General features: G+C 38.7%; 10 protein-coding genes across 16 annotated transcripts in view; 4 read left to right on the top strand and 6 right to left on the bottom strand.

Annotated features, from left to right (window-relative positions):
* Window positions 1-573: 573 nt before the first annotated feature.
* prkacab (protein kinase, cAMP-dependent, catalytic, alpha, genome duplicate b) lies at window positions 574-15833 on the top strand. The gene is made up of 10 exons (XM_026931886.3): window positions 574-1608; window positions 3962-4023; window positions 5110-5238; window positions 6274-6372; window positions 6485-6567; window positions 7198-7324; window positions 10375-10470; window positions 11125-11247; window positions 11436-11600; window positions 12113-15833. The coding sequence occupies exons 1-10, from the start codon at window positions 1563-1565 to the stop codon at window positions 12236-12238; spliced, it is 1056 nt and encodes a 351-aa protein (XP_026787687.1). The 5' UTR covers window positions 574-1562; the 3' UTR covers window positions 12239-15833.
* A 9021-nt stretch (window positions 15834-24854) lies between these two features.
* Window positions 24855-34143, top strand: samd1b (sterile alpha motif domain containing 1b). Its single transcript, XM_026931857.3, has 7 exons — window positions 24855-26208; window positions 28948-29230; window positions 29320-29414; window positions 30174-30234; window positions 30365-30461; window positions 31096-31210; window positions 32612-34143. The coding sequence occupies exons 1-7, from the start codon at window positions 25147-25149 to the stop codon at window positions 32759-32761; spliced, it is 1863 nt and encodes a 620-aa protein (XP_026787658.1). The 5' UTR covers window positions 24855-25146; the 3' UTR covers window positions 32762-34143.
* Window positions 34144-40060: 5917 nt separating this feature from the next.
* ndufb7 (NADH:ubiquinone oxidoreductase subunit B7) lies at window positions 40061-44781 on the top strand. Its single transcript, XM_026931919.3, has 3 exons — window positions 40061-40316; window positions 43048-43216; window positions 44576-44781. Exons 1-3 carry the CDS (start codon window positions 40202-40204, stop codon window positions 44655-44657), a joined length of 366 nt encoding a protein of 121 aa, XP_026787720.1. The 5' UTR covers window positions 40061-40201; the 3' UTR covers window positions 44658-44781.
* Window positions 44782-45888: 1107 nt separating this feature from the next.
* tecrb (trans-2,3-enoyl-CoA reductase b) lies at window positions 45889-60779 on the bottom strand. Of its 2 annotated transcripts, XM_026931889.3 has the most exons (12): window positions 60689-60779; window positions 56766-56816; window positions 54893-54944; window positions 54187-54231; window positions 53011-53114; window positions 51538-51653; window positions 50493-50598; window positions 48954-49026; window positions 48644-48687; window positions 48079-48136; window positions 47880-47968; window positions 45889-46585 (listed from the first exon to the last, which is right to left on the bottom strand). In XM_026931889.3, exons 1-12 carry the CDS (start codon window positions 60701-60703, stop codon window positions 46412-46414), a joined length of 927 nt encoding a protein of 308 aa, XP_026787690.1. In that variant the 5' UTR covers window positions 60704-60779; the 3' UTR covers window positions 45889-46411. The 2 variants fall into 2 exon arrangements, with proteins under 2 accessions (XP_026787690.1, XP_026787689.1); XM_026931888.2 differs by lacking the exon at window positions 60689-60779 and having other exon boundaries at window positions 56766-57120.
* Window positions 54953-56758, bottom strand: LOC128317540 (probable serine/threonine-protein kinase DDB_G0288147). Its single transcript, XM_053229890.1, has 2 exons — window positions 55596-56758; window positions 54953-55489 (listed from the first exon to the last, which is right to left on the bottom strand). The coding sequence occupies exon 1, from the start codon at window positions 56553-56555 to the stop codon at window positions 55605-55607; it is 951 nt and encodes a 316-aa protein (XP_053085865.1). The 5' UTR covers window positions 56556-56758; the 3' UTR covers window positions 54953-55489; window positions 55596-55604.
* Window positions 60780-64399: 3620 nt separating the features above from the next.
* dnajb1b (DnaJ heat shock protein family (Hsp40) member B1b) lies at window positions 64400-69989 on the top strand. Of its 2 annotated transcripts, XM_053229999.1 has the most exons (4): window positions 64631-64771; window positions 67804-67986; window positions 68248-68795; window positions 69297-69989. In XM_053229999.1, the coding sequence occupies exons 2-4, from the start codon at window positions 67917-67919 to the stop codon at window positions 69528-69530; spliced, it is 852 nt and encodes a 283-aa protein (XP_053085974.1). In that variant the 5' UTR covers window positions 64631-64771; window positions 67804-67916; the 3' UTR covers window positions 69531-69989. The 2 variants fall into 2 exon arrangements, with proteins under 2 accessions (XP_026787691.1, XP_053085974.1); XM_026931890.3 differs by lacking the exon at window positions 67804-67986 and having other exon boundaries at window positions 64400-64771.
* Window positions 69990-77454: 7465 nt separating this feature from the next.
* Window positions 77455-79458, bottom strand: LOC113537428 (CMRF35-like molecule 1). Its single transcript, XM_034300188.2, has 3 exons — window positions 79167-79458; window positions 78767-79087; window positions 77455-77738 (listed from the first exon to the last, which is right to left on the bottom strand). The coding sequence occupies exons 1-3, from the start codon at window positions 79210-79212 to the stop codon at window positions 77458-77460; spliced, it is 648 nt and encodes a 215-aa protein (XP_034156079.2). The 5' UTR covers window positions 79213-79458; the 3' UTR covers window positions 77455-77457.
* Window positions 79459-81311: 1853 nt separating this feature from the next.
* On the bottom strand, window positions 81312-90303 carry LOC113537396 (B-cell receptor CD22). Of its 2 annotated transcripts, XM_026931854.3 has the most exons (12): window positions 90169-90303; window positions 89353-89419; window positions 88702-89049; window positions 86647-86895; window positions 85719-85976; window positions 84859-85116; window positions 84502-84753; window positions 84141-84401; window positions 83967-84054; window positions 83839-83884; window positions 82503-82783; window positions 81312-82364 (listed from the first exon to the last, which is right to left on the bottom strand). In XM_026931854.3, exons 2-12 carry the CDS (start codon window positions 89408-89410, stop codon window positions 82316-82318), a joined length of 2148 nt encoding a protein of 715 aa, XP_026787655.3. In that variant the 5' UTR covers window positions 89411-89419; window positions 90169-90303; the 3' UTR covers window positions 81312-82315. The 2 variants fall into 2 exon arrangements, with proteins under 2 accessions (XP_026787655.3, XP_053085824.1); XM_053229849.1 differs by lacking the exon at window positions 84859-85116.
* A 3977-nt stretch (window positions 90304-94280) lies between these two features.
* LOC113537689 (B-cell receptor CD22-like) lies at window positions 94281-101970 on the bottom strand. Of its 3 annotated transcripts, XM_053229851.1 has the most exons (13): window positions 101850-101970; window positions 100966-101032; window positions 100320-100667; window positions 98729-98962; window positions 97235-97492; window positions 96877-97131; window positions 96510-96767; window positions 96152-96412; window positions 95978-96065; window positions 95861-95906; window positions 95413-95499; window positions 95239-95319; window positions 94281-94957 (listed from the first exon to the last, which is right to left on the bottom strand). In XM_053229851.1, the coding sequence occupies exons 2-12, from the start codon at window positions 101021-101023 to the stop codon at window positions 95266-95268; spliced, it is 1947 nt and encodes a 648-aa protein (XP_053085826.1). In that variant the 5' UTR covers window positions 101024-101032; window positions 101850-101970; the 3' UTR covers window positions 94281-94957; window positions 95239-95265. The 3 variants fall into 3 exon arrangements, with proteins under 3 accessions (XP_053085826.1, XP_034155951.2, XP_053085828.1); XM_034300060.2 differs by having other exon boundaries at window positions 94281-95319; XM_053229853.1 differs by lacking the exon at window positions 95978-96065 and having other exon boundaries at window positions 94281-95319; window positions 96238-96412.
* Window positions 101971-112307: 10337 nt separating this feature from the next.
* LOC128317538 (B-cell receptor CD22-like) overlaps window positions 112308-121896 on the bottom strand; it is a 9849-nt gene continuing 260 nt past the window's right edge. The window contains exons 2-10 of one of the 2 annotated variants that reach the window (XM_053229859.1): window positions 121216-121282; window positions 120561-120908; window positions 118242-118490; window positions 117342-117599; window positions 115585-115845; window positions 115411-115498; window positions 115282-115327; window positions 113915-114195; window positions 112308-113776 (exon numbers count right to left, since the gene is read on the bottom strand). In XM_053229859.1, the coding sequence (XP_053085834.1) occupies window positions 113917-114195; window positions 115282-115327; window positions 115411-115498; window positions 115585-115845; window positions 117342-117599; window positions 118242-118490; window positions 120561-120908; window positions 121216-121273 (1587 nt within the window). In that variant the 5' untranslated portion in view covers window positions 121274-121282 and the 3' untranslated portion in view covers window positions 112308-113776; window positions 113915-113916. The remainder of the gene's footprint in view (window positions 113777-113914; window positions 114196-115281; window positions 115328-115410; window positions 115499-115584; window positions 115846-117341; window positions 117600-118241; window positions 118491-120560; window positions 120909-121215; window positions 121283-121896) is intronic. The other variant, XM_053229860.1, reaches the window with a different exon arrangement.

Genomic DNA, 121896 nt, shown 5'->3' with positions numbered 1-121896 from the left:
ACGTGAAGTTCAGTCAGCATCTCCAGTGTACAGAACTATTTCTGTTGTAAGATATATTGCAAAGATAATGGCCAAGTGCTGATAATTAAAAAATGGTGTATTACAGATACTGCAAAGCTAGCGCTGGTGAACGGATTTCTCACGCAGAAGCCAAGCCTCCTGCGTTGATTTAAATCAGGTGGTGCTCTCCAGGGTAGCGTGCAATTTCGGCCACAAGTACTGGGATTTCTTTTTGATTTTAATTTTAATTTGAACTCTTTGATAGATGCTGTGCTTTTAGATACCACAATCTGCATATCTGCAATGTTTATGTTCTACTTGTTAATTGTGAGGCATAACAGACTAAAGCTTCTATTTTCATTAATCCTGTCACATAAACACACATAAAACACTCTGGCCTTCCAGGACCTGTGTTTTACTGTTTATATCCACACTATATGACCAAAAGTATGTGCACCCCTGACCATTAAACCCATGTGTGCTTGTCGAGCATCTCATTCCAGATTTATTCCCCTTTGCTGTTATAATAAGCTCCACTCTTCTCCGAAGTCTTTCTACTAGATGTTGGAGCGTGGCTGTGGGGATTTGTGTTCATTCAGCTACAAGAGCATTAGTGAGGTCAGGCGCTGATGTTGGGATGTCGAGGAGGTCTGGGGTGCAGTCGGTGTTCCAGTTCATCCCAAAGGTGTTCAGTGGGGTTGAGGTCAGGGCTCTGTGCAGGACACTCGAGTTCTTCCACTCCAACCTTCACACACCATGTCTTCATGGAGCTCGCTTTGTGCACAGGGGCATTGTCATGCTGGAACAGGTTTGAGCCTCTTAGTTCCAGTGAAGGGAAATTGTAATGCTACAGCATACAAAGACATTCTATACAATTGTGTGCTTCCAAGTTTATGGGAACAGTTTGGGGAAGAACCACAGATGGGTGTGATGGTCAGGGGTGCACATACATTTGGCCATATAGTCCAACTAGAAATGTTTGATAATTGAATTGTTGGAAATTGTCATGTATAACCTCTTCTAGCGAAGGCGGGATCTGTCACTCAGAGAGCTGACCAATGGTATCGCTCCAATCACCGCTGCGCCCATGTTTGAGTCCAATCACCGCGCTCTTTCCACCTGCCTGTCAGCGCCAAACGCAGCCAATGGCGTGCGCCGGGAGGCGGGACATGGAAGCGAAACGGTCGCCTGGTTGCATCCTTCCGTGATGCTGCTGTTTCTGCTCTAGCGTATTTTTCATGACCGATTTTAATTGCGGAGTTTTCGGAGAGCTCCGACAGGGACGGGACCGACGTGTTATCCGCGGAAGAGCCGTAACCAGGGCGGAAATCGGGCCGAAGCACGGCGCTGAGGGGCCGCGGGGCCCGGGCTCGCTCCGGCCTGATGCGGATGGATGGTGCGCGGCGGCCCTGTAACCTGAGCTAACGCGCTTAAAACCGGGGCTGAATCATCCGCGTGCTTTCCTTTCAAACAAACCGGTTTCTCCAAAATCCTTTCGTTTCTCCACATCCGGACTGTTGGAGAGAAAATCCAGCCGGTGTCCAGCGCTTGGACTCCCAGTCATGGGCAACACGCCGGCCGCCAGGAGGGGAAACGAGATGGAGAGCGGTGCGCCTTCATCCATCCCTCTGTCTCTCTCTCTCTCTCTCTCTCTCTCGTCATCCTTCTGTCTCTCTCGTCATCCCTCTATCTCTCTCTCTGTTTCCATTCATCCCTCTGTATCTCTCTCTCTCCCTTCATCCCTCTGTATCTCTCTCTGTATCTCTCTCTCCCTTCATCCCTCTGTATCTCTCTCTCTCCCTTCATCCCTCTGTATCTCTCTCTCCCTTCATCCCTCTGTATCTCTCTCTGTATCTCTCTCTCCCTTCATCCCCCTGTATCTCTCTCTTTTTTCATCTCTCTCTCTTTCTTTCTCTGTCTCCCCTCATCCCTCTGTATCTCTCTTTCTATCCATCTCTCTCTCTGTCTCTATCACTATATCTGTCCCCCTTCATCACTCTCTCTCTTTACATCCATCTCTCTCTCTCTTTCTCTCTCTCCCTTTATCCCTTTGTATCTCTCTCTTCATTCCTCTATATCTTTCTCAAACTCTGTCTCCCTTTATCCCTCTCTCTCTCTCTCTCTCTCTCTCTCTTCATCCCTCTGTATCTTTCTTTTCGTCCCTGTATATCTCTTTCTTCATCTCTCTGTATCTCTCTTTTCATTCCTCTGTATCTTTCTTCCTTCATCTCTCTCTTCATCTCACTTCTTTCTTTTTCCTTTCTCCTCCGTCCTGCTTCTCTCCATCCTCCTCCTCAGCATCATACTATCACTAAAATCCTTCACGTCTTCAAGTATGAAATTAAACGAGATTCACAATTTTTATTGCATATAACGGCTTTAAGTCTTAGATATTTGAATATGATTTGGTATTAGAAATTTCAAGTAAAAATAGATAATTCAAGTTTTAAAATGAATGAAAAGGAAATTCTAGGTTTTAAAAGAAATCAGGGAATTCACGTTAAAAAGGAAATTAAAGTTTTAAAAAGCAAACCAGGTAGGACAAATTTCAGGTCAGGAAATTCAGGACAGGAGAATTTTAGCACCTTGTACTCGTTTGCAGATGAACATTTACGGCAGTGGAAAATTTCAGATTCAGATGAAAATGAAAATGAAGGAAGTTGAAATTCAGGTTAAAATAAACAGCAATACGTAAAGAACCCTGCCATCAACATGATACGACAAATTAATCTGGGAACCATTTTGGACCAAACGATACAGAGTGATCTTTAAACGTAAAAAAAAAAAAAAAAGTCAGATTCGCTAAGCAGTGATAATCTGATCATTAATCATTAATTAATAATCTCTGTTCAGTCAGTCTCAGTGAAGGAGGCGTGGCCTCTGTGTCTCAGTCCCAGTGAAGGAGGCGTGGCCTCTGTGCCCATCATCAATTTGTGCAGTTATCAGATTATTGCAGCATAAAAAAATATCTAGGCCCAATATTCAGGATACTTATATATTTCACTGCTTACATGTAGAAAGAAAACTGTAAAGAAAAAAATGCGTAACAATAAACACTCCCAAATAAATATTTAGCAGCTCAAAAGAGACTCATTAAAGCCAGTAACCTCGAGTCGAATCTGCATCCAAACAAATAACCAGAAATATTAGAAATCATTGCTATCACCTCACTACTGGAAAGTAAACTAGCTTTCGCTTAATGTCGAGATACTTTTAAATGAGTTTTACGTTTCCTGAAACTAGATGTTATAAGTACATGTACGTGTGTTGAACAAATTATTGCCAAAATCTCAATTTGTTGCAGTTTGTTCATCAATTTGTTCCTACATCTCAATCACAGTACACAATATTTCATTCACATCACCCATTCCTAGCACAAAGCTTCCACAAGCAAAAATACTGCAATGTTTGTTTTGTACATTATATGACCAAAAGTATGTGTCCCCCTGACCATCACACCCTTATGTTCTTGTTGAACATCCCATTCCAGATTTATTCCCCTTTGCTGTTATAATAAGCTCCACTCTTCTGCGAAGTCTTTCCACTAGATGTTGGAGCGTGGCTGTGGGGATTTGTGTTCATTCAGCTACAAGAGCATTAGTGAGGTCAGGCGCTGATGTTGGGATGTTGAGGAGGTCTGGGGTTCAGTCGGTGTTCCAGTTCATCCCAAAGGTGTTCAGTGGGGTTGAGGTCAGGGCTCTGTGCAGGACACTCGAGTTCTTCCACTCCAACCTTCACACACCATGTCTTCATGGAGCTCGCTTTGTGCACAGGGGCATTGTCATGCTGGAACAGGTTTGAGCCTCTTAGTTCCAGTGAAGGAAGTTGTAATGTTACAGCACACAAAGGCATTGTGTGCAGATTGGGGAAGAACCACATATGGATGTGATGGTCAGGGGTGCACATACTTTTGGCCATATAGTATATGTTTGTGATGCTGTTTTATGTGATTCCTCCATAGTTAAAGAGTTCTTGGCCCTCGCCAGGGAAGACTTCCTCAGGAAATGGGAGAATCCTGCTCAGGTAAGAGGGAGAGTGTGGGGGAGAGTGTGACCCCAACCTTTACACCAACAATGACAAAGCAACTCACAACCATAAAATTCTGACGGGTTTACACATATTTTACGCATGGTACAAACGGCAAATCGTAAGTTCTTTACTCATACAGTTAACAAGCTAGCAAAAAGCTAGCCAGGTAGTGTTAGTGATTACAAGATAACGAACATTTATGATATATTTATCTTCTTAAAACAGCGAGCTCTGTAGTCAGTGTTATAGATTTAACCAGCTGCCGTGTCTATATGTTGATTGATTGATTGACTGATTGGTTGATCGAAGCAAATATGACTATAATCTCATTTAAGAGTAGAGAAGCGATGTTTTATTTACTGTTGATGGAGCGAGCAGCCATGTTGATATGACGTCATCCTATACGTAGGATTCAGGCATTCTCAACTTGCACTTTAATGCACTTTACGTATATTACAGCAGTGCGTCCATCAGGCACTGTCTTTTTTTTACACACAGCCGCACACAAACACACTCCTACTTATCATCTGTCTGCAGTGTGCGTCTTTCATGGTCGCTAGGTTTAACAGACTTTGTTTGCTCTGCCTCTACTTCTAAATGTTTTAAATATATATATATATATATATATATATATATATATATATATATATATAAATTTTTAAATGGACATTTTGGTCCACAGAATGTTGCCGTTTCAGTGCATTTATATTTCCTGTGGAGACGCTGCTGCTGATGTTGGTTTCTCACAGTGTTGGGTAGCAAAGCACCAGCTGATATTTTACTCCTGTGATTATGGCTATTTGAAAAGAGAAGAAATAAAGAATAGAAGAAGAACGCTTTACAGTAGCAGGAGTTACAAGGTCAAGTCACTAGCATGTTATAATGCAATTAATCATTATAAAAAAATGATTAGGATAGCAGAAGTGGCCTAAATACCTATATTTTACTTAAAAATGTCATTCTAAATGTCTACATTATTTGGTATGATATGTATTGGTGTAGGTGTTTTTCCCTGTACAGGTACATTATGCCTTTAATGGCTGTGTGTGTGTGTGTGTGTGTGTGTGTGTGTTCATTCAGAATACAGCATCTCTGGATCAGTTTGATTTGCTGAAGACTCTGGGAACAGGCTCGTTTGGCCGTGTGATGCTCGTCAGGCACCGGGAGAACGGCCAGCACTACGCCATGAAGATCCTCAACAAGCAGAAGGTACAAAACTTAAACGTGCCTTTGACATACATGGTTCAGCCTGTCAGACAGTCACCTAGAGCCTGTTTCAAAGATAAGAAAGTGATTTAATTGTTATATTAGCTGTTCTAAAAAAAGACAATAGGAGAAAGGCAAAGTAGCGCCTGCACGTTTATCCTCATCAGGGATAATGCAGATTAGAAACATAAACCCCGCCTCCCACTAATTGCTTTAAAAGGTGTTCCATGGCCTGCATTTGCATATCAGAACCTGATTGGCTTATATATTTTATGATGCAGTAACACTCACCAGTCACATGTGTATTTCTCTCTCTCTCTCTCAGTTTCAGTTTTCATGTGCTTTATTGGCATGACAAATAATTGTATATTCATATTGCCAAAGCAAGTCTAAAGGAAGGGTAGAGTAAAAATGGAGAAATAAAATAAAAAGACAAAACAAAATAAAATAAAATACTAATAGATTAAAATAACCAAAAAAATTGTGCAAATGATGGACATAAGTTAAGGACAATATAAAGGCACTATATACAGAATAATTGAAAAAGAAGGGTAAAATGTGTAAAATTACAGAATAAAGGTGAATTTACTAATAAAGGTAGGAAAAAATATAAACAATAATAATAATATTAAAGAAGAGCAATCATAACAGTTAGAAGAGACACAAGGGCGAGGCAGATCACTCGCTGTCCCTCATGTTGTGGCAGGACGAGACGTACTGTGCTGCTAATATACAGCAGTCTTTATCTTCTCCTAGTAGGAGAGGGAGTTTTTCACTGTCTGATAGTTCGTCAGATGTTTCGGGTGTGTGTTTAATTTTAGGGTAGAATTTTTCTCGGATGTCTGTGTATTTTGTGCAGCTCTGTCTCAGTTGTGTTTTGGTTGCAGTGTAGGCGCAACCTTTCTTCCTGTGGGAGCCATGTTTTCCTGTGTCTGCCTGTTTCTAACGCTAGGTCGTGTCCACTGAGTCTGTACCTTGTCAAGGTGGTTTTCATTTTTTATCTCTCTCTCTCTCTCTCTCTCTCTCTCTCTCTCTCAGGTGGTGAAGTTGAAGCAGATTGAACACACTCTGAATGAGAAACGCATCTTGCAGGCTGTCAGTTTTCCTTTCCTAGTACAGCTTGAGTACTCCTTTAAGGTGTGTGTGTGTGTGTGTTCTCTGCTGTTATACAAAGACTCTAATGTGAATGGGTGGTGTATCGAACATGGTGTTATAAATACTGTGTGTGTGTGTGTGTGTGTGTGTGTAGGATAACACTAACCTGTACATGGTAATGGAGTATGTTCAGGGAGGAGAGATGTTTTCACACTTGCGCAGGATCGGCAGGTTCAGGTGAGACACACACGTTACACACGTTTGACGTTTTCACACATCAGTAAATTAAACGTTTTTATGATGATCGGTTTTGTGAGTTTTTAAGTGTAAAGGCTGACACTTAAGTGTAAAGTGTCTTTTTATCCACCTTTCCTCTGTAAACTCAAAACAAACTTCACTGAACTGAGCTCCAGTCATTATATTGGGGCATGATGTTGTTGTGTCTCCCCCTACTGGTAATGCAATAGATTCAAATTTTAATTCAAATTTAATTCTTGTGCACCATCATTCCGGAGATTACGTTTTATAATCAGTGTATTAGTAATTCATTAGCAGTTATGTGTATATGTAATATAATGTCACAGGATTTTTATAACACAATCTGCAATGTACATGAAGTTTTCTGTAGATCTTAATTTCCTGTGGAAACTTTGACAGGAGACTTTTTTCAGGAAGTGATGTCATTCAAGTAAATCAGGTTAAAAGATCATTTTGATAGACAAGCAGCTGACAGCAATCAGTCAGTCAATGGAAAATAGCCATTTTAAAAGTTTACATCCCCCATGATGAATGAAACAAGTTACCTCTCTTGGTATTTCTTTCTTTTTCTCTCTCTCCCTCTCTCTCTCTGTCTTTCTGTTTATACAGTGAACCTCATGCTCGGTTTTATGCATCTCAGATAGTTCTGACGTTTGAGTATCTTCACGCTCTGGATCTCATCTACAGAGATCTGAAACCAGAAAACCTCCTCATCGACCAGCAGGGCTACATACAGGTCTCTCTCTCTCTCTCTCTTTCTCTCTCTCTCTCTCTCTCGCTGTCGCTCTCTCACTCACACACACATTTTCATTTTCCTCTAAGCCCCTATTAATCTTATTTAATGGCCCTAAAAGGCTCGATCAGTGAGTTGTGACAGTTATTGGCGATTTTCTTTTTTCAGCCAATCAGATCACAGGAATTACAGTAAATGAAAACCCCTCACTCATCCTCTGAGCTTCCTCTTCCTGCATCAGTGCGTTTCATGCTGTCACACTGTACAATCGCTGCCATTTTGAGAACCAAACAGTGCACTGACTTTATCAGTGTCATTGAGTCTGTGCTTCATTTTCATTTTCAAGATTCATTATTATTTAATACTGATAATCGAGTTCTCTAACACACTTCACTACATACAGTACATCTACAGCAATCAGCAGTGAAGCGGATCTTCCCTGTCACACTGCCGCATAGCTATGTTAGCTAGCTAGCTACGTTATGGGACAACAACTGGGAAAATTCATTAGTTAGCTGATATTAGGGCCTTTCGCACCCGGGAACCTTTTCATAGTACCTGAACTAATTGTGGAACTACCCACTTTTTGGCGTTTTCGCACCTCCGGAACTGGGTGTGATTTTAGTACCGACTGCCTTTTTCGAGAACCAAATTAGCTCCTACTCCGGAGCAGGGTCTAACCAGCACAACTGGTACTATCTGTGACGTAAGGAGACGTTGATTGGCCAAACGGTGAAACCGTTTGTTTGATCGGTAAAACGTCATGTAAACATACTGTAGTGGCAACTTATTTCGCAAGTATGGAGAACAGCGATAGCTGGACGCAACCCTTTAAACGGTACTGGGAAATAGTTCACGCACAATCGCCCAGTACTTTAGTACTGTAAATTTAGTTCTGGAACTAAAGCGGTGCGAAAGGCCCTTTTCCTCTTGATGAAACACACTGGTATCTTTTACCCACGCAGACGTGAACAGTCGCTCAGCTGCTGTGCTCTTTAAATGCTTTGAGGCTCTCCAGAACAGGGAGAAGCATTGTGTGTGATAAATATAAATATAAGGAAAACACAAATTCGGTAAGATTTCTGCCAGTTTAAGTGGAGTTAGGATTTCAAGGGAAAGTACACAAGGATCAAATCTAATTTTAGCAGCTCTTTCCAAGTATCGTTTATTCCAGTGAGTAATTTTAGCCATCTTTCACCTCTAGATTCAGTATCAAATATGGCAACTGCAACAAAAAAAATTAATTTTAAAACTCATGTGACTGAAATGCAAGGCTACAGAGTGCGTGATGAGAATCTCATCAGTTGAACTGAACTCTGCTGCCTTCTACTGTCCACACAGAGCACTGCAGCTTACTGCAACCACATTTCACTTTATTATTCTCTAAATCAGGGGTGACCAATCTTCTCCGCAAAGGGCCGGTCAGGCAGGAGCCACACCTGATTCTACCTGTTTAAGCAGTTGATCTTGGCTTTCAGTAGACTCAGGTGTGGCTTCTGCTTGGTTGGAATGAAAACCTGCACCTTCACTGGACCTTTTCGGATAAGACTGGACACCTCTGCTCTAAATAAATTAAAGCAATGAGCTTTAAGGATGATGAGAAAATCACTGTAACACACATCCTTGAGTAGCTAATTGCTTTTATCAAAGGGCAACAAAACAATATTATAAAATCCAGTGCTTAATAAATTATTTATTTTCTTGTTATTAATAATTTTTAATATATTATTTATTTATTTGTTATTTATTATTATTGTTGTTGTTATTATTTTCGGTTTTATTAGTTTAACAACCTGCCGCATTAATACACAATTCAGTTGTTGTGATGAGGTCACAGGATTTTACAGCCAATCAGATTTCAGAAACCAAACTATCCGTTTTGTAAAAAATTATAAACATTGACACTGAGTACGTTTTGGTTGATTGAACGTTATGTAACTGTGACTTTTTGCTAAACTGTTTCTTTAGCAGTATGTATCATTTAAAAGGTTTTTAAAAGGTTTTATGATGAATTAGTGTTAAAGTAACACGATATATAACATGAGTGTGTGTGTGTGTGTGTGTGTGTGTGTGTGTGTGTGCGTGTGTGCAGTATTTTACACTGACATGGAAGCTTTAATATTGAAATCCATCTCGTGTCTGTCAGTGACCCAGCAGTCGGATAGGGTACATGGCAGTGTTTCCAAATCACATATTCATCTTTATTTATACATCCTAGATTTATAAATCAGGATAAATTAACAACAAATGTTCAGATGCCATTTTAAGTAATTTTGGGGGCTTTATAAAAAGGCAAACAGAGAAAATGAACAAATAAAGCTAGCTAGCTAATGTTAGAGAAAGTGAACAACCCGAAGATAGCTAGCTGACAGTAGAGAAAATGAACAAATTTAGCTAGCGAATGTTAGAGAAAATCAGCAAAGCTAGCTTGCTAACATTAGACAAAATGAATAAATAAAGTTAGCTAGACAGTGTTAGAGAAATGTTAGACAAAAGGAACAAAGCTAGCTATCTTTTACTTTGCTGTAGAATTGTACTGCATTCAACTTACCTCATAAGTGATTCACAGCTCAGAATGATGCACCTCGACCTCAGTGCATTTGACACAGGAAGTGGGGAAAAAAAACATGGACGCCTGCATGTTTGTCTTTTGTTAGCAACAGGCTAGCCAGCTAACTGTGAAGAGTAATGCATATTTTCCTCAGAATAGTGAACTGTAGAGTCAGTGTTATAGATTTAACAAGTGAATATGTCTATGTTAATTAATAACAATTAATTACTATTAATAATTAATTAATATGTCAATTAATATTAATCTAAAGCTAATACTTGTATATACAGTACAACTCATTTAAAGGTAAGAAGTGTGATTTTGTTTACTTCTGATGCTGTGAGCGGCCATGTTGATTTGACGTCACATAAGGGGGTGTTTTCTTTGGCTTTTACTTAGTTGCGAGTTAGCATGGATTAAAGGTTTAAGGTGAAGCTTGATGCTCAGTGCAGTGTTTAACGTGTGTGTGTGTGTGTGTGTGTGTGTGTGTGTGTGTGTGTAGGTGACAGACTTTGGCTTTGCAAAGCGTGTTAAAGGTCGCACATGGACGCTGTGTGGCACGCCTGAGTATCTGGCTCCAGAGATCATCCTAAGTAAAGTAAGTCTCAGTGCTGTTTCTGTTTCTGTTTCTTCCTGTCAATTCTATGCAAATTAGGTATGATGCGATAAAGCAACAAATCCAAATGATTGGTTCAAATGATTCCTCAGACCAATCCCATGACACATGTTGTCCGAAGGTACTTCAGTTCCCCGCTCACTACTTTAGTTCCTACCTGCAGTTAGTTCCCATTTACTGTTTGATGCATAAAAACAGAAGAATGTGCTGGTGATTTCATCTTATCTTTTCATATATGACTTATCAATAAATATGTATAGAGACATTACAAAAAAATAAATAAAATAAAGCTTCTGCAGGAAGTAGCAGAGATCGTTAGTGTTTCTGGTGAGTGAAGGTAGCTAGTACAGAAAGCGAAGGTAGTACAAAGCTAACACGTATAACATACAACCAAATTTCACCCTGATTAGTGCGTTATTTAATTTAACTAGTTAGCTTTAGATGCTACAGTTTGTAGCTACGACTGTTTCTCATCAAAATCTTTTAAAATGCTGGACAGGCCACACCCACACGAGACAACAGTAGCAGTCGCTACACGCTGCAAAAGACAATGTACAACCAACATGAGTGACTTGTCTGCTAGTGTGAACGTAGTGTTATACTCTCTCACACTTTCTCCCTTGTTTTCTCCCACAGGGTTATAATAAAGCGGTGGACTGGTGGGCTCTGGGCGTGCTGGTGTACGAGATGGCAGCCGGGTATCCTCCGTTCTTCGCAGATCAGCCAATCCACATCTACGAGAAGATCGTCTCAGGAAAGGTGATGACAAAACCCACTAATGAGTGAATCTGTGCTTTTTAAACTCTTTAGTTAAATGGCTCTTGTGTCGCTAGATATAGAAAAATGGCCTCTGATTAAATGCATGTATGTAAATACAATTTCATAATCACTTTTAGGAGCACTGTACGTAACTGTGTGTGTGTGTGTGTGTGTGTGTGCGCGCGCAGGTGCGCTTTCCCTCACACTTCAGCTCGGATTTGAAGGAGCTCCTGCGCAACCTGCTGCAGGTCGACCTCACCAAGCGCTACGGCAACCTGAAGAACGGTGTCAACGACATCAAGGGCCACAAATGGTTCTCCACCACTGACTGGATCGCCATCTACCAGAGGAGGGTAAGACACACACACACACACACACACACACACACACCTACCCTCATTTACTTACCCCACACAGGCACACAGGCAGCTGTACAAACAGAATCTTTATTTTTACCATCATTAAAACTGCAGACTGAAAATAACAAAATTGTTTGGTGTTGAAAGAGGCCAGGCCTCCTTCACTGAGACTGAGACACAGAGGCCACGCCTCCTTCACTGAGACTGAGACACAGAGGCCACAACCTTCTTCACTGAGACTGAGACACAGAGGCCACGCCTCCTTCACTGAGACTGAGACACAGAGGCCACGCCTCCTTCACTGAGACTGAGACACAGAGGCCACGCCTCCTTCACTGAGACTGAGACACAGAGGCCACAACCTCCTTCACTGAGATTGACAAAGATAGAGGCCACGCCTTTTTCATGGAGACACAGAGGCCACTCCTCCTTCACTGAGACTGATAAAGAAATGCTGAACTCTGAATTGCTGTGTGTGTGTGTGTGTGTGTGTGTGTGTGTGTTAGGTGGAGGCTCCGTTTATCCCTAAGTGCAGGGGTCCGGGGGACACCAGCAACTTCGACGACTATGAGGAAGAGGAGATCCGAGTGTCCCTCACTGAGAAGTGTGCTAAAGAGTTCGCCGACTTCTAGCGCAGCCGAATGAGATGAGCGAGCGAGAATTAGCATGATGGATGTTTTTTTTTTCTGTGTGTAGAATCAGTGCGAGCAGCTAAAAGGAGTACAGTGACGAGCCGGAAGGACAGACACCGTTGCCTTCGCCATCCCGTTTCCTCGTCCACGTTTATCACGTTTATTGTTACTCTTTTATTTTGATCTACTTGCGGTTCGTCATGGCGACAGGGACGCATTCGATGAGTCCTCACCTCAGGAGCGCTCGACTCCGCCCATCATCTCCACCACAGACTGTTGCATAATAAGTGACGTTTTCATGCTTTGTGCTTCTTTTAGGCCTGAGTGTTGCTGTACTGTTTTAATGCATTGAAAGGATGACGCTGAGAAAAAGCCATGATTCTATAATGTTTATAGTGTCGAGTATAGAGCTTATTATGATATTATTATTATTATTATTATTATTATTATTAGTCCCTGGATCTGCCTGCGTCTCGGCGTGCTGCATTGATCAGTCTCTGAAGTGTCACGTATGAAAAATGTGCCATGAGATCAGAGCTCGATGACAGAGCTTGATGGTTGTTTAGTTGATTAATGGTTTTAACACGTCCACTGAAGTCCAGGAGCGTGTGCACTCTGCGCCCTTTAATATGTGGGAGGTGACGGAGAAAAGAACCTGACAGTACACTTTCATTTACACCTTTATCCTGAAGGGATTTTTGTTTTTGTTTGTGAACAGCTGTTTCAGTGCTGCTGGATTTTATCAGGATGTTAAATTCAGTTTCGAGTTTCGATTCTTCAGCTCTACAAGCTGATTCTACGAACACATCGCCGTGTGTAAATTCGATACGCCATATTGCTCAGAAAACGAATGAAAGCTTTTTATTTGTACGTTATATGAGTTGTGATGTCACAATCGCACCAACATAGTCCGTTTCGGCTATATTCGCATCACAAAGAGACATTTGTGCTGTTTTAGGCTGCTTTCACGCTTAGCGTTTTCATTTATTTGTGTATTTAATTTTAAAAAATGCATCACAATTCAAAAACAAAAAATTGGTGTTGTTTACAGTTGGAACTACGATGGTATCTGAATGAATGAAAATACAGGAAATAACAGGCCAGAGCGTCTTTTGTGCCGATATGAAAAAAGCAACTCACGCAATATGCACACTGTAATCATAACAACGTTCCTACCAGTCCTAGCTAGTGGTGGCTAACTAGCCTAGCCTGCTCTTTAGATTAGAGTTTTTATTATCAGTGATGCAGATGGAATACAGATGGTGTGAATCTGGAGATGAAGAGCTTATTTGCCTTCGCTGTAGTTATGGAGGCAGAAAATCAAGAGAATCTCCTCATATTCCTTAAACTCACCCCCAACTTACAACCTGATTGGTCTCACATTGGGCACTTGATGTCATTCAGTGTTTTTCTGAAATGTTTTTCTGAAACAGGTTCTGTTGGGGCCAAAAAAAAAAAAAAAAACGCCAAAGGCAACTCTTTTTTAAAGTGTCTGACTTCTGCCTGCCTTGCTGACGGATTACATATGAGAAAGAAAAAAAAGAGTGTGAAAGCAGCCTAATTTATTTACTTATTAAGCAATATTTTTAAATGAATAGTGTAACGCTGCGGGCTATCAACGTTCAAATAACCGTGAGTGGCAATCAGATCAGTGTCACCAATCACAGCTCAGGTGAGCTCATGAATACAGAATTAGCGCTGTCCTCAGCTTCGTATGTCTCGAAGGATGAACCTGTTAGTCCTCACCATCCCGGATTGGTAATTGGAGTCTCAGTGGAAATTTGCTAAGAAAATTCAATTGTACTATGTTTGTGCCTTCAAAAGAAACTTTTGTGCTATTTTACGTCTTAAATTTAAGCAGTAGCACGTTGTTTTAAAGCTGCGCTGTCCCTCTTCAATACTTTGGTGCAATTGGAATGTTGTGTTGAAGGTTTGCTGAATGATGTGACTCATTTTAAAAGTTCAGTGTAACAAATTGAGGAATCGCAGAGCACAAATGTGTTGACGGCACAATGCTAGTGCTAATGGACGAGGTTGTTTTGGTGCGAATGGAACTTTGATGTTGTGCCGAGTGACGTTACGAGTCACGTATTTGTAATGGCTAAATCTTTTGAAAACCACACACTGAAATGGTAAACGGTGTTTGCTTTCTAAAGGTGTTTTTACATAGAAACTTTTAAGGGTTAGTTTTAACCAGGTAACCTGCTAGTTTTAAGCAGGGTTTAGAAGCGACATAAAGACTTCAACGGCTCAAACGCAGCACAAACAGATTGCTCTTTTATTTGTTTTCTCTTTATATACTGAATTGCTCTAGTCTCACCATTTAGTGAGGGGGAAAAAAGCATGACTGACTTGGAGATCCACAAATCCAGTTATCCTCAGGTTATCCACACTAAGCCAACAGCATCCTGTCAGGTCTGTCTGCAGATCACAGAGCACAGCAGGTGTATGTTCGAGCGTATTTATGGAAATTTGGGCGTCGGTGATTTTACGAGAGCAACACTGAGTGGGCCATAGATGTGAAGGCGGGTGTGTCTTTGAGTCAGTACATAAAAGCCATCAAATATCCATTTTTCTTGGTCCGCTAGATAACAGGAACTAACCTGACAGGATTTCTGAAAGGATTTTTACACCATATATAAACATTTTTACACCATATATAAGCACCATCATAAACGTTCATAGAACACGTGAGAGAACCTTTGAATGCAATCATTTCAAACTAATTTTTAAATTCTGTGTGCCACTCAAACATTTGAATAAGTTGTTCATGTTTGGGTTCATATGGGTTTAATGACACGCCCACTGGTCTGCAGACAGATCTTCCTCCATGAGCAGGAATGTGTGGGAGGTGAAATGAGCTGTAGATTGGAAGAGAGAATGTGGTGACGGTGCACTGAGTATTTCCTACATGTTATTTACATTCAGGTGCCCAGGCAAAGCAATTTGACTTGCATTTGAATGATTGTGAGAGGACAAGTCCAATGTCATGCCAAAATGAACATGTTTCTACAGTTTCATTTTGAACCCTGACTCTCCTGAGCCTGAGCCTGTTGGTGTACATCTTTCTTCCCTTTTTTAAACTCCATAAATCATTTCCTTAGCTGGTAAAGTCTGTTCTTCCTCGGCAGACGGGTAAAGTGAAACTGGCTTCTTTTGGGTGTTCTGAATTTTATAATACTCAAGTCTGTTAACTCTCCAGATTCCACAGCGTCATTTACCGACTGAAGACACGGCGGAGTGCTCTGGTGATATTTTGCACCACAAGAATCATTCCAATAAAGTTTTACTTGTGTAAATACCACACTTGTGACGCCTTTTAATTTGCTTTCATTGAAGGAACTATAAGGTGAATTCAGATATACTGGGACAGTGTTTTTTTTTTTTATTTCCACCTTGTCTAAGCTTTCTTGCCATTAATAAAAAGCAACTAAAAAACAACAAAATCCCCCAACACATGACACATTTCTGAAATCCTCAAAGTGTTGATATTCTACATGTGAAAGAAAAATGTTTATATCATATTTTAAATAAGAATGACTTAGCATTTTATCAGAACTGACTGATAACCATTGTTAATGACAAGTCTGGTAATTTAGGACACATTTTCATTGGTTAGAGCTTTTACTTTCATGCTCAATCACATGTTAAAAATTTTTTTTGGTATCAAACTTATTCGTGACATCAATAAATCACCTGACCATCACACAGCCATATGTGGTTCTTCATCAAACTGTTCCCACAAACTTGGAAGCACACAATTGTATAGAAAGTCTTTGTATGATGCAGCATTACAGTTTCCCTTCACTGGAACTAAGAGGCTGAAACCTGTTCCAGCATGACGATGCCCCTGTGCACAAAGCGAGCTCCATGAAGACATGGTGTGTGAAGGTTGGAGTGGAAGAACTCGAGTGTCCTGCACAGAGCCCTGACCTCAACCCCACTGAACACCTTTGGGATGAACTGGAACACCGACTGAACCCCAGACCTCCTCACCAACATCAGCACCTGATCTCACTAATGCTCTTGTAGCTGAATGAACACAAATCCCCACAGCCACGCTCCAACATCTAGTGGAAACCTTCCCAGGAGAGTGGCGCTTATTATAACAGCAAAGGGGAATAAATCTATGAATATGAATAGAGCACATATGGGTGTGATGGTCAGGGGTACACATACTTTTGACCATATAGTGTATATTAAGTAAGCCTCCATCATTAATTTCTTACAGCAGTAAGAACAATAACAGGGTTTAAAAAAATTTCAATATTTTCAAATATTCAGTATTTCACAGGGGAAAGACGCCACTAAATGTTAAGTAAGATTTTATAATTAATTTCTTGCAGAAGCAGCAGAACAAAGGATGTAAACATAGACATCAATTTCTAAATGTACATACTACTGCATACTACTATGCATACTATGCTCTCTCTCTCGCTGCATCTCTGCCAGTCTAAATAAATGTATCATAGTGATGGGTTATAAGAGGGTGAGAGTAGATTACATTAATATTAGTGTGTTTCTTTCATTGGGAAAACCCATTTTTTAAGATTGTTTCAACTAAGCCATGTTCGGTAATTTGGAACATCTTGAAAATGATTCACATATAAACAGTAGACATCTTGTGTAGGTGCCGGGTTTGAGCCCCACGCAGGGCACCAGCCCCAGCCACAGGGGTACACAGGCTAGTGCACGCTCAGTGGCGGTACCAAGCCCAGATACATGGGGAGGGTTGGGTCACGAAGGGCATCTGGTGTAAAACCTGTGCCAAATCAATATGCGAACAAGCGAAGGTGACTCACTGTGGTGACCCTAACAGGAGCAGCAGAAAGAACAGCAACAATACATTTTGTGTGTATATGCCTCATAAATAAGTGTAATATATTAGTCATGATAAAACATATGTCATTTTTCCTACCTCAGGCTTTTTGGGGTGAACTCCCTGTTTTGATACTGACCACACCCCCTTGTATGATGTCAGAATAATTAGGTCTTGTCATTTCTATCAGGCAGTTCCATTGAAATGGTTCAGTGACTTAAGATTAACTTTCTTTTATCAAAGCCAGATAATAAATGCTAGTAAGTTTAACTGTCCCAATTTATCCAAATTCACCCTAATTAGGGAAACTCTTCAAAGGGGAATAACAATTTTAATGGAATAATCAAAGTAAATGAAATAAATAAAATAAAATGTGTTTATATAGTAGATCTAATATTGTTCAGTTTGTTTTGTTATATAATAATCTCTATACAATCTATACATATCTATCATGTGACATTTTTGGTATAAAATTAAGCTTGAGAAAACCAATATGGAAAGTGTTTTCCCCGTGCACCCAAAGAAATTAAATTATTTGAAATAAAATAAAATAAAATATACCGGAGTCATACTGGTCTACTCTATGTACACTTATGACCACACGCTTGCAATGCACGCACACACACACACACACACACACACACACAAGGATCGCCAGTTTATCAGGTCCACCCACTATATAAGTCATTTTCTTCAATTACTAACCACAGCTCATCGGTTGCTCTGATAAATAAACATAGTCATGACAAATACTTGATATGATAAAGATTTAAACTCATCACCTTTAGGTAACCTGTTTAAAAGTGCGGGAAGCAGGGGAAACAGTGAGAGCGTATGCGAAATTAAACTCGTGAGGGGAGGACCATTGTGCAGTAACCGTGTGAAAATACACAGAAAAATTAATTACCTCAGGTATTTTGATGTGTATTTATTGAATTAGACTTAATTTACATATAAAAACAAAATGAAGTTATTATTTTGTATCTGTATTATTGGTTCAGGAGAGGAAACATTAACTAATTAGTTAGCTAAACTTTCTAGCTAATATTCTAGCTCTCTAGTCAGATTTGCTGACATTTTAAAATAAGATGGCATGTAAGAGTGCATGGAGGCATAGTTAGCACGTTTGCCTCGCACCTCCAGGGCTGGGGGTCAAATCCTGCCTCCACTTTGCGTGCACAGAGCTCATATGTTCTCCCCATGCTTCAGGGGTTTCTTCCGGGTTCTCCAGTTTCCTCCGCCGGTCCAAAGACATGCGCTGTAGGCTGACTGGCATCTCTAAACTGTGTGAGTGTGTGTGTGCAATTGTGCCCTGCCAGAGTGCCCCCCCGCCTTGTGCCCCGAGTCCTCTGGGAAAGGCTCCAGGCTTCCCCATGACCCTGTGTAGGATAAGCAGTATGGAAAATGGATGGATAGAGTTTATATACTTTTCAATTAGGGGAGTTCTTTTTAAAAAATATTTTTATAATTAGTTTCTTAGCATAGCTATTTTATGTTTCATAAAGTTTACATCTAATTTTACTACAATGTTTGCTATTTAAGCTTCTGCTAATGTTGTATCTCGACAATGACAGTTTTATAATGGGCTACTTGCCCTCAGAGCTGTGACGTATTTCTGTTTTGAAATAGCACGAATCTCGCATCGCCAGTAGCACTGTTTAGGGTTTTTTTCAGTCATAGAGTTGGACTAATGTTAAACTGGATGTTCGTTTCTGTTAATAGGTATTTCCTTACCTTCATAGTTGTTTATGTATGATGAAGCAAACAGTCTGGTGCCTTTCTCCAGTTTACTAACAGGAGCTTTGCAATTGTTCATACACATACGTTATGATGAACATCACTGACATTCATTTTCGGGAGCTCCTGCAGACACCAGGTGCCATTTTGATCATAATGCAGAAGTGTTTGTGCAAGTAGCCCATTGCTTGTGTTGCTTTATTTTTAGATTCTGATCTTTTATGAGAGAAACATGGAAAAGAAACCAAAACTCACAAGATTTTTTGTTTTGTTTTATTTCGTTTCCTTCTCCCCAAATTTCTCATTAGGGATTTTCTTCACATATACAGCCAGCTTGTTATGGTAGCATGATCTCATTATCATTACAATAATGCTTCAGTCTGGACACATTTCACAATTATTGTGCTAAATGAGGGCATACAGTAGGTTACAGCTAGCTTAGTAGTTCTTGTTAAAAATTGGTGTGTGTACATGTAACCTTCCACAAGCTCGCAAAAATAGTAAGTTCCTTCACTTTAGAGATGTTTTTCATTAAACAAATGTATTTTTATGTAACAAAAATACAATGGTGCTGTTGTAGTAAAATAATCAAAGATAGGGTGATGTGATGAAGTGTTATTGAGTTAAAGCTGTGTTTTATTCCTCTTATACCTCACAAATTTGTTAACAAGTATAATTTTTTAGTCATGAAGTTGGCGTGTCTCTAATGTCTCACTACGTCTCCCTCACATTCCCACACGTCTCCAGGCACAGTATCCTGCGGAATAACTGGTGAACGCTCAATAGTGAAATCCCAAGACAAAATCCACAGGCTAACTAATGTAAGCTTTCCCAAAATTACAAATCAAAAAACAAAACTGTTATTTGTGTTTAATTATTATCATTTGTGTATGTAGATATTTTGTTAATAATCACAATTATGTTTAATAGTCACAGTTGGAATCTTAAGAATCCTCATTTTTCATTTTGGTCTTACCTAGCTAGCTAGCTATAGCACATTGCAGATTTTAGAACACACCCTGCTTTGACGTAGGACTTTTTTTCTGTCTTGATTTTTAACGTATTGCCACGGTTCATTCAGGAAATAAGTCATGTAGCCATAGATAAACTCCAACTGTTATAGCTACGTATGAGTATATTGACATTATGCATTTTTAAATAACGTCTACGCAGGATGGAAGAAAAGACATCTGTTTCTTAATTAAACCCTTAGTTATTTAATTTTATCTTCAGTAATGAACATTATTGTTATATCACTCTCTTTCTCTCTCTCTCTCTCTCTGTTTGCATTTGTGTGTGTGTGCGTGTGTGTATTGCACCATATATTTTTGATATGAGTAGCTCATAGTCATGTGCAATTTCAATGTTTACAATATGCAGCATTTACTATGAACACCTTTTAATTTCGTGAATACAGTTTAGTCCAGCCATGTAGCAGTGCAGTTGCCGCTATCAGATTAATTAGCTTAGCTAACCGACATAAGTTGTGTACGCACCTCTAATTCCACGTGTCAGCAGCAAATGAGGTACTCTAGATACTTTGTCATGACGGGTTGTTGTGGTCTTACGGCAAAACTGGTGCACTGTCACTGCACAGTAAATTGAAAACACTATAAAGCTGCATTTTTGTCCTGTTAGCCTGCCCCACCCCTCCCCTTATTTAATGCTGGGGAACATCCATGAAACGAGTTAGTTCCTGTTATTACTTATGTTATAGCAGCTATAAATATTCGTCCCCTCACCCTCCTTTTTCTCTCTCTCGACATTAAAAAGGCAAAAAAAAAGAGATGGAGCCTCAACAATACTTTCTGAATACACTACATATATATATATATATATATATATATATATATATATATACTCTATATCACTCTACACTGTATCACTCTACACTGTATCACTCTACACTATATCACTCTACACTGTATCACTCTACACTATATCACTCTACACTATATCACTCTACTCTATATCACTCTACACTGTATCACTCTACACTGTATCACTCTACTCTATATCAATCTACACTATATCACTCTACTCTATATCACTCTACACTGTATCACTCTACTCTATATCACTCTACACTGTATCACTCTACACTATATCACTCTACACTGTATCACTCTACTCTGTATCAATCTACTCTGTATCAATCTACACTATATCACTCTACACTGTATCACTCTACACTGTATCAATCTACACTATATCACTCTACACTGTATCACTCTACACTGTATCATTCTACACTATATCACTCTAAATCACTCTACACTGTATCACTCTACTCTATCTCACTCTACACTATATCACTCTACACTGTATCACTCTACACTGTATCATTCTACACTATATCACTCTAAATCACTCTACACTGTATCACTCTACTCTATCTCACTCTACACTATATCACTCTACACTGTATCACTCTACACTGTATCATTCTACACTATAGCACTCTATATCACTCTACACTGTATCACTCTACACTATATCACTCTACTCTGTATCAATCTACACTATATCACTCTACACTGTATCACTCTACACTATATCACACTACTCTATATCACTCTACTCTATAGCACTCTATATCACTCTACACTGTATCACTCTACACTATATCACACTACTCTATAGCACTCTGCTCTATATCACTATACACTATATCACTCTACATTATATCACTCTACTCTGTAACACTCTACTCTATACCACTCTACTCTATATCTACATATATATATATATATATATATATATATATATATATATATATATATATATATATGTGTGTGTGTGTGTGTGTGTGTTGTGTGTGTGTGTGTGTGTATAATATCTGTGTATTTTATACATAGAAAAGTACATGAGTACAAATTAATGGTGTTCCACACTGTGTAAGCCAGTCAAGCCCTCATTTTAACACATATCGAACACAATATGACACAAACTGTGTCAAAATTGTGATAACATAAAATAGTGATTAAAAAAGAGGTTTTTGAGAGTGTATGCATTATATTTTTCTATTTCTATTCTATTTTTTTAGGTATTTACTATATTCTATAACACCACACACACACACACACACACACACACACACAACTAAATATTTATATCAACCTCTCTATTCATATATCATGCCGTTTGCACTGTTTTGTCACTTTTATTTACTGCCATCCTGCCACATTTGTCTTACACTACACTATATCACACTACTTACTCTATATCACTCTACACTCTATCACTCTACTCTGTATCACTCTACACTGTATCACACTACTCTATATCACTCTACTCTATATCATTCTATATCACTCTTCACTATATCACACTACTTACTCTGTATCACTCTACACTGTATCACACTACTCTATATCGCTCTACTCTATATCACTCTATATCACTCTTCACTATATCACACTACTTACTCTATATCACTCTACACTGTATCACACTACTCTATATCGCTCTACTCTATATCACTCTATATCACTCTTCACTATATCACACTACTTACTCTATATCACTCTACACTGTATCACTCTACACTGTATCACACTACTCTATATCGCTCTACTCTATATCACTCTATATCACTCTTCACTATATCACACTACCTACTCTATATCACTCTACACTGTATCACACTACTCTATATCGCTCTACTCTATATCACTCTATATCACTCTTCACTATATCACACTACCTACTCTATATCACTCTACACTGTATCACACTACTCTATATCGCTCTACTCTATATCACTCTATATCACTCTTCACTATATCACACTACTTACTCTATATCACTCTACACTGTATCACACTACTCTATATCACTCTACTCTATATAACTCTACACTGTATCACTCTACACTATATCACTCTACACTGTATCACACTACTCTATATCACTCTACACTGTATCACTCTACACTATATCACTCTACTCTATATCACTCTACACTGTATCACTCTACACTATATCACTCTACTCTATATCAATCTACACTATATCAATCTACACTATATCACTCTACACTGTATCAATCTACACTATATCACTCTACACTGTATCACTCTACTCTATCTCACTCTACACTATATCACTCTACACTGTATCACTCTACACTGTATCATTCTACACTATATCACTCTAAATCACTCTACACTGTATCGCTCTACTCTATATCACTCTACACTGTATCACTCTACACTATATCACTCTACTCTGTATCAATCTACACTATATCACTCTACACTGTATCACTCTACACTATATCACACTACTCTATATCACTCTACTCTATAGCACTCTATATCACTCTACACTGTATCACTCTACACTATATCACACTACTCTATAGCACTCTGCTCTATATCACTATACACTATATCACTCTACATTATATCACTCTACTCTGTAACACTCTACTCTATACCACTCTACTCTATATCACTCTACTCTGTATCACTCTACACTGTATCACTCTACATTATATCACTCTACTCTGTATCACTCTACACTATATCACTCTACATTATATCACTCTACACTGTATCACTCTACATTATATCACTCTACTCTATATCAGTCTACACTATATCACTCTACATTATATCACTCTACTCTATATCAGTCTACACTATATCACTCTACACTATATCACTCTACTCTATATCACTCTACTCTATATCACTCTACACTATATCACTCTACACTATATCACTCTACTCTATATCAGTCTACTCTATATCACTCTACACTATATCACTCTACTCTGTATCACTCTACTCTTTATCACTCTACATTATATAACTGTACCCTGTATCACTCTACTCTATATAACTCTACACTGTATCACTCTACATTATATCACTCTTCTCTATAACACTCTACATTGTATCACTCCACACTATATCACTCTACATTATATCACTCTACTCTATATCACTCTACTCTGTATCACTCTACTCTTTATCACTCTACATTATATAACTCTACCCTGTATCACTCTACTCTATATAACTCTACACTGTATCACTCTACACTATATCAATCTACACTATATCACTTTACTCTATATCACTCTAGACTATATCACTCTACACTATAGCACTCTACTCTGTAGCACTCTACATTAAATCACTCTACTCTATATCACTCTATATCACTCTACACTATATCACTCTACTCTGTATCATTCTACATTATATCACTCTATATCACTCTACACTATATCACTCTACTCTGTATCACTCTAGACTATATCACTCTACACTATAGCACTCTACTCTGTAGCACTCTACATTAAATCACTCTACTCTATATCACTCTACTCTGTATCATTCTACATTATGTCACTCTATATCACTCTACACTATATCACTCTACTCTAATGCTACATTGCTCTTGTACTATACATTATATCACTCTATATCACTCTACATTATATCACTCTACTCTATCGCACAATACACTAGATCACTCTACTCTATATCACTCTACATCACTCTATAGCACTATACACTGTATCATTCTACACTGTATCACTATACACAATAGCACTCTACACTGTATCACTCTACTCTATAGCACTATACACTGTATCATTCTACACTGTATCACTATACTCTATAGCACTATACACTGTATCATTCTACACTGTATCACTATACTCTATAGCACTATACACTGTATCATTCTACACTGTATCACTATACACAATAGCACTCTACACTGTATCACTATACTCTATAGCACTGTACTCTACTGCTACATTGCTCTTTGTACTTACATTCTCTGCACAATGACAATAAACTTTAATCTACCTTTGTAATATTGTCCAGAGATCATTTCTAGTGTAACTTCATTAGTTTAATCTCTAGTCAGAATAACACGTATGTTAGCTATTAATGTTGATTAAATGTACAAACAAACAAACAATGAGCACAAGTCCGCGCATGCAGGAATGAAGTCACGGAAAAAGCAAAAAGAGCGCCTCTCTGACAGATAACTCCGCCATTCCACCTTAAATAATCGCCATAATGTAGAACGCGCAGGGTTTCCGGTCCACCTTAAGCGCCAACGCAGGCGTACAGCGGGGCTTCCGCTTCGTCCGCGGCCGGGCTCGAGCGGAGCTGAGGAGCGGAGCGCTTCTTTTTCTCTCTGCTTTTTTTTTCTCTCCTTTTCACCGTCGCTTCATCTGGAGACAAGCGGAGCAGCGCAACGAGGCCACGAATCCTACCGGAAAACCTCCCTCCGCTGCAGTCGCGTGCGCTGAGAAGAAAAAACAAGCAAACAAACAAACAAACAATACAAAACACAAACAAACAATCTAATATTTTCAACGATGTCCGAACCGCGGTACCGAGAGTGGATCCTGGAGACGATCGACTCGCTGCGCTCGAGGAAAGCGCGACCGGACCTCGAGAGGATCTGCCGGATGGTGCGCAGGAGACACGGCTCCGACCCAGACCGCACGCGGGCCGAGCTCGAGAAGCTCATCCAGGAGCAAACTGTGCTGAAAGTTAACTACAAGGGCTCTGTGTCGTACCGGAACGCCGCCAAAGTGCAACGGAAATGCCGACGGAAGGTCGAGCAGGCGGGCGAGCGCACCAAACACGCCGCTTTCGACAACAGTGGCAGTAGTAGTAACGCCAAGAACGACGACAACATCAGCGCGCGCAGTCCCGCGGACCGGGAGGAGCGCGAGCCGACGCCGTGCAGAGATCCCTCACCCAGCAGCTGCTCGCGCTCCGCTGAAGAGAAACGGGAAGAAGAAGAAGAAGAAGACGAGGAAGGAGAGGAAGAAGCGGTTTTGTCTCCTGCGACAGGCGAAATCACCAGTTTCACGAGTTGCGACGGGAGAAACGGCTCGAGTGACACCTCCAGTCCCGCCGCTGGACGGGTCGAGGGGGGAGGAGGAGGAGGAGGAGGAGAAGAGACGCGCTCTGTACTCGGCCACGCGAGCACCGACCTGCCCGAGCCCGAGCCCGAGCCGGAACCGGAGCGGCGAACTTGCACGAGCGCTCGAAACAATAAGCAACACGCGCCCCAACTCAGGGCTGCAAAGAGCGGCGTCAAAGCGGCGGATCTGGGCGACCGGCTCGTGGCGGCCGTGTGGAGTCTGAGCGAGCGGAACAGCCGGGGTCACGCGCCGCTCGGGCTCAAAGAGATCCTGGGCTACCTCGGCACGCAGGCCGCGCACGCGGACGGCGAGAAGCTGACCCGCCACCGCGTCAAAGTGGTGCTGGAGCGCGAGATCGAGAAAGGTCGCCTGCGCAGGACGCGCCTCGGTCACATCACCGTGCCCGCGAGGAGATGGGGGGGGAGCACGGGGGCGGCCAAGGCGTCCGCGCGACTCCCGGCGAACACGAGCAGCGCGCCGCAGGACAGGCGCATCTCAAAGCAGGTAACTCTATAAATATATTTACACCACAGGCGGCTCGAGCGTGTTCCGCTCATAAATAAATAAATAAATAAATAAATGATAACGGTACGTGAAGAAGAAAGAAAATTGGGGGAAAGCACGCGACAGACACATCCGCAACGACTCATTTCCGCTTTTCTTTCTTTCTTTCTTTTTTTTTTTTTCTTTAATTTTCAACACAAGTGGCCGAGTGCACGAGATTTGTTTTGAGAAGCACGCACTCACAGATTTAAAAAAAAAAAAAAAAACACACCTCGGCGCAATCTTTTGTGTGTGTATTTGCGTCATGTATGTGTTTTGCGAACGTGACGGCTGCGCTCGGTGTGTGTGTGTGCGTGTGTGTGCGTGCGTGCGTGCGTGTGTGTGTGCGTGTGCGCGAGCAAGCGCGGGGTGGAGAAGGTGGGGGGAGGACAAAAAAAAAAAACCCCGACACCTCTCTATCGTCTCTGTTCTGCTCGAGGCGCGCGCACAAACTGTCTGCGTGCCCCTGCTGTTTCACTTGAACACACACACACACACACACACACCAAAAATAAGAAAGAAAAAAAAACAAGGTGCGGCGGACTCGAGCTCGTGCGTGCTCCTGCTTTCTCCTTGTTCGATGCACGCACGCCGCACATTTCAGCGCGCGCCTCTCGAGCTTCAGGAAAACAGCGCGCTGCAGTTTAGCGTCGAAATTTTATCCGTTGTGCGTGATTTTTTTTCTCCCCCCCTCCCCATACACACACACACACATCACACGCACACACACGCGCACACACATACAAAACGGCGCAGTTCGCCAGGTTTTTGTTCACATGAAAGTTGTGCTGGATGTTTTTCACTAGGCGGTGTCTGTTAAGTTCCACGCGCTCGGAAAACAGGAGGGAGGGGTCGGCGGAGGGGGGCGCGAGGCTCGCGACTGTGTGTCTTTTCTTTTCTTTTTTTTAACGTGTAATAAGTGAGAGAAACGGACAGAGCGCGAGCTTGCACGGTCGAACTTGACCAGGGTCTCGCGATGGCGGAAATTTCACCGCGCCACGAGCTTTTCTTTTTTTCTTTCTCAGTTCCGTTTCGCGCGAGTCTCCGTCTAGCTTCAGGAGCACGCGAGTTTCATTGCGCTTTTTTTCCTTCCTCGCGGCGGCAGCAACGTTTTACTCTTTTCATTGCAAAAAAAAAAAAAAAAAAAAAAACAATGGCGACGTCCCAAACCTTCTTTGCACTAAACATTATTTCAAAACATCACGCCACCTCCGGTAAAGATGATGATATATATGTGTGTGTGTGTGGGGTTTTTTTTTTTTTTTTTTTCTTGCTTTAAGTATGCGATTTGGGACGCGGCCCACAGTCCTGCAATCTCTGAAACGGACATTCTCGCGCTATTGTTAGAGAAGGGATGGTATTTTTGAGGGGTGTGTTGGTGGAGGCTCGCGAGACTCCGCTTCTCTTCATGTTCCGATTAACGCTCTGGCGCAAAAGAGCGCATAACACACTGTCCCGTTTTCTTGCGCGCTTCTCTCACATTAGCATCTGTGCACCGACTGCAATGATTGGTGCGCACATCCGGTGCCGTGTTTTTCAGCTCAGCGAGGTTAACTACCACCTGAACCATGTCAAAAAGGCCACAAAGCAAATACTTTTCCTTAAATAAATGATGTATAAATGTGTTATTACTCTACACACCTCATAATGTTCTTTCTTTCCTGGAACACAAATTAACACGATTAACCTTTGGTGTTGAGTTCACACTAAACTAGTCCTGTAGTTTGGGAAAATGGTGTTTTTTTTTAAACACAAGTTGGGAAAAAATACCTGAAACTTTATTAACTCTGTTGTTTCATATGTTAAAGTCTAGACAAAAATGATGTCTTTATATCAACCTTATACCAACTTTATACCAACACCTCCCTGAGAAGGTGTCGATATGTTTCTTCTGTGAGAATAAAATATATAAATAAAAATCACATAAAAAAATGGAATTGAATTAAAGAGTTATAGCAGTAGTGCGTTAAATATCATAAGGGTCGAGAGCAGCTTTTCAGCGTTGGGTTATTTTTAACTTATTGGGTATGTTTTTCATTCTCGCAAATGATTCAGCTGCTCCATTATGTTGTATATTATTATTATTAGTTGTAGTAGTAATTTGTTAGAACATTATACAGACTGGTATCATGAATAACATCACGTCTGTGCGACTAACCGAAAATGTGTTATGTGTGAATACACACATGCCTCTGAGGTTATTTCGAAACATGATGCACGTTATAGCTACAGTACCTGAGCTGGCGATAATAAGGTCCAGTAAGATTCAGTAACAGACAAGGAGGAGTTTTTGTTGTTTACGAATATTAAAGAGGTGGACATGACTTACCTGAAAGCATCTAACAAGACAACATGGGAGATGAGAAGTTAATGCGAACTTTATTTTAAGGAAAGCAGCCAGCTGGATCTCGGCTTTACCTCAGCAGGTTCTGTCTGGGAAAAGCTGGACGATCAACTCACTGGGTCGTTACCCAAAAAACAACCCATAACGAAACCAATAACCCAACTAAACTAGCCAGTGTGCGTAAACCAGTGGGTGGGTTACAAGAACAAAGCAATATTTTTTGCTGTGATTTGTTTATCTTAATAAATTGATAGTCGTGTCAGTAAAGAGTGTGTACTGAGTGACTCATGGTGAAGAGAAGCAGTGTTGAGATCAGATTAGTCTGTTAGATAAATGAATGTGTATTGTGTATACAGGAAGAAGTAAAGGAGGAGGAGTCAATGGAGGTGGAAAGCAAGGAGGATGGCAAGATGGATGAAGAAGCCAAGCCTCCGACACAGCTCGAGCCCCAGAGCGCCAAACCTGAAGGAGAAGCAGACGTCAAAGTTCACGCGCCACTTTCAGCCGGCGTGGAGGTGAAGGCGTGCGGTGTTACTCACACACCAGTGATCATGGAGGAGGAGCTCCGGCCTTCACCGCTGTCATCGCCAGCGAAACTGAGTTCGGTTCCTCAGGAAGCCGAACAGTGTGGCACGGAAGGTGTGTGTGTGTTTGTGTGTGTTTGTGTGTGTGTGTGTAAGGGAATCGTTTGTGACCTGTCCATTTGTTTTGTTTTTTTTTCTCTGTAGGTGAAATGGTGATGCAGGGAGAGGCGATTCACACAGGAAGTTTAACGCAAGATCAAAGAGAAGCCATAACTGACCAAGTGCACACACTCACACAGGTAACCACACACACGCACGCACACACACGCACACACACACACACTTAAGCACACAGACACGCACACACACACGTATGCACGCACGCACACATACGCACACACACGCAAACACACATACACATGCACACATGCAAACATCTACCCCTGCACAACACTCACACAGGAAACCAAACACACACGCACACACACACATGCACACACATAGACACACATACACATGCACACGCACACACATATACCACTGCACAATACTCACACAGCTAACCAAGTACACACACACACACACACACACATGCAAACATCTACCCCTGCATAACGCTCACACAGGTAACTACACACACACATGCACACACATAGACACACATACACATGCACACGCACACACATATACCACTGCACAATACTCACACAGCTAACCAAGTACACACACACACACACACACACACACATGCAAACATCTACCCCTGCATAACACTCACACAGATAACTACACACACGCATACGCACACATATATGCACACACATATACCCCTGCTCAACACTCACACGGGTAACCACACACACACACACACACACACACACACACACACATACACATGCACACATGCAAACATCTACCCCTGCACAACACTCACACAGGTAACCTCACACACTCACACACAAGCATCTACCCCTTCACTGTCCTCAGACAAGTAACCACACACACTACATTACAATGTGGTGTGGTCCTGCACACATTCACTCTCTCCGCTTTTTCAGGATGAAGAGGTTGTCGTCTCAGACAGTGTCACGATTCCAGCCTCAATTCCCATTAAAAGTTGTAAGTATAAATTTGTAATTTTGTGTGTATGCGTGAACACATGTCTGTGTGTCAAACCCAAACATGAACAGTCTCATCATCCATGTTTGTTTATAATTGATTGTGTGTGTGTGTGTGTGTGTGTGTGCAGATTCAGTTTGTAAGGCTGAGGTGGGCGTGTCCTCCTGTCTGCTGACTCCATCTGCCTCTCCAGGAGCAGCTGAGGAGCGAGGGATGAACGGAGGAGTGTGAGTATACCGCATGACAGTAATGAATGATGAAAGACACACTCTTTGCGGTTTAATTTTTTGTAATTTTTATTTCACTGCTACACATAATACAATTAGGCTATGAAGAATGACATAGTCTGCATCTCACACACACACACACACACACACACATATTACGATTTCACGCCTTGATTTTGTATCTCATGGCTTCATTCATTTGTGCGCACAATTAACTGTACTGAAAAAATGCAGACAAGCAGGATGTGCTGGATCAAGTGCTATTTTTTATTAAGCTGATGAATAATGAGTGTGGAGGCCATTTTGTTAAACTAAACCAAATTTGCTTGATTAATATGATAATTACACCTGCGGCTATTTACACAGCAATATATCTCGTATTTTATTTTAAACTCTTAGTTTTTTAGCTGCATAACTTGACTCTGAATACACATAACTTTCCCAGGATATATACAGTGTATATACTCACTGTATATACTCACTATATACAGAGTATATACTCACTTAAGTCTCCAACTCTGAATATAGACCTTGATCAGGGTCAAGGATTTTACTTCCTAATAATTATTTCTTCCTAATAATAATCACTAACAGACCCACTGATTAATGCCTCCTGGTTTCTCTTGTGTGTTAGTTTTGTAAAGTCCGAGTCCAGCATCACAAATCCGGTCGACTGGACGGTGGCAGACGTCGCCAGTTATTTCACAGCGGCGGGATTTCCAGAGCAGGCTCTCGCCTTCAGGATGCAGGTATGCACTTTACACTTCATTACCCATAAGCACCTGGCACCAAATTCTACACGGCATTATCTATTAACACCACGTAATACATGTTCCAGATAAGCATCACAATGTGTTCCATCAAACGCTCAACGCTTACGTTCAAATAAACTATAAAGTGTCAAAAAAATGTTTTGAAAGTGAGGCAGATAATCCAATCCAATAGTGAATAGGTGCGATTCTGGTTATAGATTTTATATTACTGTATATTAAAGAGAAAATTCCCATCGGCATGTACATATATATAAAAAAAAACACACACAAGAAGGAGGTGAAGCCCATCCTGCTGTACTGTTAATTGAAAAATATGAACATAGCAAAATTTATTGTCTTTGATATAGCTTATTATGATGACAGCAGATCTGAGGTGGACTTATCTTGCTCTTATTTTGTTGCGTTTAATTTAATCTTTAATTAAAATTTCCGTATTGCGTAATAGCCTGTAATTATATAATTCCTTTCTGCATAATTATAATTATATATTCACAAAGACTGACTGTAAATATTTGCCAGGCCTAAGTGTTTATATATGATCGTTGTCATGGTTATATTCCAGTATGGTTGCATAGATTATATCCTGGAATGATAAATTATGCCAACCAATCAGAAATAAGTAAGCTCATCAAGGCCATGCTATTAATGTATAGCTTGCATATGATGATTTCTCCAACTGCAAATGGATTTGTCTCAGCTGTCTTTAATAAATTTCATGCCAGTGTGGTGTTACTGATATGGCGTCCAAAACAGGAAGTGGTGGTTACTGCTGAGTACTGATCAACGAGCATTTGTTTTTAATGAGGGTGAGGCGAGAGAAAGCCCAGGAGAGCGCACTGAGGTCGGCCACAGCGGCCGCATGGCTCCTGTAGTCCAGTTCTTCAAAAAGCTGATCCGTTGATTAAACAAGGTCTTTGAACTGGAGACTTTGAAAATGAACAAATGAAACATAATGAGCTCCATGGCAATGCCTGAAGTGTCATTTTAGCCTGAAAAAGAGCTCCAAGGTCGGTTAAGGTGCCCGAATTCCCTGGCCATTTTCTCAGGCAGCATAGATTGCAGAGGCACGGGCTGGTGCTTTGAAAGCTACTGAAAAGCTCTTTGTAATGGTTATAACATGGCATGTGTATGTCGTTGCGATCCAGAACAATCAGGCACTACGTAAGTGCAGACGATTCCTGTTTTGGGAATAGCAGCAGGCTCTCCACGAAAGAATACGATCATGTGACCAGAGCACTCTCTCTGTCTAACTCTATGGTGTACTGTTAAATAAAAACTAAAATGTAGATGAAAATTCTGTGTGAAAAAAAACAGATTATAATGCATGTGTAGGGAGTAGCTCAGGTTTAATTGGCTCTCACTGTTATTGTGTAACAGGAAATCGACGGGAAGTCACTCCTCCTGATGCAGCGCAACGATGTCCTGACCGGCCTGTCAATCAGACTTGGCCCTGCCCTCAAGATCTACGAGCGCCATGTGAAGGTTTTGCAGAGGACCCACTTCCAGGACGACGAAGCTTTCTGCTGAGGCACACACTCTCGGTTCTATAGCGTGCACACACTCAGATTTCTCTCTCTCACACACAATGGAGCTTTCTACAGAGACACAAGCAACTCACACACACACTCTAATGCACTGCGTACTGGACTTTGCCTTCCCTGTTAACAGTGGAACATTCCAGATATTTGTTTTACAGATACTAGCGCACACTCACACACGTTATTATCTCTTTCCATTCCTTTGAGAGGAACAACGAAGAACATCCAGTGAGGCATGAAAATGCTTCTGAGACATCACTGCACACTACAGAGTGACAAAAAAACAGGGTCATTTCATTAATAATGGACAGATCTTGTGTGTGCAGCTGAGATAGATGTGATTCCTCGGCTCATGAACTTTGACCTGGGATCAAATTCAACAGTCGATATCGCAGACGTGTGTGATGTCCATTAGGGGGCAGCAGATGGCTGGAGAAAAACACCCCAAAACACGGAAGTGTCTGCTTGGTTGATGATGGCATGTTTGAGGACTTCATCGTTGTCTGAAATCAGACTACGTGCACAGGATTTCACACCAACGCTGGACGTGCTTATTCGACTGCGCAACATTTTCTTTTTTTGAGCAAGAGCTCACAGAGATCTGTTAGAACGTATTGCTGAGTCACAGGTTTTGACCTAAATAGCTGCGGCACTGCATCCCAGTCTTCCCTGTGCTTTTGGCTATGTGCTGTGTGCAGAGATTCTAGAACGGATTCTACAACCCACCAAGCTTTCATAGCAAGTTCTAGAATCTGTGCCAGAAAATGAAACTTATTATTGGAATCTGTCAGATTCTAGAAGAGGTTCTAGAATCTTCCCAAAGACCATTAGAAAGTTCTGGATTCTGTATCAGAAAATGAAAAATGATTTATAGAATCTGTCAGATTCTAGAACAGGTTGTATAACCTTCCAAAGTTCCATAGAATGTTCTAGATTCTGGATTCTGTGTAAGAAGGACTTGGCTAGATTTGTTTTCTTGCTGAGCTCATATGAAGTGTACACTCTATGCCAAAAGTTTGTGCACCCCTGACCATCACACCCATATGTGTTTGTTGAACGTCTCATTCCAGATTTATTCCCTCTGTGTTTGCTGTTATAATGAGCTCCACTCTTCTGCGAAGTCTTTCCACTAGATGTTGGAGCGTGGCTGTGGGGATTTGTGTTCATTCAGCTACAAGAGCATTAGTGAGGTCAGGCACTGATGTTGGGATGTCGAGGAGGTCTGGAGTTCAGTCGGTGTTCCAGTTCATCCCAAAGGTGTTCAGTGGGGTTGAGGTCAGGGCTCTGTGCAGGACACTCGAGTTCTTCCACTCCAACCTTCACACACCATGTCTTCATGGAGCTCGCTTTGTGCACAGGGGCATTGTCATGCTGGAACAGGTTTCAGCCTCTTAGTTCCAGTGAAGGGAAATTGTAATACTACAGCATACAAAGGCATTCTATACAATTGTGTTCTTCCAAATTTGTGGGAACAGTTTGGTGAAGAACCACATATGGGTGTGATGGTCAGGGGTGCACATACTTTTGGCCAAACAGTGTAGCTGGTACAATGGAACTCCCTTTAAAATGCTAAGCAGTGCTATAATGCTTATTGTGCTATAAATTTCCGTTCAGATCTGGCGTCCACCAGCTGAATCATATGGACTAGAATTCATCACTGCAGACTGTTGTGCTTTGTACATAAACGTGTAAATGTGACGTGAATTCCACCTGTTCAAATAATGAATTAATGACGAGCTCCTCACCAGCAATTCCATCCCTCACAAAAGTTCTCACCACGGATGGTGTTCAGAAAGTGTTTTGTCGTTGGAGTGCTGATCTACGGTGTGTTTTCTGTGACGGAGGTCATTCGAACAAGCTGAGGAATCGACATGTTGTACCACCAACAACTGGATTTGTGGGTTAGCAAGCTAACTTTAAGATTTATACTCGGATTAATGTGGCACCTGCATCCTTTTCCATCCAAGTGAACTGGCGTTTTGGCCAGGCAGTTTTATTTCATGTTCAATCTAGACATGTGCCGACAAATTCCAGTCGACAAAAGTTCTCCGCTCGTTTTTATGAGCTACAAGTAATCGCAACATGTTTGTTATGGCTAAGAATAACTGCAATTTTACTGTGGTCATTTATTTTGAGTCTATACCAGGTTTGGGCCTGCATACGTGGTGATGTTGGTGCTCTGACACACACTTGATTCACCTTTAGTAGAGTTTGGAGTGGACAGTGCTGGACCAGAGGTGGACACACTGGTCAGTTTCATTGACACACTGATAATCTGTGGGTTTTGTGAGCATTTTTTTTTTTTTAAAAAAGCCTGTGGGTCATATTTTATTTGACATTCCATTTAAGACTCTTTGCTGATAAAATGGCTGTTGTTACATTTTATTGATGGGACATTTCATAAGCATCTTACTTTTTTTTACCCAAAACAGTAATAGGTGTGAATAAGTAAATACTCTTACTATAATAATAACAATGTTGTTAATACCGTAGTTAACGGTTTACCATGAAGCGACGTTCGTCGTTGTAATTTTGATGTAGATACCCGATCATGATGTTACAGTGTTATTAGTTGTAAATGAGTGTATTGTAAGGCGCTTATGAAGTGCTCTATAAATAAAATGTTGATGAATTAATGCAATAACATCTTCAATCATTCAAACAAATTCTCAGATTAAGGGTGGGCAATATGGCAAACATGATAATATCATGATAATACTTTCTAAAAAAAAGTTCAAGAAAGGAAAGAAAGGGCAAGGCACTAAAAATTCCATGGAAAAAAAATACAAGTTTGATTTTTCGTTTCAATGTTTACAAAAAGAAACTAGGTTTGACTTGGTATATCGCTTAGCATAAAATACCAACTTTAATTACACAATTATTAGAAATTAAACAGCTGGGCTAATGCTAGATAGCTTAGCAGAAAACAGATAATGGTTTAATAACATATCAGCTAGCATGCTATAGCTATTGTTAGATAATGACAATGTTAATGTTAAAGTTAGCAAAAATGATTAGTTAGCTGGCTAATTTTAGTACAGTGCTACATTTAGGTAGCCTGCTCGCTTAAATAAAGTTGCTAAATTATTGCATTGTGTAATTAAGACCAGTATTTCATGCTAAGCACTACGTTAAGCCAAAGTGAAAGGAATACGTGATGCATGATGAGGCTCGCGATTGGCTGATTGCTTGACAAAATCAGAATGTGCTTATTTATCGCAATAACAATATTATGTTGTCATATTGTCCACCTCAAACTCGGATACAATCTGACGTGAGGGTTCAAAGGGAAAATGTCAACCATCTTTGTTTTCTGATTTTTTTTTTTTAAGAGGCCCTGACCGCTGTGTGTAACTGTTTCAGCAGTAACTGTTATTTATTACTTCATATTTTTATAAAACTTCCTTTTGTGTGTTCTTGTTGTGTTGAATATATCATGATGCTTATAGTCTTTAACATGCCCTGTGTGTTTATGTGATATATAAGGTCCACTATTTCCTTATTTGATGCAAAATCATTTAAATCCATCAGTCTTTGTTACCAGAAATTCTACACAGTGTGTTTTTATTGGCTGAAAGCAGTAGGAACGATGATATGATGCATTGAGGGAAGTTCATATTAAGAGACCAAAGTGAACACTGTGTGTTAGGAGTGTACATGTAATACTGTCTGAATTAACTGTATATGCCATCTTAAATAAATTAAGTGGTGTGTGAGGTGGATATTCAAGTAGATTTCAGTGTCATACACATCAAAAATTGGACTTTAATAAGCATCATCTAAGGAAAAATGTTTAAATAATAATTCTTGACATTCTTGATGTTCAGTTCTTGATGTTTTGCACCCTGTAGGGTGCAAAGTGTGTTAATGTGGCAACTTACCGATCAATTTGGCCATTCTAAACTACAGATGCCTGGAAATACCACGCATTTTCGTCTGTCTTGACATCTTGTGATCTTGAGAAAACAACTTGGATAATGTAGATGTGTAATGTTTAGATGTGTAAGGCTGAAGAGTTAAAATACAGTCCACTACTTTAGCTAGCATTGTTTATAGATGGCTTATTCCACAGCCATGTGACTGCTGAGAGAAATTAATGAAATGCGGGTTGTTCAGCAGCTGTTTAATTGTTGTCACATCTTTGGATGTGCACTGTAAAATCAGTGACGCAAGTACAAGCCTAATTGTTCAGTTTGTTATCTCAATTTTCAATAATGACTTAAAAACATTAAGTGATGATCTTGAGGTAATGGGACAAATAATAATAATAATTATTATTATGTAATAATAATAATAATAATAATAATAATAAATGAATGGTCCCACTTAACTTTTGTTAGATAAATACTGAAATGTCCATCTTTTTTTGTATGTATTATCACATACACCAAAACTAAACCCTTTTGTGTGAACGCAGCTCTTGACTGTTAATCTGTTTTTTCTTTTTTTTGCACTATAAATGCTCTTTAGTGCTGTGTGTTTGTGGTAGAGTGTGTAAGATGTTCTCATTAACTTGTCCCAGGAACAAGACAGTGATGAATGTGCACATTAGTTTGATCACATGTCTGAAGTAGGTCCCACATTTCTATGCATCAAGGCTTCTTGTCACTGAGGCCTTACTTGTTCTCATGCTGCTCTGTACTGTGTTTGGGTTTATTGTGTCTGTAGGTTTATACCTCATCTGTGCGATGTTTCATGGCTTATTAATCGTCTGTTGTTACTTTTGTTAAGAAGGAAATGTTCATTTTAATTAAAAGCAAAATACACCTGTGTGTTGGATTTTTTTTGTAAAACTGCTACTGTGGTTTTACATGTTCCAAACTTCATCAAAAAGAGGCTCTGATTAGCTCCATTAGCTAGCTAGTAATAATCTCCTATGGTAGTTTTAGCTGGCAGTCGCCTTCTGTGGTAACTTTAACCAGCTGTACATAATCTCTTGAGGAAACTTTACCTAGTAGTGCCCCTTTGGGTAACTTTAGTCAGCTAGCAATAACATTCTGTGGTAACTTTATCTGTATCAATAACCTTCTGTGGTAAATGTAGCATTAATAGTAATCTTCTGTGGTAACTTTATCTATATGAATAACCTCCTGTGGTAAAGAAGGCTTTAATATTAACATTCTGTGGTAACATTAGCTTTAATAGTATCCTTCGGTGGTAATGTTATCTATAATAATAATAATAATAATAATAATATGTGACGAGGCGGAGGGAGGGGCCAGGCTGTGAGGCTGACGCACACCTGGCACTGAGTTGGCTAATTAGTGGGAGAGAGGGATAAAGGTGCGGCTGGAGATGCAGAGATAGAGATGCACACGTGTCATGTGTTTGTGTTTTACGTTATGTTTATGTTACATTTATGAGTAAATGTTACGTTTACATTCACTCGGTTCCCACCTCCTCCTTGCCCGTTTGTTGAAGTTTGTTACATAATAATAATAATAATAATAATAATAATAAACTTCTGTGGTAACTTTAGCTATAATAATAACCTCCTGTGGCAACTTTAGCTATAATGATAACCTCCTGTGGTAACTTTAACTATAACGACAACTTCCTGTGGTAACTTTAGCTATAGTGATACCTTCCTGTGGTAACTTTAGCTATAGTGATAATCTCCTGTGGTAACTTTAGCTATAACGATAACTTCCTGTGGTAACTTTAGCTATAGTGATAACTTCCTGTGGTAACTTTAGCTATAGTGATAACCTCCTGTGGTAACTTTAGCTATAACGATAACTTCCTGTGGTAACTTTAGCTATAGTGATAACTTCCTGTGTTAACTTTAGCTATAACGATAACTTTCTGTGGTAACTTTAGCTATAGTGATAACTTCCTGTGTTAACTTTAGCTATAACGATAGCTTCCTGTGGTAACTTTAGCTATAGTGATAACTTCCTGTGGTAACTTTAGCTATAACGATAACTTCCTGTGGTAACTTTAGCTATAACGACAACTTCCTGTGGTAACTTTAGCTATAGTGATAACTCCTCATCAACCATCTTTTCATCAACTGGAAATCACCCTCTGCAGCTGAGGACGGCCCCACATGGACAGCCTGAAGATTACTGAGATTACTGGTATCACTTAGAAACCATGAAGATGACTTTGGACCACAATTCATGTCAACAGTTATGCTATGATAGCTTCAGGACTACAATTGCCATGAACAGTTTTGCACTCAAATCTCCATCAGTGGACAGTGGATAGGTTCAACAAAACAGACTTCATGAGAAAACTGTAATCAATTTACTGGTTACACAACTGCACTATTTGTCCATGTAGTACACAGTTATAGAAGGGAATTATTTATAATCGCACTATCTGGTGTCACCTAGATGAGGATGGGTTCCCTTTTGAGTCTGGTTCCTCTCAAGGTTTCTTCCTCATATCGTCTCAGGGAGTTTTTCCTCACCATCGACACCTCTGGCTCGCTCATTAGTGATAAAATCATACATTTTAAATTTATATCCTGAATGTATTTATTTCTGTAAAGCTGCTTTGTGACAATGTCCATTGTTAAAAGCGCTATACAAACAAAACTGAATTGAATTGAATTGAACCTCTAGTGTACATTAAGTTTTTAAACACCAACTCCAACACTGATGTAGCCGATACACTCATATCAGCACCACACACGCCACTATTTCAGTGTCACAGCTTTACTGAGAAGCTCAATAATAACTGCTATGTCCACATATGGTATAAGCTTATCTGCTGAATACTATATCATAGTATATTATGTTTACATTCACAGCAATTTATTATATTGTTACTCTTTTGCACTACTGTTATATCTGACACTTTCATACTAGAACTGTGTACTTGTCAGTGCTGCACTGCCTCTTACTGTGCCTAATGTCCTGTTTTAATAGTTATTGTACTGTCTTGTGCTGTTTGCATGTGCACTTTATGTAGTATTGTGTAGTCTAATGTATGTCTGGGTTGTTTTATGTAGCACCATGATCCTGGAGGAATGTTGTTTTGTTTCACTGTGTACTAACTAGCTGTTTATGTTTGAAATGACAATAAAAGCCACTTGACTTGACAGTGGTGGTGCTGTGATGGTCCTTTTTGATTGATTGATTGATTGGATTAAGGGTGCCAATACTTTGTTCACGTCAACAGATGGACTATGAGCAGGATGATACACCTCAAAAGTGTTCTGTGTGGAAGGTGATCGTGATAAGACAAAGGCCTAGATGGAGTTTAGGGGTGAAACACTCAATGCGGAACTAAAGTTTAGACCGCGCGTGCAGTCCGGAATGTGTTACACGTCGTGCAAGTCGACCTGCTTTCTTCCGGCGCAAACCGGAAATAAGCAGAGGAGCGGTCCTGGAGGTGACCGAGAGGGAGACTGTTTTCTTTATAAAGGAAAGGATTGAAAGGAGTTTGGAGTTTGAGGTTTGGTTCTGGTTTAGCAGGTGAAATGGGGTCTCATCTGGTGCGGAGCTACATCACGGAGCGGGACACGACACCCGACCCGAAAGGCCCGTTTCAGCACGACCCGCAGTTCGGCTTCACCGAGGAGAGGAAAGAGAGAGGTGGGTTTCAAATAAACAGCAAAAAACAACAAAAACAAGTGCATCATTATAGAAATAGAAGTGTAACAGTGACAACAAATCAGCTCACTTTTACAGTGTGAATGTTTAGTGCTGAAATAAAGAAGGCTGTTGTTTAGGGCTGGGCGATATATCGATATAATATCAATATCGTGATACACGATTACACGATACACTTTTTTGAGATATTGTCATTTTTAATAATTGTAAATTAAACAGATGCCACAGATTTGACATAATCTTCTTTGTATCTGTAGGCATTAAAGAAAAGTATCATCAAACTCAGTTTAGCATTTTTTTGTTTGTTTTACTACAGTTTTGTGGACAGTTTGTTAGCTGAGTTATATTTCGTGATACGCATCGTGTATCATAGAAATGTTCTCAAGTATCGTGATATATGATATGATATTTTTGTCATATTGTCCAGCCTTGCTGTTGTTACACAACATATCGTTTAACCTAATCCCAAATGTCACCTGTTCTGTGGATAAGTGCACTTCATGTAGTATGGAATAATCTTACACAGCTTTCCTATTGCACTGTGCAGCCTATAAGGTGTCGTTTGGGACACAGCTTCTGTTAGTTATCTATACTCTATGACCAAAAGTATGTGCACCCCTGACCATCACACCCATATGTGGTTCTCCCTCAAACTGTTATCACAAATTTTGAAGCACACAATTGTATAGAGTGTCTCTGTATGCTGTAGTATTACAGTTTCCCTTCACTGGAACTAAGAGGCTCAAACCTGTTCCAGCATGACAATGCCCCTGTGCACAAAGCGAGCTCCATGAAGACATGGTGTGTGAAGGTTGGAGTGGAAGAACTTGAGTGTCCTGCACAGAGCCCTGACCTCAACCCCACTGAACACCTTTGGGATGAACTGGAACTGGAGACTCCTTACCCAACATCAGTGCCTGACCTCACTAATGCTCTTGTAGCTGAATGAACACAAATCCCCACAGCCACGCTCCAACATCTAGTGGAAAGACTTTGCAGAAGAGTGGAGTTTATTATAACAGCAAACACAGGGGAATAAATCTGGAATGAGATGTTCAACAAGCACATATGGGTGTAATGGTCAGGGGTGCACATACTTTTGGCTGTAGATGAGGTAGCTGTCAAAACACTGAATTTTGGATTAACAACTCAGCTGTAACTTTATGTTGGTCATTATTTTATTTACACTGCCAAAATAACTAATAAAATCAAATAAATTATTAATTCTTAGTAATTTGTTGCTTACAAAATAAGTGCTTTACTAAAAGTAAATGCACCCTTAAGGGTTAAACCAGCCCTACCTCCTATTCCCTACTAATATACATGCCATTTTATTAGGAACATTTGCTCGCTTATGCAGTTATCCAATCAGCCAATCATGTGGCAGCAGCACAATGCATAAAATCATGCAGGTACAGGTCAAGAGCGTAAGTTAACGTTCACATCAAACCAAAATCAGAATGAAGAAAAATTATGATCTCTGACTTTAACTGTGACGTGGATGTTGGTGCCAGGTGGGCTGATTCGAGTATTTCAGAAACTGCTGATCTCCTGGGATTCTCACACACAGCAGTTTCAGAATGGTGCGAAAAAATTAAAAACCCAAAAACATCCAGTTCTGCAGGCAGAAAAGCCTTGTTGATGTGAGAGATCAGAGGAGAATGACCAGACTGGTTCAAGCTGATAGGAAGGCTTCAGTAACTCAAATAACCACTGCTTACAGCCGTGGTGATCAGAAAAGCATCTCAGCACCTTGAGGTGGATGAGCTTCAACAGCAGAAGACCACATCAGGTTCCTCTCCTGTCATCTGCTCCTTTTCAATCTTCAAGTGTGTATGTGAAGTGTGTACTTCTTATAAGGACACATCACTTTAACACTAACCTTTTGCAGTGCATTGTGGGATTTCATTAGTACACTGAATATTCTCCTCTGACTACAAAATGGCAGAACATCCAAAACCCTAGACTGCATAAGTTTTCAATCTCATTGACTTCTGTGATTTTCAAAATTTTATTGCAGGCGTTTCTTAAACTTCATGGCTTTGTTCAAATGTTTACAAAAACCTTATGATCACAACTTATATTTATCTTATAATCCAATTATTTTAATATTAGGTACAGTGGACAAAATATGTGCAGTCATATTTATTTATTGAAACCGTGAGCTTTTTCTCACTAACCTACAGAAACATACTCATAATCATATTAACAACATTTTCCCCAGATTTATTAAAGCCACTGTCCATTTTTTAGACTGGCAACATTTTAAATCCATTTGATTCAAGTGACCAGGCAAGTAGATTTGTTGCTATAGTAACGTATATATATATATATATATATATATATATATATATATATATATATATATATATATATATATATATATATATATATAGTATAAAATATAAAAATATAAATAACAGTAGAGATGGATAATATACGCCATAGACTCTGGTTTAAAGGATTTAGAGAACAGGTTTAAAGGATTTAAAATGAGCCCATGACCTCTTTAATCAAAAATATATATGTAAATAATGAAAAATATAGGGTGCTCGATAATGTTAACTGATAACAGTGTGTGTGTGTGTGTGTGTTGGAGCAGAGAAGCAATGCTGGCCATCACACACACACACTCACACGGGACCTGAATTGATGCGACTGCTGAAGATTCTCTGCTCTGTATATAATCCCAGATGTGTGTTGTGTTTTTTAGAGCCTGTGGCCACACAGGAGCACATGAACTTGGCCATGTTGCCGCTGGAGCAGCGTGATTACTGCGCTCACTACCTGATCAAGCTGATGAAGTGTAAGAGAGACAACTTCCCCAACTTCCTGGCCTGCAAGCACGAGAGACACGACTGGGATTACTGCGAACACCAGGAGTAAGCTCTTCATTTTACACTCTTTCCTTCTGTGCAGCTTTCTGTGGTTGTTGCCTGGAAATCCTTTTATACAACAGTGCTGCTTAATTCTCAAATCTGATTGGTCGGAAGGTGTTGATTCATTGAAATGCGAATGAAATAAACCTCTAATCATCAGTATGGTGAAGTTTTCTGTGAGGAGATGTTTATTTAACATTTATGGAAGGAGTCTCCAGTGTCAGTGCTTTGTAAAAGTCAGAGGTAAAGCTGTAACTTTAATTTCTAATGTGTGAAAGTTTACACTTTACACTGGTTTTCTTGGTAACACGTTTTATTAACTTAATTTATAAAAAAAAACGAGACAGGTTGGTGAAAGAACGACTGTTTGTAGCTGGTGAGTTATACGTGAGAATAGGAACAAACTTGCTTCAAGGAAAATAATAATTTTGAGTGACGAGAGTATTTTGGTTATTTTACTATAACAGTGTGACATGGAGTGTTTTATTCCTTACACAAAGCCTCTCAGCAGGTGAGTGAAATGGCCAAAATGCTCATGACTGATTAGTTTTAATGTTTATCTAATGACAGTTTAGTAGAGTTCATAACTGAGAAATGTAATAATGAAGGTACGTGATATTGAGATTGAGATGATGTAATAGAAAATTTTATCATAATCCCTCTCAACATGGCGACATGCTTCAAATGACATCTGAGCAAAATGGTGTCAGTGTGACTTTTCTTCAGAGACCTCCCCCTGTATGTGATTGGCCCAAATATCACATGGTGGCTTGAGTCGCTGCTCGGAGCAGTAGATTTCCAGGACGTTTGTTTGGGGTCGTGGAAACAGCAGGCGGAATACGTTTGCAGGAAAATGTCTTCATTCCTCCTTTGACATCTTTCTCCCTCTATCTACTGCAGTCGTGCGTCTTCTGAAGATTTTTTATTCTTTTTGTTTGACAAAAGGAGCCCAAATATGAGCTGAATATTCAAACATTCCCTTTTCCAACCCAAATCACTGATTTAAAAGTCTAACCGTGTGATTCCTATACTATAAAATCGACAGTAGTATATAGAAATAAAGCTGTACAGTACATTACACATGGACGTCTGCTTTTCTTGCTGTATTAACATCAGGGCTTTAACCTGAAAATATTTTTAGACCCTGACTTATGTGTATTAGCATGAGGAGACTATATAGTAGATTAAATCTGCCAAATTCTATAAATGTATTGGTGAAAATAAGTTACAGTCCAGCTCTAGGCATCCCTGTAACCTGTAGGGTGTTTTTTTTTCTTTTTCTTTTTTTTTTTTTTTTAAACTCCTTTATCTTTATCTCTGCTTACGTATTTTCTTCGATTTTCTTTTCCTCTCCATCTGCAGTTACGTGATGCGGATGAAGGAGTACGAGCGAGAGAGACGGCTGAACCTGAGGAAGAAGAGGATCGAAGCGCAGGCAGCGTAGTCGTCCCTCTTCACCTCTCCATCTCACCCGTCCCACTGTCCTCGTGTTCATGGTGTCTCTCTCTCTCTCTCTGTAAATACCAAACTGCTCTCGACAATAAAGAGCACCTTTATCATGCTTGTGATGCCCGTGTCCAGTTCAGGATTTATTACACTGAAACATACAGAATGTTTTCCTGTTTTCCTCCAAATGTCAACCAGCTGAGACATTGTTTAACGTCTGAAGTTTGCGCCTTTAGCTTTACGCCGGAGTTATGAAGCGAACACAGTAAAGCTAAAAGTAAAGGAAGTTTATAGCCTCCAGTTCTGCACGTCTACATCACACACTCGCTTTAAAAAATGGCGCTTGTTCCATTAACCCTTTCCTGCATAGGGTCCGAGCTTATAACAGTCAAATTATGGCTCTCTCTTTTTTTTTATAAATTTTAGGGAAATATAAGATGGAAATCGCCTTCAGATTTCTTGAGCGTATTACTTATTAGCTTGCTATATTAAATAAATAAATTAAATAAATAAGAAAAAAAAGAAAGTAAAACGTTTTTACGCCAAACTCTACAAAATGCCATAGATTTCTAAAAAAATTTTCCTTTTTTTTTTTTTTATTATTAATAAATTAGTGTGTTTATTAATGGGGAAGATGGATTTTTTTTATCTCCTTGCATCAAGCCTAAACTCTGTAAGTTTGGAATGTTCAGAAATTATATATTTTCTATCATTTTGGTCTTGAGCACAACATATTTTAGACTTGTTTATAATGTTAAAAATATTGGACATTGGAAGATTTAATTTTTTTTTATGATTTCTGGCATACTCTTCTAGCCATTTTACTAATGGACAATCCATTTACTTTTTAATATAAATCATAATTAGACAGAATCAAAATTCATCAAGCAATTTTAAGTAAAAATGTAAAGAATATGGATATGTGTATAAATAATTTATGCATGAAAGGGAATAAATAGCAGAATAAATCTGTAACAAGATACACAAATGAAACTGGAACTATTTTATCATCTGCTTCATGTCTAATGTACAGCTCCACCTTCAAACTTTAGGCCACACCTCCTTTATGAGTCTCTTAAATCCTCGTCGCTCCAGTGTGAAATTAAAGACACCAAGCATGTCTTGCCTGATCAGCTACGTTTAAGTTCAAAGCAGTTATTCTGGATTTTTAAAAACATTTTTCGGTATTAACTAAGCCCCCTAGTTTAAACATTACACAAACACCAAAGCAGAATTATGTAACTTGTATTTCGAATGTAAACATTAGTAACGGTAAACAATCAACATGAATTCATCAAGAGTGTCGCTATTCAAAATTTGTGCCATGTCATAAAATGTTTCACATTTTATTAATCTTTATTAGACTATTATTCATGTCTGTAAATACTGCAGTACTAATTTGATCTGGTTTAGGAACCATAGATTACTACTAGATTACTGTCTAGATTATGGTCATCTGAGTGATCCAGAAGCTACAGAATGGTCAAGTCCAGAATTTCACCATCAGCCCTTTGCCTAGTCCCTCATACACACACACACACACACACTGGACACCTGGACATGTTTAAGCATTTGTGATCAGGCCGAACAGATCAAGCTAATAAAATCGTCAGTGCCGTGAAAAGGGTTTAGGGAGCATGGAGTTGTTGTGATGGTGTGTTGAGAACCAGGAAGGGCATACGGTCTTCTGAAGGTGATTGGTTCAGACAGGGTGATGTCAGGTAGTGGGTGTGGTTTGTCAGCATGCCGGTTCTACAGGATGAACGGCAGGATGGGGGAACGCAGAGGTGGGTAGTCGCGGAATTCCTTCAGATAGCTGCGGTGTTTCCCTTTAGCCCACACGGTCATCTGGATGAAGCCCACCAGTGTGAAGAAGGCCACCGGCAGACACTGAGTCATCAGGGTGAAGCCCAGCCACGAGCCCAACTGCACACACACACACACACACACACACACAAGGCAGCATGGGCATATCTTTAAAAAAAAAAACTATTAAAAATTAAATTAAGTTAATATGAGCTCTACAATGCAGAAATGTGTCAATTAAACAAGTGTTTGCTGTATGTGTCTGTGACAGTAGTGCGTCTGCAAATCACTGGTTTATATTAATGCTTTGGTGAAGTTTTCTGTTAGGAGACATTTACTGAATATTTATGGAAGGAGTCTCCAGTGTCAGGGCTTTGTAACAGTCAGAGGTAAAGCTGTAGCTTTAAGTTTCCCAACATCTTCAGGACAGGCGTTTTTGCTTTTTATGGTTTCTTGGTAACATGACAAGCTGTTTGTGTTTTTTTTTTTAACTTCAAGAGAGAAAAAGAGAGGCTGGTGAGGGGACTGGCTGTTTATAGCTTCTATAATGTAAGTTAGAATAGCAACTAACTCGTTTCGAGGACATTAAATGTATCTATAAATGGATCAAAAGCATGTGTCATTCTTTTAAAAAATGTAATGGTTAGCAAATTGCTGTGGTATAAGAGGAATAAAACACTTTGGGTCATGCTGTTATAGGAAAGTAGTCAACTTCAGGGTGGCACTAACTCCACTTCATCACACCACCCTGTTAATTATTTTCCTATAACAGCACCACACCAAGTCTTTTATTCCTTACTTATTAGGCTGCGTGTAAATGTAGCTAATGCCTTTTCGAGTTGATGTAGTAAAGCAGTTCAGTTGTACTAGGATTAAATTTCTTCAATTTTTTTTTATAATGATCACAGTTTTAGAAACCGAACACTGATCTGCGTTCCTGCTCTGAAATGCTTGGTGATTTATGGTGGTCGTTTCTTCCACATGGACATTAACGCCATGCGTGCTGTATTTAGTACGAGACAAAATTAGCATGTGAGAGGGAGAGAGAGAGAGAGAGAGAGAGAGAGAGAGAGAAAACTGAATTTTCAAAAGACCTTTAGTACAGTTACTAAACAACTGTCAATTATTCTCACTTCGTTAAAAAACAAATTAATATGACAAAAATAAAATCAAAAACAAAATACACACACATTATGTATATATATATATACATAGGTATACAAACTCTAACTTTTCATTACTAACTTCACACAAAGCCACTTTATAACACCAAATCAAATAATAAGAAAAGAGAGAAAGTGAGAGAGGGAGATAGACAAAAGGGAGATACACAGACAAACAGAACAAGAGAGACAGAAAGATAAAAAACAAAGACAGAAAAAGAGAGAGACGGAGAAAGAGAGGGAGCACTGACCTCGTATGTGTAGTTAGGGCAGGACACGAGCAGAAAGATCCAGGTGAAGGGGTTCTTAGTCGGGTATGGGATCTTCCTAGTTTTAGATCCTGAGAGATGAGAGGGTTTATTTATAAGGAAATACAAAAGAACACAGTCAAGAGAACACAAAAGTTATCTTATGCCTGGGATGTGTACGCATGAGGGGATGAAGCCTCACCTGGTGGTCGGAGATTTCTCAGTGCGATGTGGATGGAGAAGTTTCCGATCTGGCAGAACTGCAGAAACAGAGAAGTGTTCATACTTTTTTAAAACGTCTGTAATGTCAAGGTGGTAGTCAGCCTACATCTAACACATTTCCATTTAGAAACAGGCTTAGTTTGAAATCGGTGTTCTGTTCATGTCCTCTAATCATGCCTGAGAGGCGGGTATGTTCTTCTGAGATGATCTGTCAGATTAGCTCATGTTTAACTAACTGGCTTGCGTTAGAAGCAAAGATTATAAACATTAATGGATATGAGTATAATAATATCCTGTCAGAACGCTTGTCAGGTTAGCTCACGTTCACTTCTGGGTGATTATTAGCTTTTAAAATAATGACCATTTATGAATAAAGATTAAAAGTCCTCTCAGAAATCCTGTCAGGTTACATCACGTTATTTAGCCAGCCCCGTCAGGTTACCTTAGCCTAGTTGTGTAAAGTACGACTTCCTGTTAGGTTAGTTTATGTTAGCTATCTGGCTACAGCAAGCCTTAAAAATCTTTTCAGAAATCCTGTCACTTACCAGGAAAATAATGAGGGCCACTTTCACCTGCTGCTCTCCGTAGGCTGAAACACGAAAACAATATCAGAGCATCAGAATGAGAAAGAACACAAACTAAACCTTGGCCTGGAATTTCCAAACTTTTGACATTTTCGGTGGGCGTCACAACTACAACCCAATAACATTCTGTCTGAACCAGAAAAAAAATCGCAGTTGGAAACCCAACCATTAGGATTTTGGTTTTAAAAAACAGTTTGTGTTCAGTATGTAAAATGTGCTACAGGTTAACTGTGTGTGTGTGTGTGTGTGTGTGTGATTAGCATGTACTCACTAGGTGGTGTGTATAGCGGGTGGTTGATGTAGTAAGCCATCCATGCCGCGAAACCCCAGTAGTACGTACAGTTCTGGAAAACACACGCACTGGGTTTTCAATTGCAAATTTAATAATTTCATCGATTCCCACACAAACTGTTCTTTAAACTACCTAGCATAAAATACTGCTTTAAGCTAATGTCAGGTAGAGAAAAGTTTGCCTAATGTTAGCTGGCTTGATACTAATCATGTAGCATTCAGCAAGTGAAACTAAAAAGGTAACTTATAATGTTAATTAAGCTAACTAACTAGCTGGGTAACAGTACCACAGCACAGTACTTTAGTAATCTTATTAAACATTCTTTTTTTGGTTTTTACAATGACATGATGTATTTGGGTCCCTGGAGGACTAGCGGTTAGGCCTTGGTGCTCTCACCGCCGCGGCCAGGGTTCAATTTCCGGCCAGGGAACCAACCCCAACCACTAGGGCTGCACAAGACATTGCACTCTCACTGTCGGTCCCAAGCCCAGACAAAATTGGGGAAGGTTGCATCAGGAAGGGCATCCGGCATAAAAACTGTGCCAAATCAGTTATATGGACCAATGATCCACTGTGGCGACCCCTAACAGGAGCAGCCAAAAGATGACCAACAATGACATGATGTATTTGAAGTAACAAACTTCAAGTATCAACACTTAGCTGGCCAATTCAACTGAAGAGGAAAGGATCCAAGTCACAAGAAATGAGTTAACCTCTGAGGCAGTTAACATGAAGTTTGTCTAGATAAACGTAACCTCATGTGAGAGCCAATAAACAGCAAAAAGGACAGACTGCTTTTTTCTGAAGAATAGCAAAATATAAACAAACTTTTCATTCATTCTATGTAATGGTTACACCAGATTTGCATTCTCACGACTGTACAGATGTTGCAAGCTAGATAATATTAGCACAACGTTTCCTCTAAAATCACATAACCCCAGGAACCGCTCATATTCCTCTGATTTTTCTCCACACTGGCAAAGAAAATAGTGAAGTGAGAGTCCAGTGTATTGGCTGCTTAAAATGGTTCTGAGGATTTGAGCACATCCTGAATTCTTTATTCCTCGTACACCACAGTAGTTTCCTAATGATTACAATTTTTAATTTAATAATGAACAGCATGTGATAATTTTTTATCAATTTATAGTTACAAAAAGACACAGCTTGCCAAGTGTAAACTCCTCCGTCTTGAAGAATTCCCACATCAAAAACCTGCAACTGTTGCAAAGTGCTGACACTGGAGACTCCTTACATAAATGTTAAATAAATCTCTCCTTACAGAAGCCATATCAATCATTGTACAATTGTTTTATTAAATATCAACAGGTTTAAAGTGATTAGTTATAGAAATATTCATCAATCAAATATTATTTGTTATAGAAAATTAATCAACACCTCTTGACCAACCAGATTCAAGAGTTCAACAGCGCTGTGGTGTAAATAATCATAGTGATAAAGTTAGTCATATAGAAATAGATAATATTTACATTGTGCGTGTGTGTGTTTGTGTGTGTTCACCTTAAAGATATTGCGTAGAGGCATCGTCCCGTGAGAAAAGCGGTGGACGAACAGTGTCTCTAGCAGTCTCTTGACGTAGTGGAAGGAGTGACACATACACGCCAAGCTACCGCACAGGAGAACTGCATTACCCATCAGCCCTTGAGCTTTTACAATTTCATTACAGTAAAGGCTAGTTTAGTGCACATACACACACATATCCTCTGATTCTGTATGGGTAAAGTCTAAAAATAAGGTAAACTAAACTAAACTAAACTAAAAATAAGGTTTAAAAAGGGTCACATAAGAAAGTTTACAGAAGGAAGTTCCTGGTTTGAACACAGGGTGTCACTATCACTTAAAAAAAAAATGAGTTCAGTATCAATCATTTACAAAACATAATTCTTGTTCTTTTGATAATCTTCTAACAAAATTCCTAATGCACATGTGCAGACCTACATTACCAAATGAAACCAAATGTAAAGAAGTGGAAAACTGTAAGTTAATGCAGGAGTTTTTAGGCCGTGTGTGTGTGTGTGAATCCGTTGCTGTATTAAAATCTGTAGACTTTACACAGTAACACTCCTGCATCAAGCAGATGGATGAAACAGTTTAAAACCTGCCTATGAAGCTGCTTACTTAACCCTTGTGCTGTCAAAAATCAGCCACCGCTACGTTTAACGGCAGAGAAAACGAGTGGTGTCCACTGATTAAATGCAGTCTTTCTGCACTGTGCAGATTGAAAACCCAGATATTCTCAAAGTTTGTGATGAAGGTTGTTTCTACATGAAAAATGGATTTGAGGTTTAAAATTAAATTAAACTGCTTTATTTTAGGGTTTTAGGGAAAGCAGGTCATTTTTGACCCTTAGGACATAATGTTAAGACTACACAAGAGTTAAATACAACAGACAACAGTGAAAATCAAGGGGTCTGCTAATTATATCTGTATTTTTATTATTACAAAAAGTCTGTGGCCTTGGACTACTCCATATTTTTTATCTGTCCTCAGTAAGAGAGGTTTGTAACCCCCTGGTTTGAGAGAATATTTGTGAAGTATCACTCACTGCACGACCCAGTGCTTGCTTGTGGTGAAGTCATATTTGGGCTGGTAAATAAACGGCACACGGAAATAAAACATCAGGTAGATGATCAGCGGGCCGGCGTATTCTGTCAAAAACACCTGAGAAATAAAGAAAAACAGACACTGTTGAAACAACATTTTGTGGGGAGATGATATTTTACACTAATAATTTGTATTTGTGCTGTTGTTGATACAGATATATAGTAATACGTTTCAATATATTAATACGATATTCAAGTTAGTTTTTTTAGCCCTGAATTAACAAAGGTGGAGCGTATGTTAAATTTGATCAACCACTCACTGGGCTTCACCATAATATTTCACCTAAAATTAGCTAGCCAGATAGCATACTATAACATACAACTGGTATTTAATAATTATGCAATATTATATTTAGGATAACGTGAGCAACTAACAACTGCATCTCAGTGCTATGTTTAGGTAGCTAGCTAAATCAGTCAGCTAGAATAAAATAAATTTCAGCCAGCTAAACTATTTCATTTATTTTTAACTGAAGAAATAAAAAAGGTTAATACAGTTGAGTGCAAAAGTTGATTTTGCATCCATTATGGTTTGGAAAGAAAGAAAATAAACCACAGCTGCATTGTGCGATTTATCTAAAGAAAAAAAGAAAAGAAATACGGAAGTTTTTTTAAAAAAAAGTCAAATATGGGTAAATCATTTAACAAGATAATCCAAAACAAGATCAACACAAAATTATGCAAACTTTTGGACATGACTGTAAAGTATGCGAGATGTAACTTAAGCTCCGCCTTCACTGACCCATGGACATCTGTCACTTAACGAAATCAGGACGTGCAAATAGCGTGTTGTCGTGTGAGCGTGTGCCAGTAATAATCACCACACACACACACACACACACACACACACACACACACACACACACACACACACACACACACACACTAAGAGCCGATGTGTCTGTCAGTTGGTTATCGTAGCCGTGTTGAACTGCTATTAATAAACACCCTGAATATAGCACTACCTAATACTCACACTCTCTCAGATATGGAGCATCAAGTGTGTGAATACACGTGTGTGTGTGTGTATGTGTGTGTTTGTAGTGATCTTGAAGTTTGTGGTGTGGTTTCTTATCTGCACTTTGGTAGAACGTAAACACAAATGCTGCAAGCAAATGAACTTTCCAGAGCAGGATGTAGTGAGTAGAGTGAATAAAGTTCACTCCAAAAGATATGAGCGTGTTTGGTTTGAAACAGTCACGGGTAAGTAATATAATTGGTTGTTTGCTATGTCAATCAAATCTTCTCTTCCTGTAAAAGTAGGCGGTTCTTGGTGAAATTTAGATTGAGGAAAAGTAGCAGAGTCTCTGAAGAAAGTTATACACATCTGCCTCATGAGAGTATATGTATATGGAAGTGTTTAAGGTGAGATATGTGTTTGTGTGTGTGTGTGTGTGTGTGTGTGTGTGTGTTACCGTGACCCAGCTGATCTGGGCTCCCAGGTCTCTGAAGTAGAAGGTGGCTGTGGTTCCCACAGGCAAGTGCTGCAGCACGTCTTCATCCTTCAGAGATTTTCCCTCTGCATCAACAATCCCACAATGCATCAGTACACCATCTCACACACACACACACACACACATACGCACACGAACAATCTGCACCTCAAAGCCTAATGCGATTGTGTCTATTGATTTGTTCTATAATATTCAGTGGTAATAAATAGTTGACTATTTTCTGCTTTTGTCAGATCAAATAAAAATAAGGCATTCAGCAGCACTCACTGTTCATATAATCAGTAATGTAATCTTCAGGATTACTTGTTGTTTAATTGTATTACTTTTAAATTTCATTCGAATTTCGTGTAGAATAATATTGCAGTGCTTTAATAAAAGTACAAAGCCAAATAAAGAACATGAAACTCAATGACTTCTTTTGCTACCAAAATGACTCAATCATAAAGAGCCTCTTTACATGCAATACTGAAAGTCTGAATTTTCACACATCTCCCTTCAGGAACTGACTGCTGCAATTTAACAGACTAGGATCAATGATCCATAAAAAGCAACTGAAATAAGATTTATGTGTATTTTTCAACTCTGGTTGAGAATATTTGAATTTAAATCCTGTATAAATGTAGTTTGTTTTCACCCAACACTGGCATCTGGGTTCCATAAATCATGAACCAAAACTGTTAATGAGACAAATTTAATAACAAAATAAGCAACGGTTCCATGTCAGTTTCACCTGTACCATGTTTCTGGAATTAAAGATTTAATCAGTGTTTATAGTAAGAGGAAAAAATGTATAGTGATATTAGTGATAACAGGAACTAACTTTTCTCGTGGATGTTCTACAACATTAAATCCTAAATATAAACTGTTAAAATATCATGATGTGTTGTTCTTTAATAAATTCCATTTAAATTTACGGTATTTGGCAGATAAACATTGTAATCTTTGGCAAATCGCTGTGATATAAGTGGAAGAACACCTTCCAGTCACCTTCCGGTTATATGAAAATAAAGCGAAGTATCGTGCCATGTCACACCACCCTAGCATGGTTTATTTTTGCATAACTACATGGCCACTGGACAAAGAAAGTGAAAAGAAAATGTGGAAAGAACTATGTCTAACTGTAATGAAAGTACTCACTGGGGTCGAGACGGATGGACTGTCTGGCAGGATAAAACTGTGGGTCTGTAACAAACACATAGTCAACAAACACAATAATAAAGTCCACCAACCAACCAACTGATCTGACAATAAATCAGCATTCGTCTTTCTTTAGATTTCTTTAGCTTAACACACTGCTTAGCATAAAATACCAGTTTTATTACATGATATTATAGTTTATAAATATGATGCACTAGCTAAGCAAACCAGCTAACCATTAAATTTACACAAATCTCCCACATCGCCTCAAATATAAGCGATCAGCCAATGACTGTTAAACTTTTGTACTTTTAGATTCACATGTTAGTTATGAGGCTAATACATAATACACACTGGCTGGGCTATTATCACACCTTAGACAGAAATTGATTGCTTTCAGCTGCACCAAGATGGCTCTTTTCAATCTAGCTACAGTTTTACGTACTTTGAAGTATGGCTAGGGGACAAAAAGGTGAAGGAAAAAAAAGAAAGTGGACAAACTGCATAGAACTGATTCCCCAAACTATTCTTTTAAAAATTTACTTGTGTATATGTAATATTCAAATGTAAAAAAACAAAAAATCTATAGTGTATAAATATGTAACAGTTATCACAGAGTGGTTATTTAATCTGAAGTCAGCAGTGAAAGTCTTAGTTATCTTAGCACTTAGCTATTAGCACATTAAAAGTCTGTTAGTTTACTCACGGCTCTTATGGAACATAGATTTGATCTCTCCAATGGTTGCATTTGGCTCCACCTGTTCATGACAAACACACACAAATAAACACTCTACTCTCTACACACTCCATCTGTGTGTGTGTGTGTGTGTGTGTGTATATATATATATATACTGTATGTGTATGCATGTGACAAATTAGCAGTATATTTAGCCACTATCCCTGGTGTTCCCAGACAGTGGGTGTTTGGAACAGCTGACATTCTTAGACACAAAACACACTCCAGGCGCTGCACATGTATTAAAAGTGTAACATCCGTGTCATGGCACTCGAGCTGCAATCTACACCATCCCACATGGATACTGTTCGCTCAAGTACACTATAAACACATGCTAGCCACACCAAAGTGTTACTACCACAGCTGAAACACACACACATACACATGTACAGTATAGAGATTAACTCTGGGCATTATTAGTAGACAATAAGAGAATCAAAATTCTCCACACACTACACAATGTTTAGCATGTATGATTTGCTCCTTTTTGGACTTAGAGGTGTTTGTGATGCACGACCTTTCACCTGGAGGGATCCCTGACAAAGAGCACCTGATCCCAGAATCCCACTGTGTCACAAAAATAGACTATTAAGTTGAGTCTGATGAACTTATTTTTGTTGCTGCACTCATACACTACCATTCAGAAGTTTGGAATCACTGTTGAGAAGCTTACAATTACTGTTCAGAGGTTTGGAGTCAAACTTCTAAAAAGGTTCAAAAGGTTGGAGTTACTGTTCAGAAGTGTAGAGTTACTGTTCAAAAGTGTACAGTCACTGTTCAGAGGTTTGGAGTTACTGTTCAGAGGTTTGGAGTTACTGTTCAGAGGTTTGGAGTTACTGTTCAGAGGTTTGGAGTTACTGTTCAAAAGTTTGGAGTTACTGTTCAAAAGTTTGGAGTTACGGTTCAGAAGTTTGGAGTTACTGTTCAAAAGTTTGGAGTTACTGTTCAAAAGTTTGGAGTTACTGGTCAGAGGTTTGAAGTTATGGTTCAGAAGTCTGGAGTTACGGTTCAGAAGTCTGGAGTTACTGGTGAGAAGTCTGGAGTTACTGTTGAGAAGTCTGGAGTTACTGTTGAGAAGTCTGGAGTTACTGTTGAGAAGTCTGGAGTTACTGTTGAGAAGTTTGAAGTTACTGGTGAGAAGTCTGGAGTTACTGTTGAGAAGTCTGGAGTTACTGTTGAGAAGTTTGTAGTTACTGTTGAGAAGTATGGATTTACGGCTCAGAGGTTTGGAGTTACGGCTCAGAGGTCTGGAGTTAGGGCTCAGAGATCTGGAGTTACTGTTCAGAAATCTGGAGTTACTGTTCAGAAATCTGGAGTTACTGTTCAGAAATCTGGAGTTACAGTTGAGAGGTTTGGAGTTACTGTTCAGAGGTTTGGAGTTACTGTTGAGAAGTCTGGAGTTACTGTTGAGAAGTATGGAGTCACTGTTCAAAAGTTTGGAGTTACTGTTCAGAGGCTTGGAGTTACTGTTCAGAACTTCTACTGTACACTTGATATATGGATAAATGACAGATGTCAACATGGAAACTCCCAGTCTTTGTGACGTTTGACCCTTCTGTAAACTTTCCTTATTAACCCTAACAGTGTGTTGAGGCTCCTGGCTGCTGCAGTGCCCACAGGAACACAGCACCATATGACGCAGAGCACCAGACGTTCCTCAAAACCCACGTTAGCAAGCTATAGATAGCGTCAAGCCCCAAAAGTAGCTGTGTTATATTTAACTGAGAGAACATGCACTGATACACACTGAGCTGCCTGGCTGCTGGATCAGAATAAACACTGCAGAACTAAATAATTATGAATAATTTTAGTGTTCTTGAATTTTTAAAAAAATTGCTCTTACCTTGTCCAAGAAGCAGAGCTTGTCCTTGGTCTTGGCATCCAAAATCTCCACCTCAAAAAAGACAACAGCTTTTTTAGTTTTTTTGGTGGGTTTGCGTTTGGCTGGCAAGGGCCCTGGGAGGCCTGTGATCATGGGGGCATTTAAAGTCCGCTTGGGCTGAGTGGCCTCTAACGCCAAGGTGTCCATACTCTCTCTCTTTTTGTGTACTCTGTCTTGTTTCTTAGTGTTTTCTATCTCCCTGCCACAGGAAATCCTTCTATCTGTCTCTATCTCTCCCCCGCAGCCATCCCTTCTCTCTCGCACACCCTCTAAAAGGAGAGCTGGGAAAATCTCTCTGGCTCTCCCCCAATGCCATCCCTCCACCACCCTGCCTTCTCCTTCCCTCTCTTTTTAGAGCTAGCCAGTTGGGGAAATCTCTCTGACTCCACCCTCCTATCTTCCTCTCCCCCTACCTCATTAGGGTAGTGGCGTTATTCCAACAACCCCAGTGCACACCCCATAACCAATCAGACCCTGCAAACTAGGGCTGGTTTATATGAAGATATAATATCCATATCACCAAAGATATGATCACAACATGCTTCTCTAAGAATATTGTTAGGAATATTTGGTACTTCTCCAACAGGGCTACGCAATATATCGCCATATTGGTCTTTGCAATAACAAACCACTTTGTTTTATTGTGGTCTGTTAGCAAGTGATCAATTCCACATCAGTTTTTGGTAAAACCCAGGAGTTCTGCAAGTAGTTTTAATACATTAAGGAATATCACAATCACAAAATTCACAAATCACAAAACAACTGTCCAACTCCACTGATACTTGCAGTATCACATAGCTGGAATATTTTTCAAATTTCCAGGAAAATTTGTTTGTTTTCCTTTACAAACAATTATTACAAACATTTTTGAACATGTATATTTTTTAAAATGTAGCACAGCTCTTTTGATGTCAATCAGTAAACCTGAGTGAAACTAAATATTGCATCAAATATTGTGTACACTCTCATAAAAGTAGAAACCTTCTTCAGTTGTCTCTCTCAACGGTTCTGTGTGGGACCCAAAATCAGAGAGTTTAGGTTTCCAAGTATAACCCTATTTGGAAGCTAATGACCCTTAATTATCCACTAAACACTTAGAGAACTAGCTGAACTGATAATCTGCAGAAATGTTTGCACCCGCTGACTTATTTTGTAATTGCTACAAAATTAACGTCAGTCCATGTCTGCTCTGCAGTTAATGTTGCTCCTAATAATGAGGTATGTATAGTAAGTATATAATATAATAAGTACACAGACTTAGAAAAAAATTACCCAGCACTTTTATTATTGAGCAACTTGTTTATTGACACAAATCCAAAAAAACCTGCCCTTTTGTTTTCTGTTGACTCACAAGCACAAGCTTCTGAAATTGAAAGTTGAAGTTCACCTAGATAAAGTAAAACACAATGTAACCACAATTGTATCTTTCACATCCTGCGTCATTTCCCCTTCAGTCAATAAACTTTTCTGCTGGGGGAATTTTATTTGTGTTTGCTCTGACCGCTGTTTTAGGAAAAAAAATCCCAGAAAAGATTAGTTTTCAGATAGCACCGTATTTTCCGTTGCAACAGGTCAAAAATGGTGACTGCTATGCCTGAACCATAAATGTTTGTCACCTCTGTAACTGGAATTTTAATAAAACTGGTTGAAATGTTGTTAATATGATATACACTTTTTAATTTATAGTTCAACGCAGGTTTGGATTCTGCGAGTATGAAGTTAATGAATAAAAATTCTTTATAATACAGATTAGATTTGATTCATGAAATAAATCTGTGCTGCAATCGCTGTGGAGCTGTGGATATTTCTGATTTTACACTGACAGGGTCCCACAAAAAAAAAAAACAAAAAAAAAAAAGGCTTATGACCCGTTGCTCTATGACACTAAATAAGTTTACCATGTATGAAAACATCAAGCAGCATCAAGCAGTACGGTGCTTGATGCTCATGCAAAAACACACACACACACTTCAGGAGGTAATGTGAAAAATGCCCTCGCTCCCACTCCCACCACTGCCCCTCCCTTTATAAATGCAACCAGTGCTAATTATAACCTGCCTACTGGCAATGAAACACACACACACACACACACACACACAGAGTGCAGACAGGGGATCAGCTTTAAGTTGGTCATAATAACTGTTAAACAGGGCTGCCTAATTATATTGCTGCTTGTTAATCATTACCACAATATTATTAACACTACAACATCTAATCACTAAACATGGTGTTATGTGATCGTCCTGTCTGATCGTCATGTCTGATCGTCGTGTCTGATGTCAGCTGCTCTACATTTCTGGGTCTGGATTAGAGTTAGCCATTTGATGATATGATATAGATATTGTAACAAAATACACTTTTCTAAGAGTACTGTATGTATCATCAATGTGTTGATGTGTGTGTGTGTATGACAATAAAACTAGACTGTTATTTACAATAAGTCACTAATTGTTCATACCTGTTATTCTCTTCATTCTCATTTTTCTTGTTATAATAGTTATTTTTGACAATAAATTTATTTTAGCTTTCTTTTAGACAATGAATTAAAAAAATCCAAATACCATATTTGTTTCACAGATTCTATATTTTTTGTTTTGTATTGTTTGCAAACTTACATAATGATATGTATATTGTATATTAAAATGTATCATGCCCATCCTTAATTTGTATGAAACGGAGCATTCAGTACACACACAAATCTGTTTAGTATAAAATAACACCGGCTAAATTTGAATCATTGATTGGGTGGGTTTTAATACATCACACAATCACATAACTAGGAAGATTCAATTATTCAGATTTTAATCTTGATCACAGTAGTTGGTATTCTAAAAATAATAAACCAATTGTGATATTAGTGAACTTAGCTACATCTGCTAATTGGTATAAAATATTAAATATTGTATTTTATTTATTCTGGTGCATTAAATCACCCTTAGGTCTGGGGAATCTGGTCTACACTGTGGGATGTATTAGATTAAAGTCAGTCCAAATGATATTTCTTTCCTTTTACTCTCTACCTGGATTTTCCATACAAATCTTTGAACTAGTGAAAGTCCCTCTTTTTTTTTTTTTGCTGACCAGTTTTCCCAGATCCCTTGCTCAATAGTTTCTCAGCTTCATGTGCAGTTGATTTTTGCTTGACTCTTTGGCTCCACCAGGTGGTTACTTTGCTTTAACCTCTACAGAAACATTTCATTCAGGAACATGTCGTTTAAATGATTTATATGGCTGATATCTGGTTCATGTGAGTCTTACAAGGATTGTGGCTATGAAACAGTGGTTTAAAATTAAACTAGTTTGAAGTAACAAGCTTATTTGGGTCATTTATATAAATAATAACGCCCGACTTCCGGGAGTCTGACAGCAACAGCATGGTCGCTGGTGCATTATTTCATAAAATAAACCTTCAGTATAACTGTTGTGGTCCATAGACTCGTTTACTTACTAACCTGCTCCAGAACCAAACCACGTTTTCAAGGCTGTAAATAACTGGTATGTTGTTTAGCCTAATATAAGTGTGGGCTATATATATATATGAACCTGCCATACCATAAACGCCCAATGGGTGCTACAGAGCAATAAAACAAAATGCTACATTATAACGAGGCTGAAACACATGAGCCACTGTTACATCTCCATCAATGATGAACCGAATGATCTGCATCTATAAATCCTCTATAATGACTTATTCATGTCCGATTATTGTCCAATCAATTAAGTGGAGTCTAATCTCTCCTTCACCTTCTGCCCTGCGTCACCAAATTACACATTTAACTAAAAAAAAATACCTCTGTTAACAACACACGCATTATCATCATTAAAAAATGAAACAACAACAAAAAACCCTTAAAAAGTCTGATCATTTGCAGAAACGATCTTACCTCGTAATGCTTCATTTTGCCTGCAGTTTAAACTCGTTGTCATCCGATATTACTGACAGATCCAAGATCCAATCAGAGCGCTCGACCGACATCGCGCGGTCCAATCAGCGCCGAGATTGTCGCTGTTCAGACCGGAAGTTATTTAGGATTACAGACAGGTCGACCGTTGGACAAAGAAACGCATGGGACACGCCCACTTTTGCCCTCCTGTCTGAATGAAATCTCACCTTATCTAGCCTACTGTGTGTGTGTGTGTATATATATATATATATATATATATATATATATATATATATATAGTTTACAGGACTATATCGTTTTTTGTACATTTTTGCACATTCCTGTACATGTATTTCGTCTTATTTCGTCTTATTTTTTATTCATTTCTGATTTTTTTATTTAGTTATTTAAATGCACAGGTTTTCATTTCACTGCAAGTTATATGTATACTGTATATAACTGTGTATGTCACAAAATGTTGAATCTTGAATAGTATAGTGTAATTATAGTGTAGTATAGTATAGTGTAATATACACCGATTAGCAATAACATTATGACCACTAACAGGTGAAGTGAATAATATTGATTATCTTGTTACAATGGCACCTGTCAAGGGGTGGGATATATTAGGCAGCAAGTGACCAGCCGGTTCTCAAAGTTGATGTGTGGAAGCAGGAAAAATGGGCAAGCGTAAGGATTAGAGAGACTTTGAAAACGGCCAAATTGTGATGGCTAGATGACTGGGTCAGAGCATCTTCAAAACGGCAGGTCTTGTGGGGTGTTCCCAGTATGCAGTGGTTAGTACCTACCAAAAGTGCTCCAAGGAAGGACAACCGGTGAACTAGCGACAAGGTCATGGGCACCCAAGGCTCATTGATGCGCATGGGGAGCGAAGGCTAGTCCGTCTGGTCTGATCCCACAGAAGAGCTATTGTAGCACAAATTGCTGAAAAGTTAAAGCTGGCTATGATAGAAAGGTGTCAGAACACACAGTGCATCGCATCTTGCTGCATATGGGGCTGTGTAGCCACAGACCTGTCAGAGTGCCCATGCTGACCCCTGTCCTCCATCGAAAAGCATCTACAATGGGTATGCAAGCATCAGAAATGGACCATGGAGCAATGGAAGAAGGTGGCCTGGTCTGATAAATCATGTTTTCTTTTAAATCATGTGGAAGGCCAGGTGCGTGTGCATCGTTTACCTGGGGAAGAGATGGCACCAGCATGCACTATGGGAAGAACGCAAGCTGGCGGAGGCAGTGTGATGCTCTGGGCAATGTTCTGCTGGGAAACTTTGTGTCCTGGCCTTCATGTGGATGCTATTTTGACACGTACCACCTACCTAAACATTGTTGCAGACCAGGTACACCCCTTCACGGCAACGGTATTCCCTAATGGAAGTGACCTCTTTCGGCAGGATAATGCGCCCTGCCACACTTTAAAAATTTTGTTGACCTGGCCTCCAAATTCCCCAGATCTCAATCCAATCAAACATCTGTGGGGTGTGCTGGCCATCAAGTCCGATTCATGGAGGCCCCACCTCGCAACTTACAGGACTTAAAGGATCTGCTGTTAACGTCTTTGTGCCAGATCCCACAGCACACCTTCAGGGATCTAGTGGAGTCCATGCCTCGACGGGTCAGGGCTGTTTTGGCAGCAAAAGGGGGACCAACATAATATTAGGCAGGTGGTCATAATGTTATGGCTGATCAGTCTAGTATAGTACAGTAAAGTGTAATATAGTATAGTACAGTATAATATAGTGTAATATAGTGTTGTATAGTGTAAGTGAAGTTAAGTGTGGCCAAGTACAGTGACCCATACTCGGAATTTGTGCTCTGCATTTAACCCATCCAAATGCACACACACACAGTAGTGAACACACACACACCATGAACACACATTCGGAGCAGTGGGCAGCCTTTATTTTTTTGCTGCGGCGCCCGGGGAGCAGTTGGGGGTTCGGTGCCTTGCTCAAGGGTCTCACCTCAGTCGTGGTATTGAGGGTGGAAGAGTATAGTACATAACATAACATAGTATGTAACATAGTATAGTGCAGTATAGTATAGTGTAACATAGTATAGTGCAGTATAGTATAGTGTAACAAAGTATAGTGCAGTATAGAATAGTGTAGGAGAAGTGCAATTAATTTTTTTTAAAGAAATTCCACGCTGCACTGGGTTGATGTCCCTAGAGACTGCAGAATACCCAGAATGCACTTTTTCTGTTTGTATTGATTAGGAAGTAGGGCAGGATATCGAACAAAGGGCGAGTGTCATTACTGCATTCTCTCTGTGAATAATAACAAGCTTTAGAATAATTAACAAACAATAATAGTGTAAATGTTTGGAAGTTATATGACTTTTTTCCCCCAGGATCAACACATGAATACACACACATTTATTCTCCCAATTCCATAATAACGTAAAATAACAATCATTCAAATACTGCAACCATTTGATCACCTTTGACCTTTGAATTTTTTTTTTTTATTATTTAGGGTATTTTACTGTTTAGTGTGTATGTGAAATCCTTTTTGTTGTTTTACATTGTTGTACTTTATTGTCTTTACCTTCGGGAAAGAAAAAAACACAATATCCTGGTTTAGCCAGTGTGGTGTGAGGATACATTCAGCCACAGTTTCAATACATTTGCTGTTTTACGAAGTTGTAAATACTCGTGGATCTTTTTGGAGTCCATTCATGAACCACATAAGAGCAGTGTAAGAGGCATCTGGACAAATCAGAACCACAGATCATTAGAAATATGTTTAAAGGTGAGATGTAAATAAATGTGATATAACCTGCAAACCTTTTTTTTTTTTTTTTTTTTTTACTTATTAGCTCATGATTCTGGCTTACTATATTACATTTATGACTTATTATCTTATTTTCAAACTTATTGTATCTAAACTGTGGTATTTTGCTGAAATCATGACTTTATTAAAAAAAATCTAAAAAAAAAAAAAGACTTTTACTCTCTAAATTTCATCTTAACAGTTTGATTAGGTTGAATTGTTGATCACAATAATGATTTATTAAATGGAATTTTTATATTCTCCTAACTGCCATTTTTTTTGTGAAAGAAATGTTTACGATTGGTTTATATGAGCTAGTAAAAAAGGGTTACAATTGTACTGGCAATAAAGTATGTGTAATATTTAAATAATAATAATAATAATAATAATAATTGTTTATTATTTGTTTAATATGTGTTTATTATTATTATTAATAGTAGTAGTATTAGGCATTAACCATAATGTATATATATTATTTAAATAATAACAACCACAACAACAACAACAACAATAATAATAACAATAACAATTATTATTATAATTATTATTATTAGTTGGTTGGTTGGTTAGTTGGTTGGTTAGTTAGTAGTCATTACCAGCTCCACAGTTGTGATTGGGTGTGGTACTCTTGTTTTCGTAGCGCAGCAACTTTGACGCTGCACGCCTTTGAATCTCATCCAATCAGAGAGCAGGCTTCTGTGACGTCTCCTCTCGGCTGTGTTCTAAACCCCGCCCCAACCCCTTATTCAGGCGCCTCTGTCCGTTACAGCACTACAGTACTCTACACACTTCCTAGTGCACTAGATGTCGCACAGGAGGCGGATTGGGATTCAGCCTGGAAGTTACCGCTCTTGATGCTGCTAGACTTTTCTCGAACTTTCGGAAATGCTTTAAAAAGAGAGTACATGGATCCTGCAGAGATACTTTTAGACCTGCAACCTGAGGGAGTAACAACATCAACAACAAGATCTTCTTCCACCTGATTGGACGAGTGGTAACTTTGTCAGACTTCTGGTCAAGTTTTTATTATTGTTATTATTTAATTTAAACCTGTAGAGAAATCCCTAGATGGTGAGGATGGGAAAGGACTACTACAGCATTTTAGGGATTAAGAAAGGCGCGTCTGACGACGAGATTAAGAAAGCTTATCGCAAACAGGCTTTAAAATATCACCCGGATAAAAACAAGTCTCCCAACGCTGAAGAGAAGTTCAAGGAGATCGCGGAAGCCTACGACGTCCTGAGTGATCCGAAGAAGAAGGACATCTACGACAAATTTGGGGAAGAAGGTCAGTTACTTGTTGACATTTTATCTACTAAAGTAAATAAGGCGTTTAGTTTAGTTTAGTTTGGGGAAAAGTTTCTCCGTCTTTATTATGGAGGCTGTTTCTGCGTCTCAATTCGCCTCTAAATAGTGTCCGAGGTTTGAGTGGGTGCGTCCCAAATCAGCGAGTTTACCAAAAGTACCCGGAATACCGAAACAAACTTAAATATTATTAGAAATAAAACTACAGAAATAGCGTACGTCAGCATCTTGATAAGCAAATAGCACTTTATACATGCTGTGCATTATAAATTTATAAATAAATAAATAAATAAATAAATAGATCACTCAAAGGATAGATTTAAGGCTTTACAGTAATTCAGTCTTTTTGTTTTTGCTTTGTTATTTCGTGTTTCTGTTAGTGTATGAATGTATAAATGTAAGTAGTGACTTGTTTCTATTTTAAAATGAGTAAAAAGTTTTTTTTTGTTGTTTTTTTTTCGAAGCCTGTTTACATTTGTGGATAAAATTTTCCATATATAATCAGTAAATTTATAATATGTTTTTTAAATTAGACACGGCTATCATAGATAGCTAAAACCTTTTTTTTTTCCCTCCGAGTTACATTTTAGCGTTTGTTTCATTTGTTTGTTTTTTTTTAAACAAATAATGCCAAATTACACCGAAATAATTTTGTATAAATACAATCACAAAATACGTCACAATTATAAGGACAATGGTCTCATTTCCCTCCTTGTGCAAAAAAAAAAAAAAAATTCTGGTAGATTTTTGAAGTGTGGATCTGTGGACACTTGTTTTCAGTTAACATTACCCATAATTCCTTGCGTGACGTAAAGAGGGAGGAGGAGTTTTGTGACTCTCTGCTTAGGACGTGTTTTAGAAAGGCGTAAATGAAATGTGGAAATAAATCGGTGTAATTGTAAATTAAATTATATAGTATAAATGATGTCAGGACTAACGAATGAGGAAAAGCCTAAATGCAGCGAGGAGGTTGTTTACGGAGACAGCGCGCGTAACTAGGCAACAACATTCGCTTCCTTTACACGACGTGTTCGTTAGTAAAGTTGTGTCCCAAATGACGTACTGTACACTACGCACTATATACGCTACCGTCTAGTCTAAGACTTCTAGAAGGTTAATATCGTCTCTAATGGAATACCAACATTTTTTTTTTTAACTAATCAGAACTACGAGCCGTTTCCCAGTCGACGTCAAACACACGTAATGCGACGCCGGTACCTTTAGCCGAATACCCAGAGTAAAAGAAAACGAATTACTTCATTTTAATGTTCACCTTTTTATATTTTAGTTACCTTTTATATTACCTTTGATGCCTTTTTTTTTGTTGTTAATTCTGAGCAAATCTGAGCTGGCGTCAGCGCCTGGTAGCCCCGCCCCCTTCCTCTACGTAAGCAAAGCCGCGACCATTAAGCGCACGAAGCGTCGAACATCCTACGCTTCGTTCTTTCGGGTGAATAAGTGCATCATCTGGGTAACTGAAGTGCACTTCTTCTTCTCAGTGTGAACACACTACTCAGTATTTATACTACAGGACGGCGTAGAACAGCGCGCGAGTGTGCGATTTGGGACGCACCTTACGTCTCAGTACTTGTGTATACTCTTGCTACAAAAGTATGTACTTTTTCTTCGCAAAGCGAGTACGTACTTGTAGTGCATAGTATAAATAGGTGAACTGAGACGCAGGGCGTAACACTCCTGTAAAGGAAAGTTGGCGTGTTTGGAGTCGAATCACTACGTAGGGTTTGTGCCCTATTTAGTGCCCTATCAGAACACCATTTGGGACGAGGATTAAACTTAAGCTCGACAGTGAAGGAAAATCCCTCAAGCTGTATTCTCTCTAATAAGCCTTAATCTCGCAGACCTGAACATACGGGCTGCTTTTCTTTTAAGATTAAACGTTGAGTTTATTATCACGTTGAAATATCGCGATACTACGCGGTAACGTTTGTGTATCTGTGAGATTTCTCACCTTAAACCGTTTCTATAACGGTTTCCGAAACTACTAGCTTAAAGTGTTTTTTTTTTTTTTTTTTTTTTTTTTTTTACCCCCTAGAAGTGAATCAATTTTAAAACCCAAACCTGTCAGAAAACTTGGTGCGCTAGCATCTCCGCTAGCCGAATTCGACGCCACGCTTATCATTTAGCTAAACAATACAAAAGAAAAGTAAGAGAACAGAATATAAAGTGTAGATGTTGCGAAAAAATATATATATAATAGCGTAAAATGACGGTTTAGTCGTTTAAAAAAACCGAGTAAACTCGAGCTAACTTGGCTAACTGTGTATCCTATTGCCGTCGCGCGCAGCTGTGTTACGTCACCGGCGCTGTTCTGGAAGGTTCCAGCGCGCGCTCCTGTCAGGCTTCATGAAGGCACTGAGGGGAAGCAGCTTTACTCATCACATATCACATTATTAGAGTCAAAAATAGTAATAATTAACATTTTAAAGCTATAGCACGCAGGCCAACATGATTATAAAGCTTTAAAAAAAATGTTTGTAATTTATAGTCATTTAGCTTTCATTGATTTTTTTTTTCTTTTCCTTTTTTTTCCTCTTGCAGTTTGAAAGCCCATGGAGGTGTGAAAACTGAGTGTGAAAAAATGAATTACAAATTACAAATTCTTTGTGTGTGTGAAATGAAAACGAAACTAAAAATTAAAATACATTAGCAAAAAAAAAATGCAGTTGTGTGTATGGCAAAAGTGAAACTAAAAGATAAAATACAATAATTGTACCTTTTTTTAAAAAAAAAAATTTGAGAATGACTTCTATAAAATCTGAAACAAACACATCAGTATTTATCACGTTGTCGTTCCAAGCTGAAAGAGTGGCTCTGAGGAAATTATGCGTGCTGAGGCATCAAAACAAAAAAACTATCAGTGAAGTAAATAGTGAGAACACTGTCTGATCATACACTGTGACTATGCATAAACCATGACACTAATAGAAAGCATTTTATTTGTTTTTTTTTCTTAACCCCTGAAACCATGCACCATTATAACTTACACAAAACCAGACTCTAAACCTGGAGATGTAACGTGATGACAGTGACAAAAATGCAACAACAAAAAAAAAAGCTTCAGCTTGTTTGGTATCTGACCACGACATCGATGCCAAATGTTTTTCTGAATGAAGTTTGTCATGAAATGGGATTCAGAAACATTGCTGAGTGAACGGTTGCAATCCATTGCGATTAAAAGTAAGCAATGTGGTCCTGACCCCATACTTTTTTTACTGCATGGTAGTTTATTAACACAGTGACTACAAATACAAGTCCTAAGGTAATGGCTGTCAAGTAATTCTTCATGTGTATTGCTGCAGAGTTGTTAAAAGGATTATTAAAACAGGGCTCTAATGCAGCACCTGCATTGCTTCAAACTGATTTATAGCACTTCATTAGTTAATGGGAGTTAAGTAAATTTCAGGGAAGACATAAAATGAAAATCTGTTCTGTTTGCAGGGCTGAAGGGTGGCATTGGCGGAGGTGGCGGTGGGCCAAATGGCTCCGGCTTCACGTACACCTTCCAGGGTGACCCGCATGCCATGTTCACCGAGTTCTTTGGTGGGAGGAACCCCTTTGAGCACATCTTTGGTCGCGGCATGGGTGGCGATGATGACATGGATGTGGATGAGCCGTTTGCGAGCTTTGGCCTGGGCGGTGGGCGCCACTTTGGTGGGAGGATGGAGAAAAAGCAGGACCCACCGGTGACCCATGAGCTCCGCGTGAGCCTGGAGGAAGTGTTCAGTGGTTGCACCAAGAAAATGAAAATCTCGCGGCGCAGACTGAACCCAGACGGCCGCAGCACGCGCACAGAGGAAAAGATCCTCACGGTGGAGGTGAAAAAGGGCTGGAAGGAGGGAACCAAGATTACTTTCCCTAAAGAGGGCGACCAGACGCCAAACAACATCCCCGCTGACATCATATTCACCGTGAAGGACAAACCGCATCCGGTGTTTAAGAGAGACGGATCAGACATCATCTACCCAGCCAAGATCTCGCTCAAAGAGGTGAGTGGAGCCTGTAGTGCATACGAGTTTAGATTAGAAAGTGGCATTTAGAAAATTGTAACGTGGTGTTTTAGGCCCTATCTCTTGGTTTGATTGTTTGCTTATTCTGTCACTTCATTTCAGTCTGAACACACAATTTGAATTCGAAATCAGGAGCAGGTCCCAGAATAGTACCAAACAAACAAAAGTGCAGTTTGGCTGAATTGTGCAAAAGCATTTAGGCACAAATAAAAGACAATGATTTCCTTAGAATTTTCAACAATATACAATGCTACAATTATGTTTCTTAAATGTAATATTTGAGACTACTTTTAGACAACAAATGAAATCTGATTGGACATAGCTCATTTGAAGTTAGAATCCTGCTTTTGAAACATTCAATGTTCCCAGAAAATAAAAGTTGCATACATGGCGTTTAAACAAAATAAACTGGACATCGATACAAACTGGACTGTTGTGTTGTTATAGCTGATTAACTGTTTGTCTTTGTGTTTGTCTCAGGCTCTCTGTGGTTGTACAGTAAAGGCCCCTACGTTGGACAAACGCACAATCTCCCTGCCTCTGCAAGACATCATCGTCCGTCCTGGGATGAAGCGGCGAATCACAGGCGAAGGCCTTCCTTTGCCTAAGAACCCAGAACGCCGTGGTGATTTAATCGTTGAGTTTGAGGTGAAATTTCCAGAGAGACTGACTCAGGATGCCAAGGACACTATTGCACGGGTCTTACCCTCGTAATGATTGCACGTGACGATGTTGCGTCCACCGACTGAAAGCTGTGACGCATGAAACTGTGAACTGAGTAACGCTGAACTGCAAGACGGCGAGTCTCTCTGGATGACCAATCTTCTTTGCTGTGCTTTCCTCTTTTGCTCTCAACTGAAAAGACTGTTTTTCATAAAAGAGCTTATGTTTGAAATTCACTTTAAATGTACAGTGAGTGAAACTGTATGTACTACTGGGGGATATTCCACGAAGAGAGCAAACCTGATGAGCCAGACTTATTTCAACAAACCTGGCTAGTTTCTTTCAATTTCATTTAAATGAAGGAAGCTGATCTACGCTTTAGCTCCGTTACTTTGGCAACATATGCTTTTGGTCAATGCTGCTCAGGCTAATGTTGGAGCGTAGCTGATGAATGATGACATCTTGTTGAATTATTTGGTATTTTAAATAAAATAAACTAAAGTTTGATTACGTATTCTGTTGGCCATTTTCTACCAGGCAGCTTCTATGCCTTTATTAAAACTCAGGGTATTTCCTTTTTCCATCTTGTAGAGTTTAATAAACAATCTCTGCTTTACGGGATTTAAAGGTTGCTCTTTGTTTACTGTTTTTAATTGACATTTTTGCTATTTCTGATTTCGGCGATTGATTATCGGGGCAGCTCAAATATCGCATGTAGTCATGTGAGCCTCGATTTATACAGCTTCTCTGGAATTAGCTTAAACATGTTGCACCTGGATTTTGTTAGTGAAACTCATTGAGCCTGGAGTCATCTGTCTGGTTAATCCAATCAAAACTGGATTTTATGAGCTTGCTTCGTGGAATAAATTCCTGGTGTTGAATGGCAGAAAGGACCATTAGGATCATGGTTCACATAGAACGTTTCTCTGTCTCTCTCGTTTTTTTTTTTTTCCCTTTTTTCTTCCCCCTGCTCTGTTCTTTGTGCACTTTGGCAGTTTGGGATTGTAAATATTTTGTATATTCAGTGGCGAGCTTGAGGTTTTATTTTGATTAGTACGGGTGCACTGAACCCTTTTCCCTTTTTTCATTCTGCATTTGACACAATACTAATATCAGCACTCTTACACAGATATCCTCACAGTGATTGATCTGAACGTGAGCTTCAAGTTACACGAGACATAATGGGACATGAAAGGCAGTGTTAGCTAACAACAGTTTGTGTCTGGTGCTCTTGTGTAAAAATGTAGGAAAGGTCAAATCTGGTCACATAGTAACACGGGTGGATATCTGGTCAGAGTCTGATGCAGATACATATTAGATTGTTGTATCAAAGTTTTCTCGGTTTTTTGGAACAGTGCAGGAACAACAGGTGTGTTTAAATTTTAATGGACCTCTCAGTCTGACTAAAGATAAAATTGATTATATGTAACTACAGTATCTATATAAAATTGGTTGGTATGATGGACATTTGTGTGTATGAATGGAGTGAATTTATATCCAGAGATGTTAGAACAAACGTGTGTGTGTGGTTTTTTTTTTTTGTTTGTTTGTTTTTGTTTTTGTTTTTTTAACATGCATATTGGAGAGATGCGAGAGAGTGTATCAGTCCAGAACACTAAACATATAGGCTAAACACCCCATCTACACCCAGTTTAGCCTTACAGCTTTTAGTGTATGAATGAATGAAGCGCTTAACCCTATGGGTGTGTGTTTCTGTCTGATTCATCCTGAGTGGATCATAATGAAGCTCAAGCAAAAATAATGGACTAATGGATGATAGAATGGTCATCTATCATGCATGTAACCATGCTTATGATGCACAATGGCACATTGTGTCATAGAAATGACTAAACCTGTAGTATGTATGATTTAGTTTGGATAGTGGTGTAAAAAATCGGTTTTGAGAAAGACATAAATGACTACAGATCTACCAGATCTGGATTTCTAGAGCTTATAATTAAGTTTTGAGCTGTTCAGTGAGATGCATAACTCTGAGCTCACTACCACTCCAGATAAACACTAACGGGTTGTGCTGTGTGTAAGATCATCCAGATTAATAGTGTTGATGGGTTTAAAAAAGAAAGAAACAAAAAAAAGCCAAATGGTTCTCTGTGGGCTAAATTGTGACCAGTCAGGAAGAGTTTGTTTATTTCCCCTTACTGCAAAAAAAAAAAAAAAAAAAAACTGCCTCAAAATGAATAATGTTGGATGAATCTTGTGTGAAATTGTTCTGTATTCATCCACGCTTTGACTTGAACTCTTGTAATATGTCACTGTAGGTGCTATTCTTAATGCAGCTGGCTGCTTGAAATGATATTTGAATGAATTGGGTGATGATTAAATGACAGTATGATAGCAATTTATATTTAAAAGCACCTGTATTCATGATGTACCTAAAACTTGCACATCTCAAAACCAAGACCAAATTTTTGGATGACACAAAAAGCAGAAAAAGAAAAGTGCAATCTCTCTACTAAATTTAGGTGTATATTGGTTTTAACATTGTGACCATTCCTAGTTTCATTGTCTGTTTTTTTTTTTTTTTCTTTAGCTTGTTTGCCAGAAATGAGTAATCTGCTGTGCATGGACAGAAGCAAAAACTGTGTTTAGCATTGCTGTGTGAATGCCTCATATATGTCGGGGAAAATAAAGAAATGGGTGTTTCAAATTTGTAAATGAGTTTCATGCGTTTTTATTGAGGTTTATTACAAACACTATTTATGAAATCCACTCACTACGCAGCTAAAGAGTGTACAATTATTATTTTTTTGCAAAACAGAATATGCAAAACTACTACATGATTTATGACTAAATACAAGAAGTGACATGTATGATCATTTTTCTAATTAAGCCTTTTGTAATATGTCCATCTCTTAGGTGCTTTACAGTAGCATTTATATTAAAGTATTTGCAGTTTGAACTTTTTATTTGACTCATCTTGTTGAAAATTATTCTTTAAAGTAACTGTTTATAATAAACACATCCTTATATATAATAAAAAAAAAAGTTGAATTCAAAAGCTACCAAACTTCAGAGAAACTAAGACTTTTTACAAACTAAATTTTTGTAGTCTATAATATGTCCAGTGCATGTACACGCACTAAAGTAATGCTGTAATGGGAAAACACAGGAAACTCGAAATACTTGTGTTTATGCATGAATGTCTACTGTTGTGTTGCAAGATTACATTGACATGTTAAACATTTCATGCTGTTTACACTTCAGGACATGCTGTTTTAGGAAAACAATCAACCTCAGTTGCTCACAGTAACCCCTCCTCATCGCACCACATGTTGTCGATTATTTTCTTATAACTCAGTGTTTTATTTCTTACTTATCCAAATCTACACACAGTATCTCTGAAATATCCAAAATATCCTAATTACTCCACAGGCTTATTTTTGTCAGCCACATAAAGCTCTTTTACTCTGAATCTGTCTGGCTTTTTTTTTCCTCTCGTTGATTTGATTGGTCTGTACTGAAGAATAGAGTCTCATACATAGGATCTATTTGGGTGCTTTTAATGTGTAGCGTCTGGTAATCTGAATTTGATTGGCTAAGGCTGGGCTCGAGGTTTACGTAGACTGGATTTGTAGCGTTTGGGTTTTGGTGTCCTGATGAGCGCTCGATGACCTGAAAGCAAAGATGTTGAGAGTAATCGACAATGTAAGGAGAACGAGTTATGTGCTTAGGAAAATTTCATTTCTCATCACTCTATTAGCTCACCCTATCGTGTCCTGTGCTTCTGGGTGGCGTATGAGAAATAGACGTTGAGAGACAGTCTGTATGCAGGAGAGCAAGAATCGGGCATTAGTACTGGCATCTTTTAGCAAACCTGCAGCTTTCTTTTGAAAGAATAAATGCCAAAGTGTACACAAAGGTTTACCATATAAAAAGTAACAGAAGCTTTCTGTGGGTGTGTGTGGGTGTGGGTGTGTGTGGTTACCTGTCAACACATGACAAGTTTTTACTTGATTGTAGTGAAGTGCCAGTGACAGAACCAGAATAATCAGCAAACTACATACACATACAGGAATGTAGTTGTGCCGAGCTAGAAGAGTGATCAATAAAGATTAGTATTGTGTCTACAAATCTATAGTTAATGGTAATGACCAGTGGTAAAGGTAGTCAAAACCATACACCCTTTTACACTGTATGCATAAATGATGACTTTATGTGTTGGCCTACTCTTACTATAGCATTACATTACATGACTCACAGACCATGAAGAAAAAAAAAAAGTAATTGGTATCAAGGAGGATATAAGAAATCCTCCAAGTCACATGTTCCAGGTCTCCTGTCTAGTATTGTTTCCTCTGAATCATTCAGGACTCTCTACTGATCTAGTGACTATCTTCACTGTAATAGTATTGCATATTATATTGTACTGTATATATTTCATTTGTACAGTATATATTTCACTTTACATGGCAGTAGTGTAACTGCTGTGTGCTGTCTGTCGCTCAGTATTAAATCACTACAGTAATATTTGCACGACTGCTTTAGTATATATTTTTAAACCTGCACATATATATATAAGTGTATATAGCACATTATTATTATTATTATTACTATTATTATTATTATTATTATTATTTCTAATTTCACGGACGTCTGCTGCTTATATCTACAAATGCACTACCACATCGCACTCTTAGACTTTTATTTTTATATATATCTATTTTTACTTTATTTCATGTTAAAATATTCTTAGTATACTTTCTAACTCTTTGCTCCTCTGTGATGAATAAAGTGATCTATCTATCTATCTATCTATCTATGTACGTATACATTCTACACTATTCTATTCTAAAGTGAACTCGATTTATAAGCTACTATCTTTTCTGGTAGTATTTTATAAAATGAGCAGAATGAACAAAATCCATCATAACTCATCAGAAAAATGCTTATTTCAAAACTATGTTTCGTAAAAAACACAATATAATACAACGTTTGTAATAAAAAAAATTAAAATATGACCATTTAAAGCGCTACGTTTCCAGAACTTTGTGCATCAGCTGAAAGTGAGGGGTTTTTGAGACGCACTACACGCATGTGACCAGCAGATGTCGCCCCAGTGAGGCGTTCTAGCGTTTCAAACCAGTGACTCAATCAACGTTTAAACATGAAGCGTAATTTGATTGGTCAATTTCAAATAACGCTTATTTAAGGATTTTGATTGGTTCATTACATCAGTTTTAACGGACGTTGGAGTGTTCGTCACCATTCCGGACTCCAATAACAGAGATTCGGAATTCAGGTAAAAACAACAACAACAACAACAACAAAAAATAGTTAGCTTTAGAATAAAACTTGTAAATGTTGTTTGATATAAAAGGTAGTGACATGTTATTGGTCTTAGCAAGTAACATTAACGTCAACTAGATGTACATTTTTAGGTACTTTTTTTTTTCTTTATTAGCGAAGGCGATCGCTAGCTAGCTGGACAGTTAACCGTTGCTAGGCAACCTTCTATAGCTAACATCTCCTATGTGAACTAAGAAAAGTTTTCACGTAATTTTACCTAAGTTTCTTGTTTAGCAATCTCATTATTATTATTATTATTATTATTATTATAAATTAATAATTTATACTGCTTCAGATTAGACTGAAATACAAGTGAATTGTTAATCCTCAGGACTGTAAAATGTCACAATAATGAATTTTAAAGACAATAACATTTTTTCTACATATACTTAATTTGAGATTTCAGAAGAATGTCACAGAGAATGCTAGGTTTTTAATCCCCATTTTACTGTATTTTTTATGGTGCGTCCCACATTACATGCAGGTTAAAAAAATAAATAAATATTTAATATATTATATATATATATATATATATCATGGCCACGAAATAAGAATTCATTCCCACGACTTATTAATACGTGGCCATGTTTTACTAATTACTAATTTTACTAAACGAGGGAATGAATGAATAAAACATGCTCAATTCTTGAGTGATATATTATTTTTTACCCTCATGTCATTTCCGGGGCTCCATAATTTTTAACTTAATTGCATTTTTTAAATTTTATATGCTTATTCTATTATAAATCTTTTGCTTGTAAAGTGACACTGAATCTTAGATTATTATTCTCAGTGTTATTTATAGTAATAGTAGTACAAAGTCACCCACACTATTAGCATTATCAGGAATTTCAGATTCTACGAATAGGCAAATATAAGAAATGTCTCTTATAAACCTTTGCAGTGTGGGATTTTTTTTTTTTTTTTTTTTTTTTTTTTGACCAGTCTGCACATTTCAGTTATAATCTTTTCAAAATTAATGATAAAACAAACAAACAAACAAACAAACAAAACAAGTATAAAGTTTGGGATAAATTTGAGCTTTTGTCTTTTGAAAGCAGTGTAGAAACATTACTTGGTTTTTATGAGGTGCTGTCCCTGCCAAAATACACTATATTACCAAAAGTATTCGGTCACCTGCCTTGACTCACATATGAACTTAAGTGCCATCCCATTCCTAACCCATAGGGTTCAATATGATGTCGGTCCACCTTTTGCAGCTATTACAGCTTCAACTCTTCTGGGAAGGCTGTCCACAAGGTTGAGGAGTGTGTTTATAGGAATTTTTGACCATTCTTCTAAAAGTGCATTGGTGAGGTCACACACTGATGTTGGTCGAGAAGGCCTGGCTCTCAGTCTCCGCTCTAATTCATCCCAAAGGTGTTCTATCGGGTTCAGGTCAGGACTCTGTGCAGGCCAGTCAAGTTCATCCACACCAGACTCTGTCATCCATGTCTTTATGGACCTTGCTTTGTGCACTGGTGCACAGTCATGTTGGAAGAGGAAGGGGCCCGCTCCAAACTGTTCCCACAAGGTTGGGAGCATGGAATTGTCCAAAATGTTTTGGTATCCTGAAGCATTCAAAGTTCCTTTCACTGGAACTAAGGGGCCAAGCCCAACTCCTGAAAAACAACCCCACACCATAATTCCTCCTCCACCAAATTTCACACTCGGCACAATGCAGTCCGAAATGTACTGTTCTCCTGGCAACCTCCAAACCCAGACTCGTCCATCAGATTGCCAGATGGAAAAGCGTGATTCATCACTCCAGAGAACGCGTCTCCACTGCTCTAGAGTCCAGTGGCGGCGTGCTTTACACCACTGCATCCGACGCTTTGCATTGCACTTGGTGATGTGTGGCTTGGATGCAGCTGCTCGGCCATGGACACCCATTCCATGAAGCTCTCTGCGTACTGTACTTGGGCTAATCTGAAGGTCACATGAAGTTTGGAGCTCTGTAGCAATTGACTGTGAAGAAAGTCGACGACCTCTTTGCACTATGCGCTTCAGCATCCGCTGACCCCTCTCCGTCAGTTTACGTGGCCTACCACTTCGTGGCTGAGTTGCTGTTGTTCCCAAACTCTTCCATTTTGTTATGATAAATCTGACAGTTGACTGTGGAATATTTAGGAGCGAGGAAATTTCACGACTGGATTTGTTGCACAGGTGGCATCCTATGACAGTTCCACGCTGGAATTCACTGAGCTCCTGAGAGTGGCCCATTCTTTCACAAATGTTTGTAAAAACAGTCTGCATGCCTAAGTGCTTGATTTTATACACCTGTGGCCAGGCCAAGTGATTAGGACACCTGATTCTGATCATTTGGATGGGTGACCGAATACTTTTGGTAATATAGTGTATGTCAACTTTGATGCCATTGACTTGCTCGTTATTGTCCAGAACAAGATTTTTACTGCTTGTCGTTATTTGGCCAGTAAAGCAGACAACAGCGACATAAACGGGGGGAAAAGGTTGACCGATCCAAGTGACTGAGACTGACACAAAAAAATAAATGCTGCTACAAAATGACTGTGAGAACGCAAGTACACAAACAGCGGCGTTGTAATAAATGGTGACGAGTATTGTACTGTGCAGTTGACATGTTTCTGGCAGTGATTAAACAGCGTGTGTGTGTGTGTGTGTGTGTGTGTTTATGGTCAGGCGATTAATATTAGCCTGATGAAAAAGAGGAACTGAAATGAAAGTCATAGTGAGAAATAGTCTGTGTGTGTGTGTTACCTTTGTTTGAGAACCGGTTGTTAACATTTCTAGGTGAAGTAGCCTCGTGTCCAACAGCTGCAGTCAGTAATGGTGGAGTTCCAGGTCCTCTAGTCACCTGTGTGTATGTGGGTGAGTGTGTGGGTGTGTGGGCTTGTGTGTTACCTTTAACTGAGATTAGGACATCAGTTATCCCTGGGCCAAAGGTTTGAGGTGCTGCAGTGACCTGAGGGGCTGTTTGTGTTTGAGTGTGTGTGTGTGTGTTGGGGGGTAGGGGGGTAAAAGAAAAAGAGAGAGAACATCATAAAAATTGCATTATCATCCTGTTATGTTCACTTCTTAGCAGTTTTCTTATCTGTTGCTCCCAGCAGTCTGTGTAGATTTCATAGCAATTGTATACTTATAATATTTATTTTTAAAGTCCATAATCTATCGTGCCTTTAGCTCAGTGATGATCAGTATGAACAAGATCCATGGACAGAACCCCAGAGAATGGACGGACATCACTTTTTTAAATTTAGATTTGAACCCTTTTATTTCACTTTGTTGCATTCCATTTCAAAATTACCTAAATGTTATCATCGTGATATAAATAAGATTCTTATCATAATTATAAATTATTAGGATTTTTCACGTTTATAGGAGAAACTTCCAAGCACATACAGTTTTGAGGTAGAATAAAAAGCTTCTCCTTAATCACTCCTTATACAAAAATGTATGTGTCAGTTTAAATTTTGTGACCCATTGATGGCCCTTGAACATTCATCTGCTCAACTCTGTGTGTGCTGTTTCTTCAAAATCAGTCTGGATACATGTTTCTTGTGCAGGTCTGTAAACTCTGTAAAAGTACAGCAGTAAAGGCTCTCATTGCCAGACCTGCAAAAGTATAGAAATTCATAGCGGGGCTTTTTGTTGGTGTTGCTGCTGTTCAAAAGAAAGAGATTTGGATATTCTGTATTCAGAGCAAGAACCAAGACACAAAGGATCAACATTTTGTGCCCTAATCCAGCCTTCTGAATGTATATCACATTTCATAATTTAGTTTTTAATGAGATAGGTGATCTTTTCATTAAACACACACACACGCACACGTGCACACACACACCAGAAACATAGAATGAGCAATGGATAAAACAGTAAGTAACAGTAACAGTAAAACAATAAAACAGGAAACTAATTTTTAGTATTGTAAAATGAGTCATTTTTCACCCAGATGGAAAAAATAATGGTTATATTAATATTATGTAACTAAGAATTCTTACCATCTTGCACTTTAATGATCACTTCTTGATAAGTGTCAATGCCAGATCTCTCTACTCCGCACCAGTACTGCCCCTCGTCTGACTTCATCAGCCTTTTGATACTGACAGTAAATCGTCCTCCTCTGTCATATAGAGAGTATCGTCCCTTCTTGGCTATTCTCCCCACTCCTACAGATCGGATGAGGACATCTTTGTCTCTGCACTCAAGGCTGCAGAAGTATTTTATGTTTGTTGTGGCCCACGAGTGTGAACAGGTGAAGTTGAGCTGCTCGTTCTCTGTGCCCGTCAGCCTAAGAACAGCCGAAATCTCTCTCTGCACAGCTGGAGAGATGGACGAAAATGCAAACTCACCAACATTATCATGTTCTGAAGGAAAACCAATGATTAGCAGGAAACTCACCAAAAAAGAGCCAGCTGAAGACAGAGAGCTTCATTCTGAGCATCATCAACCTGACACTACAACCATGCAAGAAGTTAAAAGCATGATGGATGGTTTCGGCCGTTCTGGGTGTGAGATGAATGGTTTCATTATGAATTCACACTTCTCTGACCGATTTAGAAGGTCTAGACACACTTCTCTTTTTTTATTGTGTACTAATCATATGGTATGACCCACAATCCTTGTTTCTTGCAGGTATAGAGTTTTTTTCTGTATTATTAACTATTGTGATTTGAAATCATGATGGTGATCAGGTGCACTTCTCTTAAACCGAACATCTTATCAACCCCCCCCCCTTTTTCGTTCCAGTTTGGTCTTGCCAGTTCTCACCCACCAGCCAGCCACCCACATCTTTTTCGTACTGCTGCTCATAACACATTGGGAGGAAAGTGCTATCTGCCCTCTTCCGCAAACATGAGCTCACAGATGCCTGCAACTGGCTAGTGTCACCCTTCCCACCCATAGAGCCGGGCCAGTTTTTTTTCCGTTACACCCAGCTGTGGAATCATCTGGATTTAAAGTTGAAATTTAATCCACACAGAACACAGATGAAAAAATGTGTATAAAAAGATAGATGATAGACCTTTTGACACTTTCATGTTACGAATGTGTAAGTTTAATTAGTAGTGTTTCAAAACTTCCAGGAATTAGGGCAAATACATCCATACTTGAGCATTCACTCATTTACCACCATTGTGCTTGTGTGAAAGAAATGGCTATGTACTATTCACCGAGATGAGGATGAGCAGTTTAGGCAGCGTGTACATCTGTAGCCAGTATTTCAAAGAATCTGACTACTCAGAATCTGGCAGTAGCTAGCTATATTAGCTGTGATTGTAACAATCACCCATAAAATCTTGTTATCATAATAGCCTGGCTGAGCATTGTCTTCACAAGCTAGGGAAAACTGGACTACTGATCAGAAGGTCATGAGTTCAAACCCTCAACTGCTTAAATGTATAAATGAGAAAAATGTAAGTAGCTCTGGATAAGAGTATCTGCCAAATGCCAGAAATGGAAATTCCACTTTTGTGCCACTGCGACCAAAGACAGCAGACAACAAAGTTCTGGCAGTGTGAGAAGTTTCTGATTAAAATCTCAAGAGTGTGAGCACCTTTGATGGTCATCTAAATGCTACCAATAGGAGGATGCCACAGGATAGTGATAAATAGGGAAGTGGAAAAGTCAAACCAAAAGGAAACATAATGGACAGAAAAATATTGTTACCTCAAATTCACGTTGAAGAACGTTTGTGTTTATGCATTTTCTGTACGAGCCTGTATCACACTGATCGTTATAAGCAGAATTTTCTTTAATCACAGGCCAAGATTTTATGGGGATCATCTCATTCAGTGTGGCAAATAACCATTGTAACCATTTCTTTAATTATTACTACTTTCATTGATATGACTATACAACAAACACCAAATATTGTCTTGCAAAAAATCTAAAATTGCCCTTTTTTTCAGATAATTTGAAATTAAAGTATTATAGAAGAAAACACACTCACTTATGCATACATACGTACACAAAAATGTTTCCTTGTTAAATATACTTAGAAAAATAAAATACAAGGTATTTCAAAAACAGAAATACCATACCCATAACCCACACTATATGGCCAAATGTATGTGCACACCTGACCATCACACCATAAGCCCATTCCAAAGCCATTGAAATTAACACACAGTTGGTCTCCCCTTTGCTGTTATAATAACCTTCCCTTTTCTGGGAAGTCTTTCCACTAGATTTAACTGTAGCTGTGGGAATTTGTGCTACATTACATTAGTGAGGTGAGGAGGTCTGTGGTGCAGTTGGTGTTCCACTTCATCCCAAAGGTGTTCAGTGGGGTTGAGGTCAGGGCTCTGTGCAGGACACTCGAGTTCTTCTCCAAACTTGGCAAACCATGTCTTCATGGAGCTCGCTTTGTGCACAGGGGCATTGTTATGCTGGAACAGGTTTGGGCTTCTTAGTTCCAGTGAAGCGAAATTGTAATAAAATTGAAACAGCATACAAAGACTTTCTATACAATTGTGTACTTTGTGGTAACAGTTTGGGGAAGAACCACATGTGTGTGATGGTCAAGGTCAGGGGTGTGTGATGGTCAGGGTGGATTCTCTAACAGAGCCCTGACCTCAACCCCACTGAACACCTTTGGGATGAAGTGGAATACCAGTTGCACCGCAGACCTCCTCACCTCACTAATGTAATGTAGCACAAATTCCCACAGCTACAGTTAAATCTAGTGGAAAGCCTTCCCAGAAAAGTGGAGGTCATAGAGTGTATAATTGTAAACTGTGAATAAATCAGTTTAAAGGGTTATTACAAACTGGGCTGGATTTAATATACAAATATCTATGCATTAAAAGCTAACTAAGTTGCTGCCTTGTAAATAATAATAACGATGATAATAATAATCCTGAGTTTTGTGACTGTGAAGCACAAGTCCTTAAAAATAAATGCAGTCAAATGCTCCACATACTGTCTGCCATTTTTTGCAAACTTAGCATTTCAGAGAGGACAAATCTATTTACTTGTACAATTTAAAATGACCCAAAAAGCTGTAGGTGTGAAAATATTAATAACAATATTATCCAGTTAAGTCAATACTGGACATACAATAGAATTTTGGAGTAAAAATGTTTTCTGTAAGTTATACCCTTTTAATAGAAGTCATCTTGTTGTTTAAGTGGTGATTACAGTTGTATATGGTTGCAGTTGTGTTAAGGATATGATGCAGTAAGTTGATGTAACACAAGAAAGTCTATTCCCAAGTACTTTTACAATGTTTTGAAAAACCTGATTGATGGCCCAAGGTTATGGATCTTGAAGTTTACTAAGTTGCATCCGAAAAGGGAATGTGGTTTGGTTCTGCTGATTGAAGTGTTTGGAGTACTTAAAACAATTATCCACTAGGTTTCTTTTGTATTTCAGGAGGAATGATCTACAAAATAGTCATACAGAAAATGTGGAATTATGAAAATAATGGATGTGGTTTATATCCAACCAATAGCTTGTCTTCTTTCCTTAGCTGTAGTTTCAATTGCCCATAATTGGGTAACTGTTCAGGTCACGTTCATCCTGAACAGAATCTTGGAATTTTGTTTACTTCAGCTGCTGTAAATCACTGACAAATCTTCAAATGCAGGAGCAGCAGACCTGCACAAAAAGAAACACATCTGAAAGTATTCAACTAGATGAAGCAATATTAATGTGTACAAGCATTAATTAGATTAAATTTTATTAAAGTGGCCAAAGAACTGATTTACACATTCTGATCATATTGGATTCTCTAACCTGTAGGCAGCACCAGTGCGATTAAATCTGACATTGGCATACTGATCATCATCCTTTAGCGTCTTTTCCACCCCTCTGTCATGCTGGTGCTGGACAGTAGCATACTGAACCTCCTCAGCAGCCCCAGAGTCAGCAGTTTGCAATGGAGAACTTTCTGCCCTCCGGGGATCACTCTGGTGCTGGATACTGGCATACTGAACATCATCCTGACTGAACAGATCTGGATCAGGTCTTGGATTGTTGGTTGCAGCACTCAAGTTCTCACTGCTGTAGATATTTTCCTACAGTGGGGAAAATACATTTTGCAGGTAATAAACAAGCAAATCATCTTGCAGCGAGAGCGTTAGGTGGCTAGGTGTGTTTGTGTGGGTCATAATAGACCCTGGCTAGTGTCTAGTCTCTTTGGTGTACTTATAGCTGGCTACAAGCTTAAAAATATTAATAGTTATTTGGATATGCGGGTATACACACACTTCCAAACTCTAGTTTTAAATGAGAAAACAAACACCATAAAACAGTGAGCTTTCTGGAACAACCTACAGTGGAATGAAAATAATTTTCTGAGAGTGTTGTTTGAAAACAGTGTCCACTTGCAATGTCAGTGGCTTCTTGTAAAAGTAGGTGGCTTTTTGCTATGTTTAGTGAATAAAATGTCCTAATTTTCTATAAAAAGGTAGAACTCATGTTTGCAAGACTAGACCCTGACCGCTGCTCTTTTGGGTTATGCGGATGCTCTTTGTGTAATGTTGATTATTACTACAACTTTCTACAGCCGTTTATGTTGTGCTGTTTTCCAGCATGAGGTGTAATATGCATATGCCCATTTTGTTAAGGAACATAGCTATCCAACATCTTAATCAAAAGGTGACATGAGGAAATCACAGCTAGCAAGGGTAGAGGGTAAAGGACATCTTTAGCCTGACTGACCGTTTTTACCACTGCATTTGTTAAACTGGCTATTTGCCCAACATGATCTTTGCAAATAAGAATTAGGGAAAAAAAGAAAAAACATTTCCACATTGTTTTGGCAACAGACATTTTTGGTTTCATAAAGTTGTTGGAGGCAGAAAAAAACCCTTTTGGGCCAAAACTCGCTCTCTCTCAATATATATATATATATATAATATACAATGTGTGTGTGTTGAGAGAGAGAGAGAGAGAGAGTGAGTTTTGGCCCAAAAGGCAATTTGCCAGAATTCCAGTGGTTTTTCCCACACCTCCACACATAAACTGTGGTTAAAAAAAGGAGAATGATCTTAAAAAGGAATGACAAAAAAAAAATTAGTATCAAAGCACTAAGTCACACTGCCATTCCATAGTGTTTTAGTTGACTTGCCTGACTTGACTTGGCATCTTCAGCTGAACCTCCCCTTTTCTTTCTCCTAAAAGTAATAATAATGTTATGGTTCAAGTTGCAAACATTCAGCTATTGAAAAATGTTGATAAAAAAGATGCATATATTACCTCATATGTAAAACACCAATGATGGCAAATAAACATCCACATCCAACCATGACTCCAAGAACTACATACAGAACTACACTTGTGCCCCCTGTGTGCAGACAAATATTAGTCAGCTATAACTCATTCAGCTTTATCAATGCTACAAAGTGTTATTTGTTATAATAACTGTATTACCCTTTAAAGTGAGCGGCACTGCAGCTGCTGTCTGATTCCCATATTTATTCTGAGCTACACAGTAAAACCATCTACTGCTGTTGAACCTCAATGTGAAGCTGTAATTGTGTCCAGATCCTACAGGTGAGCTTTCATCCACCTTATACCAGGTGTAGGTCTGCACAGGTGGGTTAGCATCACTGCTGCAGGTCAGAGTCACTGAACTGCCCTCCACTATCTCACCAGAGTGACTGATGGACACTGAGACATTCTTAGGAGGATCTAGAAAAAAAAGGGGCAATAACAGAAACTTGAGAATATTTAAGTGAGAACCAGTGGCTCAGTGGATGTCAGCCAGCCGCCTGCACAATCAACCACTCACACAAAACATTTAAAGTTGCTCCATCAGAGTATTTCTCTCCATATTGATTGCTGGACTTGCACTTGTAATCTCCACTGTCCTCAGAGCTGATCTTGTTAATGGTGTAGGTTTTTTCTTTGCTTTTAAATAATGTTCCTTTAAACCAGTTATACTCTACTGGATTAGCATCACTGCTGCAGGTCAGAGTCACTGAACTGCCCTCCACTATCTCACCAGAGGGACTGATGGACACTGAGACACTCTTTGGAGGATCTGAAAAATACAAAACATAACAAAACACAAGATATTTAAGTTTTAAAGCAAAATATGTGTATGAATGTCAGCAAGTTTTATTATCTCGAACTGTGCAAAACTTACACAAAACATTTAAAGTTGCTCCATCAGAGTATTTCTCTCCGTATCGATGTCTGACCTTGCACTTGTACTCTCCACTGTCCTCAGAGCTGATAGAGGAGATGGTGTAGGTTTGTCCTGTTCTTACAGAGGATGTTCCTTTATACCAGGTGTAAGTCTGCACAGGTGGGTTAGCATCACTGCTGCAGCTCAGAGTCACTGAACTGCCCTCCACTATCTCACCAGAGGGACCGATGGACACTGAGACTCTCTTTGGAGGATCTAGAGATAGAAACACAAACTGCGCAGTATGAAGGGTTTTTGTTTTTTAATAATCAGACTATAAAAGTCATCATTACTTCATGTTTTACAGTAGTAATGCATTAATTTATGTAAAAAGCAACAGCAGAGAAATTACTGAAAAGTACCACAAAGTCACAAACAGTAACTTTAATTATATGTTCTTTTGGTCATGTTACAGTTAGAAAAAAAGTGATATGATGCAACTAAAATAGTATGTATTCCAGTATACACAGACATGTATGCTAATATTCAAATGTTCTAGTGTGCAAGTACATCAGCATGCTAATACTAAAGTATGCTAATATTACATGTATGCTAATATTAAAGTATTCTATTACTGTGCAGGTATGCTAGTATGTGAATACACATGCATGCTAATGTTCAAATATTCTAGTGCGCAAGTATGCAAATACACATGTACACTAATATTCTAGTATGCTAGTATGCTAATAAACTCTAGTACTCTAAAGTACTCTAGTTTGCAAGTATGGTGGTACAAAGGAAACACTTTTCATTATCTTTCAGATTACTGAGGATCAGGAAGTTATATAATGGACCGTAATGAATCATCATTAACTCACACAGGACATTCAGAGACGCAGCAGTAGAGGACTGAACTCCGTGTTTATTTTCAGCCTGGCACGTGTATTCTCCACTGTCCTCAGAGCTGATAGAGGAGATGGTGTAGGTTTGTCCTGTTCTTATAGAGGATGTTCCTTTATACCAGGTGTAGGTCTGCACAGGTGGGTTAGCATCACTGCTGCAGCTCAGAGTCACTGAACTGCCCTCCACTATCTCACCAGAGGGTCTGATGGACACTGAGACTCTCTTTGGAGGATCTAGAGATAGAAACACAAACTGCAGGGTATGAAGGGTTTTCTTTTTTAATAATCAGACTATGAAAGCCATCATTACTTCATGCTTTACTGCAGTAATGCATTAATTTACTTAAAAAGCAACAGCAGTGAAATTACTGAAAAATGTCAGAAAATCACAAACAGTAACTTAATTATATGTTCTTTTGGTCATGTTAGAGTTAGCAAGAAACACATGATGCAACTGAAATAATGTGTGTTCTAGTATACACAGACATGTATGCTAATATTCAAATGTTCTAATGTGCAAGTATGTCAGCATGCTATGTATGCTCATGTATGCTAATATTAAAGTATTTTAGTGTGTAGATATTCTAGTATGCTAATACTCATGTATGCTAATGTTCAAATATACTAGTGTGCAATTATGCTAGTCCACAGTTAGCTGCTGTGAAAGTATGTGAGTCTGTATGTTTGCTTTATATTCTGCAAGTGTGCCTGTATTTAAGTATACTAGTACTCAAGTATAGGAGTATTTAAGTACACAATTATTCTAGTTAGCAAGTGTGCAAGTATGCTAGTACATAAATATTCTAGCAGGTGTAAGTGTGCAGTACAGTACCATTTTACCTGTGGATTCAGCATGAAGTTTTAGTGTTGCTAGTTATATGAGTGAATGAATAAATGTACTTACACTGGACATCAAGAGTGACAGCAGGGGAGCGATAACTTTGTCCCTGTACAGAACAGCTGTAGCTGCCTGCATCCCTCTGACTGACTGATGGCAGACGGAGCGGATTGAAGGAGGAGGCGGAGGATGAACGAATTCCATTTTTGTACCAGGTGAATGTCGGAGTGACAGTCAGGCTGCAGGTGGTTTTACACGTGAGAGTGACTTCAGCTCCCTCAACCACACTATCAGGAATCATCTCCACCTGAAGCTCTGTGAATGAGAGGAAAGACGGAAACATGCAGTGCAGCCTGTGGACATTATTGTCTGTTCTCCTGTTTATAACTTTTATTATTTAGCTTGACATTATATTTATTTACATTATATATTTAGATGACATTAGACTTTCATTAGAGAGGTAACTATAACTCCACATTCAGATTTCTGTAAAGATGCTCTGTGACACATTCTGTTGTTAAAAGCACAAATCAAAATAAATAAATTTATAAATCGAATAAATAAATAAAGCTGGCTCATGTTCATGATGGTTCTCTATAATTAGCTGTCAGTGGCTGAGGGATTAGTGATGCCATTTTATGGAAGCAAGTCATTCATTGTTCTGTTTAATGTTAAATAAATATTAATCCACTTTGTCTTTCTAATATTTCTGGTGTCTGGATCCACTTCGACCCTGACCAGGATAAAGCGGTTACTGAATAGAGGAATGAGGGAATGCTACTGCATGTAGACTGAAACACACATTTCAAAAGTAGTTGCTCAGTTAATCAGTCGGTTAGGAGATGCTGAATATCATGGGTACAGTAAATACTTTGTATGACTACCTCAATTTTGTTGAACTAATATGGCGCTGATATTCTACACTTTTCTCTACAGATCACATCAAACACCAATCCAAGAGATTTTTGGAAATTTGCAAATGAAACTAAAATTGAATTTAAACCATGTAGCTACTTGCAGCTCAGATTGAGCCACCGCTCATAAAGTACAATACATTACCATTTTACTATTCAGAAATATATTTTAATTATTAATTCTTTGTGATTCATTGCAAACATTCGCAACATATTTAATTATTAAACATGAGTAGTTGTTTATATATTTGGGGAGAGTAAGTACTGTGGAGCTTCTTCTGCACGTGTGTGAGGTGGTGTCTGTGGATGCCCAAACACCTGTCTCTGTGTTTGTTGAAGTCCATAGTACTTTTTAGGCCTTTTTAGGATTGCACTCTGAAGCAATATTTTCACACGAGCTAGGAGAAATGTATCCTGTGCTACTACACAAAATATTAAGGTCACCCACCATGTGTACAACAACCACGATTCTCATACATGACCTCTAATCAAGCTTCTCTCTTCACAGTCACCTGATTACTAATGACTCTCACCTGTCTGCAGTCAGACTACTCTCTTTAAATAGCAGTACCAAACACACTTTACCACTTCTCACTCCAGTACTGTGTCTGTAGCGAGTCTAAGCCTTTCTTATTGAGCTGTTAGTGATGTCAAAATCAAGCTGTCTAAAGCATTACATCAGCTAATATCTAAAAAAGCGGGAAAAAAAGGTTCATCGCTCGAAGCCTTTAAACACTTTGCACACTTGTGACACCTGGTGGTCAATATAATGAAGTGCAACTGTTACTGTACCGCGTGGTTTTGGGTTACAGTTAATAAATCTGTGTTATTCTTTTTCATATAGAATGAATAGAATTTTAAAAATCATTTCATAATTGTAAAATATCTGTTTATAGCAAATCTACCAAGTAACACACACAACTGTATTCATTCATATTTAACCCAGACCTACTTTCTCTTGCCATTAAAAATATTTGCTCACATGGTACTGAGGAGGCTGGAAAACATTAACTTGGCAAGTGTTCACATTAATATTAACTAAAGCTAATGCTAGCTCTCACAAAGCTGTTCATTGAGATAAATGTTTTCTTTGTAGAAGTTTTAAGTTCTTTAATGGAAAATCGTGGTAAACGTGTTGTAATTCTAATTTTTTTTTTTTTAAATGATGAATAAAGTACAGTGTGTTATTTCAGCTGATGTGACTTACCTGTGACAGAAAGGTTAACTCCATCTTTACCTTGATACTTTCCTTCAGCGAATGTTGTTATGAATCTGAAGTAGTATTTGCCTTGGTCCTGTTCTCTCACATCACTCAGTCTGAGACTGCAGTCACGCCGTTTGTCTCCGAGGTACTGAACCCTGCCTCTGTACTTTGGATCTGAAGTCAGATCAGGAGGCTCTTTATCTGTAACTAACTCTCTGCTCCAGAAAGCTTTGTTAACTGAGTAACCAGCTGGATATGTGTATCTGCAGCCCACGGTCACTGTAGATCCCTTTAGAGCACAGATGGAGCTCTGTGTGTAATAAACACCCCAGTCCTGAGAAACAACAACTCCTGCAACACAGAAATGCAGAAATGTGATGATAATACATGTACGGGTCTCAAACAGTAAGAAAGCCTGCATAAACTCTCCACTGCAAAAATCTGAGCTCATTTATAACTAAAAGCACACAGTGAGAAGCTCCACAGGTCATGCAGTACAGCAGGAGAGAGAGAGAGCTGCAGAAAAGAGGAACTTAACACAGAACTGCTGATGCTGAACAACCACTAACAGCATAAAGCACAAAGATAAATTAAAAATATGCACATTTATATACATTTATGAAAATCAAACCGTTTTATTTGCAAATAACTCACCTGAAACCATGAGCAGAAACAGCAGAGAAAGAGGAGGAGTCAGTCTGAGTGACATCATCAATGCTGCCTGTATAATCATCACAGATGGAAAATACTGTTCAGGTTTAATGCCATAAAAACAGCTTTAAATCTGTAGTGTGTTTATAATTGTAAAGCAAAGTGCTGTGGGTTTTCACCTGCAGTTACATTAACTATCCATTACAGGTTTCCTTTCTTTCTTTTAGAAAGAATCATTTAAGTGAATCAGACGAATCGATTCCCAAATGTGAACGAATCAAAATATTTTTACACAATAATTGAAACAATCTGGGTTTAAAAATTTTTTTTGCTATTCTGTTTTACAGAATTCATTTATCTAAGTCTTTGAATCATAACATTTCCATCCTTTACTGTGCACAGTGTTTAGTTGTGTGTAGTCCCAATGAGTAGTGATTCAACTGAATCAAACTCACAAAACTTGATTCACTGCAACAAATCCTTGAATCAATTCAGTAGAAATGAGATGAAATACTTATCACTTGCTTGTGGCAAAAAAGTAAAAGCAATACAATAATGAAACACAGAAAAAAAGGAGCACAGAACACAAAAATACATTTAACTTTATAATATAGATAAAGAACTAGTCTACTTTTAATGAGAAAAAGTTTCATATTGCTTTGAGACAATGTTTTGTAATAGAAATGACTAAAAAGTCAACTAAGACTTGACTTATAAAGTTTATGGTTTAATTTCAGATCATAAGCGAATAAATTAGTAACTGACTTATAAAATTCAAACGGAATAAATTGCTTAAAAAAAAAAAAAAAACTTTCTGACCTCATTAAGAGATGTTTATCTCCTGCATCCAGAGGAAAAAGCACAGAAATAAGAGGAGCAGCTCTGAGGGTTTAAACTGTTAAACAAGTTAAAACGTGTTGCTGTTTCTTTTTTACAGACTGGCATGTTTCTTCCTCTTTTTTTGCTGAATTAATCCTTCCTTCCTCTATATGTTAAGAAATACCCAAAACACTTACAGTTAAATCTCTTCTTAAATTTTTACTCTCTGTTTTTGTTGTTGTTTTTCTGAAACTACTCTTTTCCTGATTGGAAATCACACTAGAGACACAGCCTGTCTTTTCAACTGTATTTATATACTTATAATATTTATTTCTAAGTAAGCTTTAAGTATGTAATCATGAAGGTTATGTGTCAGTGTGCTGTATGTGTATATATATTTTATTCATTGATTAATCCATTTATTTATTTATTTTATATAACTTTTTGCTGCTGTTCTTATGTGTTGTTACTATTATCACATACTATGTGTTACTATGGAAACGGGTCATACCACTTCCCTGCACAATAGGGGGGGCTCGCCGCGATACTCTGTATTTACGTTACTTTAAGAGCGACCAGGCGATGGGTGATGTTTAGTTATCGCTTGTGACATGTGTATTAAACATTTTCAACATGTGCTGTTATTTTATAAACGATATTACTGTCTTTTAGGAGATTATTAACTGTGTTGAAGCTCCGCTGTAGCTCAGTGCTGATTCAGGATCAGTTTCCTCTCTTGCTTATAGAGATGTTGGTCACAAAAACTGACCCCAGATCAGCGCTCTTCTCCCACTCACACAAGGCTCATGATGACCAAATATGATAAACATGTTTATTGTAGCAGTGTGACATGTGATGGCATCTAACTTTTATTCACAATGGCCGTTATACAAAAGCATTATTTTTAAGTAAGCATTTTAAAGTAAAACTCGAACAGGATCACCTACTATAACATTTGTGTTGCTTCGTTCACTGTGGATGACGTCATTTCCTGTGTGCAATAATTAGGAGAGAAGAGAAAGGCTGAAAAATGACTCTTTCTACTTCCTTTGTGTTTGAGCATTTATCTACCACAGTATGTTATACACAACTTTAGTAGGAGATATAAAGCTGTTGTGTTCAGCTAATCCTATAAATCTGTATTCAGTATCAGGTAAATGGTAGGCCGTTAATTGGTAGGCAGGTAAATGGTAGACAGGTAATTGGTATACAGCACCATGTTATTAGCCTACCTGATTTGGTAAAATGTATTTAAGCAATTAAAAATTTCATTTTTGCACAATGACAATAAAGTTGAATCTAATCTAATCTATATCTTTAAAAAAAAAAAAAAGGTTCATTACTCGAAGCTTTAAACACTGCAGGAGATATCCAGCCTCCCAGGGACTGCTGGGGCCATGCCCCATATCAAAAAAGGATTCTTGCTTCAGAGCCAAATATATTTTGAGAACTTGTCAAACCTCAAACCCAAAGAGAAGAAATGGCTCATGTTTTTCCCGGTTCACCTGTGGGGCCCACCCTTGGTCGCCAAGGAAACCATGGGCCTAGGAAGCACAGCTGAGTTCATTTGTTTAATGAGAGTGATTTATGGGAAGAGGGACTTTTATTTCGACCTTGAAAAATAGGGGGCAGTCGTGGCCTAATGGTTAGAGAGTCTGACTTGTAACCCAAAGGTGAACCTGAACCCTCAATACCAAGTGCAAAAGCGCTTAAGCAACCGGCAGCACGACATGCACTTCCAGGTTATGTCTTTGTTTATGTTGCCACTTGGGTTTTTGTTTTGATTCATGTCCTGTCTCCACCCATGTCTTGTCATTGGTTTTGTCCCTAATGTGTCTTGATCATTCACACCTGTTTCCATTTACCTTTGATCAGTTTGTATATTTTTTGACATATGGGGGGTTTGTATATTGTTCAGTGTTTCGCCACCTGACTGTCATGGATAGGCTGGAAAGGACTAGGGACTACGATTCCCATCAGCCACTGCACCAGATCACATGTCTGGGTTCACCTATTTCACGTTTTTGGTTAATTAGAACTAGTATATATAGTCACGTTTTGCACTGCACTGGTTGTCTTGCGTTTGTCTTTCTTTATCTTGTTATGCTTCTAGTCTCATGTTTATTGTTTCATTTTTATGTCTCTTAGTCCTGTTGCCCTGCCACAAGTTCCATAGTTCTTGTTTGTGTTCTGTTTTTGATTTAAATTAAACTTTAAACTTTTATCTGCACTTGCATTCATTTTGAGTGCGAGTATGAAAATCTAACTGAGTAATTTTTATTTCAGATTGCTACATGTTAACCTGCTGAACACTGACATCTGTAGCCTACTGTAGCCTACTACCCCACATTAGCTAAACATCTGTATACTGTAACTGACGACACTGCAGTGTATATGTGTGTATTACTAGCACAGATTTAAACATAATGTTCGTTAGGCTAAATTGAGAACTGATCTCTCATGTGATTAACTAACTGTCTATGGAGCCAAAGGTCTAACGTTAACTTAGAAAGTGACTCAACTTTCTTACAAGTTGTTCAGGAAACCTAAACCTGATGCTAAACCTTAAAACTCACTTCAACTATGATGTTTTCAGCAATTGCAAAAAGAGCTCATGTAGCTGTGGAAATATTCTCTCTTCTTCTTCTGTGTGTTCTCATTCTGATTCTTCTGTATCTTGCAACCAACATTAATATTCTCTCTTCCTCGTCCTCGATTTGAAAAATGCGCCGTGCCGCAACCCAACGTCAAAATAAATGCTTATTTCAACAAGAGGTGAAATGAGATGTCAATCAATATCAAACTGCCAGTACTGAATGAAATTTTGGGGTGGCACCTGGAGTGGCCAATCAGATATCCCTCTGGCTGTGTTTTTTCTTACAGTTTTTGACCACAGGGTGGTACAGTCACGAAATGTCTTGGGTACATTCAGGGCATGGTCCTGAAGATACTCATCAAGTTTTGTGATGATACCTCAAGCATTGCTGAGATACACGCTCACATCCTGTTTTTTGCATTTGCCAGTGCATTAAAGGAGAAGGGTTTGAATATCAATATTCTTTGATAAATTTTGTTCAGACAGGTCTCAAGATGTTGTGAGCCAAATTTGGTGAAGATGGGACAAAATTTGGAGGAGGAGAAGCAAAAATGACAGTTAGATGTAAGCATTTTTTAGCATGTTATTGTTACTTTTGACCGGTAGGTGGCACTGGCATGGTCAGGTCATAGTCCTGAAGGTCATAGTCCTGAAGATACCTACTTAGTTTTGTGTCAGTGAGTGAAGTCATTGCTGAGATACAGCCTCACTTCTTGTTTGGCGGCTTTGCTGAGAGATTTGTTGGCCCATTATGGACAGGCCGTTTGAAGTATCAGAATTCTTTTTTTGTGAGGCTTACTCTGAAGATGACGTGTGCCCAATTTAGTGATGATTGGACAAAATTTGTAATGAAAAAGTTTTTGACAAAATCCAAGATAGAGGAAAATCTAATCTAATTGATGTCATAGGGTATGTTGAATTCATCTCAAACCAGGGAATTCAGGGATGTCTGACTTTTAAATTCTGCACTAGAGCATTGGCAGCACTTGGCCTAAATTTGGTCAGAATGTTTCTTAGACCCTCCCCAAACAGTGTGCCATTTTTACCAGACCGTTCTATGGGCTGCCATAAACACCCTAGCCAGAAAAAGAAGAAGAGCAGAAGAAGAAGAAAAGGTAGAATAACAATAGGGTGCTAATTCAGCTTTGGTGCTTGTCCTCCTAATAATTGATACTGATAGAGAAATAGAAAACTGGTAATCAGATACAGTTAATGCATGAGAGTGGCTAAGTAGTTGTTATTATATATTATTATAATTGTCTGCTAATCCCATCTTATATCATGATATTACGGTATATTAGCTACTGTTTTGTGTTACAGCAGCCTTGCTTTTTTCTAGTTGGAGAAGTTGAAGATTCACGTCATGGTGTATGTATCGGACCCCAATAATGATTTAAGCCCAGGGGCTCCCACCACCCTAACCTCCACCCCTCTCTGCACCACAGCGTTATTATAACTCATTATAAATAAACCATACTGAGAGTTTGTACATCATACTTGACTTTATTGTGTAAAATGTACAAAACATTAACGGCACACATTTTGCATAGTGCATTATGGCGTTTTCACACCTAGCTCATGTTTAGCGAGTATCTCAAGGAGATGGACTTTAATCATTCCTTGGAATTGCGACACGCAAAGGCTAAAAAACTCGATCAACAGTGTAAAAATTGTGTAATAAATTATAATAATTACAGCTACAAAGAAAGCCACAATAAGCTTGCTGTCGATCTATATTGATGGATAACTGGTATGAGCAGAACCCTGGACCATAAACAGGAGCACTCTGACCAATAAGAGGACAGTTTACTCACACGTGACTTGCATAAACACATTATGGTACGCTTTGAAATGTTGCCTTGTGAAAGTGAACAGAGCCAAGGAGAAAGTGCAACGTATCTACAGGTCTGAAAATGCCCTTAGTTTAGCAGGTAAAATATAAATAAAATCCAATTATTAAAACAGGACAAAAACCTACAATACACACGTAGAAAAATAATTCATCAAAATTACATACATGTAGTCACGTACAATATATTGTTCATAAATATACATCTCTCACTTTTCATCTGTTTAAAGATTGAGTTAAATATTGATCCTGGAGCTTAAAAACAGAACTAGTCTAGCATCTCTCTCTGTCTCTCTCTGGACATGGTGTCGATGTTGACGATCTCACTGTTGCTTTCTTTCAGTCTAGAAAAAGAAATCGTGATAAAAGGCTTGAGGTGGAAATATCGAACAAACTCACGAATAATACTACAGAAGAGTCTTTTTTTCCTTGCGATCTGAAGATAACAAAAGTTGTTTTCCGAGATCACATAACAGTAGCGTACGAGCATTACATCACTGTGGCCTTAACTGTTTTAAACCTTTTTATTTTAGGCATTAATGGTTTAGAGTTTTCCAAAGGTCTTCAGCCTGGTGCTATATCCAGTGATTAAAATCAAAGTGATGGAAGAAATGAAAGCACTCACTGTTAAAGTGTCGTAATCAGGAGAGATCTACTGAGGACCCAGAGCTGTGTACGTGTCATCAGGAGGACTCGGGTGAACCGTCTGAGAAAGAGAAATAAATCATGGGTTCATCTTTCTTAGTGATTCTTTCCAGATCTGAATGTCTAAGTGAAGTGTAACTCTGAAGACTCTTACTGTAAGTGTGTTGTACACGTCATTGGAGGACCTGGTCTGAAGATCAAGAGCTGTGTACGTGTCTTCAGTAGGACTGGCAAAAACGTTCTGTGTGAAGATTATAAAGAATGTGTTTGAGGTTTTTTAGGAATTCCTCCAGATCTGAATGTCTGAGTAAAGAAGCTGTACCTCAGGTTGCATTCTATGACTTAATATATAACAGTATTTACCACTATAGCTATGTTTGGAGACGAAAAGTGACACATTTTGTAGAAAAAGCTAGAAGTCAGCCTTCTGAGACTGGACCCTTGTGTTTCCTCATGTTCATTATGAGTATCACTCTCTATTGTGCTGTTTTCCAGGTAAGCATGAGGGTTTTATGTTGCTGTCCTAAGTGGTTACCAAAAACAAATTATGATCAAAGCAGTAAGTCACACTGTGTCACTCTGTCCTGTTACAGTTCACTTACCTGATTAGACTTGGTATCATCAGTTGAACCTCCTCTTCTCTTTCTCCTAAAAAGTAACAATAATGAGAGGGGTCATATCAGAGTTTAAGCAAGTTGATGAAAAATACATATGCTTACCTCATATGTAAAACACCAATGATGGCAAATAAACATCCACATCCAACTGTCACTCCAAGAACTACATACAGAACTACACTTGTGCCCCCTGTGTGCAGACAAATATCAGTCAGCTATAACTCATTCACCTTTATCAAATCTACAAAGTGTTATTTGTTATAATAACTGCATTACCCTTTAAAGTGAGCAGCACTGCAGCTGCTGTCTGATTCCCGTATTTATTCTGAGCTACACAGTAAAACCATCTACTGCTGTTGAACCTCAATGTGAAGCTGTAATTGTGTCCAGATCCTACAGGTGAACTTTCATCCACCTTATACCAGGTGTAGGTCTGCACAGGTGGGTTAGCATCACTGCTGCAGGTCAGAGTCACTGAACTGCCTTCCACTATCTCACCAGAGGGACTGATGGACACTGAGACATTCTTGGGGGGATCTGAAAAAAGGGGCAATAACAGAGGTTTAAGAATATTTAAGTGAGAACCAGTGGCTCAGTGGATGTCAGCCAGCCGCCTGCACAATCAACCACTCACACAAAACATTTAAAGTTGCTCCATCAGAGTATTTCTCTCCATATTGATTGCTGGATTTGCACTTGTATTCTCCACTGTCCTCAGAGCTGATAGAGGAGATTGTGTAGGTTTTTCCTGTTCCTATAGAGGATCTTCCCTTATACCAGGTGTAGGTCTGCACAGGTGGTTTAGCATCACTGCTGCAGGTCAGAGTCACTGAACTGCCCTCCACTATCTCACCAGAGGGACTGATGGACACTGAGACTCTCTTTGGAGGATCTGAAAAATACAAAACATTACTAAACACAAGATATTTAGGGATTAAAATCAATGTGTACCGTTTACGAATGTCAGATAGTTTTATAAACTCGAACCATCCAACACTTACACAAAACTTTTATAGTCACTTCATCAGAATATTTCTCTCCATATTGATTGCTGGACTTGCACTTATACTCTCCACGGTCCTCAGAGCTGATGTTTCTAATGGTGTAGGTTTTTCCATTGCTTTTAGGTGATGTTCCTTTAAACCAGTTATACTCCACAGGTGGGTTAGCATCACTGCTGCAGGTCAGAGTCACTGAACTGCCCTCCACTATCTCACCAGAGGGACTGATGGACACTGAGACTCTCTTTGGAGAATCTGAAACACACAAGAAGGAAAGGATACAAAGGAAACACTTTTCATTATCTTTCAGATTACTGAGAATCAGGAAGTTATACATAGTGAATCATCATTAACTCACACAGGACATTCAGAGGCACAGCAGTAGAAGACTGAAGTCCATGTATATTTTCAGCCTGGCACTTGTAATTTCCACTGTCCTCAGAGCTGATAGAGGAGATGGTGTAGGTTTTTCCTGTTCTTATAGAGGATGTTCCTTTATACCAGGTGTAGTTCTGCGCAGGTGGTTTAGCATCACTGCTGCAGGTCAGAGTCACTGAACTGCCCTCCACTATCTTACCAGAGGGTCTGACGGACACTGAGACTCTCTTTGGAGGATCTAGAGATAGAAACACAAACTGCAGGGTATGAAGGGTTTTCTTTTTTATAATCAGAGTATGAAAGCCATCATTAATTACTGAAAAATGTCATAAAAATCACAACCTTTTGATTCTTTTGGTCAGGTTTGAGTTTGACAAAAGTGATATTATTTCATGTGCACTTTTTCAAAAAATGTTTTGTGGAGGTGTTTTTAAGTCAGTGTTTGACATCACTATAGAGCAGAGGTGTGGCCTGTTTGATTTTTGGTTTGTCAGAATGTTACTGTACAACTTTGCAAGCGTGCTTATATGCTGGTATGGAGCAATGTTAACATTGCATGTATGCTAGTGTCCAAATATTCTAGCACCGAAGTATGCTAGTATGCAAGTAAATTAGTGTGCAATTTTTGCTAGTCTGCTGCTGTGCATGTATGCGAGTATGTACACTTGCTTTATTTTATGCAGTTATACCTGTATTGAAGTTTACAAGTACTCAAATATAGGAGTATTTAAGTACACAATAAATCTAGTAAGCAAATATGCCAGTGTGCAATGCTGCAGCTAAGGCTACTGTGGAGTTTATCCCAGGTTAGCCGAGCTGTCTGTGTAGCTAAGAAGAGAGGAAGTCCAGGATCAGCCATAGCAGTGCAGAGAGAGCATGCCCACTGTAATTACTGACGTTATAGTCATGTGTTCACTGCAGTTAATGTTAGATTTTAATTCACGACATGGAGGAACGGGTGATCATGGTCCAGAAAAGGAAATTCTTTGTCTCATTACTAATGTTTGGTTAATGACCAGCTAATCTTTATATTGGTGGAGTAGCAATATATCATTTTTGAACGAGTTGGCTCTCTGAGAAATGAAGTGAAAGGTGCTAGCCCATCATATCAAAAGAGCCATTTTTAAATGAGTAATGAAATTCTCTCAGTTTATCTTGGGAATGATGGGTGCAAGGCTGTGATAACAAGCTGGATGGGACACCAGTTCATCCGCCCCCCCAAAAAATGTAAAAGTAAATTATATTATATAAATAATCAAATATTATATTACATTATTTTTACACACTGAGCCAAATCAAAGGAAAATAACTGCAGGAATATAAGAAATATATTAGATATATGTGTGTGTGTGTGAGTGTGTTGCTTTGCTGTTTGTTACTGCTTCATTACGGATGGGATTCATTTTAGATGTGGATTCAGCATGAACTTTTAGTGTTGCTAGTTTTAAGAGGGAATAAATAAATCTGTACTTACACTGGACATCAAGAGTGACATCACAGGACTGACTATCTTGTACAGCACAGCTGTATCTGCCTACATCGCTCTGACTGACTGATGGCAGACGGAGCAGGTTAGTGGAGGAGGATAAACGACGTTCACTTCTGTACCAGCTAAATGTTGGATTGCCACTCAGTCTGTTCCTGGTTTTACAGGTGAGAGTGACTGCATCTCCTTCAATCACTCTATCAGGAATCTGTACCTCGAGCTCTGTGGAAGACAAGAAAGGAAAGAGATGAAAAATGCAGTAGAGTCTCTGGGGATTATTGTCTGTTCTCCAAATCAAAAACCTACTGCTTACTTGCTAGCAGATGTTAGCTAGTTGGAGACATGGCAAATGTCTATGCTATTTAAATGTGCTAGTCGACTACATACTGTATGTATAATATACACAGTGGGCCTCATGCATCAATTTTTGAGTCAAGTTGTTTGTAAATGTTTGCTTACTTAGAAAAAATAAATAAATAAATTTACGGCAGGCTTACTAAAGTTACGTAAATGCTGATTTTGTTCGTATCTGCGTGTGTATGTTGATGAATGGCAATCACCCGTAAGCTGATTTGTGTTTGGTGACACCCACAAAACTCCATAAAAAGGACAAGTTCACAGAGCAGTATGTGCAAAAAGGCTACTAAACAGCCAAAATAAAAAAAATTCTCTGAGCCAGAAGTTGTAGTACTTTTAACTTGCATCTACGAAAGTAAAAACATATTATTTATCAGCACATCCAGCATCTCAATGGCCAAAATATGGAGAGAAATTCCAGAGGTGAATTCCATCCAGAGGTGTCATCCATCCAGTGCAATACAAATAAGGTCAAAAGAAAATGCTTTGACACAAAAATTGAGTCCAAAAAAAGTATTACTGCTATTTGACAGAGTTTCGCTGATACTGGGGGTCAAACCATGACAAAGCTTATCAAAATTGACCAGATGCTGCTGCAAACAGGACCGACTTATAAGCCAGCTTTCAAAAAAAAAAAAAAATCATACCGGTCTCTAAATATCTGTTGCCTCCTAAGGGCACCATCTTCTAACTCTTCCAGTAATATCAATTCTTCCATTTGCACCACCTCAGCTTACAGCTACTCATTTTATATACGATGGCATTTCATCTTACTTGAACAACCAGACTTATTAGTCTTAAAATAAATTTGGGTTGACTTGCTGTCTTATGTCACCCTGCTAGTGACATGCAGGAAATATAAAGTTTTCAATTAAGATATGTTTTCAGTTCTGAGGCTGAATTCAGTATTACAATTAATTCAATATGACTTCATATTAAAGAACAGTAGCAAAAAAATATGCCTATGATACACTTTTGGAACATAAGTTACAGATGTGAATGTGACCCAGCAAGGCAGAAGAACTGGAGCAATATGTCTTCTAATGTAATTGTAGCCTTTGTACCCTGCTTGTGTAAATTCTGCCCCACACCTATGTGCTAAGCAGTGTTTATTCCAGGTGAGATAACGCAAGACAGTGAATTTGTGTTACTGTACTACTGGAGGAATCTGACACACTAATGAAAAGTACAGTGTGTTGTTATTTCAGCTGATGAGGCTTACCTGTGACAGAAACGTTAACGCCATCTTTACCCTGAAACTTTCCTCCAGCGAATGTTGTTATAAATCTGAAGTAGTATTTGCCTTGGTCCTGTTCTGTCACATCACTCAGTCTGAGCCTGCAGTCACGCAATGTGTCTCCGAGGTACTGAACCCTGCCTCTGTACTTTGGGTCTGAAGTCAGATCAGGAGGCTCTTTATCTGTAACTAACTCTCTGCTCCAGATACCTCTCTCAACTGTGTAACCAGCTGGATATGTGTATCTGCAGCCCATGGTCACTGTAGATCCCTTTAGAGCACAGATAGACTTTGGGGTGTAATACACACCCCAGTCCTGAGAAACAACAACTCCTGCAACACAGAAATGCAGAAATGTGATGATAATGCATGTACGGGTCTCAAACAGTAAGAAAGCCTGCATAAACTCTCCACTGCAAAAATCTGAGCTCATTTATAACTAAAAGCACACAGTGAGAAGCTCCACAGGTCATGCAGTACAGCAGGGGAGAGAGAGAGCTGCAGAAAAGAGGAACTTAACACAGAACTGCTGACGCTGAATAAACACTAACAGCATAAAGCACAAGGATGAATGAAAAATGTGCACATTTATATATATTTATGAAACAGTTTATATTTGCAAATAACTCACCTGAAACCATGAGCAGAAACAGCAGAGAAAGGGGAGGAGTCAGTCTGAGTGGCATCATCAATGCTGCCTGTATAATCATCACAGATGGAAAATACTGTTCAGGTTTAATGCCATAAAAACACCTTTAAATCTGTAGTGTGTTCATAATTGTAAAGCAAAGTGCTGTGGGTTTTCACCTGCAGTTACATTAACTATCTCTTACAGGTGTGTCTCGCTTTTTCCTTTTTTTTTTTTTTCCTTTGGGAAAGAATCATTTAAGTGAATCGGACGACTCGATTCCCAAATGTGAAGGAATCAAATTATTTTTACACAATAATTCAAAAATAATATGAGATACACGTGTGTAGGGGTAAATCCTCTTAAATAACATACTAAATGTTTATATACTGATGGACGATTTGCTTTTTTTTAAGAATCACTTTGGTGAATCGGATGAATCAATTCTCAAATGCGAATGAATCAACTTATTCTTATGTAATAATATAAACAATTTGGCTTCAGAAATATTTTTCCTATTTTAATCTATATTTATCTAAATCTTTGAATCCTAACATTCCCATCCTTTATATGCACAGTGTATAGAAGTCTCTCTGAGTAGTGGATCAACTGAATCAAAGCTCAAATAACTCGATTCATTTAAACAAATCCTTAGAATCAATTCAGTAGAATGAGATGAAAAACCCATCACTTGTGGCACACAAAAACAAAAAACAAACAAACAATATTTAAACAATTTATCTACCTTTAAGGGGGAAAAATTCTCATATTGGTCTCAGACTTTTGTAATAGAAATGACAAAAAAAAAAATCTGACAATCAACTTATAAAGACAATGCAAAGTTTAATAATTGAATAAATTAGTAAAAAAAAAAAAAACTTTCTGACCTCATTAAGAGATGTTTATCTCCTGCATCCAGAGGAAAAAACACAGAAATAAGAGGAGCAGCTCTGAGGGTTTAAACTGTTAAACTGACCAAGTTAAAATGTGTTGCTGTTTCTTTTTCACACTCTGTTCATTGTTTAGCTGAATCAGTCCTTCCTTCCTCTACATGTTAGGAAACACCCAAAACACTTACAGTTAAAACTCTTCTTTCATTTTTACCCTTTGTTTTCTGACAATCTATTATTTTCTGATTAAAAATCACACTACAGACACAGCCTGTCTTTTGTCTTATTCACATAATTCATTATTTAAATAATAGTTAAGTTTAAATAATTTAAATTGTTTTACATATATTTTATTTAAGAAAGTTGTAAGTAAGTAACCAGATGGTTATGTGTATGTATTTTATTAATTCATTGATTAATCCATTAATTTATTTAATGTTAAATCATTAAACATTTTTATTACAAGTGCTTAATATACACAATATAGGCTCGTGCCATTTGTGTGCACTTTGTGTTACTATGGAAACGGGTCATTCCACTTTGCGGCACAGCAGGGGGAGCACGCCGCTGTCCTCTGTATTTAAATTATTTTAAGAGCGAACTAGCGAATGGTGATATTTAGTTATTCGTAAAATCACTAAACTATTAATTATTTTTAACGCGTGTTGTTATTTTATAAACAATATTGGTGTGTTCTGTTGGAAGATTATTAACTGTGTAGAAGCGCCTCTGTAGCTCAGAGCTGATTCAGGATCAGTTTCCTCTCTTGTATATAGAGCTGTTATAGACAAAAACTGACCCCAGATCAGCGCTCTTCTCCCACTCACACAAGGTTAATGAGGTTTACTGTATCAGTGTGACATGTGAAGACATCCATCTCTCTCTCTCTCTCTCTCTCTCTCTCTCTCTCTCAAGTCAAATTCAAAGGCTGCTTCATTGGCATAACAAGTATTAACATTTGTATTGCCAAAGCTTGAATACAGTCTTTGTGAACAAATCAGAAATTAACTACAGAAATAAAGACATATAAATATGCATCCACTGAACAATACAGTCCAAAAGAAGCACTAGTGATGAAACACATAGAACCCTGAGAATAAAAAACAATTCCAAGTAGAATTGTGTGTGTGTGTGTGTGTTATATTAGATGACGTGGTCACTCACTGTCCCTCACCTGGTGGCAGGTGTGTGTGTGTGTGTGTGTGTGCGCGCACTGTGCTGCTAGTGTGCAGCTCTCACTGTGCTCCCCAGTAGGTGGAGCAGTTTGTCGGGGTCTGAGACGCAGCTAAACCTGGGGATGCTTCTGTTCATTTTGGTGACGAATTCAGTTCAGATGTGGTTATATTTAGTGCATTCAGTGAGGAAGTGCAGCTCTGTCTCTATTTTATTTAGCATGCACTGCTGGCACAATCTTTTCTCTCAGGGCAGCAGGACTGTCTGTGTCGGCCACCTCGATGTCCAAGCGATGCTCGCTGAGTCTGTATTTCGTCAAGGTTTCGTAATCTCAGGTTTGGATCAGTCACTGTGCTCAGATAATCTGCCACGCTGCACTGTCTGTTTAGGGCCAGATAACACTGCATTTTACTCTGGAGTTTAGTTTGGGTTTCCCAATAGGTCAAATAGTTTACTTTCAGTGTTTGTGGGTTTGCAAATTTCTTCTGTTCCTGAGTCTTTATTGTATTATTGTATTATTTATGTGTTGGTGGTGTGTTAGTGGTGTGTTAGTGTGTGTTGGTGGTGTGTTGATGTGTGTCAGTGTGTGTTGGTGGTGTGTTAGTGGTGTGTTAGTGTGCGTTAGTGGGGTTACAGAGCAGTGACCCAGGACCAGTTGAATGAGGGGACTGGTGTCTTTGCTCAACTCTTGGTATTGCAGAGCTTTATAATGATATGAGTGTCAGCCGTTCTCTTTTAGCTGTTTCCCGAATTTGATTGCCCTTTCTTTTAAATATATATTTTTATCATCAATGGTTAATTCTGCCCTGCATGCATTGTTCTTGGTGTTTGTTTGCACCATTAAAATAATTTTGCAGAACTCCGGATGCAGGGTCTCAACTGGATGTTTGTCCCATTTGTCGAATTGGTGATGTCTAAGAGAGCCCCAGACTTCACTGCCGTACAGGGCAATAGGTTCAATCACTGATTCAAATTTTTTGAGCCAAATTCCAATTGGAAATTCTACAAATGTTTGTCATTTTATGGCATAGAAAGCTCTGCGTGCTTTTTCTCTGAGTTCACTCACTGCCAGGTTGAAGTTTCCTGATGAGCTCATTTTTAGTCCTAGATTAGTATAATTTTTGGAATGCCCAATGGAATGTACCTAATCTAAATATGTGTTTTGTTCCCTGAGAATTGGCTCTTTTTCGGAATATGATAATTTTAGTCTTTTTGAGGTTGACTGTCAGGGCCCAGGTCTGACAGTACTGCTGCAGCAGGTTCAGGTTGTGCTATAGACCCTGAGCCCTGGGGGAGCAGGACCAGGCCATCTGGAGCAGGGGTTTAATCTCTGAGTCATTTAGAGAGAGACTGGGCTCTGCAGACAACTCTAAAATGGAGGCCAAGTCTTTTTATATATATATATATATATATATATATATATATATATATATATATATATATATATATATACAGTATATATATATATATATGTATATATATTGCCCGCACACCGAAGAAACACATCACTCCTCGCATGACTGCCAGCAGGGTGCTGAACGGACAGCTCCGATTCAACACTCCTTTTGTTTTCGACAGCCAGAGTGAATGTGGCTGTAAGGCGGAGCAACCGAATTCAGCACGGCTGGTGTTCAATCGTCGCCGCGGCGCTAATTCACCCTCACAGAGACAACGGGGAGATATAAAAGGAGTTAGTGGCCGCTCTCAGGAAGTTAAAGTAGGCGCATCTTACGAGTTTGCAAACGTGCTCTTTCTCCCCCTCCAGACAGAGATATCTCTGTCCGAGCTGAGAGCTCCTCGTCTCTTGGAGGCGCCGCTACTGCCAGTTCGCCAAGCTTTGCTTCAGGACGACACCGACCGCACCGCACTGCCCAACCCACGCTTATCCTCACCCCCTCAAATTCCCAGCACTGCATTCTTCAATAAAGAGCACTTTAATTCACGTTCCTAGTTTCTGGGTGTCTGTGTTCAGCCCAATCCCGATCTCGTGTTGCCACAGTGGTGGAGGATGCGGGCATGAACAAAGCACCCAGCGTGAAGATGGATGCCATGCTTCAACAGTTCCCCCAGGCCAGCCTGCAGCAGCAGGCCTTCACCCAGGATCTAGCCTCCAAGTGGCCACCCAAGAGCTCCCGGCTGCGGCCGTCCCCCTCCCTGAACCCCTGCCGAGAAGCTCAGCGCCTCCTCACGAACTCACTGCCAACGATGATCTAGAGGCATTCTTGACCACCTTTGAGCGTGTGGCCCAGTGAGCGGCAGAGCTCCACATTTGGAGATATGACCCCAAGGCCTCCCCACGCGGCCAAATGGACACGTCGTTGCATATTGCCAAGAGGTGGCTACAGCCCAAGCGGCTTTCTGTCCTAGAGGTTGTCGAACGGGTGGCAATGGATTGGTTCCTGAGAGCTCCGCCGCCTGAGGAGTGGAAAGCCGTGGGCATGCAGTGAGCCTGCGATCCCCAAGAAATGCTGGAGGCCCTGGAGAGGGCTGTAGCTACCCTGGACATCGGCAGGGGCAAACGACGAGGGTTTCCCCGGCCTTCGCCGATGCAACGCCCAGAGATGCACTTCCCTAGGGAGGGGAGACCGCAAAGTCAGCACTCCGCCTATGGGATGCCAAAAGATGAGTCCATGCCTATGGAGCTGGACCCCGCCGCCCCACGTTGCAGAGACAAGCCCTGTCTCACTGGTTATATATATATATATATATATATATATATATATATATATATATATATATATATATAGAATAGTGTCGGACTTAAATAGCAGCCCTGTCTCATTCCACACTCCTGAGAGAGGAAGTTTGCTTGTTTGTTGCCAGTTCTTATTCTGCACTTGTTTCCTGTGTACATAATTTTAATGAGCTCATATGATTTACCCCCTACACCACTTTCTAATATTTTATAAAACAAACTGTGATGCCAAATGGAGTCAAAAGCCTTTTTGAAGTCAGTAAAACAGGGGAATATTTTAGAACATCATATTTTTCACTGAGGGTGTGTGGGGTGTAAATATGATCAGCTGTGTGGTAATTTGGTAAAAATCCAATCTTACTTCACTCAAGACATTGTGCTTAGCAAGGTTAATTCTACTGCACATTATCTTCCCCAGATTACTGTTCACACAACTGCATCAGGAATTATTAGGGTTGAATTTATCTACACTTTTATAGATGTTATTCACTTTTATAGATATTATATACACTTTTTAAGGTGTTATTAGAACTTGATTCCAGATTTCAGGGGAGAAACCTACACTCAGAACCAAATTTATGTGTTTTAAAATGGCCAATTGACATTTATATTTGGTGTGATTAATCATTTCATTCAGGATTCCATCAGGTGGATGCTTTCTTTGGTTTCAGTTTGTTAATTTTAAGTTCCGGCTCAGTAATTGAGAAGTCTAAAGGGTTTTGATTATTTTTAATGGCCAGTTGCAGTTTCTCAAGCATTCTGTTTATGTGATTGTTTCGAATTCTACATTTTTAAAGAGTGTTTGGAAATGAGTTGCCCAGATATCATACTGAACTGCCAATTCTTCATGCTCTTATTTTTTTTAGTTTGTTCCAGTTGTCCCAGAATTGATGTGTTAAATGACTCCTCGATTAGTGTTAGTTGTTTCTGTGTGTATTATGTTTTTTGGTTCTGAGTGTATTTTTCTACTGTTTGAGTGTTTCACTGTAAAGAAGTCGTATGTTAGTGTTGTTTGGATCTTAAATTTAAATGAATTTAAGTTCTTTTCTTAAATTTGGACAGTCTTTGTCAAACCAACTGTCATCTTTTTTGAATGTAAACATTGATGTGGTTCTAATTTTTTAATTTAGCCTTCTCTGCTGTTCTTTTGAAGATCATATAAAGGAAGAATTGTCACCTTTTTTTTCTATATCTATTCCAGCTCTAGATGGTTTTCATCTACTTGGCGTCGTCTTCTCAGGTTGTGTTCTTTGCAAAATATGCGAACACTCATTGCAGAGCATTTTGCACACCCATTTGGAATAGACTGGCCGAAATATGTGCAGAAGTCATATGATCATTAACCATATTAATGATCATATCTGTGCCCTATTAAAGATGCCATAATGTAAATTGATCCGCATTAATATATTTGTCTTTCCCGTGTCTTTGCTCCCCCTGCTGGTGACCTTTGCCAATGTTGGCGAGATAAAGTAGCTCCTTGGTTAAAATAGAGCTTTTTAAAGATGTCTTTTCTGTTCACATTTTAGTTTTGAGAAGAAAGAATGAGAAACGATATACACAAAAAGGTGAAAAAATACTTCCTTTTTAAAAGCGTCTTTGTTTTTTTATAATTTTGCGGGGAAGATGGAAAAAATGAAGGTAAACCTGCTTGTCGTTGTCCGTTTTCTGATTTCAAAACCGATATAAAATGAACGGAAGATACACGGGTTTGTCTGCCACTCTCAGAGTCAATCTCCTGTGGGAACTCAAAGGGGCGGGGCTTCACTGCTGCTTCATTTGCAATTTCAAACAATGTATCAATATTTTGAATAATGCTGACAGTTTAACTGACTAGTCCCACAGTTAGCAAACAATTAGCAAGATTAGCGCTAGCAAGCTAACCGCTTTATCTTCAGTTTTTATCCTTCTTTAAAAGCAGAGTTAGTGTTGCTGTGCAGTATAGGGCAGTGGTATCAGCTGTCTAACCCTGAGTGTGCAGGGTTATCCTCTCTCTGTGTTATTCCTTGTGTTCTCTTCTGTTCTTTTCTTCTGTTCATCCTTTCCTTTTCTGACTTATTTTCCCTCCTCTTTTCTGATAGTTTAGCTTTGAAGCTGGCCTGTTGTAGGTAGCTGATGTTCAATATTTCAGTATTTTTGCTATTTTCTGCCTAATTTGACTGTCTTACTAAAGTTTATCTCATTTTAAAAACAAAAAGACTGAAAAAAAAATCAAGAACTCATCTTAAGCCCCCCATTTAAAGGTTTAAAGTTTAAAAGTGATCTATGACAGACAGTTAATTAGTATTTTTTCCTTTTTTCCCCCCACATATACCATTTTATTAGCTTATCTGCATTGTTAAAATGTACATAAGCAATCAAAATGTTTAATTTCCAAAATAAGTAGGGTTTTAAAACACTCCACATGACAAACACTAGAAAGCAAGCAAGAAAGTTCCACAACATTAAATGTAACTACAAATGGATAAATTAAAAGGACAACCTTTTAATTTGTTGGTTGGGTCATATGGCTGGGAAATAAATCAGTAAAGTGAATAGAATGCAGTCTGGTTATGATTAAAAATGTGTTTTATTGATTAGTAAATGTAAATGAATGTCTGACTGACACATCCTTTGTTTCAAGCTGTGCAAGTGTATCACTTTACTAACTGGACATTAACCACCAAAGAGCTGTATTTATAGTTCAGAATTAGCAGCTAACAAAATGCAAAACCTTGGAAATGTATTTAGATATCAAAAATTAAAGTACTGTGAGTTATTGCAGTTAATGAAGAGCTTTTATTAAGGAAACCTGAGTGACTGTAGACATGAGTTAGCTGTTCATGTCTTCCCACACACAGGTCGCTTCAACAGAAAAAAGGTATTACTATTATTGTTTAGATGAAGGTATCTGAGGCAAAGCTTGATTAACCCACAACACATTCTATCGGATTCTATCACAGTTTTTCTGGAGACTGACTGTCACTCTTGCTCCTGTTTTTGCAGCTAACTCCTTACCTAATTACAGTGTGACATACATATACTTATGTCAACCTTTTGAAAACTGTTGAAGACAGAAATCCAAATATGCAAATGTGAAAGCAACTTTACTGCACTATATTACCTCTCTACACCACAGCTTATTATAATTCATTATAACTAAACCATACTGAGAGGTAATGTAAAAATTCTAATTACAGCAAGAAACTTAAGAAAGAATTCATAAGTGAAAGGCAAAACAGTTAAAAGTCCCTGCATACTGTTGTTAACACTTTCTTTTTTGGATAATTAAGAATCACACGCAGTCACATACAATGTATTGTTCAGAAATGTAAAGCTCTCACTCAAACTATTTAAAGATTAATTTCAAAAAACTAGTTCAAAGAACTATTCTAGCACTGGTCATCTCTCTCTCTCTCTCTCTCTCTCTCTCTCTCTCTCTCGATATGGTGTCCAAATTGATGATCTCACTGTTGATTTCTTGCAGTCTAGAAAAAGAAATCATGATAAAGGGCTTGTGTCGGGCATCCTTCCATTTTCAAGAGACGATGGTGTAGCTTCCAGTTTGGTGATGTTCTGTCTGCACCTTCATGAGTGGCTGAATAATTTGTCCATATAGTACACAATAATAGAAGGTATTTATTTATAATTGCACTATCCATTGCACCCAGATGAGGATGGGTTCCCTTTTGAGCCTGGTTCCTCTCAAGGTTTCTTCCTCATATTGTCTCAGGGAGTTTTTCCTTGCCACCATCGCCTCTGGCTTGCTCATTAGGGATAAATTCACATATTTACAATATATTTTTTGTGAATCCATTTATTTCTGTAAAGCTGCTTTGTGACAATGTCCATTGTTAAAAGTGCTATACAAATAAAATTGAATTGAATTGAATAATCCAACTCTAGAATAACAGTCTCTGCCGCATCTGCTGCAGACGAATGATGATGATGCCTGCTGAGGCTGCCATTGTTTTTCTTTCCTCCTTGCACTCTTTGCAGCAAGGTTTTTTTTTTTTTTTCTGGCCTCCTTGGCTTTCTGTACTCCCTGTTACTCAAATAAACACGACGTTTACACAGTCAACACTCCATTTTCGTTTCCTTTTTATTCCACCTCACATGAAAAACTCACAACAACAAATTCCTCGCCCCCTCATCCCCCTTTTTCCTGCGCACTAACCCCTGAACCTGCGCATGCTCTAACCTTATATTTGCCGGGAAGAACCGAACAGGGTCAGGGGAAAATAACATGTTAACACTCCCTGTCAGACAGCAAGGTGCCATGTGGAACAGTCAACTTCGCTACTTTCCCACATGTTGATGTTGGACAGCTTCATGTCTTTCTTGCAGATGTCTTTGTAGCGCAGAAATGTGCATCTAGTCGGCCTTGACCCCTCTGCTAGCTCTCTGTATAGGTCCTTGGGAACACGGACTTGTTCTATTCTCCTGACTTGGCCAAGCCATCAAAGATGCCTTTTGCTGAGAGTGGTGAACAAGCTGTTCATGCTATCATGTTCCAAAACCTCAGAGTTGGATACTTGTCCTGCCACTGAATGCACAGAATAGGCCGTAGGCACCTCAGGTGAAAGCTGCTGAGTTTCCTATTATATTTCTCATAAGTAGTCCAAGTCTCGCTGCTGCAGAGAAGCGTATTGAGCATACAGACCTAGTAGATAAGCAGTTTGTTCTTTTCAGTTAGATTTGGGTTGAGATTTGGAATGCCAGACCCTCCAGACCCCGTCATTCACCTCTGTATTGATGGAGAGCGACCTGGAGACGGTGGACCCGAGGTAGGTGAAATTTTCCAGGTTTTCCCCATCAATGACGATATTAGGAAGGGAGTCTGCCTCCTGGGCCATGACATTGGTCTTCTTCAGGCGGATGGTCAGTCCAAACTCCTTGCAGGCGTAGGAGATGCGGGTGAAAAGCTGTTGTAGACCGTCTTCTGTATGTGAAGTTACAGCAGCACTGTCGGTGAAGAGCATCTCACAGATGAGCACCTTTGTGATTTTAGTCTCATCGTGGAGACAGGAGAACAGTTTGCCGTCATCCCTGGTGTGAATGTAGACTTCTTCGCTGCAGTTCCTGAAGGCGTAACGAAGAAGCATGGAGAAGAAGATGCCGAACAGCATCGGTGCAAGGACACAACCATGTTTGATTCCACTGCCAACTGGGAAGGCCTCAGATGTTGCACCATTAAATCAGACCATGCTGTGCGTATTCTCATGGAATGAGGTGATAACAGCTAACAGTTATGGAGGGGAGCCAATCTTCTGCACTAGCCTGAAGAGTCCACTCCTGTTGTCTAGGTCAAATGATTTCTTCAAATCAGTGAAGTCTGCTCTTGACACTTTTCCTGCAGCTGGAATAGTGAGAAGATCATGTCTAAAGTTGACCGGCTGGCTCTGAAGCTATACTGGGAAACTGGGAATACTCGGATGCTAGGGTCTGCAGGCGTGCCAGGGCAACACGGGCGAATGCCTTCCCGAGTAATTATTACAGTCACTGTGGTCTCCTTTGTTCTTATACAACATGATGAAGTTGGCCTCTCGTTTGCCCTGGGGGGTGTAGCCTTGTTCCTAGCAGAGGCAGAGGAGTTTTTGCAGTGGTTGAAGCAGCATAGGTTTCCCACTCTTCAGGAGTTCTGTCTGAATTTCATCACTCCCAGGGACTTTTCCCCCCAAGAGATGCAGTCAATGGCTTTGCTTAGCTCTTCCAGAGTGGGTGGGGCATCTACACAATATGGAAAAGTAAGGAATTTGATTTTAGTAATTTCCAGGTCTGGATACGTATGGAAAAAAGAAAACAGAGTATGGAAAAATAGGTCGGTGCTTAGTTAGAGACTACCATTGGAGTTAGCCCCAGACACTTTCCTCTCTTCACTTTCCTCATCCATGGACCTCCTCTGCCCTCTATCTTCTAAACCCTGGAAGATTTCCTGCCCTGTTCCTTGGCTATTGGATGTGTTATGCAGCAATTGGAGAGAATTACGAACAGCAGAGAGAAAGTGGAAGAAATCACAACTCGACACAGATCTTGCCTCTTACCACACTATCCTGTCCAAATTCTCATCTGAAGTGACTTCTGCTAAGACTGCCTTCTACAAGGAACAGCTGGAAACCTCTGCACAAGATCCTTGCAAGCTTGACAACATCTTTTCTTCACTACTCATCCCACCGGCTCCTCCTGCTCCATCCTCCCTGACCGCTGAAGACTTTGCCACCTTTTATGATGAGAAGATTGAAAAAATCTGCCAGACCTTCACTTCTACCCCAGCCCCTACACGACACACTGAGTATTCTCCTTCTCCTTCGCTGGTACATTTTTTTAAACTAGCAACAGAAGAGATCTTGCAGGTCATCTTGTACTGCAATCCTACCACCTGCCCATTGGATCCAATTCCTTCCACAATGCTCCAGACCATCTCTCAAGACCTCCTCTTCTTCATCATCACTATCGTCAATGGCTCCATAACATCTGGTCATGTATCAATAATTTTTATTATTAAAAAATTTTATTATTAAAAAAATAATTTATTATTAAATCTATAATTTTTCATTGATATCACTACACAACAAACATGAAATATTGTCTTGCAAAACAAAATTATAAAAAAGAATCCTTTCTTCAGCTAATTTAAAATCAAAGTATTCTAGAAGAAAACACACTCACTTAAGTATAAGTAAGTACACAAAAATGTTTCCTTGTTATATATACTTAGAAAAATAAAATACAAGGTATTTCAAAAACAGAAGTACCAGACCCATAACCCACACTATATGGCCAAATGTATGCGCACAGCTGACCACCACACCATATGCCCATTCCAAAGCCATTGAAATTAACACACATTTGGTCTCCCCTTTGCTGTTATAATAACCTTCACTTTTCTGGGAAGGCTTTCCACTAGATTTAACTGTAGCTGTGGGAATTTGTGCTACAAGAGCATTAGTGAGGTTAGGCACTGATGTTGGGTGAGGAGGCCTGGGGTGCAGCTGGCGTTCCAGTTCATCCCAAAGGTGTTCAGTGGGGTTGAGTTCATGGCTCTGTGGAGGACACCTGAGTTCTTTCAGTGATAGGAAATTGTAATGCTACAGCATACAAAGACTTTCTGTACAATTGTGTGCTTCAAAGATTGTGATAACAGTTTGGGGAAGAACCACCTGTGTGCGTGATGGTCAGGGGTGTACATACTTTTGGTCACAGTGTATAATTGTAAATTGTGAATAAATCAGTTTAAAGGGTTATTACAAACTGGGCTGGATTCAATATACAAATATTTATGCAGTAAAAGCTAACTAACTTGCTGCCTTGTAAAACAAAAAAATCCTGAGTTTTGACTGAATCAAGTTGAAGTGCAAGTCTTTAAAAATAAATGCAGTCAAATGCTCCACATACTAAAAAAAACACCATTTTTGAAACCTTAGCATTTCAGAGAGGACAAAATCTCTTTACTTACACAATTTAAAATGACCCAAAAAGTTGTAGGTGGGAAAATATTAATAACAATATAATCCAGTTAAGTCAATATTGGAGATACAAAAGAATTTTGGATTAAGAATCTTTCCTGTAAGTTATACTCTTTTAATAGAAGTCATCTTGTTGTTTAAGTGGTGATTACAGTTGTATATGGTTGCAGTTGTGTTAAGGATATGATACAGTAAGTTGATGTAACACAAGAAAGTCTATTCCCAAGTACTTTTACAATGTTTTGAAAAACCTGATTGATGTCCCAAGGTTATGGATCTTGAAGTTTACTAAGTTGCATCCGAAAAGGGAATGTGGTTTGGTTCTGCTGATTGAAGTGTTTGGAGTACTTAAAACAATTATCCAATGGGTTTCTTTTGCATCTCAGGAGGAATGATCTACAAAATAGTCATACAGAAAATGTGGAATTATGAAAATAATGGATGTGGTTTATATCCAACCAATAGCTTGTCTTCTTTCCTTAGCTGTAGTTTCAATTGCCCATAATTGGGTAACTGTTCAGTTCACGTTCATCCTGAACAGAATCTTGGAATTTTGTTTACTTCAGCTGCTGTAAATCACTGACAAATCTTCAAATGCAGGAGCAGCAGACCTGCACAAAAAGAAATACATCTGAAAGTATTCAACTAGATGAAGCAATATTAATGTGTACAAGCATTAATTAGATTAAATTTTATTAAAGTGGCCAAAGAACTGATTCACACATTCTGATCATACTGGATTCTCTAACCTTTAGGCAGCACCAGTGCGATTAAATCTGACATTAGCATACTGATCATCATCCTTTTGGGTCTTTTCCACCACTTTGTCATGCCGGTGCTGGACAGTAGCATACTGAACCTCCTCAGCAGCCCCAGAGCCAGCAGTTTGCAATGGAGAACTTTCTGCCCTCCGGGGATCACTCTGGTGCTGGATACTGGCATACTGAACATCATCCTGACTGACCAGATCTGGATCAGGTGCTGGATTGTTGGTTGCAGCACTCAAGTTCTCACTGCTGTAGATATTTTCCTACAGTGGGGAAAATACATTTTGCAGGTAATAAACAAGCAAATCATCTTGCAGCGAGAGAGTTAGGTGGCTAGGTGTGTTTGTGTGGGTCATGATAGACCCTGGCTAGTGTCTAGTCTCTTTGGTGTACTTACAGCTGGCTACAAGCTTAAAAATATTAATAGTTATTTGGATATGCGGGTATACACACACTTCCAAACTCTAGTTTTAAATGAGAAAACAAACACCATAAAACAGTGAGCTTTCTGGAACAACCTACAGTGGAATGAAAATAATTTTCTGAGAGTGTTGTTTGAAAACAGTGTCCACTTGCAATGTCAGTGGCTTCTTGTAAAAGTAGGTGGCTTTTTGCTATGTTTAGTGAAGAAAATGTCCTAATTTTCTATAAAAAGGTAGAACTCATGTTTGCAAGATTAGACCCTGACCACTGCTCTTTTGCGTCATGCAGATGCTCTTTGTGTAATGTTGATTATTACTACAACTTTCTACGGCCGTTTATGTTGTGCTGTTTTCCAGCATGAGGTGTAATATGCATATGCCCATTTTGTTAAGGAACATAGCTATCCAACATCTTGATCAAAAGGTGACATGAGGAAATCACAGCTAGCAAGGGTAGAGGGTAAAGGACATCTTTAGCCTGACTGACCGTTTTTACCACTGCATTTGTTAAACTGGCTATTTGCCCAACATGATCTTTGCAAATAAGAATTAGGAAAAAAAGAAAAAACATTTCCACATTGTTTTGGCAATATACATTTTTGGTTTCATAAAGTTGTTGGAGGCAGAAAAAACCCTTTGGGCCAAATCTCTCTCTCTCTCTCTCTCTTATATATATATATATATATATATATATATATATATATATATATATATATATATATATATATATAATGTGTGTGTGTTGAGAGAGAGAAAGTTTTGGCCCAAAAGGCAATTTGCCAGAATTCCAGTGGTTTTTCCCACACCTCCACACATAAACTGTGGTTAAAAAAAAAGGAGAAGAATCTTAAAAAGGAATGACAAAAAACAAATTAGTATCAAAGCACTAAGACACACTGCCATTCCATAGTGTTTTAGTTGACTTGCCTGACTTGACTTGGCATCTTCAGCTGAACCTCCCCTTTTCTTTCTCCTAAAAGTAATAATAATGTTATGGTTCAAGTTGCAAACATTCAGCTATTGAAAAATGTTGATAAAAAAAGATGCATATATTACCTCATATATAAAACACCAATGATGGCAAATAAACTTCCACATCCAACCATGACACCAAGAACTACATACAGAACTACACTTGTGCCCCCTGTGTGCAGACAAATATTAATCAGCTATAACTCATTCAGCTTTATCAATGCTACAAAGTGTTATTTGTTATAATAACTGTATTACCCTTTAAAGTGAGCGGCACTGCAGCTGCTGTCTGATTCCCGTATTTATTCTGAGCCACGCAGTAAAATGTTCCACCGTTGCTGAAGCTCAACGTGAAGCTGTAATTGTGTCCAGATCCTACAGGTGAGCTTTGATCCACCTTATACCAGGTGTAGGTCTGCACAGGTGGGTTAGCATCACTGCTGCAGCTCAGAGTCACTGAACTGCCCTCCACTATCTCACCAGAGGGACTGATGGACACTGAGACTCTCTTTGGAGGATCTAGAGATAGAAACACAAACTGCAGGGTATGAAGGGTTTTCTTTTTTAATAATCAGACTATGAAAGTCATCATTACTTCATGTTTTACAGCAGTAATGCATTAATTTACCTAAAAAGCAACAGCAGTGAAATTACTGAAAAATGTCAAAGTCAGAAACAGTAACTTTTAATTAATTATATGTTCTTTTGTTCATGTTATAGTTAGTTATAGTTATAGATATGATGCAACTAAAATAGTGTGTATTCCAGTATACACAGACATGTATGCTAATATTCATATGTTCTAGTGTGCAAGTACATCAGCATGCTAATACTAAAGTATGTTAATATTACACGTATGCTAATATTAAAGTATTCTATTACTCTGCAGGTATGCTAGTATGCGAATACACATGTGCTAATGTTAAAATATTCTAATATGCTAGTATACTAATATAAACGTATGCTAATGTTCACATATTCTAGTGTACTAGGATGCTAATACACATGTATGCTAATGTTCAAATATACTAGTGTGCTAGTATACTAATATACATGTATGCTAATATTCTAGTATGCTAATATTCTAGTGTGCTAGTATACTAATATAAACGTATGCTAATGTTCAAATATTCTAGTGTGCTAGTATACTAATATAAACGTATGCTAATGTTCAAATATTCTAGTGTGCTAGTATACTAATATACATGTATGCTAATGTTCAAATATTCTAGTGTGCTAGTATACTAATATAAACGTATGCTAATGTTCAAATTTTCTAGTGTGCTAGTATACTAATATAAACGTATGCTAATGTTCACATATTCTAGTGTACTAGGATGCTAATACACATGTATGCTAATGTTCAAATATACTAGTGTGCTAGTATACTAATATACATGTATGCTAATATTCTAGTATGCTAATATTCTAGTGTGCTAGTATACTAATATAAACGTATGCTAATGTTCAAATATTCTAGTGTGCTAGTATACTAATATAAACGTATGCTAATGTTCAAATATTCTAGTGTGCTAGTATACTAATATACATGTATGCTAATGTTCAAATATTCTAGTGTGCTAGTATACTAATATAAACGTATGCTAATGTTCAAATTTTCTAGTGTGCTAGTATACTAATATAAACGTATGCTAATGTTCAAATATTCTAGTGTGCTAGTATACTAATATACATGTATGCTAATGTTCAAATATTCCAGTGTGCTAGTATGCTAATACACATGTATGCTAATATTCTAGTATTCTAATATTCTAGTGTGCTAGTATGCTAATACACATGTATGCTAATATTCAAATATTTTAGTGTGCTAGTATGCTAATACTCATGTATGCTAATATTCTAGTATGCTAGTATGCTAATACGCATGCATGCTAATATTAAAGTATTCTAGTTTGCAAGTATGCTGATACAAAGGAAACACTTTTCATTATCTTTCAGATTACTGAGGATCAGGAAGTTATATAATGGACTGTTGTGAATCATCATTAACTCACACAGGACATTCAGAGACGCAGCAGTAGAGGACTGAACTCTGTGTTTATTTTCAGCCTGGCACGTGTATTCTCCACTGTCCTCAGAGCTGATAGAGGAGATGGTGTAGGTTTGTCCTGTTCTTACAGAGGATGTTCCTTTAAACCAGGTGTAGGTCTGCACAGGTGGTTTAGCATCACTGCTGCAGCTCAGAGTCACTGAACTGCCCTCCACTATCTCACCAGAGGGTCTGATGGACACTGAGACTCTCTTTGGAGGATCTAGAGATAGAAACACAAACTGCAGGGTATGAAGGGTTTTCTTTTTTAATAATCAGACTATGAAAGCCATCATTACTTCATGCTTTACTGCATTAATTTACCTAAAAAGCAACAGCAGTGAAATTACTGAAAAATGTCAGAAAATCACAAACATTTTTGATTAAATTTTTGTTTGTGTTAGAGTTAAAAAAAAAACTAAAATAGTATGTATTCTAGTATACACTGATGTATGCTAATATTCAAATGTTCTAGTGTGCAAGTACGTCAGCATGCTATGTATGCTCATGAATGCTAATATTAAAGTATTTTAGTATGTAGATATGCTAGTATGCTAATACACACGTATGCTAATGTTGAATATTCTAGTGTGCAATTATGCTAGTCCGCAGTTAGCTGCTGTGAAAGTATGTGAGTCTGTATGTTTGCTTTATATTCTGCGAGTGTGCCTGTATTTAAGTATACTAGTACTCAAGTATAGGAGTATTTAAGTACACAATTATTCTAGTTAGCAAGTGTGCAAGTATGCTAGTACATAAATATTCTAGCAGGAGTAAGTGTGCAGTACAGTACCATTTTACCTGTGGATTCAGCATGAAGTTTTAGTGTTGCTAGTTATATGAGTGAATGAATAAATGTACTTACACTGGACATCAAGAGTGACAGCAGGGGAGCGATAACTTTGTCCCTGTACAGAACAGCTGTAGCTGCCTGCATCCCTCTGACTGACTGATGGCAGACGGCGCGGAATGGAGGAGGAGGCGGAGGATGAACGAATTCCATTTTTGTACCAGGTGAATGTCGGAGTGACAGTCAGGCTGCAGGTGGTTTTACACATGAGAGTGACGTCATCTCCCTCAACCACACTATCAGGAATCATCTCCACCTGAAGCTCTGTGAATGAGAGGAAAGACGGAAACATGCAGTGCAGCCTGTGGGGATTATTGTCTGTTCTCCTGTTTATAACTTTTATTATTTAGCTTGACATTATATTTATTTACATTATATATTTAGATGACATTAGACTTTCATTAGAGAGGTAACTCTAACTCCACATTCAGATTTCTGTAAAGATGCTCTGTGACACATTCTGTTGTTAAAAGCACAAATCAAAATAAATAAATTTATAAATCGAATAAATAAATAAAGCTGGCTCATGTTCATGATGGTTCTGTATAATTAGCTGTCAGTGGCTGAGGGATTAGTGATGCCATTTTATGGAAGCAAGTCATTCATTGTTCTGTTTAATGTTAAATAAATATTAATCCACTTTGTCTTTCTAATATTTCTGGTGTCTGGATCCACTTCGACCCTGACCAGGATAAAGCGGTTACTGAATAGAGGAATGAGGGAATGCTACTGCATGTAGACTGAAACACACATTTCAAAAGTAGTTGCTCAGTTAATCAGTCGGTTAGGAGATGCTGAATATCATGGGTACAGTAAATACTTTGTATGACTACCTCAATTTTGTTGAACTAATATGGCGCTGATATTCTACAATTTTCTCTACAGATTGCACCAAACACCAATCCAAGAGATTTTTGGAAATTTGCAAATGAAACTTTTTTAAATTGAATTTAAACCATGTAGCTACTTGCAGCTCAGATTGAGCCACCACTCATAAAGTACAATACATTGCCATTTTACTATTCAGAAATATATTTTAATTATTAATCTTTGTAATTCGTTGTAAATATTTGAGTAATCATTTATATATTTGGGGAGAGTAAGTACTGTGGAGCTTCTGCACATGTGTGAGGTGGTGTCTGTGGATGCCCAAACGCCTGTCTCTGTGTTTGTTGAAGTCCATAGTACTTTTTAGGCCTTTTTAGGATTGCACTCTGCAGCAATATTTTCACACGTGCTAGGAGAAATGTATCCTGTGCTACTACACAAAAATATTAAGGTCACCCACCATGTGTACAACAACCACGATTCTCATACATGACCCCTAATCAAGCTTCTCTCTTCACAGTCACCTGATTACTAATGACTCTCACCTGTCTGCAGTCAGACTACTCTCTTTAAATAGCAGCGCCAAACACACTTTACCACTTCTCACTCCAGTACTGTGTCTGTAGTGAGCCTAAATCTTTCTTACTGAGCTGTTAGCGATGTCAAAATGAAGCTGTCTAAAGCATTACTTCGACTATATAATGTGGTGGTGGCTGAACAGTTAAGGCTCTGGGTTACTGATCAGGAGGTCGGGGGGTTCAAGCCCCAGCACTGCTAAGCTGCAGCTGGTGGGCTTTTGAGCAAGGCCCTTATTCACATCTGCTCCAAAGATGCCATATCATGGCTGACCCTGCACTCTGACCCCAGCTTCCTAGCAAACTAGGATATGTGAAAACTGAGTTTCATTGGCTGCACACTGACAATAAAGTTGAATCTAAGCTAATCTATATCTTAAAAAAAAAACAACAAAAAAAAAAACACTGCACACTAGTGACATCTGGTGGTCAATATAATGACGTGCAATTGTTACTGTACCGCGTGGTTTTGGGTTACAGACAATAAATCTGTTCTTCTTTTCTTATAGAATACATAGAATTTTAAAAATCATTTCATAATTGTAAAATATCTGTTTATAGCAAATCTACCAAGTAACACACACAACTGTATTCATTCATATTTAACCCAGACCTACTTTCTCTTGCTATTAAAAATATTTGCTCACATGGTACTGAGGAGGCTGGAAAACATTAACTTGGCAAGTGTTCACATTAATATTTTACAGATTTAACTCAGCTGACAAGTTGGTGAGTTTTGTACTTTCAGTTACTGTTAACTAGCTAGATAACTAAAGCTAATGCTAGCTCTCACAAAGCTGTTCATTGAGATAAATGTTTTCTTTGTCGACGTTTTAAGTTCTTTAATGGAAAATCGTGGTAAAAGTGTTGTAAAAATATTTTTTTAATGATGAATAAAGTACAGTGTGTTATTTCAGCTGATGTGACTTACCTGTGACAGAAAGGTCAACTCCATCTTGACCTTGATACTTTCCTTTATCGGTTGTTGTTATGAATCTGAAGTAGTATTTGCCTTGGTCCTGTTCTCTCACATCACTCAGTCTGAGACTGCAGTCACGCCGTTTGTCTCCGAGGTACTGAACCCTGCCTCTGTACTTTGGGTCTGAAGTCAGATCAGGAGGCTCTTTATCTGTAACTAACTCTCTGCTCCAGAAAGCTTTGTTAACTGAGTAACCAGCTGGATATGTGTATCTGCAGCCCATGATCACTGTAGATCCCTTTAGAGCACAGATGGAGCTCTGTGTGTAATAAACACCCCAGTCCTGAGAAACAACAACTCCTGCAACACAGAAATGCAGAAATGTGATGATAATGCATGTACGGGTCTCAGACAGTAAGAAATCCTGCATAAACTCTCCACTGCAAAAATCTGAGCTCATTTATAACTAAAAGCACACAGTGAGAAGCTCCACAGGTCATGCAGTACAGCAGGGGAGAGAGAGAGAGCTGCAGAAAAGAGGAACTTAACACAGAACTGCTGACGCTGAACAACCACTAACAGCATAAAGCACAAGGATAAATTAAAAATATGCACATTTATATATATTTATGAAAAATTAAACAGTGTATATTTGCAAACAACTCACCTGAAACCATGAGCAGAAACAGCAGAGAAAGGGGAGGAGTCAGTCTGAGTGACATCATCAATGCTGCCTGTATAATCATCACAGATGGAAAATACTGTTCAGGTTTAATGTCATAAAAACACCTTTAAATCTGTAGTGTGTTCATAATTGTAAAGCAAAGTGCTGTGTGTTTTCACCTGCAATTACATTAACTATCTCTTACAGGTGTGTCTCGCTTTTTCCTTTTTTTCTTTCTTTTAGAAAGAATCATTTAAATGATTCGGACGAATCGATTCCCAAATGTGAACGAATCAAATTATTTTTACACAATAATTGAAACAATCTGGGCTTAAAAAATGTTTTTGTTATTCTATCTATATTTATCTAAGTCTTTGAATCATAACATTTCCATCCTTTACTGTGCACACTGTTTAGTTGTGTGTAGTCCCAATGAGTAGTGAATCAACTGAATCAAACTCACAAAACTCGATTCACTGCAACAAATCCTTGAATCATTTCAGTAGAAATGAGATGAAATATTTATCACTTGCTTGTGGCAAAAAAGTAAAAGCAATACAATAATGAAACACAGGAAAAAAGGAGCACGGAACACAAAAATACATTTAACTTTATAATATAGATAAGGAACTAGTCTACTTTTAATGAGAAAAAAGTTTCATTTTGCTTTGAGACAATGTTTTG

Source organism: Pangasianodon hypophthalmus, chromosome 26, assembly GCF_027358585.1.
Source record: "Pangasianodon hypophthalmus isolate fPanHyp1 chromosome 26, fPanHyp1.pri, whole genome shotgun sequence".
Classification (NCBI taxonomy): Eukaryota; Metazoa; Chordata; class Actinopteri; order Siluriformes; family Pangasiidae; genus Pangasianodon; species Pangasianodon hypophthalmus.
Note: the sequence above shows the minus strand (reverse complement) of the source record. Positions and strands in the feature narration are given on the sequence as shown.

Bases quoted from the DNA above. Each gene is read 5' to 3' on its own strand.
- prkacab (XM_026931886.3), top strand. From the start codon at position 1,563: ATGGGCAACACGCCGGCCGCCAGGAGGGGAAACGAGATGGAGAGCG. The intron at 7,325-10,374 runs GTCTCTCTCTCT...GTGTGTGTGTAG, and splicing joins ACCAGCAGGGCTACATACAG to GTGACAGACTTTGGCTTTGC. The intron at 11,248-11,435 runs GTGATGACAAAA...GTGCGCGCGCAG, and splicing joins AGAAGATCGTCTCAGGAAAG to GTGCGCTTTCCCTCACACTT.
- samd1b (XM_026931857.3), top strand. From the start codon at position 25,147: ATGTCCGAACCGCGGTACCGAGAGTGGATCCTGGAGACGATCGACTCG. The intron at 30,235-30,364 runs GTAAGTATAAAT...GTGTGTGTGCAG, and splicing joins CTCAATTCCCATTAAAAGTT to ATTCAGTTTGTAAGGCTGAG. The intron at 31,211-32,611 runs GTATGCACTTTA...ATTGTGTAACAG, and splicing joins CTCTCGCCTTCAGGATGCAG to GAAATCGACGGGAAGTCACT.
- ndufb7 (XM_026931919.3), top strand. From the start codon at position 40,202: ATGGGGTCTCATCTGGTGCGGAGCTACATCACGGAGCGGGACACGACA. The intron at 40,317-43,047 runs GTGGGTTTCAAA...TGTGTTTTTTAG, and splicing joins CGAGGAGAGGAAAGAGAGAG to AGCCTGTGGCCACACAGGAG. The intron at 43,217-44,575 runs GTAAGCTCTTCA...CTCCATCTGCAG, and splicing joins GATTACTGCGAACACCAGGA to TTACGTGATGCGGATGAAGG.
- LOC128317540 (XM_053229890.1), bottom strand. From the start codon at position 56,555: ATGGTGCTGTGTTCCTGTGGGCACTGCAGCAGCCAGGAGCCTCAACAC.
- tecrb (XM_026931888.2), bottom strand. From the start codon at position 56,951: ATGGACACCTTGGCGTTAGAGGCCACTCAGCCCAAGCGGACTTTAAAT. The intron at 54,232-54,892 runs GTGAGTAAACTA...TGTTTGTTACAG, and splicing joins ATCTATGTTCCATAAGAGCC to ACCCACAGTTTTATCCTGCC. The intron at 48,688-48,953 runs GTGAGTACATGC...TTCGTGTTTCAG, and splicing joins CCCGCTATACACACCACCTA to CCTACGGAGAGCAGCAGGTG.
- dnajb1b (XM_026931890.3), top strand. From the start codon at position 64,552: ATGGTGAGGATGGGAAAGGACTACTACAGCATTTTAGGGATTAAGAAA. The intron at 64,772-68,247 runs GTCAGTTACTTG...TTCTGTTTGCAG, and splicing joins CGACAAATTTGGGGAAGAAG to GGCTGAAGGGTGGCATTGGC. The intron at 68,796-69,296 runs GTGAGTGGAGCC...TGTTTGTCTCAG, and splicing joins CCAAGATCTCGCTCAAAGAG to GCTCTCTGTGGTTGTACAGT.
- LOC113537428 (XM_034300188.2), bottom strand. From the start codon at position 79,212: ATGATGCTCAGAATGAAGCTCTCTGTCTTCAGCTGGCTCTTTTTTG. The intron at 79,088-79,166 runs GTGAGTTTCCTG...CCATCTCTCCAG, and splicing joins CTTCAGCTGGCTCTTTTTTG to CTGTGCAGAGAGAGATTTCG. The intron at 77,739-78,766 runs GTAAGAATTCTT...AAACACAAACAG, and splicing joins GATCATTAAAGTGCAAGATG to CCCCTCAGGTCACTGCAGCA.
- LOC113537396 (XM_026931854.3), bottom strand. From the start codon at position 89,410: ATGATGTCACTCAGACTGACTCCTCCTCTTTCTCTGCTGTTTCTGCTC. The intron at 89,050-89,352 runs GTGAGTTATTTG...TCTGTGTTGCAG, and splicing joins GTTTCTGCTCATGGTTTCAG to GAGTTGTTGTTTCTCAGGAC. The intron at 82,365-82,502 runs GTTAGAGAATCC...CTTTTTGTGCAG, and splicing joins CGCACTGGTGCTGCCTACAG to GTCTGCTGCTCCTGCATTTG.
- LOC113537689 (XM_034300060.2), bottom strand. From the start codon at position 101,023: ATGATGCCACTCAGACTGACTCCTCCCCTTTCTCTGCTGTTTCTGCTC. The intron at 96,768-96,876 runs GTAAGTGTTGGA...TGTATTTTTCAG, and splicing joins AGTGACTATAAAAGTTTTGT to ATCCTCCAAAGAGAGTCTCA. The intron at 95,907-95,977 runs GTAAGCATATGT...GTTACTTTTTAG, and splicing joins ATTGGTGTTTTACATATGAG to GAGAAAGAGAAGAGGAGGTT.